General features: G+C 36.9%; 1 protein-coding gene across 1 annotated transcript; it reads left to right on the top strand.

The window, feature by feature from the left end:
- The first annotated feature begins 17,507 nt into the window (after nucleotides 1-17,507).
- On the top strand, nucleotides 17,508-113,986 carry MUS81 (Restriction endonuclease, type II-like superfamily protein). The gene is made up of 15 exons (XM_082915623.1): nucleotides 17,508-17,946; nucleotides 22,860-22,948; nucleotides 23,046-23,124; nucleotides 23,228-23,314; nucleotides 23,420-23,545; nucleotides 31,448-31,682; nucleotides 37,093-37,300; nucleotides 37,398-37,525; nucleotides 38,038-38,186; nucleotides 52,939-52,996; nucleotides 53,844-54,002; nucleotides 72,092-72,171; nucleotides 81,498-81,741; nucleotides 90,463-90,549; nucleotides 113,668-113,986. The coding sequence occupies exons 1-15, from the start codon at nucleotides 17,753-17,755 to the stop codon at nucleotides 113,770-113,772; spliced, it is 2,028 nt and encodes a 675-aa protein (XP_082771749.1). The 5' UTR covers nucleotides 17,508-17,752; the 3' UTR covers nucleotides 113,773-113,986.
- The last annotated feature ends 30,193 nt before the right edge of the window (nucleotides 113,987-144,179 follow it).

Raw genomic sequence — 144,179 nt, forward strand, 5'->3', positions numbered from 1 at the left:
TAGGAGCCTTAATCTTCCCAATTTCTAGTTGAATCTTGAGTTTAACTTCCCAAACTCACAATCCTTGAGCCAAAACATGCAATCCTTCCTCTTTCCCTCTCTAGCCGACCCTCTCTTCCCTCTCTAAGAGTTGATATCAGCCAAATGATTTTAAAGAGAAGGAATTGAATATTATAAGGCCCTTAGAAAGCCCCACTAAGTCACATTATTTTTTATATTAAATAATTGGGGCACTAATTCACTAATTAAATCAATTTAATCTGATCCAAATCAATTTCCAATTAAATTTCACCGTAGGCTCTAAAAATTACGCTAATCACAATGGTGTAATCAATTTTTGTTTCAATGGCCGATAGGGCCTTCAATTTAATTCTCAAAGCAGATATTCAAACACATATTCTTACGGTGAACAGATAGAAATCCAAAACCACATATTTTCGCGTAATGGCGCACAAGATGATATCAAAATACACAATCACATTCATAATGAAGACTAATTAACATATTACGGAGCAGGGATATCACAGTTATATAATATAGCCTAACTTGTTTTGAAAGATTCCTTCAACCCAAACTAGAAGCACTGTTGTCGTACACTATTTCCACCATTTTATCAATTCAGTCAACTATAGAATATTAGCAGAGAGAGAGAGAGAGAGAGAGGTGCTATTTGATAAAGCAGAAAACTGAAAACTAAAAATTAAGTATTTGAAAACTGAATGCTAAACTTTTTAAATTGAAAAGTTGTTTGATAAAATTTAAGTACTTAACTAAAAATAAATTATTTGCTATGTATAAGATTAAATTTGAAATTTTTTATTTTTAAATTGTATATTTCAATTTTTATATTGTGATGGTAGTGGTAGTGGTAGTGGTAGTGGTAGTGGTGGTGGTGGTGGTATGATGGTGATGGTAGTGATGGTGGTGGTAGTAGCAGAGGGCATGGTGGTGGTGTAATGGTGGCGGCATGCATGGTTGTGAGAACCAAACCATGCATAGCATTCATGCATTTAATTATGTTAAGAAATATTCTCATCTCATTGGCATGATGCATATTATACGCTCGTTATGTTAGGAGTAGGGTTTTGAAGAACTTAGGAAACCTTAGAAAATTTGAGAAACTTGAACCAGAAAATGTTAGAAATTGGGCGCCCATGTGGCATGACCCTTTGAACCTTTTGAACCTGAACCTTTTGAACCTTATCCATGTAAGTTTGAATTTGAATTCAAAACTTATTTGGATAACCATTCAGGATATCTATATCTATCATATCAATAGATATGGATATATGGATAGATAGATATTGGTTATATATCAGATTATATGGTTAATCTAATATATTAAATTAGATACGTATATCAGATATACGTTATGTGATTTTTACCCATAACCTTTTTCCCAAACTCTCTCTCTGACTCTCTCCCATTAAACAACGATCAAGCTATTTTGCACTGTGATTTGTGTGGGTGATATTCACTATTGTAATATCACTCCATTGCTGGGTTGACTGATCAGATTCAGGAAGCACGTGATTTACCCACGAGGTTCTTCTCTAAAAGGTATGATTTTGGATTTTATCCGCTGCGTTATTATGCTTTATGATTTACATTGGTATCAGAGCTAATATGGGCATTTTCGTGCTTATTTTTATGCATTAAAATATGTGTATATTTTTATATAAATATATATACATGATATATGCATGAATATTAACAAAGGAGGAAGATGTCTTCATTTTTATGTTCATTAAATGTTATTTTTAATGCCATAAATGTTTTTATTGTGAAAAATGGAGTCCGAAAGAACAAAAATCGAACCAGAAAACACCGTGGAAGGCGGCGCGTGTGCCTCACGCGCTATATGACGCTGCCCAGCGGTTCCACTCGCCACCACGGGTGCTCACGCGCTCCCATGCGCCACCACGCGCTAGGCGCTCTTCCCACGCGCTCCACGCACGCGTTGTCCGCGCCCTTCATACGCGCGCGTTAGCCGGGCCGCTTCGCGCCGCGCCACGTGCGCAGCCACGCGTGCGCCATGCGCCGCGCCGCCGTTGAGCCGCTTCGCGCCGAGTTGCGCTGAGCCGCGAGCCAATCCGCGTGCGTTGAGCCGCGCCGTTTTTCCTCCGCCGGCTTGACTGCTGATGTTAAGGGTCTATTTGTTTTGTTTTTAAATTCTGAATCGCGTGAAATTGTCATAATTAATTTGTTATAGCTTTGTTTTAAGCATGGTTTGTACCGTTAGACTCAGAATTAATTTTTTTATCTTCTGTAAAATTTTGAAAATTTTATGAAAATAAAAATATTTTTCCTGAAATAATAATTCATTATTTCTGGTTTAAAATGCATCTGGTGTTGCATGATTAAGTTTCTGGGGCTGAATTTTTTATTGTAGACTACTGTTGTAGTTTACTATTTACTGGTATAGTTATAGTATTTTACTAGATTCTGGAATATTTATTTCTAATTTTATATGTGTTTATTAGTTATTTAAAATTCCAGAAAATTCCAGAAAATTTCAGAAGTGATATAGTTTCTGTTATGGCATAATTTGAATATTAAATACAGCATATTGTTATTTTTTGCCTAGAGTTTCTAATATGTTGTAATGAGAATAGCATGATTAATTGTTATTTGTTTAAATTCCATTATTAATTGTGACATAGCATGAGTTGGTTGTGAATCTACATTATGAAGCTATTGTATGGAATTAGAATTTTTTATCATGCTTTTAGACATGCCATAGTCAGTGGGAGGTTATTTGGTTGAGAGATATCTTTGTAGATTAACTCCCGAAAACCAATATTTTGCGCATAAATTAAATTAAATTTTGGATAATTGTCACCTGTGGCGCAAGAGATGATTACGAGCATAGCGGATTTTCGATCTTGCGACTTGTGTAATATTGTCACTATTTAATTTAGATTTTTATGGCAAAATTATATTATGCTAATCAAATTAATCCCAATGCGAATTTCTCTCTAAATTGACTTAGCTTATGGAAGTTAATTGGTTGACCTAGACTTAGTAAAGATGTTCAAATGTGAACAATGTAATCCTATTCTTTAGATGAGCAAAAGTCTTGGAGACTTTAGGTCAGACCTTAATTGAGCCAAAGTAAGGAAACATGACTCAAAGTCGCCGTGGTTTTGTTGTCTTGTTTGGCACAATAAAAACTAATGTGTGCGCTATGGTTAGCGGCATGCTACGTAGTTTTGGTTGGCGAGTTTTGGAGTTATGAAATTAGTAAGCCCTCAATAGATCTGTATATGATCTTGACTATTGAGCTGGGCAGATTGACTTTGTAGTTTGACTTGTAAATAATGTTACATCATTGGATGAAGTAACATTCAAGAGTCACGTCATCCAAGAAATGCGAGCTTAAATAAATTAGTCATTAAGTGTAAGACAAGTAGCCAGTATGAGCAGTGTTTTGCTCTCTACCCAATTATTGGGAGTGGATGGAGCAAAATTTCATGCACTATAATAGTGTGCGTTGAAATATCAGTGAAGTTAAAAAATTAGCGCTTAGAAGCTGCAAAATCTATTAACACTAAGTGAAAAGATTAGCACTTAGAAGCTGCTTAATCTATTAACACTAAGTGAAAAGATTAGCGCTTAGTGGCTGCAAAATCTATTAGCATTGCCGACTTGTCTTACTCTGGACACTTACTGTTTCCACACTTGAGTGTGAGACATGAGGAGGGGCTTCTTTGTATGATTCCTTAGCTAAGCTAACGTTTTGAATAACGTTTACCACTAAGCGCAAACGTTGCAGCATAGTAATGAAAAGGTCAAGGCTGACAAGGTTGTTATGACTCTAAGAATTTGACGCATCGCTTGTAAGAGCATTGTGTTGAATTAGACTCTTTAGCCTAATTCGCGCTTAAGTTACTTCAGGAGCTGTCATAGTTGATAGCTTATTCTCTCATTCTTGTGGATAGTAGAATTAATTGCAAGTAACTATGAAGCGAGAAACAAAGATGGCAAGAGGAGTATCGCCATTTTTCAACTAGATGCAGTAAAGTGTATAGAGAATAAAATTGACTTGAAGGTGCAAGGGATTAGCACTTACTAGTTAAATTTGCGACTTAGGCGCACTTGATATCTCCATGACATCCTTTTATGATCTAGTGAATATGAATTAGTCGTGAGTCATTACCTAGTTGGGCCTAAACCTTTAAAACTTGTCTTCAAGAACTCACACATTAGGATGATTGGAATTAGTTTATGACATTGGTCATGAACCGGTGGCTTATTATACTTAATCACATTAATGAGATGATGACATGATGGTTTGAGTAGGCCTTCTCGGGCCCACTCGCTTATGACATCCTGCTCTCATGTGAATGTGTAACTTTGTTCGCAATGGTTGTGCACAAGTAAGTAGGAAAGCCGTAGAAAGTCAATTGTATTGGCGCATTTAGTCCACTATGATATTTGTGACTAGATATGTGCGAGGGTATGATAGCTAAGTCTCAATCTCGACACATTTATAGATTACGATACTCATCTGAGTCAAGACTATTTGATCTCCCATAAGTCAAAAGTTTTGAGATGATTTTTGACATTGCACATATGAGGTCGAGATCAATTAGATAAGAGCTTTTGTGCTTTTAGTTTTGACCAAGGTGGCGAGTATCTATTTGAGTTATTTTTTAGAAAGCTCTGTGAAGAGAGATGGATGCTTAGAAAATTGATTATTCCTAATACTCAATAACACAATGGTGTAGTAGAGATAATGAATTAAATATTGTTAATGCTAGGTGGATAATGGCGCAAAATGTTTCCCAATTGGGAATTGCACTAGTTTGTTGCCTATATCCCTAACTAAGTGCCCTCCATATCAGATTTTACACTCCATTTTGAGTAATGGGTTAGCAGAGAGCCATCTATGGGCGATCTGTAACCGTTAAGCAACTTATCTTTATTTTACTTCTCATAAGATTGCGAAGTTAAGACCTAGGATTCTATAGCGCATTATTGTATGCTGTCTTGTAAACACAAAGGGTCGTGTGGTGCATTATTGTATGAGGTCATGCAAACTCTCCGGCTCATGTGCATATAGGTAAGCAGCTTTGTGGTAGTGTAACTAAGTCACATATTTTCTTAGTAAAGGTGACGTGAATAGAGTTTTGGAACTCTATAAGATAGAGAATTCTAAGCATAGCACTTTGTGTAGCCTAGTTGAGAATGGAAAGAAATTTTCAATATCCTAGGGACAGTGGGAGCGATGTGCCTACTAATGGATTACTCCATTAGAGAAGAATACTTTACATTCTTAGTTGCGTGGTAGCGAATGTGAAAATTTTCCACGTCATCACTAGGTGATTGAGAGCGAAACATTCATGATTGCTCCGTAAGATGATAAAGAGCCTAGGATAATGCCAAAGGCTCTAGTCCCCTGTTTTTAGAAAGTGGATTAATGTTGCGCAGTTTAAGACAAAGTCTTTGAAGATTAATCATTTCTATAATTTGGTTGACTTTCCATTATGAAGCGAAACTGTTCTAAAGTTATGCGTAATTTGGATAGTCATTGTTAAGGCATAAGACTCGCTAGATACCGAAAAGTCGCACTATTGAGGAAAGTGTAGACCATGAGAAGACTTCCTCCTGGGGAGTGAGGTTATTTTGACTTAGGCTATGATTGACATAAGTTCGGAACATTGATTTGTAGACATTGTGACCTAACTTTCTTGTTAGAGAATTGGATAAGTAGATCCGTAGGGATTTACCTTCTACTTTTATGGTGAAAAGTTAGGAGCGCAAAAAGGTTGCTAGTTCCAATAAATCTTTTACAGCCTAAAACAGTTATCCAAATAGTGGTTCTTAGATTTCATCAAGCCATGATAGGCCAACGATGATCGATGAAGACCACTGAGGCATGATCAATGGTCCAAAAGAAGCTTTTCCTTACTTAGTCATTATGAGCCAGGAATTTATAGGGTTGTCGCCACCTAGGGTGGGCAGTCCTCTGTTTTAGATATGATGAACATGGGTGATGTAATTTATATGCTCGGATGTACGATCCTTAGGGATTGTTTTGGGAGAATTCCTATTTTGTCTTCGATGACTTATATAAGGAATATCCTAGAATGATTCTAGATGCAAAATTGCAAACCCATTGACTTACCTATCGGTAAAAGCCAGAGCCTTAGCTATTGAGTGAATCCTCAGATTGTCTTTGGGAGAAACAGATGACCTATATTCCTTGATTTTTTCTTTGTTGTGGGAGCCTAAAGTACGCTATGTGGGCGTATTCGGCATGATAAGTGTTATCTTTGGTAAATGGTCAACTGAGTTGTTTAGACATTGACCTTGCTCATTAGACTGTGGATAAAATGCTTTACTAGTAGCATATTAATTTGCTCCTTGTAAGATTCAATGCGCTAGTTGGGCGCATCTGCGTTAGTTAGGCGCATTAAGAATGAACGCAAATTGGTCACCAAAATATCTTTAAAGAGGTTATTGCGCTAGAATTGTGATCTTAAATCACTTCATGTGAGGCGCACATGGTGGATTCCGTTGTATATACTTATTGCAAGAGGTGCTGATAAGGCTTATGTTTGGAATCTATAATTGCGCAAGCTGTGGTCATTTATTTTATTTTTTTTTTAAATCGATCACTTATTTTGAGATGATGGGATGTTGACACTATCATGGTTTGTGTCATAATGATTAGCAGATGATGATGTCAGTAGGCAAGATTGGCTCACTCACACGAGCAATCGCCCTTGGTGCTTGGGAGCGAGCAAGGATGAGACTAGTGATTTATTTTTATTTGGAGCCAAGAGAGGCTTAAATAATCCACTATATATGTCGCCTTGGTTACAACCAAGATGAGGTTGTGTTAAGGATCAAACATGGACATTAGTACCCACTTTCCATGTTGTGCCTGTTATGATTAGCCAGATGCGAGATCTCATTTGGCGCCTTGAAGGCGAGCAAATAGAGAATTCGGGTTAGGCGCTAGAAAGCGACTAGACTAATATCTGTACGGTGTATCGAGTATGACGTCACTCTTTTGGAAGAGTTACTCCACCGTAGCATGTATTCATACTATATGTGCTTGGCGACCGAGTAATGAGGTGAGAGAATGGATCCCTGTTTCCTCACCGTGTGAGTCTTACGTGTCATTATTGATATGACTTTCATTTATGTACCCTTTTGTGACTTTTGACTATGTCATAAGGTAAGGGGTTGATGTTCTGCTACTTTGGTATGTTGCCTGCGGTCATGTATGATTCGGCCGTAAGGGACATCACTGGGAAAGCGGTCAATCCTAAACTAAATGGCATGAGGGCAAAGGGAAGATCATCTAGTATTACACCACTGTTGTATATTCACTGCCGGCAACTCACATCGCTCTGTATGAGAGGCGAATTGAGTGTAAATATATTGCAAGAATTGAGAGGGTTAAACATGCTCTTTTTGAGGGATTAGAGATGTTTTTTGGACCGGTGTAATTAGATGGGTCTGGGGTATATGAGACACTATTTCTGTTCTTTTTGGGTTGATGTCTCTATGCTGGCTCATTTTGAGTTTCTAGTATAGAGCTCCCACATGCAGGTGTTCTCAGCAGTCGCACGGTGCAGTGGCTAGTATGAGATTGTTTATTTTTTGGGAGATTGAGATAGAGATGTGGCAGTGTCATGCCAACTCATGTCCGAGTGGGAGATGTTAGAAATTGGGCGCCCATGTGGCATGACCCTTTGAACCTGAACCTTTTGAACCTTATCCATGTATGTTTGAATTTGAATTCAAAACTTATTTGGATAACCATTCAGGATATCTATATCTATCATATCAATAGATATGGATATATGGATAGATAGATATTGGTTATATATCAGATTATATGGTTAATCTAATATATTAAATCAGATACGTATATCAGATATACGTTATGTGGTTTTTACCCATAACCTTTTTCCCAAACTCTCTCTCTGACTCTCTCCCATTAAATAACGATCAAACCATTTTGCACTGTGATTTATGTAGGTGATATTCACTATTGTAATATCACTCCATTGCTGGGTTGACTGATCAGATTCAGGAAGCACGTGATTTACCCATGAGATTCTTCTCTAAAAGGTATGATTTTGGATTTTATCCGCTGCGTTATTATGCTTTATGATTTACAGAAATCAAGGATGAAAAACTAGGCAGGAAAAAGGAGTTAGGGAATTTACTTGAAGTGAATTTTTGAATGCCTAGATAATTTAGAAAGCCTTAAGTGAGGACCTTAAAGAACTTAGTCTAATAAGTAAAGACTAATGAGTACTTAATCATAAATTAAGTAGGATTACCAAAAACTAATTAAGATTAGCTTAAGCCTAAGTAAGGTTAATTAGGCTAACCAAGATTAAAACTTAAGTAAGATTAATTAGAACTGTGATAACCCAAAATATTTTTTTTAAATAGTCAATGCATAAATTAATTGAGTAATAATTAGATTGGAGTGTTGTGAAAAGTTATGTGTGAAAATGGTTCTATTTTTGAAATAAATTTTTAAAAAATATATATATAATTTCCAATCTCAGAAATTATGAAATTTTTATTATGTTGTTCTTATAAGAGTCTAGCATGTTGGATAAAAATTTTGGAATTTAATGGTGTACATTTATTTTATGTGAATTTGCAGACTAATTGGTGTTTAGTTTAATTTATAACAGAATTTGAAATTTGAGTTTTGGGTGTTTGGACTATGATTTGAGATAAATTTGTTGGGTCTATTTTGGTATATAACTAGACCATGTTTGACTTATGGATGCGACCCATGATTCAGATTTGATTTAATTTGAGTTTGTTTAATTACTCATGTTTAACTGTTTGGTCCTTTTTAATTATGTGATTGGTAATTATAATAAATATTCAATAGTTGATTTTATGGTGTATACCATATGGTGAAAATTATATATTTTTATAGTGAATAAAATGGGTGTATATTTCGTGGTGAGCACAATATTATATTTTGTGGTGTACAAAAATGTTATATTTTGTGGTGAGAAAAATTATATCATTTTATAATTTATATTATAAAATTTTGAGGTATTATTACAAAAATTAAATATTTTTGGAAAACCAAATTTTGGGGAAACCAAACCAACGTGGGGTTGTCCTCCATGCCTCTCCCTTCTCTTCCTTTTTCATCTTTGGTTTTCTTTTGTGGAGCAGAGAGCTCAGTGTCTCTCTCTCTCTCTCTCTCTCTCTCTCTGTCTCTGTCTCTGTTTTGTTCTCCATTGTTGCTCAACTTTGAGTTTTAAATGGGAGTCCTTAGAGTGAGATTTTGCAAAAGTTTTGTAAATGAAAGTTGGAGAGCTCATCGTGATCTTCGCCATGGTGGTCTCGAATTCATGATCGGGCGATGTTTGCATTTTCGGATTTTCTTTTCTTCATATTTGAGGTAGGGACTTTCTTTATATTATTACATTAAAGCTATGTTAAGGATATTTTGAGAAAATAAATCATTATAGGAGGTATTACACATATATATTTTTTAGATTTTTGTTTGGTTAATTTTTGGAAGAAAATCATGTTGAAATGTTAAGAATGTTGATATCTTGAACTTGATTTGGAAAAATCATCTTGTGTTGATAATTTTTGCTAAAATCCGAAATTAAATTTTCATAGTTGTATGGGTGGTATGGAAAATTTATTTTGAGAAATATATATTTGAAATATTTTTCATCTTTGCTTTTGGAATTTATTTTTGAGAAAAATAAATTGATATTGAGGAATATTGTGTAAATTGTTAAGTTGGGAATATAGAGTTGTTTTGGGATCAAAAAAAAAAATCTAAAAGGTGTTATATTCATGATATTTTATGGAAGGTGATATGTTGATTATTAAGTTGTGTTCATTTTTGTGAAAATGAAAAAAAAAATGTGTAATGTAGACTTTCGAACTCATAACCTTGAAAATGTTACTCTTGGGCATATTTTATAATTTTTGAGGTAAATATCATGTTGATTAGGTAATTTTAGAAAAATTTGTGAAATTGTTATTTGTAGAGATTTAGGGAAAATTGGCTAGGGATGAAATGTGGGTGTATTTGAGAGATGAGACATGTGAGGTTAAGTTGGGCGTTATTAATTTGGAAGATGGTGAAAATAATGGACTTACTAATTTGATAAATTAAATTAGTTTGGTTAATATTTTAAATCCTTCGTAATTAAAGAGGTGTTATTGGGTTTAATTCATAACTTTAATATTATGAGATTAAAAGTGACGAAGTTGACCAAGTACGAGATTTGGAGAAATAAGCAAGATTAAGTTGATGTGGTATGGTAAGTTACACTAGTTGAGTAATGTTATAATAATAATTTCATACTTCAAAATTTTTATGAGATATTTGAACGGTTTTGGCGGTCTTTGAAAAGAAAAGAAAAGAAAAGAATGTGATTTTAGCTCGTTTGGAGCAAATGGATGAATTGGATTAAAATAAAAATGAGTTATTAAAACTTTTATTTATTTATTTTCCATTGGTTTAATTTGATGGGGTTAATATAGATAATTGGAAAGTGAACACTCATTTTATATTTTATAATTATAGTCAAGAGGAGATTTTGATATAATTGATTAAGTGTTGGAATATTCACTTATGCTTAGTGAAAATTATGATTGAACTTAAAGATCCCGATATTTCAGTTGCATGAGAAAATGAGAATTTGATTTTATTTAATATTTGGGATGAGGATGAGTTTTAGAAAGATTGTAATTATATTTCATTGATAAAGTATGTGAGTTAGAAATTGATGAAATCTTGAACCTGCTTTGGTGTCATATGTTATTGCTATTGATGAACCTATTATTTAGAAGTTTTGGTTTTGGTAACGGTATAGGATTACCATGTTGGTGTTTAAATGAGATTCTTGGAAAGATAAGAAAATGTTTGATTTTGGAAGTTTTGTTGTGTATAAAGAATGCTGTTGAATTGTCTTGAAAAGACTAAGTTGGATGTTGTTGATTTACATGTGGTAAATACATGAATATTGACATTATTATATTATCTCTTGCTATTGTATCATGGTATTATATTGATAGAGATATGGAAATTGATTACAATGGAGTATTGTGTGGTGGAATTGAAATTGGAACTATTCTAATGCATTGTTACATATTGCATTGCCATTTCATTTCATTGTTATCATGGATTTCGAATTGCAATTGGAAACTATTGTTTGAGAAAGGAATTGTTTTTGTGAAACAAGATCATTTGGATTTGTTTTGGGTAAATACGTCAGTAAGTCCGGATAGGGGGTGTAGTTTGATATTGGTTTAAGTTGGTCTGAGTGTTCATGGTGAAAGTCCAAAAACACGCGCGGAGGAAGTACCATTGCCCTTCCGGTGAGAGACCGGTAAAGTGGGGATTTGGTAGTGCTTGATATGCCTACTTGTAGACACCGGCCTAGGGATTACCTGAGTCGTATTTACCATATTGGAATTTTATTGAAATTGTTGGATTAATGTGTTTTCAAATTGGCATTGTGCATAAGATTTTCAAAGGATGAGAAAAATATTTTGAGCACGACATGACATATGCATTCATCTCATAAGACTGTATAAAATATATTTGATGCTTTGTTAGATGTCATTATGAATAGTTTAATTTTTTATTCAATTGATAATGAGATAATTGAATGAATTGAAAAGGATGTCATGTTGCTATTGAAGTATGTTTATTGATTAAAGTTAACTGATTGTGGTTAATTAAATAATTTGGATTTAAGAGATTATGTAATAGAATCATATGGCTTGACATGATATAATTTTACATATATGCATGAGTATCTTTGTACCCGCATATCTTCTAATGTTATAATATGAGATTGTTTGGTGAGCTAGTAGTTGCTCACCCCCTGCCTGTACATGTGTACAGGGAATGTTTTTCGGATTTGAAGATCAAACAACGGGTTTTACCATTTCATAAGTGTAATGTAGTGATGGATTGTACTATTTCATTTGTTTGTTTGGCAGAGTGTTATCTTTTTGTAAAGAGTAGTGTTATCTCTTTTATTGTAAGCCTTAGGGCATTTCTTTTATTCGTATGTAAATGTCATTGTTGTATCACGAGAGGGAACTTATACACTTAATTATTCATCATTTCATCCAAGGATGAATTATCTATTGTAAATGAACTTAATTAATGGATTTTGGTAATGTTATCCGAATAATGAAATACGGGGCGTGACAAGAACTAAGCCTAATTAATCAGCCAAATGAGGTAATTAGTAAACTAACCTAATTAGATCTTAAGTTAGAAAGTTAGAGAAAGATGGAGAAGGTTAGAGTTCTTGTGTTACGACCCGCTCCCCGTACCCAAGGGTTAAGCATCGTGATGGCTAGTAACTGAAGTTACCTACGGCCAATTCTTGAACAAATAAATAAACGCGAGCGGAAGAAATATTTAAATGAGGGTACCAAAATAATCATTGGAGCTTCTATTTTTTATTACAAAATGTATTGGTCAAAAGGCCGATATTTACATATAAACATATCATAAAAATGTTGTGTGTGTCTATTCTGCAGCCCCGCATCTAAGACTTTCCAAAAGCTATTTCCTGAAAATTGGTAAACAACTATAAGCACATGGTAGAGTGAGAAATATTATACCAAGAGTATATGGGACACGAAATAACCATGGATAGTTATGTAGCTAAAACATTTACTTAACTCAGTTTGGTAAATAAATCATTGGTAAACAAATCCTTTAAGTAGGAAAACTGAAATACAGAAATTATGAAAGTAAATGAGCATAACCACGGTACAGAACATAACAAAATAGAGGTTATAGAAGTGACAGTCAGAACAGAGGTACAGATTCAAGAGGTGGCTCGTACGGATTCTAGAGGTGGCTCCCACAATAGTGTAGCACTTTGCTCCGTACAGCACTTTGCTCCGTACAGAACAGACGTCAATAGATCCATGACAAACAGAGGATCACAAAGTGGTCAAAAAGAGACCGATGGTTATTTAAGTCCCCTAAGGCATGGGACTCCCATGGTGGTACTTACAAAACATAATTGTTTATAAGGTCATAGTCAAATATTCTTTAAAAGTAAAACAAATATATCCATGGGTTTCTTTTTAGCAAATAGGGTTCAGAAGTTAAACCACGTAACTGAAACATTAATATAGTTTATAATAATTTATAAAACATAGCTTATATAAAATAAATAATGGTAAGTCAAAACATACATATAATATATTTTGGTGACTCAAGATATAATATAACTCACCTTATCTTTAATACCTTACTCTTTCTTTCCACTATTAAAGACCCTTTCGACTTCCACTATTTTTTTCCTTTCTTTTCTTTCTTCTTTCCTTTCCTTTTTTTCTTTTTCCTTTCTTTTTTCTTTCTTCTCCTTTCTTCTTTCCTTTCCTTCTCCAGGTGTGACACGCCTCCCATTTATAAGAGGGAGAGAGCATATGTGGCAGATTCTATAATAATTATAAAGATTTATTCTTATCCTTAATAGATATTTAATTAAATTACACTTTATCTTATACTAACAGAAAATTAATTATTTAATTTACTATCACACCCATTATTATTATTATTTATTTATACTTGGACTCCTAAACTTTTAATAATTATATTATTTTACAATATTACACATAATAATATATAATAAATTATATATTTTTCGAACTAAGATTAAATAATATTAGTATAAATTCTACAGAATAATTAAAAATCTGGGTTGTTACATCTTGAGCTAAGAGGAAGGACAAGGAGAAAAAGAAAGAGAAAAGAAGGAAATTCAAAGAAACATTGGAATTCAAGCCTAGAAATCTCAAGAAAATCATCAAAAGGTAAGAAACTCAATCCTCTTCCATAATTTCATGTCAACAACTAGCTACAAATTCATTAGAAACAAGTTTGGAATGATTGAAGTGAAAGGAAAATAGGAAAGTTTGAAAATAAGAAAAAGGATTGAAGAATTCATTGAAAACTTAAGTTTTGAATTGGTTTTATGATAGATTTGAACTATCTAATAGATATAATATGAACCTACATCATTTATTTGAGCTTAGGAAGCCTTGGAACTTGATTTGAGTGATTGAAAGTACAAGAACAAAAGAAAATTTTGAAAAGATTTGGGACTTAGATTCAATTCACCTTTTATTTGTTTAATCCCTAAATCCATGGTTTTAAAAACCGGACCGGACCAGCCGGTTCAACCGGTGACCGGATGGGGTTCCGGTCCGATCAGCCCCCTTAAATCGGCCAGTTGTAAAAACCGGCCTATTTATTGAAAACCGGTGAACCCACCGGTTAAACCGGTGAACCGGTCACGGGTTGATCGAACCGGACCGGTTTCAAATTCTTTTTTTTCTTTCTTTTCTCTTTCTTTCTTATTTTATATATATATATATATATATATATAAAATGTAAGAATATAAGAAAATTTTAATTTGAAACTCTTTTTCAAGGGTCTCCTCTTGTGAGGAATCCCATTAAGAGCTTGATGAAATTATTGTGAAAGTCTTCACTTATTTATAAGAAAAAAACTCTTTCAAAAAAACTCAAAAATCCATGTGGGATTCAATCAAATGTATTGGAGGGAATATTGAAATTTTGATATCCCTCCAAAATTTTTGCTTTCCTTTCAATTAAATTATTTGAATTAAAATCATATGGAGGGAATATTAAATATTTGATTTCATCTTCCAAAATTAAAATTAATAATATTTTAAAATATATTATTATATTTTTCAGTAAAAAAAATATTAGGACAAATATTTAAGATAATTTAATATTTTTAATTTATAATTTTATTACTTATATTTTTATTTAAATATAATTTTAATATATTTATTACGTCACGGTTCGATTCCGGTTCAACCCGACGGTTGAACCAGTGACCCGTCCACCCGATGCCTTTTCCGGTTCGTTCACCGGTCCGGTTTTTAAAACATTGCCTAAATCAATGTATATTCATGAGTTTTTATGGGTTTTACATTATATATATATATATATACACATATTAGGATGTTAGGAATCATGTTTGGGACTATGGAAGTGTGAAAATTGAGTTGAGAACCTTGAGAACAGCGAAGAACAGCCCAGCCCCGTGATTGAGTTCTTCTCCCGCGCATGCAGCAGGAAGCATTGCACGTGCGGAAATGGTCCCCGCACGTGTGGCCAACCAACCTAGAAATCAATTCATCACTATTTTAATTGCACGTGTGGCTCTGTTCCACTGCACGTGCGGTTTGCAAGGTTTTGCCTATTTCATTTTCTTCGACCCTTGGACACCCTTATACGTGTTTTGAACCTTATTAAATGTTGAAATACACTTAGAAACCAATCTAAATCGAGATAAGTTACAAAAGAGAAACCAGAGTAAAATTAGTTCGACTATTATGCTTTTATTTCATCGGCATTCGTATTTTGTTGCGTAGATCAGGTCATTAAGGGATTCTACCGAGCACGAGCCATTTGTGAGTAGTATTATTGTAATGTTATGTTAAAATTGTTTTAAGTCTATTGATATGCCATGATTTATGAAATTCCCATTTTATCACTGAATGGATGAATGTCCTTTATTTTACTTAAAGTTATCAATGGCATCTTTAGATTAGTCTTAAGTCATGGGGGACAGCAACATGGTCCATGACCTATTTGAGATCTTTTAGCCACCTGATGATGTGGCGTTGTTTAACTAGTACCTGGGCCGGTTATTCCATTAAGTAGTTCTAATGGATTTACCATATATCATGCTTACTTATGGAATGTAATGTATGAATGTAATGTGAATTGAACCTTTGTTATAAGCTTGGAATTCATTCATTACCACCTTACCATAATATTATTCACTAGGCTTGGCTTATTCTTTATATATATATATATATAAATATATATATATGTAGGTGATCAAAAGGAGGAGCACCATTAGTGAACATGGACTTTAATATGGAGTTTTCTTTGTTTATCTTTTTTTCTTTTTGTTATCTTTTATCCTTTTGGGAGAAAGCTTTTGAGAAGTGAGTTTTATGTATAAGCAAGTTCTGTACTTAAGGATGTTATGCTACACTTTTGTTCTTTGTATATGTAAATGATGTAAATTATACAGGGAATAAGCAATAAAGATATGTGTGTTCTTTCATATTACTTATGCACTACTCTTGAACTTATGATTAACTAATGGAAGTTCTGCTATTTAGACCTATATATATATATATATATATATTAGTCCTTTGTGGTTTTGTTAAGGTAGACCTTTGGTAATCAAAGATTATTGGCTGATTACCACTCCAGCCTATAGGGACGGGTTGGGTCGTGACAATGGTAGTAGTAGCGGAAATAGTAACGATGGTAGTAGTGGCCATAGCGACTATGGTGTAATGGTTGTTGTTGTTGTGGTGATGATGGCAGCAACGGCAGTAGTTGTGGTAGTGGTAGTGGTAGCAATGACATGGTGGTGATGGTGGTGCTAGAGATAGTGATGGCGCTGGTAGTGGCGGTGGCATGATGGTGGTGGTGGTGGCATGGTAATAGCGATAGTGGTGGTGATAGCGGTAGTGATGCTTATGTTTGATATTTATAGATTTAGTCAAAATTAAGTAAGTTTCATATGGCTTAAATTTTTCTTAAATTTTAATCTACATTTTAAAATATATTTAAATTTTTAAGTGATATCAATTGTGATTATCAAACAGACTTAATTAATTATCATTTAATATATTTAATTTTAAGTGTAAAATCATAATATCAAACACTTCTGATTTTCCTACTAATTATCCCAAAATAAATCAATGTGACCCATGTCGTTTTAGTTGTATTAGGCAGAATCAAATCATTTTCCTTTATTTCTCAATAAACAATTTGACCCACGATCGAGAGATAAAAAAAAGGATTCCATTTAAGTATAGAAGGTAGATAACATAGAAAAATAATTTTTTTTTGAATTTAAAATTAATAAAATTAAATGAACACTATCTGACATAAACAAACTTTTCTACTAAAAAAAAGGATTCCATTTAAGTATAGAAGGTATAAAAAAAAAGGATTCCATTTAAGTATAGAAGGTAGATAGCATAGAAAAATATATATTTTTTGAATTTAAAATTAATGAAATTAAATGGACACTATTTGACATAAACTAACTTTTCTACTTTATTTATTTATTTTTTTTTTCGTAAGCAGTTTAAAAATTATACTTATTGAGATTATTTTAAACACCTTTTTTTCTGTATATTTTTTTAATAAAAAGTCAAAAAAAAAATATTTATTTAAATTATTCTAAATACTCATTTTTTCAAAATCAAAAAATATATTTATTTAAATCATTCTCTTTTTTTTTTTTTTTTTAAAAAAAAAAAATCATTCTAAACACTCTTTATCAAAAAAAAAAGGAAAATATTTAGTAGCTCAAAAGGTTCAAATCTGTCAAAACGACATCGTTTTACACACATTTACACTCAAAACGACATCATTTTAAATAATTTAAGCCATTTAAATTACAAAATTTTAAACTAGTTGACATTGTTAAAAAAAAATATACTTATTTAACTCCTCATCCCCAATTCAGAAAAAATGAGAAGTATAAAATCAAACGTCACCCACGGGTTACAATTTCAAAACAATTCGAACACGCCCTGGCGCGGTTTTGCAGTTTTGCTGGGCTTTGACAAACCACCCGAAATACTCCGATCCAAGGGCATCAATCTTGACTCAAAGCTTCGTCTTTTCGCAATCGATTGGTAAAACTCTCTGAAAGTTGTGCGATTCAATCAATGATAAATGGAGAAGCAGAGGCGAGTGGTGTGCCCCGAGAACGATAATTTGGCGGAGTTCATGTGGAAGAAGAGGCAAGAAATGGCGGAGAGACCTAAAGGGATTTTGGAGAACATCGAGATGACTCTTCACAAAGCATACTCCAATGTGTGCAACTCCAAGAGCCCCATTAGAACCCTCAAAGACTTCTCCCAAATCAAGTAAGTGAACCATCCAAAAAAAAGTTTAAATTTATTTATTTATTATTATTATTATTATTATTATTATTGTGGAAAATGGGTTATCTTTTCTATGCTGCATTGAGGTGTGTTGCGGGCGTGTAGTGTAAAGAGAAAAAAATTGGGAAAATGTATGGCTTTGATTTACTTTTATTTGGGTACTAAGAACAATAACAATTGAATTTTTTTAGCTGATGCTAATCTAGTAAATTTGATTTAGTTGAGGACATCAAGAACCGAAGCGGCAGATGGATAAATTGTTGCTTGGGTGCGAGGCACAACGAGAGATAGATAGGTAGTGCAGTGAGAAGATTGTGTTGATAGAGGGAAACACTATGATACACACCTATGCACCTTATAACTAAAGAATAAAATAGCACAATTTCATACTTTTTGAGTCATAATTAAAAAAAAATTGTCATAACTACACACAACATGATAACTAAGATCTCAGAAGTCATAACTAAAATTTTGTCATAACTAAAGAAGAAAATTTGTCATAACTAATGAAAAAAATTTGTCATAACTAATGAAGAAAGTGGCATAACTAGGGGTGCATGTGGTACACCCCTTTCAAGGGGTGTGTATATTAGAATTCCCGTTGATAGATCTCAATGAGAAGTGTTTTTCTTTATTTCTGCAATATTTTTTTTAAATGCACACACACACACACACATTTAAAGTATAGATTAATTGTAATGGTTTATATTATTTAATTTTTATTTATTTATTTAAAAGGATCATTTTGGTTTTAGTAATTCTTGTATGAAAACATATAGATGTTTTAATTGATTATAGTATGAATTTATCAATTTGAGTGGTATGTTCACCATAAATGAAAATGCTAGGGGGAAGGAAAGACCTAAATTGACATGAGATGTGGTAGCAAAAAACATATATGAATTTATTAAATATTGAAAAAGGATTCATGTAGCCTACCTTACTTGAGTAACACAACGTGTAGTTTGGCTTGGTTTGGTATTAGTTTGAGTGGTCATACCATTTGAAACACCCTTTCTTATGTAAATTTCGAGCAAAAGAGGGAAATGTCTAAGAAATTGGTTCTGCTCAAGTAATCTAGTGATTGTGATTAGAACTTAGTCTATTCATGTAAATCTACCTATGAAGCATGTGTATGGGCACGTGCATGGGTATGGATACTGGTATGTTGTAAAAAAAAGTAGGATATTGGTACAACTGGGTACATCTGTAAAAAATGTCTATTATTTGATTTGAAGAAATACATAAATTACTTAAATGGTTTAATTGGTTAAATATTTAACTTATAACCCACATTTTAAAGAACCTACAAACTTAAGCTTAATTTTAAAAAGGGTTAATTACATCAAAACCCCCTCATTTATGAACGCATACATTTTGACCGTCCAACCATAAAAACTGTACAAATTGACCTCTCTTGGAAAGGGCAAGAGTGGATGAAAGTGATGCATTATAGTTGAGGGGGTGTGCTCTCTCCAAGGTTTAGGGATCGAAATCTCTTAGGTGCTAACAATTCCTTGGGGCCATCGGACTGGGGAAAAACCCTTAAAATTAACCGTAGTGTACTTGCGGGAAACTCCTTGCCGAGGGCTTGTGCATCCCTAAGGATTAGTTGGGTTTTGATCCGAACACCTAGTGCTGATAACAAAAAAAACACGACATATGTATGGGTTCATGGATAAGATGATATTTGCAAATAGTTGAGAAGTCTTAAATTTAAAAAGCATGGACATAGACATGAACACTGATATGGACACGAACACGAACATGGACACGAACACAAGCACAAACATGGACATGGGACACTGATTTTGAAAAACTTGGGATACGGACACAGCAGATAGGGGTGTTCACAGGTCGAGTTGGGTTGGATTCACTGTTAGCCCGTCACCCTAACTGACTTGCTAAATCACCCGATATTGACCCACATACCATTCGAAGCCGACTGTTCGTTTCACTGGATTTTCGATCAGTAACGGTTGGTTTTGATTTTGGGCCAAAATACATAGAAATGGGATGCAAAGGAGAGGAGAGAGAGAAGAGATGAAATCAATAAAAGCAAATCTCATAACTATAGTACCAAATATAAATCTTACAAATCTCACAAATCTCAACATGGAATCAACATCATAACTATAACACCAAATATAAATCTTACAAATGTCACAAATCTCAACATGGAATCAACAAAACACAAATCTCAGAAACCTTGATACTAAAAACAAATAAACTAAAATCTCATAAATTCCATTTATGGCATTGTTGATACCAAGGTCGATAGTGGAGCGGCACCATATAGAGTGACTATCGTTGCTTCTTCACCATCTCTCAGCCACCATCAGAGAGATGAAAGGCCTCTATGTAAAGGAAAAAGGGAAAGTGTCATGACCCCAACCCAACTTTAGAGGTTAGAGAGGTGACCGGTCAACAATCATAGTTTATCTAAGGTTTGTCTAGACAAATCACAAAATGTTTAATGTAATAGGGCCTGAGATGGAAGCAATCAGAAATTAAACCTGCCCATTGAGTAGTGCATAAATAACACGGAAATATCATATACTTATTATTACTTCACCTACATAATTAAATTAATTACAAACATTCACAAGACGCAATCACGAAGTGTTGACTCTTCAAAACTTTCCCTAAAGGAGGCAAACAAAAGCCTTAGCGTAAGCAACAACTCCAAAAAGGCTTCCGTAAAGGTCTTCAAATGCAAACTGGTTGCTCTTCATGTTGCTCACCTACATATATATAGGGAAAGCGGGTGAGCTCAAGCCCAATGAGTAACATTAAAGTAAAGTGGTAATGAATGAATTCCAAACTCATTAGTAAAGGGTCATTTCATATAGCATGTGGAAGAGCATTCATACATATCATATAATTATCTCATAAACAAAGCATGATACATGGTACATCCATTAGAGCCTCTTAATGGAATAATCAACCCGGGAACAATTAGACAATCCACACTACGGTGGCGATGGAGATCAAATATAGTCATGGTATATTTAGACTATCCCCCTATGACTGGGACTATCTAAGGATGCCATTGATAATTTTAAACAAAATACAGAATATTCATTCATTCAGAATCAAAATAAAGATTTCTCAAATCATGACATATCATCTAACTTTTCCAAACTAATTTTGAAACAAAACTTTACAATAATATTACTCACAGTGAGTTTGGTTCCAGTAATGCTTTCCGACGGTCTGACCTACATGATGCATATATATAAACATTGATAAAGCAAAAGTAGTTAATTGAACTTAACTTCTCTTTTCTAAATCATTTAATTAAAGTCGGTTTTTGATTATGTTCAACTCTCATTAGACTTAATACATGCATTGCGATGTTCGGAGGGTCAAAAGGGTTGAAAGGAAACAAAATTTCAAAAACTCTGTTTTCCGCACATGCTGAAGGCTTGGCCGCAAGTGCGGAAGGGTCGGCGCACATGCGGTTATTTCAGAACTGAGAGCCCTATTTTGGGGTGCTGGCTGTACGTGCGGGGCTTATAGCCGCATGTGCGATTTTGGAAACTTTATGCTGTTCGCAAAATTCTTCTTGGTTCAAAGCTTCATCTACTCCAATTCATACCAAAACTCATACAAAACCCATCCTGAATTATGTAAATTTATCATTATACAAGGAAACGTGATTAATCTTCAACTCATTTGCATTAAAACTTCATATAACTTCAAGATTCAATTCAAAATTTCTATGAATGTTATGATTTTCAAAACTTTCTTCTTTTTTCTTCAAAACATGAAATTAAAGTTTCAAAACCTTTGAAAATCAATGATGCATGTTAAACTGAACCCCAAATTCATCAAAAGTAAATAAATTCAAACCCAAAATGTTAAAATTTCCAAATTAATTTCTTGATTCTTCAATCTAATTCAAATTCTTTGGGCTTGTTTGGTTTGTTTTTGGGAGAGTTGTTTTTGAAAAAAATTTTGGGAAGAGAGTTTAGAAATTTTTTTGGTTTGTTTGATTGTATATTTTGGGAGAGTTGTTTTTTTGGGAGTTTGGGATGATTTGATATTTTGGGAGAATTTGAGTAGATGTGTGTGAGAGAAAAAGTGATTGAGAAGGAGAGAGGAGAGAGAAAAAGTGATTGATTGATGTGTAAGAGAGAGAAAGTGATTTTAGAAATTTTTTTGAGAAAAACTCAAACCAAACAATTTTTTAGAATTTTTTTTCTATAACTCATCTCCCAAATGCAAACCAAACATACCCTTTATTCTTTTCTTCATTTCTTTTAAATTACATGAATTTGAACTTAATTTCTTCTTGAATTCAATTATTAGATGAATTTCCTACAAAAATTTGGCTTAGATTTCTTACCTAGGCATATAACACAAGGCAGGGCTTAGGGTATTCAAAGGTGAATATTAATGTAGTTATAGTCCGTGGCATTCTTTGGGGTGTCACAATAGGTCAGTGCAATGTACCCAAATGTTGAAGGATACTTGCAACACGTTCTCTTTTTCTAGTAGTTACTATATAAAACACTTATGAAGCACAATCAAGAATTACAAATCTTCTCTGCTCTAACATTGAAATTATGTACATTAGACTTGATGAAGTGTGCACTTTCTCTTTCTTTCTTTCTTCATTTTATTTTATTTTATTTATTTATTTTTGAGATAAGATTATAAATATGCTTTGAAGATTCACATCAATTCTATATGGTTAGGAATATAGTCTATCAGGAATTCTTTTCTCTTCCCCTTACCCCTCTCCTTGGCCTTTTTTTTTTTGCTAGCCAACAGAAATTGCATCCCATGTGGTTATTTTATATTAGAGTTGTGTGTAAGTAGCTCCATAATCCAAATAACGGAATATTAATGTCTTCTTGTTGCAATGGTTTGTGTTATATTTGTGGTAGGGGTGTGGGGAAATGGATTTTGAGGCTCATGCAGGAATATTTTGGGACTGATTCTGGTGCTTCTGAACAGGAGGATATAACAAAAAAGGGTAATTCGAATTTCTTTTGGGGCTTACATAATTTGATTTTTTAAAAATATTTTCCTATAGTAATTTTATTTCAATCTTTATTTGTTTCATATTTTAGGGAAGAAATCTAAAGGAACTAAACGATATGTACCTCAAAAGAATTCTGTAGCCTACGCCCTATTGCTCTCTCTTTACAGGTAGACACCAAATTATTAAATTTGTTTTATTATAAATTTTCAGTTGATTTCATTTAGTAACTTGAAGTGATTGCTTGAGGAATATGTATTATTAAAACTGTAGGGGGACTGCGAGTGGTAGTGATTTTATGCGTAAACAGGAACTGATTGATGCTGCTGAAGCAAGTGGGCTTTCTCGGGTTCCAATTATGTATGTTCACTCTAGTTAGTATTTTCCATTTATTTTAAATTTTACCAGTTGTTATTCATCAATGAGTTTTGAGTTTATTTTGAAACTGGCCTTTGATGTTCTTAGGCCAGAAAAGGTAAAAGGAAAGCCTGGACAATTTGGAAGTTCACCAAAGGACTGGTATAGTGGATGGAGCTGCATGAAGACGTTAATCACTAAAGGATTGGTTGTAAAGTCTAGTTGCCCTGCAAAGTATGCTTGCAATTTTTCTCTCTTTTCTTCACTTATTGTGATTATCCTTTGACTTCTTGATGTTGATAAGCAGTATGATGTAGTGTAATGGAGAGAGAGAGAGAAGCATTAAAGATGCCACAACCTAAATCAGTCACAATATAAAGCCAAATCTCCATAATACATTTAGAAATCTATAATTTATTGATCATATAACCCTCAGTAAATTAGGAAACCGACCTAATATTATTTGGAAACAAAATCAAAATATTTTACTAATATTTATATATTTAAATCTCACTAAATACTATTAACAATAATCTACCAATTACATTTGTGAGACCAAAATTTCTTTAGTCCATGCAATGGATCCACGGGTTTCACCCTAGGCTTGTAACTTGTAAGGGGTGTACTTCATTGAGGCATCAATGAAAGAACAAGTGTTGGCACGTACAATGTTTGACATTACAGTCACAAGTGATGGTGTACTTCATTGAGGCGTCGATGAAAGAATAAGTGTTGGCACGTACAATATGTATGATATCATGGTCCCAAATCTGTACACGGCCCAAAGACAAAGCGTAAGAGGTAGAGTATCATACATTACCGTCTTTGAGCTTGCCAATGTTAAATGTCACAATGCACTGCTTTACTGACCTTAAGTTTGTTATTGGTGATCCATGCCACGTGATAAGGTTTGGATGCGGCTCTACTTTCAAACTCAATTTCTTCATAGCTTCTTCGGACACAACATTTGTGCAACTCATAGTATTAATCACCAAAGAGTGCGCTTAATCATCACAACTCAACCTTGTATGAAAAATCTTTCCTCATTGAAGTTTTTTGAGTTCCTTTATGCCTTGGTTAGTAGAAGCCAACCAAGATCGAATAGTGCCAATCACATAATCCAAGATATCATCATTGTACTTGGGGTCAACATGATCAACAACTTGCACATCAATATCTCTTCGTCGCTTTTCCAAAAAAAAAAAAAAAAAAACTTGCACATCAATCTTTGAATCCTCGGATTTTGTTACCCTTTCATTTTTTGCCAGAACAATTGACTTAATAGACACATTAATTTTAGGTCAAGAACAATCCAGAGCATGATGTCCAAGCCCTTGGCAATAAAACATTTGGGCCTAGTGTTTCCTTTGTATGAATATTGAGTAGTAGGAATGGTATGGGGTGACCTTGTTAAGTCACCGATTTTTCCAACAGCTTAAGCTATTAGGAAATGGGCCCAATAATGTATTTTAAGTTTATCCAACACCCTTCCTCACATGCAACCCCATCTTACGTGTGGAGAGACAAGCAAGCAGCCAAACAGAGGAAAACTAAATGGGGACAGAATACCAAATGCTAATGGAGAGATTTGAACCCACGACCTCTCTAAACTTAAGCTTTGATACCATGGTAGGTGTTATAGGGTCAATTTCTGTTTTAAATTTTCAGCCTGTAATGGCACTAAGTTACAGCACTTAGTCTCAGCCAATTATCAATACACACCCACACAAAGTGTTAGAACAAGTAAGAGAGTAGGCAGCAAGAGATTACAGGAAAATCCCCAACCTTTATTAATTGCACCAACAATACAAAGGAGTGCCTATGGAAACTCTTACAATACTTAGTTATTTTCGAGTTCCATGGCGATGCCTTAAATAGGCTTACAATCAATTACAAACATACAACCAGCATTACAAGGAAAGCATGCCAAGTGACATAGTAGTTGACACCCCCAACTGCCTAGGGACTTAGGAACAATTCTGGGACTAACTGCTAATAACTGCTGCTATCTCCTAGCCTTGGTTGCTAATTTCCAGGCTTGTCTTGTCTTTGCCCAACATAGGTAACTGTTGCCAACAGACATGCATAACCGCTGATAACTGCTATGTTGTTTGCCTCATCAAGTCAGCCACGAATTTGGTTGTCTTGGCCACCAGACCAAGTCTTGCATATTGATTGCTTTCAACCCCCAAGTATGCTGCAGCCCACATTCGGGTCATGTTAATGCCTTGCATCTGTGCAATTGCTGCCCATACTTTGGCCAAGGGTTGTGTACTGGTGCCTCAGCACTTCGTCAACTTTTCACCTTGCTGTCTTGGCATGCCACCATCATGCCATGGCCTTGGTTGGACATTGGCGCAAGGTGTTGCCAATGCCAACCATGCAGCCTTCAAGCAGAAGGTGCTAATAGTAGGTCACTGATTTCCCAAAAGCTTAAGCTATTAAGAAACGGTCCCAACAATGTCAATTAAACTATCCATCAGACCTGTCAAGGAGTTTTCCATGCTTGGGGTTTACAAAAGTTCTTTCACTTCTCTTAACAGTGTCTATGAGAGCGCACACAGAAGTCATTTTTTGTATTTTTTTCCTGCATTTGAAGAGCTACTTTTACTGCATCTGTTGTAAAGTAGTCTGCTAGCAGTCCACCAGAAATCTGAGGATTTAATTTAACCCTCGGCAATACATGGAGATAATTACGTCTTCAATAAATGAAAATTTAGATATAGTGTCCAAATTGTAGAAAAACCTCGTGTACTCTTGCACAAACTTGTTTTCATGAGTGAACTAAATTAACCGCAAGTGGGCTTTTTGCTTGTGGCTTAATGGAACAAAATAACGGTTCGTAGAGAACTTTATATCTTCCCATGTTTGGATAGTGGCATGATGCTCTTGCTATATTTGGTCCATCAAATTCTGGCTGTACTCTTCAGTTTAGCTTCAGTAAAAAAATAGTTTCCTTTCATTGGTCAATTGGTTCCAACTAAGGAAAGCCTCCAAGCTACTTGTCCAATTAAAGAATACCTTTGGGTCTTGATCTCTACTAAAATTGGGGACTTCACATGATGCAACATCTATCGCATGGTTAAACAAGTACGATAGGCTTTGGAAGGCCAACACAAAAAGGGTCCTATGATCGTCACAAAGCCTTTTTGGTCCAAAGAGAAGTGTCCGTGGTAGTGTTTAGTAGCTAAGGGTATTATGGTAATCTCAATATTGCTGGACATAGGTTTCCTATTTTGGTTCAAGTTATTAAATGGGTCATTATATACGTGTTTTATTATATCTAAAATAATCTTAGTGGTTAAAAGTTCAAGTTTCCTATTTTGATATTGAAGTAGAATTAGAAGTCATTAAAGTCTCCTATTATGATTGAAGTAGAATTGGAAGTCATAGTTTGTCTAGAATATTAGTAGTTGCCAAATATTTGGTTTCTAAATTTGAGTTCCAGTCCTTGTAGAATTAGGAGTCTTTAGCCTATAAATATGTATAATCTCAATGATTCATTGAAGAGTTGATATTATGAAAATTTGAGATTGTGTTTGTGCGATTGGCCTAACCCTTGTGAGGGTGAATCACCTCATTCTCTCTCCATTCTTTTATCTAGCAAGGTTACTATTCATGTCACTGTTCACAGCACTTCCAACAACCACCCAATAGCCTCTAAACCCTTCGTGTTTTCATTCCCAAAACCCTGCCCTTTTTACAGACCCTTAAACTTTTGCATTTTTAATACATTCTACAACCACAAAATCCCACAAAATCTAGCCTTATAAAACCAGTTGTTGTTGCTGCTAGTATATTTATCCAGGCTCACTATCTGCAGGAAAGTAATCCGTACTCATCCTACATGATTTTCGTATTAGAGCTTCAGGATCCTACCTTTATTCTCTACTGCTATTTTTTTTTTTTGGACAAAGTTGTTTATTGAATACCATGGTGACAAATGCTGAATTGAATTCCAAGTTCGAAGCCACCTCAAAAGATTACGGGGCTACCACCAAGGAAGATGTTGCAATGTTGAAGGGTGATGCTTCAATGTTAAAGAGTGACGTACGTACCATCACTACAACTTTCGAGGAGATGAAAGTATTAATGAAAAGGTTGTCAACTACTATCTTGGGCAAAAAGCCTATTGAAGAAAGCACGGGTCAAGAATGTGGTGCCTCAAATATCCATGTTTCTTCATCCCCTAACAAGCAACGAAATTTTGAACAAATTCTTCCACAACTAGCACCAGCCCGCTATCAAGAAAATCCTAGATTAGTTGATGTTTATAGAAGCACTAAGCTTGAAGTTGGAGATCTAATGGGGACAACAATCCGGAATTATTCCTTGATTGGTTGCATAGCCTAGAGAGTTTCTTTAGGTGGTATCGTTTGAGGGATGAGAGAAAACTCTTCTTTGCGGGGGTTAAATTGAAGGGAACAACTAGAGTTTTGGGCAAAATACCAACAAATGCATTATGTTGCCATTAGATCATGGGTAGGTATAAAGATTGCAATGACTCGATACTTTGTACCAGTAAACTACAAACGTGTCCACTTACAATTCACACAATTGGTGCAAGGAAGTATGTTGGTTGAGGAATACACCAGGAAATTCTATAGTTTGACTACAAGATTGGAATTTCCATCGAATGAAGATGTTATGATTTCGATGTATCGACAAGGGTTAAACTCACAAATCTCTTGGGGCTAGTTGCTAATCGACTTTATACCATGGCAAATGCGGTTAAAGTAGCTTAGCAGATGGAAGAAGAATTGAAAACTAAGATGTCCATGAGAGCTTCAATAGAAAATATTACACAGAGTGAAAGGGTTTTTGTTGATGCCACCGAACAAATGGTGGTCGTTCAGCCATAGATTGCCAAAGTAGATCTGGGTAGATTGCAAAGGAGGGCGTTGGTTGCAAAGTTTGATGGGGAGGGAAATCACAATTGGTTATGTGAGGAGGAGAGAGATTGTTGCATTGTGGAGGAGATAGGGGTGGTGGTCACGGGTGGGAGGGACAATGGCAACGGGGTTGGGTTATAGGAGGAACGACAGTGACCGGGGTAGGTCTCTAGTGTTGGGCGGGGAGGGTGTGCTGGAGCTGGTTTGCGTTTGGGAGATTAGGGATGAAAATTGTAATAAAAAAAAACAAAGAAATGTGGGGGGTACAAAATAAAAAGTGGGGGCTATTAGTAGTGCTCTCTAAGAACATTGAGGGTAATTCTATTTACACAACAATTTTACCTCATGACACTATTTTTCTAATTACACATCCCTAAATAATTCAAAAATGTTATTTCATCTCGTTACACACTTCTTTATTCCACATATACTTTCATCCCTAACCTCCTCTTTTCTCCTTACACCCAAAATCTTTCAAACCCTGAGTCCTCCATCTTCAACTACTACATCTGTTGCCACCTCTGAGCACCACTCCGCAGCCCCATTGCCATGGTCACCACCTCACAACCCCCTGGCGCCGTAATCATCACTTCGCAGCCTCCCCCGCGACGACCTGTTTTGCAGTTTTTTTTATCATGTGCATTGTTCGGAGAACTAGAACAAATGGCGGCACACTACTGTACAAATTTGGTTTGTTTGGTTGGAAAAACGGCCGAACAAATAAAGTTTGTTGCGCGGTGTCCTACCAAATTGGTTCAATTGATTAATTAGCATGTTTGGCCATAGAAGTCCGAAAGTGAAGACTGAACAATCTCAATTTGTTCAGTGAACTAGAGCCGAAAGGATTTGAACTCACTTTTTTCAAATAATTTGAAACTAACCTAATTAATATCTCTCTCTCTCTCACATCAATTTATTTATCTATTTATTTTTTAATCTCAATTTAGCAAGTTGGTAAATATTCTTTTCTCTATATTTATTATCTAATTTAGTATAAAGATCATCATAGACTTTTAACTTAGCATCTCTAATTGTCCTTTTTAACCTCCTTATTAATCAATTTGTATCTTTTAAAATTTTCTTCATTTTTATTCTTTTGCCACTTTTTAACATTCATTTTTGCTACGACTTTTATTTCAATATTTCACCACTAAGTATCTTTAGATATGGTATTTCCTTTGACTCTTCAAGGACATCTTTTGATATTATTTTAATGCATTCTGCTATTGTTTTTCCCATGTTATTAGTATCACCTTCCAAAATCCGCATTGCTTCTTTAATCATTTTATCCTTAAATAATTTTAATTTCTCATCTTTTAGATTCCACCATCTAGTTTGTAGGTTTCTAATATTTATTTTGGGCTTGATTTTTTCCTTTAATGTTGCATTCTTTACATATTAAGTGATATGTTTTTCCTATAAGAAAATAATTTATTTGACTCTTATTCGGTCCTTTTTTAAAAGTTATTAAGTGTTTTTTTTTCTCTTTTCAAAGAAAGTATTAGTTATTATAAGAGCAAATACTATTGCGAAATCTAAAATTTTCTCTTTAGTTTTTAAAAGTTATTAGTGTTTTTTCCCCCCTTCTCTTTTTAAAGAAAGTATTATTTACTATAAGATCCAATACTATTGCAAAATCTAAAATGTTCTCTTCAGCCTCATTCCGACCACCAAAACTAGATCCACCGTGTATCCTCTTGTACCCTTGCTTATCTTTTTCTACATGACCATTGAAATCTCCACCTATAATTATCTTTTCGTCTGTTGGTGCTGTTGCATTAACTAATCTAAGAAGTAACACGTTCATAAAATGAGTGTAGCTAAGATGAGAATGCTTAGATGGATTTGTGGTAAGACTAGGAAGGGTAGAATTTAAGACGAATATATTTGTGAAATGGTATGAGTAGAGCACAAATTGAAGATAAGTTGAGAGAGAACATGCTAAGATGATTTGGTTATGTACAACGAAGCCTATAGATGCAACAATAAGAAAGAGTGATATGATCACCATAAATGAAAATGTTAAGGGGAAGAGGAGACCTAAATTGATGTGAGATGCGGTAGTAAAAACAGATATGAACTTATTTAATTTAATTGAGCACATAGTCCATGATAGAGTCGAATGGAACAAAAGGATGCATGTATCTGACCCCATCTTGAAATGTAAGAGGATATGAGTTAACACCATGGCAATGAAAATTTTGGAAGTGATAGGAAAAAAGGTGAGACTTGATGGGTGGTTATATAACTATCTCCATCAAATTACATATTTATACTCTAATGACTTGGAAAAAAATCTCTAAATAATGAAGTAATGAATTCTTGGATTTTTCTTGGAAATAATAAATGCGACATGCATTTAGAAACAAGCTTCACCATATGGGATGTTGCTTTTATATGATAATTTTGTTTTTTTTCCCCATGTAATATAGTGTGTGTATATATGTAAATATATTTGTTGTCTTGTATAAACTTTAAATATAATTATATAAAGTAAATATAATTTTGGCTTCGTTGTCTTCTATCTGATTTGGGTGTACCTCAGTCTTCTCAGACCTCTCTCTATTGCAACAACCACAGTGCTATTCAGATTGCCCATAACACTGTCTTCCATGAGTGGATGAAGCATATTGAGATTGATTGTTACTTTGTTCGTCAGCATATGCAGTTTGGCTCTATTTCACTTCCTTTCGTCTTTTCGGCTTTGCAACTTGCTGACTTCTTCACCAAGACTCACCACTGCTTGATTTCAGTTTTTTCTTGGCAAACTCTTAGTGTTTTTTGCTAAAACACCTTGAGTTTAAGCGGGGGTGTGAATATATTAGATTTTATGTGTATATGGTACTATATATATTTTGTATATATTGGGGATTGAGTGAATAATTTGTGTTTTCTTTTTTGTTCTTGGATTAGATTTTTATATAAACCAATGTATTCTTATATTACACACACAATTGAATATACAAAAAAACATTCAGAAATCTTACAATCTGTTCTGATGGGAATCATGATTTATTGCAAGTTCGGAATTTGCCTATATAGTAATGCTTCGACTTATAATTTTTCCCCCTAATTGATTGCAACTAGATGATGTCGTAATAGATACATGATTCACTACTACATTGACATTATACACTTCTACCTATGAACAGTTAGTGGGTTGGGCTCTTGGAGACTTCATTTATGTTTTGTGGCATTGTACAACTATATATAACTTAGTGTCTGTGACTTGTGTATTCTGCAGATACATGTTGACTGAAGAAGGTAAGGAAGCAGCGCGTGAATGTCTCTTGAGAACTGGTCTGGTTGATTTGACTGAGAATTGGACTACTACAGAGAGACTTTCAAATCTGGACGCAAGCAATATTTCAGATTTAGAATTTGCTCGTGCTGACATGGCTAAAGAAGTGACATTGGGATCTGTTAATTCAAGTTCGCAGAAGAAATTAATTGATGTTCCGCTCGAGTCTCTAGATAGGGTATACTTGCAGTATACATATGATTTCAATCTTTTTAATTATTATTTATTTATTTTCACTATTGTTAGGTTTACTCACTGTTTGTTTCCTTATTTCAAAGAAGAAAATAGAAAATAAAGAATATAACTGAAGTAAAAGGAAGAGAAACATGAGGCCTGAAAAATTTCTTTTATTTGGATATAGACAAGAAGTGGAGAGATAGGAAAGGAAAAGTGTAGGCTTATGTGCTGTTTGATAAAATTGAGAACTGAAAATTGAACACTAAAAATTAAGTATTGAAAATTGAATACTGAATTTTTAAGTTGAAAAGCTGTTTGATAAAAATTTAAGTGCTGAATTAAAAATAAATATTTGATATTTATAAAATCAAATTTAAAAATTATTATTTTTAAATTATATATTTTAATTTTTATATTGTGATGGTGGCAGTGGCATAGTGGTGGTGATAGTGATAGTGATAGTAATAGTGGTAGTGGTGGTGGTGATGGTGGTAGTGGTAGTGGCATGGTGGTGGTGGTGGTGGTAAATGATGGTGGCGTTTATGGCAATAATGACAATGGTAATGAAGGTGATGGTAGTAGTGGCCGCGGTGGTAATAGTAGTAGTGATGGTGGTGGTGGTAGTAGTGGAGGTGGTGGTAACGGTAGTAATGGTGATAGTGGTGGTAGTAGTGGCGATGGCATGGTAGTGGTAGTGGTAGTGGTAGTTGTGGTGGTGATGGTGACTGTGGCGGCGGCGGTGGTGGTAGTGGTGGTGGTAGTGGTAATGGTAATAGTGGTAGTGGCATAATGGTGGTGTTAACGGTAGTGGTAGTGGTAGTGGTGGTGGTGGTGAGTTTATAATAGTGTATATTGATACTTATGCTTAGTATTTATAAATTCAGTCATAATTAAGTAAGTTTTATATGACTTAAAATTTTCTTAAATTTTAGCTTACATTTTAAAAGGCACTTAATTTTTAAGTGATCAATTATGGTTATCAAACGGACTTAATTGATTATCACTTAATCAATTCAGTTTTAGGTGTTGAATTATGTTATCAAACACCCCCATAGTGTCACGACCCCATTCTGCCCCAAACATGATAGCATTGTGACTAGCTAGTAGTACTTGACTACCAAAGGCCTAGCAAGATAAGACAAGGTTGGACTAACCATACTTGGGGCTTATGAGGAAGCTTTAATCCATTAATTATCAAAAGTCCATTTAGAGCATGTGCACAAGTCATATGAAATTCAAACATGCATACCTCTTGGATTGATATCTTGTTTATTTACAAAGTTCAAACGACAAAAAGAAAGTACATCATCTTAACTACAACCTTCCAAAAACCAAAACTGATGTACAAGATTGTCTATTCAAAGTTACATCTCCCAAAAGTGCAAAAACAAAAGAAAAACTTCTTAGTGGACTTCTCTTCATTATTGTGTTCTTCTTCATCACCTACATACATATAGGGGGGAGAGGTGAGCCATTGCCCAGTGAATAGTAATATAGTAAAGCGGTAAATGAATGAACATCGATGAGCTTTATAAAAACATAACACAAGAATCATAGCTTGAACATAGCTTAACAAGAGCATGATAATACAAGGCTTGACTTTCAAACATTTACATAGAGATGAACATTCTAAGGACCTTGAAAGTGAATAACCGGCCCGGTGCTGGTTAGACAATCCACCCAAAGGTGGCAAAGAGCTCGGCCATCATGGTGTTATGGGCATGTTATGACGTCCCCCAATAACTAGGACGTTTCCAAGGATGTAATCTTCATACATGATACAAGAATATAGGATGTTCATTCATAACAAAACGATAGCATAGCTTTCATAAACATAGCATAGGTTTTGCATTTGAATCATATAACTTTACTACACTACTACTCACAAATGGCTCTTGAACAAAAGGGTTTCTTCCTCCAAAAGTGCTTGACCTACACAAAACAAGAACAAAGTATTGAAAATAACCTAACTTGCAAGTTTTAATATCAATTCAAATGTTCTAACTTAACTTAGTGTTTCCTAATCTTCTTTTAAGTTGTCTAGTGCTTTCATACTTCAAATTCAAGTGTTAATCAAGTGTAAAACAAATGTCAAAAGCATACATAGAATTGCCCTAGGTGTTTGATGCTTGAAAAACATGAAAATGTGCTGAAACAGGGGGTGCCCCATGTGCAGGGACTCAGGGCCGCATGTGCGGTTTTGTGGAGTGTCGAAAATTGTTTGCTAAAATTTGGGCCACACACGCGGAAGTCATGGCTGCTAGTGCGGAAGTGGCTGTTACTCAAAATTTTGTTTTTGAGTCCAAAATTCTTATTCTTTTCCTACCTTTCTCCATTTCTTTCCAAGGTTCCAAAACATGATTTTAGGCTAGCAAAACTCATAGAATTTACATGGAAACATAAAGATATATCTTCTTATGGAACAAAAACATCAAAAACTAGATTGAAATAGCAAGAATCTTGATTACCTAGCTCTTTCTACAACCTATCCTATTCTTCTTCATTCTTTCTTCCATGACTTCATTGCTAACTCAAATTAATCCTAACTTCTTCTCAATCATAGATAGTAGGATCTATTTCTACAAGAATTAGGGTTCAAAACTTACCTTAGGATGATTCAAGGATGAATTTTTTGTGAGTTCCGTCAAGCTTTTTTTTTTTCTCCTTCTTTCTCTTTTCTTCTCCTTTCTTCTAGTTCAATCTTTGATCCTACAGATTTTCTTCTTCTTCAATTTGGTTTTAATCTAGCAAGATAAGACAAAGGTTGAATTGAGACAAAAAGGGAGGTGTGTGTATCACCTACTTGCTTGCTTAATTTATTTGCTTAATCTCAATTACTTAGCTTAATCAACCAGCTCTTCTTATTACAATTGTCATCATCGTTGTCACCACATCTGTGTAATCATTGTTGCTTCTTTGTCACTGTCATTACAGTGGACATTTTTATTAATGATGAAAAGTTACTAGTCATAAATCTCACCTAGAATATAGAGTTGTTTGAAAAGTAGATGGGAGTGGCAGTTGTCATGGTGATTCCTTTTATTTTTTGTGAAACTGTATTACTTTATATTTGTTTTCTGATTCCACAGAAAACTCTAGTCTGTGCTATTTATTTCCTTATTTTTGAACTTTTGATACCATTAGGTGAAGGAATGAAGGACCTATTATTATAAACATAAACTAAAGTTTTGTTCTTTTGGAAAGTTTTCAAAAGGTAAATGTGGCTCCAAAATAGTTATCAAGTAATATGAAACAGAGGAATTGAGTTCATTGGTGTTGGATTAATAAAATATTTGTTGTAGCTTTTGGTCTTAGTGTTCACTTTTATCGTGCATGTTGATTGGAAAATTGAGACGTTACATCTTCCCTAAGAAGCATAGATACAGATACATATCACACATTATGGACACACCAACACGACAATTAAAAAAAAAAAAATAAAATTCTGACACGACATGGAAGGACCCAACAAATAAATATATATTATTCGTACACATAACAATAATAATTTCTTTGTTTTTTACATTATAATTACATTTATTTTTGCATTGGAAAAGAACTATTGTTTCACATTGAATATATTGAAAAAATGTATTTACAAGTAGTCCTGATATTTATTTCAAAAAGCTATATTCACAAAGAAATTGGAAGTTTAGACTAGAGTTCCTAAAATTAGAAAGCCAAAAGAAAAAAGATTAACAGGTATAAACCAACATTGTTTTGAATTTTGTTACTAGTTCCTAAGTCATTTTCTTTAAACTTGTGATGTGTTTTGTGTGTTCAAGTGATAGACATGCTTGTCTCCCAATTGTTTCAAGTGTGTCAGGTTCTAAAAACATATAAAAGAAAATAAGAGAACATGTTTGTAGTTGTATCCTACACTTGTCAGTGCATATCTACCGAGTGTTGGTGTCTGACAGGGACATGACACCTTAGAAGTGTTCGTGTTGACGCCTTATTGGTTTCAAATTTTTAGGGGCCATTGATGTTCTCTCTCTCTCTCTCTCTCTCTCTCATTGAATTGATCTTCTATCATGTAGTCCCTTTCTTAGAGCACCATGACCCATTTATTTTTGCATTGTCTCATGGCTTTGAGTTTGTGGCACTGACTCTTTCTTTTGGTGGAGGTATTGTGGGTGGCTCTTGAGGTGACTATAAGCATGCTCTTAATTGATTTTTGAGGTTTTGGTGGCAAGAAAGGGCAAAGGTGTTGTAGGTGTGCGCAATATATGCAATTTTTTGGTCATTTGGTTGGAGAGAAAACACAAGGATTTTTTAAGACAAATTTGGGGATTTGGATTATTTGTAGGATAAAGTTTGTCTTATGGCATCTTTATGGGCTTTTGTGGCTCCCTTTTTTAAAGAGGTCTCGCTTTTTTGATTTCTAGTGACTGTTTGTCAGTGTGTGACACTTGGTTTTTTTTGCTTGGCTTTGTGTTGAGTTTTTTTTAAATTTCTTTTTGAGGAATCGTTGTCCTCTCTTTTACTTTTTTTTTTTCTTCATGAAAATCTTTTTTGTTGTTGATTAAAAAAGAGAAGAAAGTATAAGCTGTTAGAGATGGTTTTTTTCCATATAAATCTAGAAAAGTATTTTAATGACACCAGTCTGTAAATGACTGATGTTGCCACTGCATGTTTAAGGCCTTTTAGGCAGCAATACGCAATGGTTATTTGTATTCATCTTTCTTTATAATTTGTTCTTATTGCTGCAGTACTTCCACTCATTTTACCTGTTAAAGTGGGTTTTTATTTAATTTTTTTAATGGAAAAGTTATAGCTATGGAGTATGAATCACCTTGTTTGGTGCCAATTTTCTGAAAATTGAGTTTTTTTTTTTTTCATTTTTCATTTTTCATTTTTCGTGTTTTTTTTATTTTTTATTTTAGTGAATTTGTTTAATAAATTTTTTACTTTTTAGATACACTTAATATAAATACATATAAAAAGTATAATATTTGTGAAAAAAACTTTAACAAAATTCACTAAATACCAAAAATACAAAAAAAAAAAAAAGAAAAGAAAAGAAATTCAGTCCATGTTTTTAATATTTTAAGCATTTTTTTTACTTTTTAGATGCATCTAACCTAAATGTACATAACAAGTAAAATATTTGCAAAAAATATTTAAAAAATTAATAAATACACAGGAATGCAAAAAAGTAAAAAAAATTGCTTAAAATATTAAAAAAATTTACTAAAAAAAAAAAAACTCAATTTTCAAAAAATTGAAATCAGAAAATTTGAACCGAACGAGGTGAATAGTTTCCATTCTAGGTTTGAAAGTTCAAATGTATCTTTTGATTCCTTTCTTTTGGTCGTAGTGTTTTAATAAGGCTGTGTGTTTTGAACATGGGTGTTTATATATTTTTGTGTTATGGGATCATACCACTGATTTATGGTTACTTCATGTAGTTTTTGCGCATGGGGTACTCAAAGGAACAAATTCTTTGTGCTTTCACTGAAGTTTCAGAAACATCGCAGAACAAGGAGATCTCTTCACTCTGGCCGGCTGTTTTGTGTCATCTTCGAGAAGAGCAAGTTTATGGTTTGCCTTTGGAGTCTCACAAGACTCTAAGAGAGGATTGTCTTGCATCATCAAATACTTCCAAATCTAGGGATGGTAATTAGCTTCCCTCAAATGTGTGTCTCATGGATGGCATACAGGATTTACTTTTTCTCTCAACGTCGTCTTAATTGGGTACAATGTTAATATCCAGGTCAAGTAGATCTTTCAGTGATTGAGAATAGTCAGATGGAATCTAATTGCAGTGGTGCATTACATATTACAAACTCTTCATGCCTTCCTGCGGGCAGCTCCTTTACCTTGAGAGCTTGCTCATCAACTGTAAGTTTCGATAGTTGATAATTCTACCTTTTGCATTAGGCATGCCTTTTATCTGAGCTTTACATGTGTGTCATGTTCTCAAGGAATCTTTCCTGGATACGTGGCACGTGATTGTTGGTGCAGGGCCTTCTACAACATGGCCTGCTAAAGTACACTAGTGCCAAAGATATAATGATTGTACTTCTTTATTTTTATTTTAAAAAGTGATATGTTTCAAGTTCCTCCGGCAATTTTTAATGAACGTTTAACCTAGTTTAGCATGTCAAATTTAAGTTTTTTTTGAAAGCTTTAAAACTTTTTGTCTTATAGATAGCCAAGGTGGGCTTCATTTTTTGTTGGGTCCCTGATCTTTTATTTGTTAGCCGCCTGTGAAACACAGGGTGCTTCAAAGTAAAGTTTACTCTGTTCTAAGATTTTCCTTTTTGCTTAGTTATCCAATATGATTTGCATATTTCAGGATATACTAAACATCCATAATAAATTATGGATCCTCTTTCTACTGCATGTTGTAGGGTTATCCCGTGTTTAAGCCAGGTTCAGACGGTTCTGGAACTCATATAAATGCTTTAACAATGCCACCTTTAAGATTTGGAGAGAGATTTGAGGAAGCATATGAAGTAATTTTGATATTGGATGATCGTGAGCAATTTGCTACTCAGGGGTAAGTAATTTCCTCAACATTGCCAATGTTTATAATGAAACTAGTTGTCTCAAAGTTCAAATTTGTTTGCAGAGGTATAGGCTATGTGCATACAAAACCCTATTATTTGGAAATAACAGCTTAACCCCTTGTGGTTGATGGTTTTATTTATTTATTATTTTTGGTGATGTGGCCCATAAGGATATTGCCCATGTATGGACACCTGCATACAAGGACTACTACGGATTTTTTTTTTCGTACTTTGTTTTGATGCATGATTTGGATTGGATTAAAACCATGCACATGCACCAGAGGATTAATTCCCCTGCAGTCTATACCAGTGGAGCTGTGTAACTTTATGCCATGATTGTGGTATATTTGATTGGCATAGTGAAAAGGGAACCAAAAAAAAAAAAAGAAGAAAACATTTGGAGGGGCGTTTGGAAGTCTCCATCTTTGCTAGCTAACGTAGAACAAAAAGGACAGGGAAGGGGAGTGGCGCCAGCCTAAGAAGCACGAACATAGACATGCGATGCGATATTGACACGAAATGGATATGCCTAATCCGCGTCCATATAAGCTTCCACACTATGATGTTCATGTTTGGAAAAATAAAGACCTTTTCCAGGAGAAGATTTCAAGTATTTCAAGATTCTCATAATTGCCGCCAAGTATATTTCATGAGGAGCATGCATGAACTTGCTAACCACACTAACAATAATAGCAATATCAAGACGAGAATGAGATAAGTAAATGAGCTTACCCACTAGTCTCTGATAACTTCCTCTCTCAACAGCTGCTCTCTCATTATCATCACAAAGTTTCTTACTAGGCTCCAGTAGTGTGTCACAAGCTCTGCTTCCAAGCATTCCTGTTTCCTCTAACAGGTCAAGGGCATATTTTCTCTGACAGATGAAAATCCCATCTTTGGACCTAGCCACTTTAATCTCCAGAAAGTACTTCAAGTTCCCTAAGCCTTCAATTTCAAACTCACTTGCCAAATACTTCTTCAACAAAGAGATTTTCTCAACATCATCTCCTGTAAGCACTATGTCATCTACATATACAATGAGAGCTGTAGTCTTACTATGAGAGGAATGTTTAACAAACAAAGTTTGATCAGCCTGACTCCGTTTGAAGCCATATTTCAGCATTGCTTGAGTGAACCTCTCAAACAAAGCCCTAGGGGATTGTTTGAGGCCATATAATAACTTCCGAAGTTGACATACCTTACCCTTGGTTTGAAGGGTTTCAAAATCAGGAGGAATGTCCATATACACCTCCTCTTCTAGGTCACCATGCAGGAAAACATTCTTCACATCAAACTGATGAAGTGGCCAATCCAGATTAGCTGCTAGAGAGAGGTATTCTGACTGAATTCATTTTTGTAATCGGAGCAAATGTCTCTTGGTAGTCCACCTCATAGGTTTGAGTGAAACCTTTTGCCATAAGTTGAGCCTTATACTGTTCAATTGAACCATTTGCCTTGTGTTTCACAATATATATCCATTTACATCCTATGGTTCGTTTGTTCCTAGGTAACTTAGTCAAATGCGAAGTGCCATTCTTATGAAGTGCTTTCATTTCCTCCACCATAGCCAATTTCCACTCAGGAATAGTAAGAGCATATTGAAAATGATTAGGTATACTAATAGAAGAAATTTTTGACACAAAGACTTTATATGAAGAGGACAAATGAGAATAAGACAGTTAGAAATTGGATAATGAGTACAAGATCTCATAGCCTTTCTCTTGGCAATGAGTATATCAAGATTAGTAGGCTCATACTTAGAGGTAGCAGTATCAAGAGTTTGACCTTCATCAAGAGAAGGAGATGGCAGTGATTGATCATAATTAGTGTTTTGTATCCAAGTAACTTTCTGTCTTTCTTTATCATTGACATAAGATTTGCCCTTCTCTGCTCTTGGCAACCTTAGATTCAATATTGCTAGTAATAGGTACCACTAGTGGTATTGGGCTAGGAACAATTGGAGGAATAACAGGTACCACTGGTGGCATTATTGGACCAGAAATAATAGAAGCAACAAGACTCTTCACACCAAGACTCCCCCTATAGAGATGACTGGGACACTGGATTGGACAAGCAGTAGGATTAAGACTCAAAGAAGGTGACATCTATGGATACAGACTATTTACGAGAGGGAGGATAATAACACTTGTACCCTTTTTGAGTAGGAGAGTATCTCAAGAACACACACTTGAGAGAACGAGGATCCAACTTATCCTGAGAAGGAGAATGATTGTGAACAAAACACACAATCAAAGATTTTTGGAGGAATGGAAAATAGAGACTCAAAACCTAGTAGGACTTGAAGAGGAGCCTTTTTTTGTAAGACGTGAGTAGGAAGATGGTTAATGAGATATGCAGCAGTAAGAACAACCTTGCCCTAATAGGCCCGAGGGACACCCATAGAAAAACATATATAATGAGCCATATCAAGGAGATGACGATTTTTGCGCTTGGCAACCCCATTCTGTTGATGGGTGTCAGGGCAAGATGTTTGATGGATAATGCCATGAGTGAAAATATTGTGCTAACCCACAATCAATGTACTCACCCCCATTATCAGAATGCAAGACTTTAACAACCATCTCAATTGGGTACTAATCATCTTATGGAAGTTTTGAAACATAGAGAAAGCCTCACTTTTTTCTTTCATGAGATACAATCAAGTGGCATGAGAACAGTCATCCATATAAGTAACAAACCATCGATGACCCTCATTGACAGTGCATGAAAGGGACCCCAAACATCAGAATGAATTAGAGAAAAAGAAACTAAACTTTTATTATTACTAGGAGCAAAAGAAGCTCGGTGTTGTTTGCCAAGTTGACAGGACTCACAATGAAACTCGGAGATTTTATTTTTTATTAAAATAGAAGGAAATAAATGTCTAGGTAATAAAGAAGATGGATGGCCTAGATGATGATGCCACAGCCATAAATCTTCCATGGTGGATGGAGACTGGATGGAATGATGAGCCAGTTGGTCAGTCTGATCCAGGATATAGAGACCATTTTTTGTTCTACCATTGCCAATCGTCTTCTTCGTGATAAGGTCCTAAAAAAGACAAGAATTAGGAAAAAAAAGTTACACTACAATTCTAATCCTGAGTAAGACGACTCAATGGCAATAGGTTAACAGAAAAATTAGGAACGTGTAAAATAGAAGATAAAGGTGGGGAAGGGGTGTCATAGATTACACCTTTCTTGGAGACGGAGGAAATAGTACCATCAACAATGCTAACTTTATCTTGACCAGAGGCGAGTGTATAGTCTAAGAAGAGATCAAAAGACCCAGACATATGATTGGAGACACCAAAATCAATAATCTATGGTGAGGCCTTATGGGATAAGAGAACGCTAGAGGATGAGGCTAAGTTACTTGAATGGGCAAACGAAGAGAAAGAAGAGGATGCACTTGGAGGAATAGGAGACTGACGATCAAGCAGATGGCGCAGAGTATCCTCAAACTCAGAAGATGACCCTCAAACTCAGAAGATGACATACCCAGAGACTAGATTAGAAGTCTGCATAACTAGAGCTGAATCATGTGTCTTTACATCATTGGACTGATGAGCATGAGAGTGAGATCCACGTCCTCTCGACTGACTAGAACGACCGCCTCTATGACTTGAGTGATCCCCTCGACCCCCTGATGGAGTACCATGAAGCGTCCAACAAGTCTCCCGAGTATGCCTCGATCGGTGACAGTAATCACAAAACAAAGTATCCTTCCCTGAAGGATGAGGAGAAGGAAGTGATAAACCAGCCCCATTCTGAGAAGGTGCAGAAAGTAATGCTGAATGGTTTGTAGAAGTTGGTCGTAGCATAGCAGAACAACGACTCTCTTCATTCTGGACATAAGCAAAGGCCTCTTGAAGAGATGGAAGTACATCCATGCCAAGGACACAACTCCGGATCCGGGTTATACTCCACATTGAGGCCGTCTAGGAACTCGAAGACCCTCTCCGATGCAAGAAACTTTCGGTAACCAGCGGAGTCAACGGTTTAGACAGGCTTGTAATTCAGGAGATGATCTAGGTGTTTCTAACCATTAGTCAGAAAGGTGTAATACAAAAAAACTGTTTGCTTCCCCTGTACCGAGTGCTCAATAGATCGACACAACTCAAATGACTAATATGTAGCAGCTGTTGCCTCCTAAACATCCTGGGCAGTCTCCATGGACAAATAACCTTCACCAATCTTAGGGACCATGGAATAAATGAGCCACCCCATGATCAAAGAGTTGGTAATCTCTTATTGATCATAGTCAGGATCAGTAATATTTGGTGCTTGAACTCTTCCATCAACATATCCTATCTTCCCTCTACTTTTCAGAGAAAGTGTCAGACATTGAGACCATGCAAGGTAATTCTAACCATTAAACAGAGAAGTGGTCAATTTAAGGCTACAGTTTAGGTTCTCAGAAGTAGTAGTCATAATTGGACTGGTACTCTCCCTTTCAAATAAGTGGGAAGTAGTGGATTCACTAGAAGGGTTAGCCATTTTTATGTTACTATCTTAACCAAAACTATATCACTAATCACAATAACGGAAAGAGGGAATGGAATGAGCAAGCAACCTCAAACACAGACCACTATGGGAGCATAACACTTAGATTAATGGGGCTATTTACCCCCCCCAAAGAATAAATAAAATGGTAAAAGGGTGAAACTTCAATCAAAATTGCAGTCTTGGGGTTCAACCACATTGAAAAACATAGTAGTAATAAAAAGGATGAACCAAGGAGTGTTATCAGACCATATGATGTTGAGAAACACTTAGAGGCTATTACAGAGAATTCAAAACACACAGGGGAAGACCAGAGGGAAGTCCAAAGCACCTACCAGACCATGAAGAAGTCGGAAAATACCTAGGAGGGTGTTGGCTTACCTTTTTGACCCTGAGATTGAAGAGATAGATGTCTCATAGTGGCTAGGACTATTGTAAGCCCCAGAGAGGCTGAAGGGTGCACCGAAACAATGCTAGGGAGAGTTGAAAAAGTTGGGCAGTGTCACAAGCCCTAGAGAAGGCTTGAGAGGGTGTCGAAAAAGACTGAAGAAGGCTTGGAGAAAGATGGGTGGCTGTTGGAGTGGTGATTGGTGGTTGTCAGAGGTATCAGGAGTGTTTAGACTCATTATAGTAGTCCGTTCGACTGCTCTTGCTGGTGGGCGAACACTCGGCCTAGCTGGCGAACATGCTGAGCTCCACATGAATCCTTTTTCGAACTCGAGCAAGGTCGCTGCTTTAGCTCGGGCTTGCTTGAGTTCGCTTTAGTTTTTGCTGTCCAGAGGGGATGAAATCCGTGGCAGGTATAGAGGTGGCGATGAGGGAAGGGACGATTCCATTAAAGGAACAAAATAAGCAGTACAGAATGAGCAAGGAGTCAGGATAGAAAAAATCGCGTGGCAAAGCAAATGTGTGACAAGCCAATTTCTGAACATTTATCATGGAACTGGCTTTAGTTTAGATAGCTGAAACAGGATCGTAAATGTAGGTTTAGAGAAGAGAAAGAGTTAGGGAATATGTGACTTCATCCCCTTTTATATTGATAATACTGAGTAATTTCAGGAGTGCCATAAGGCATAATTTATAGGTCAGCGCATTACACCAATCAAGGGAAGAGAATAAGAATAAAATACAATCAATATTGTTTCCTATTCTAACACTCCCCCCTCAAGCAAGTGCAAAGATATTTCTTATGCCCAGCTTGTTGAGAATGCCATGAAATGGTTTGCTCCCTAGTCCCTTAGTGAGAACATCGGCTAGTTGGTCTCCAGTCTTCACAAATAGAATACATATGGTGCCACTAATGAGCTTTTGCTTGATGAAGTGCCTATCAATCTCCACATGCTTAGTTCTATCATGTTGAACTGGATTATGAGCTATATTGATTGCAGCCTTGTTGTCACAGTAGTCTCATAGAGTCGGTCTGATGGATTCCCAAGTCTCCCAACAATAGTTTAATCCATAGCAACTCACATACACCCTGAGCCATAGCCTTGAATTCTGCCTTAGCACTAGATCTAGCAACCATATTCTGTTTCTTACTTTGCTAGGTGACTAGGTTGCCACCAACAAATGTATAGTATCCAGAAGTTGATCGTCTATCAGTGACTGATCTGCCCAATCTGCATCAGTAAATGCCTCCACACTGAGATGGCCATGTTTTGAGAAATAGAGACCCTTCCCAAGAGAAGACTTTAGGTATCTTAGGATTCTTATAACTGCCTATAAGTGAGAAATTTTAGGAGTATGCATAAACTGGCTAACCATGCTCACAGCAATGGCAATGTCCGGACGTGATTGAGATAAGTAGATGAGCTTGCCTACTAGTCTCTGGTATCTCTCCCTGTCCACTGGCTTTCCCTCTTGATCCTCTCTTAGTTTCTGGCCTGATTCTAGAGGTGTATCACATGGTCTACCGCCAAGCAGTCCAGTTTCCTTTTGTAAGTCAAGTACATACTTTCTCTGACATATGAAGATGACATCCTTGCTCCTAGCTACTTCAATACCTAAGAAATACTTTGAACTACCCAAATTTTTGATTTCAAATTCCTTAGCTAAGTATTCCTTCAACCGAGGGATCTCCTCAACGTCATCCACTGTCAGAACAATATCATCACCATAAACAATTAGAGCTGTGGTCTTACCCTGTAAGGAGTGTTTCACAAACAAGGTGTGATTAGCTTGAACCTATATTTCAGCATAGTTTGAGCAAACCTTTCAAACTAAACCCTAGGAGATTGTTTTAGTTCGTAAAGTGACTTTCGGAGCCTGCATACTTTACCTTTGGACTTAGCATCCGTAAAACGAAGGGGACTACCCATATAGACCTCTTCTGCTAGATCTCCATGAAGGAAGGCATTCTTCACATCAAACTGATGAAGTGGCCAATCCAAATTTGCAGCAAGAGAATAAGATTCTCACAGAGTTCATCTTAGCAACAGGTGCAAATGTCTCCTGGTAATCTTCTCCGTAAGTCTGAGTGAAGCCTTTAGCAACCAACCTTGCTTTGTACCGTTCTATGGAACCATCTGTTTTGTGTTTTACCGTGTACACCCACTTACACCCAACTGGATATTTGCCTCTAGGTAACTCCACTAACTCTAAATTGCCACTTCTTGTTGAGAGTTTTCATCTTTCCCATCATGGCATGCTTCCATTTAAGAATAAAGAGAGCATCCTGAAAACTGCTAGGTAGACTCACATAAGACACTTTAGACAAAAATGCTTTATATTACAAAGACAGATTAGCATAAGAGACATGATTAGTAATAGGATGCTGAGTACATGACCTAACCCCTTTCATATTAGCAATAGGAACATCAAGATCTGAAAAATCAGGAATATGAGCATTAGAATCAGAATTACTTGGACTCTTAGGAGAGGGTGTTGACTATGGACACTCATAAGGAGAAGAAGTTCGTAGTAGATGAGGGAAAGTAGGCTCTTGTATCTAGGTGACTTGTTGTCTGTCTTGGTCTCTGACATAAACTTTGCTTGCTTTCTCCTCAACAACTGCTGGCTCATCATCCTCTATCTGTTCAACCGCTGGCGGAAGTGAAACATGAATCTCTTCACTCCAAGGCTCCCCTGAAGGGATGACTGTGATACTGGGGAGGTTGAAAAGTAAGACTAAGACTCAAAGAAAGTGACATCCATGGAAACAAACCACTTGCGAGCGGGAGAATGATAACACTTATAACCCTTTTTGGTGGCAGAATAACCTAGCAAAACACACTTAAGAGACCTAGGATCCAATTTACCACGAGTGAGTGAATGGTTATGGACAAAGCAAATACAACCAAAGGTCTTAGGAGAAATAGAGAACCCAAAAGAGGTAGACCCGAACAAAACTTGAAGAGGAGTTTGTTTTTGAAGGACTTGGGTAGAAAGACGATTAATCAAATAAGAGGCAGTGAAAACTGAATCCCCCCAATAGGATCGAGGAACCCGCATCTCAAAGGATAGACAACGGGGCAACATCAAGGAGATGGTGATTTTTTTGCGTTTTGCAACACCATTTTATTGAGGGGTATTAGTGCATGAAGTCTGGTGAATAATGCCATGAGTGGCGAAGTAAGTGGCAAGACCCGAGTCAATATATTCCCCACCATTATCAGAATAGAGAATTTTGACAACTGTCCCGAACTGAGAACAAACCATTTTATGGAAGTTTTGAAACACATAAAACACCTCACTTTTATCTTTCATCAAATAGACCCAAATAGCCCTAGAACAATCATCTATGAAGGTAACAAACCATTTTTGACCGGTTAAAGACACAAAACGGGATGGACCCCAGACATCAGAATGAATCAAAGAAAAAGGAACTGAATTTTTATTAATAGAAGGAGCAAAAGAGGCTCTGTGTTGTGTTCCAAGTTGACAAGACTCCTATTGAAAATCAGACACATTATTTTTCTCAAAGACAAGGAAATAAATGCTTAAGTAATAAAAAAGAGAGATGTCCTAAGCGACGGTGTCACAGCCAAATGTCGCCCTTGGCGGATGGTAACTGAATAGATGAATGGGCTAGCTTGTTTGCCTGATCCAGAATGTAGAGACCATGTTCCTCTCTACCATTGCCAATTCTCATCCTCGTGATAAGGTCCTGAAAAAGACAATGATCAGGAAAAAATATCACGCTATAATTTAAGTCACGGGTAATACGACTCAAAGATAAAAGATTAATACTAAAATTGGGAACATAGAGGACAGAGGACAGAGGAAGGGAGCAAGTGGCATAAATTAAACCTTTTCCTGACATGGACGAAATAGTACCATCAGCAATACGCACTTTTTCTTGACATGAGGAGGGTTTATACTTTGAAAATAAATTAGAAGAGCTGGACATGTGGTCGGAAGCACCAAAATCAATAATCCATGGTACAGGCATATGAGATAGCAACACACATGGGGAGGAAGCCAATTTACCTGAATTGGCAAAGGAAGAAGAGGGTGCACCTAGAGTAGAAGTGGAGGCTCGATGATCTAGCAAGTGGCGAAAAGCAATCTCAAAATCCGAGACAGATAACCCCGAAACATCCGTAGCAGAAGAGATAACCAGAGATGAGGATGGTGGTTCAACCGTGTCTGAAAGATGTGCCAAAGCATTGGCCCCTCAGCCTCTAGACTGACCACACCTACCCTCTCTAGTACCAGGATGGTCTCCTCGGCCACCAGAAAAAGTCCTATGCAGCTTCCAACAGGTCTCTAGTGCGTGGCGAGGTCGACGGCAGTAGTCACAGAAAAGATTATCCTTTTCAGAGGAAGGACAAGAACTACGAGTCACACGGTCTCCATTGCAAGGGGGTGCAGAAACCAAGGCCAAGCGATCAGTAGTGACAGAAGGAAGCATCGCAGAGCGGCGACTTTCCTCATTTTGCACAAAAGCAAAGGCTTCCTGGACGGAAGGAAGCACATCTATGCCAAGTACTCTGCTCCGCATTGGATCACACTCCACATTGAGGCCTTCTAAGAACTTGAAGCCCCGTTCTTGTGCCATAAACTTCCGATAACCAACAGAATCAGTGGGACAGACTGGTTTGTAATCCTGAAGGTGATCAAGTCGCTTCCACTCATTGCTAAGTAAGGTAAAATATTGAAGGATAGCCATCTCACCTTGACCGACCTTTCAATGGAGCGACGTAACTCAAAAGCTTGGGAGAAGTTCCCCTTCCGGGAGTAAGTGGTAGTCACGGCCTCCCAAATATCCTGGGCAGTGTCCATAGAGAGATAGCCCTCTCCAATTTCTAGGACCATAGAATGTATCAACCAACCCATAATAAGGGAGTTGGTGATCTCCCATTGATCATAACTCGGGTTCGTGGTGGTGGGTGCCTGTATCCTGCCATCAACATACCCCATCTTCCCTCTGCTCTTCAAGAAAATAGTCTGACTCTGCGACCACGCTAGATAGTTCTGACTATTGAATAGAGAGGTGGTGATTTTAAGGCCAGGATTGAGATTATCAGTCATAGTAGAAGGCATAAGGGAGCTCTCGCTCTTAAGCGAGTGAGAAGTGGTTGACTCACTAGTGAAATCTGCCATGTAGATTCTACTAAGTAACCCCCACACCCAAGACCAATCACACACCCGGAAGATAATAGTGGAAGGAAAGGCACAACTCCTCCTATGAAAGCATAAAGAAGAAAAGAAACCTTTACTGAGACAACAAGAAAGAAACAAGGAAAAATTAACAACATAACCAGGAAGGACTAACTAGAGGCGTTCTTGTGGCTAACCAGAGGCTAGACGACCAGCCAAGTAGGATCAAATGCCCTAGTCGACCACCTGGGAGGCCACAAATGCCCTCGTCGACCACCTAGGAGGCTAAACCAAAGGCTAGACGACCAACCAGAAGCTAGACGATCAGTTAGGTAGGATCGAATGTCCTAGTCAACCACCTGGGAAGCCACGAATGCTCTAGTTGCACACCCAGGAGCTATCACCAGAGAGAGAGAGAGAGAGAGAGAGACGACGACACTGTTAAGGTTGCCGACTGTCCTAGGCAAGGGTTTGGGTGGCCTGGGCAGTCTTGCTGTGGAGGAAAGGAGGCTGTGATTGGTGTAAGATTCCTCCTAATAAGGCTCTGATACCATGTAGGTTTAGAGAAGAGAAAGAGTTATGGAATGAGTTTGACTTTATCCCCTTTTATAGTGATAATATTGACTAATTACAAGAGTGCCATAAGGCATAATTTATGGGTCAGCCCATTACACCAATCAAGGGAAGAGAAAAAGAATAAAATACAATCAATATTATTTCTTATTCTAACAGTAAATTGCCTCCCTTCCGCGGGGGTGGGGATTTCAGACCGATGAGGGACTGTAGACGAATATCAACTCAGTCCTCTCCTACTGTGCTGGAGTATCTGTTGGTCGGTGTCGGGTCGGCCTCTAGCGCACTATTTGCCTTGGGAATGGTTCGGGCCGTGTCGAAGAGAAATATGGAACCTATTAATGTCCTATTAGAATAGGAAACAAGTTAGAATAGGAAATATGTGATTGTATTTTCTTCTTCTTTATTCTCTTGATTGGTGTAATGGGTTGACCCATATATTATGCCTTATGGCACTCCTGTAATTATTCAGTATTATTAATATAAAATGGAATGAAGTCTACCTCATTCCCCAACTCTTTCTCTTCTTTAAATCTACATGTCTGACTTGAGTTCTCGGGGTGAGGCTTTGCTCTATACTTTGAGATGCTCCTTCCGCCGGATGGCATAGACATAGAATGGGATTGATGGACAAATGCCAAATGCTCCAGATACTCACGGTACGGAGTTCACGGGGTTGCCCCCTAGTCTTCCACTCTCCTACAACTCGCGTTAAGTTTTTCAAGCCCACAAATCGCGGCCGGCTCTTTGCAGGGGAATCTCCACTCACTGCTTAAATGGAATGACTGAGGATCGGAATCATTGAATCAAAGCTTTCTCCTTCGACCATCATTTCGGATGACGCTCTTTCCCTATCTGCTTTTGCCCTTCGCCGTGATCGTTAGGAAGAGCCAGATGCTAGTGATCTATATTTTTCACGCCCTAGAATTCCTTTCCCTGTATTTGGATTTGTCACAGGGGTTGTTGGGGCGGAAAACAGATAGCCCTAAATTCATATCCATGCTGGGGAAGTGCTGTGAGATCACTTTGCTGAAAAAGGCTGCCCCCCATAAGTTGCGGGTTGCTATGATCACTCATCGGAATGAAACACAGCCTCGGAACAGAATTATGCTGCTTGTTGGGCCCTGATGGTGGAATGGGTATTTTAGAGAGCCGGTGGACCCCAGACAAAAATGCTGTTACGAAGCGCCTTCAGTCCAGGTCACAGACGGTTATTGACAGCTTCTTTCTATTGGTTAAGGGTCACCCACCTGCTGGCTGGGCGAATCGAAGTTCTCTTCCAGAGAAAGCTAACTTAGGGAATGATAATAATATCACCCCTTTTATATTAATCAACCAAACTATTACAAAGGAAGCCCTAAGGCACTGATTAAGGAATTACAATATAATCTAAATAAGGAAACAAATCATAGAATGTTTCTAATCATATATTCTAACAATAACATGGTACATACATTAGAGCACAGCAAAACAACCCATTCTTAGTTGTCAAAGAGAGATCTCAATAACGGCCATGGTACGAAAATAAACGTCCTCCAATGGCTAGGTCTCACTACGGATGCCACTAATAGATTCATCAAACTATAGGACATTCATTCAATTGGAAACAAAATCATAAAGTTTTCAAACATAACTTTACAATAATATTACTCACAAATGGCTCTTGAACAATGGGTAAACTCTTCTAAAGCTTCACCTACACAAAGTAAGAACAAGGTATTGAAATGTCTAACTTAACTTGCATGAACATAACAAAGCGAGTGCCAAAATTTAACTTAGTGTTTTGCTAAACTTCGCTCAAGTGTTGAATACTATTCTAGGCTTAATTCAAGTCTCAAACAAGTGTTAAATGCAAGCATGGAAGGGTCCTAAAAAAACAAGGCTTGAAAAACTGAACATAACAAGTCGCAAGTGCAATGCAAAACAAATGGGTTAACCGAATTCTAAACTTCATTCCTTGGTTTTTCTTATTAAAAACAGTTTCTGATCTCTATTTAATTCCATTTTAGGTCTAAAATAAGTTCTATGAGGTCCGGTGTGTTGGAACAAGTGAAAAGGGGTCGAATTGGGTGAACGCCCTGTTTGTTGCACCTGTCGGGGCACGTGCGGGACAAGGTGCAGGAAGGTTGGGGCATGTGTGGGAAATTTGGCTGCACGTGCAGTTATTTCAGAATGCAAAATGGGTTTTGGAGGGTTGGGCCGCACGTCTGGGAAAGCTAGGGCACGTGCGGGAAATTCTGGGTTGGATGGGTTGAAGCTGTTCTTCATGTTCTAACTTGATTTTCTTCACCCCTAAGCTCCAGAACATGATATATGATGTGCCAAAACATGAAAATATGATGCAAAGTCCATGAAAACTCATTTGAATGCATGAATTCAAGATTTAAACCAACCAAAAATGAGATTTGATTCAAGAACTTTACAACCTAACTTCTTTTCAAACCCTTTCTCATTTTCATCATTTGAATCCTTCAAAACATGATGTTTAAGGTTTCAAAATATGAATTGATGATGTGTATTTCATAGATGAACATATATATGCAATGAATCCTAAACTTAATCAAATCGAAATATGGTGTTTCTTAGCAAATCTTCAAGACTACTTTCTTTTCCTTAGCTCTCTACAAAACTTCAACTTTAATCCTTCAAAATCTATCCTACATTATTTTCTATCTAGCTTAGGATTTCTTACCTAGAAATGGTTTTTCCTTGATTTTCCAAGGTTAAATCTTGAAGCTCTATGATTTCTCCTCCTTCCTCCTCTCTTTTCTAGCTCCTTTCTCTCTCCAGAATACAAGAATGACCCCACAGCTTCTCATTTCTTCTCTTTTATTTTATATGATTTGATTAGCTTAAGTCACTGATTGCTCCATTAGCTTAGTTAACCAAGCTTAGTTCTAATTAACATACTTAACAAATAATTTCTGCAATTAAGGTAACCATACTAACTTCTTTTCTTCTAATTCGTTGCAAAGCCTACTTCAAGTAAGTTTATAACATAAGACAAGATTTATGGTATTTTGTGTAATGTGATGGTCAACGGAATAGTTAATTTGACTTAAGGTTTTCAAAGATGGATAATGATATGGTTATGGCTCGTGGCATTATTTGGGGTGTTACAGTAAGCCTTTTGAATCTCCAGTTCCAGCATACCCATCGTCTAATTCAATTTTGTACCAAGCACCGGGCATGGATATATCATATAGATGTATCCCATTGTTTTGATTTCCTACCATACCTTGGCATTATCATTCTATCTAGCACTAATATATCCAATGTGCCAAATGTAGACTTTGTATCTAAGAAGATGGACACGGACACAGCCACGGCGATTTCAAAAAAATGGTGATATTACATCAACACACAATCAAAATTAACAAAAATTAATGCCAATTTGATATTTAAAAAAATCACTTTTAAAGTAACACTTACCGTTTACATCTTTTTATTTTTATTTTTATAGATGATCTATTAAGTATTTTAATCTAAGCAAAAAGGAATAAACATCCATTAAGTATTTTCGTCCTTGGAGTGTCTCCAAAGTGTACCTAGTGTGTCCCCTAAAAAACAAATAAAAATAAAGGGTCACACCACGTGGCGTGTCCCATGTGTGTCCCCACCATGTCCCTGTGTCCAACACACCACACTATGGCATTTATTTTGAAGTGTTGTCCTTTATAGCTTTGTATCATTGCCATTAGATAACTATGGCTTTCCTGTGATAGCAATTTATTTTGTCCAGAATCATATCTTGTCATGCAGACTCTTTGGCAATTATAAGGTCTACTGTCACTGTTTTTGGTAATTTGACAACAAATATTATACCATCATTTTTGTTGTGGTGGAAAACACTACTGCAGTATGTGTTCTTTCTCAAGATATCATTTTTTTTGGCATTATCATTGATGGTTTTACCCCAAAATTAAATTCTAAGTGCAATACTATGAGTAAGATGTTGTAGATGCAATTTGTTGTTCTTTTGTAATATTTCTCTTGAATTTTTAATATTTGTTTGATGGAAACTTCACTTTTACTACTTTACTCTTCCATTTGTAATGCATTCTCTTTACTGGTACTTGCCACTACTCTGATAAAGTTCGTGTTACCTTCTTTATGGTTTCAGGTCTCGGTCTAGGAAAATTATCGAGAACATTCGCACTGAATTCAAAATTCAAATAGAGGTTAGCTGGATTTAAGTTTTCACCCTGACATATGATGATCTTATCTTAACTCTAATTGTTTCAGTAATTAAGTCAGCAGGTTTAACAGTCTTTTGTTGCAAATAAATAGAAAGGTTAGGTGTCCAATCAAATGTGCTCAGGTCCCATATTGGCAGTATTAAAACTGGGTTATGGCCTTCTTTTCTATGAATCATGTAATTTCATCAATCATCATACTTTAAAACCTTCAGACTTAATTGTTGTGGTATCAATATTGTCATCATGATCATTACGGATTCACCCAATACTACATTGTTTGTTAGGAGACTAGGAGGGCTGGAGAATTAAGGGGAATGGAAGGTGGGAAGGATGGAACAAGTTACCGGTAAAGGAAAGATAAGCAAGAAGGGTAGGAGGAAAATGTGTTGCATGAATTTACCATTATACCCTTGTTTATTAAGTCAAAGGTGTTGTTTGAATGGAAAATTCATAGAGGAAAGGTTTCTATCTTTTCTTCCTTTTGTGCACTTTTAGGTGGGAAGAGAATAGTGGGATTGGATAAAAGTCACGAAACTATCTCACTTTTTCATCACTTCCGAACTAACGTTGGAAAGTTTCTTCGTCTCCTACTTTTTCCTTCCTTCTTGTTGTTCGCCCTATTTTGACTTCTAACCAAATTGAACCTTAGTCTTGGTGTGAATTTTGTATCACTGGCTCATGGTACTGGATTGTGTGTGGTATGCATAAGAAGGCAGTAAAATTTTCTTGTACTGGTTTCTTATGTAAATTGAAATTTGAAAGCATTCTTTGCAAATATCACCATAAGATTAAAAGGATCTACGACAATAAGTAATCAACCTTTCTACAGGTTAGACGATTGCCTGTTGGAGATGGAATCTGGATAGCTCGGCATAAACATCTTGGCAGTGAATATATTCTTGATTTTATTGTTGAGAGGAAGAATGTTGATGATTTGCGCTGCTCAATCAGGGACAACCGCTACAGGGATCAAAAACTACGACTTTTGGTATTGATTGTTATTCAAATAACTATACATTTTATTGTTCTTTGTAATTTAAGCATTATTTATAGCAGAAAAGTTATTCATTGTAGTCATCTTCTATTCTTCTTCCTCTTCTTCTTGGTGCTACATTACAATCCCAAGAGATGGCTTTTGAAATTTCATTTTATTGATATCTATATTTCATTTTAAATGGTTACCCAGGCCTATATATGTTGCTTGGCTGTCTCTGACTTTGACTGGGACTGTGACTTCAATATGAGTAGCTGTCTTGTATGAAAATGAAACCCATCTGAATCAACCAAATACCGAACATGTAAAACCTGCTTACATAGCTTGACTGGGACTGATTGCCCTAGACCACCAATTCTGCCCATGCCCAGAAAACTCTTGATATTACTAAAACATCCTTGCTTTGTTAAACTGATGTAGTTCTATTGTGAAAGTTAAAAGTGTAAAGATTGTAGAAATTAGGGTTAGGATTAAGTAGAGAGAAGAAGAGAGGAAATAGGTTTTGGGTTCTTAATCCAGCCCTTCACCTCAACACTTATTTATATTAAACTCAAGTGTTACAATATGACAATAGTACCTGTCATTATAGAATTGAATACACACTCACACATGACTATTCTAACATTCTCCCTCAAGCCGGTGCATGGAGATTGAACATGCCTAGCTTGACAGATAGGCGCTAAAATGAAGGATGGGCTAACGGTTCAGTAAGAATATCACCCAGTTGATTATTAGACCGAACATAGGGGGTCACAAGCAGCTGCTTTTATAATAACAAATCCTGAATGAAGTGACAATCAACCTTAATATACTTGGTGCGTTCATAAAATGCCGGATTATTGGCAATGAAGATAGCCGCTTAATTGTCACAACATATGTGCATATGGTTAGGTAATGACAAGTAGAGATGGTAATTTGAACCCGACCCGACGGGGACCCAACCTCCCGACCCCGGTTTGAGCCGTTTTTTCCCCAAAAATACCCCCGACAGGACGGGGATGGTATTAAAAAATCAATCCCTGATCAATTTCGGGCCGGGGACGGGGATCAGTGCCCAAGCCCCATCCCCGGCCTGGCCCCGTCTCGGTTTGTCCCTGAAATAAAATTACCATTTTACCCCTATATATATATAAAACTAAACCCTAAAACATTACACAATCACACACACAGACCACCGCTTCTCTCCATCTTCTCTCTCGGTTTCTCTTTTCCCTCTCTTTCAGTAGATCGAGCAGCAGCGGTAACGAATGGACGGTGTCACAGTCTCCGATCGTGTACAGGGGGAAGCAGTCGGCGCCGGAGGCGGCGTACATGACGAAGCACCTCCTCAAGAGCACCGTTGTCGGCCGGTGTCGCAGTTGTTGATCGCTGATCGTCCACACACTCTCTCTCTCTCTCTGTGACATAGATCTGTATGTGTGTGTATCTGTCCATTTTTTTTTTTGCTAGTAGATCTGTTGATGATGCCGATCGTCCACTCTCTCTCTCTCTCTCTTTGTGTGACACATATCTCAGACCTGTTTGTGTATGTATCTATACATGTATGTCTGTGTGTATCTGTCCATTTTTTTTTTCTTTTGGGTTTATGATCTGTTGATGATTGTGTTGATATGTTGATGTTGAAAATGATATGTTGATGTTGATGATTCTGTTGGTGATGTTGATGATGATGATGATGTTGTTGTTGGTGGTGTCAAAATAGATTTGGGGGGCGGGGAATTTTCGGGGTCGGGGAAACCCGATCCCCGTTAGGAGGCAGGGATGGGGACGGTGGTAGGTTTCCCGTCGGAGATTGGGGCTGGGGCCGGGGCCGGGGCCGGGGATTGGGGCCGAGGACGGGGAGATTTTTTCACAATCGGGGATCGGGGACAAGGAGTGTGATCCCCGGTCTCGCCCCGGCCCGTTGCCATTCCTAATAACAAGTCCAAAATCCTGTAGAAGAGAACGAACCTACAGCATCTTGGATGCCGTATAAGCCATAGCATAGTACTTAGTCTTGACACTAGATCAAACAACAACATTTTGCTTCTTGCTACGCCAAGTAACTATGTTATCACCAACGAAGGTACAATAAGTCGAAGTGGAATGATGATTAGTACGACTACCAACCCAACTCATATCACTAAAGCAAGTGACAGACGAAGAAGTAGAAGGACAATATAGTAGACCGTGGCCATAGGCACTCTTCAAGTAACTTAAAATACGACACAAAACATCAAAGTGAGGATGGTGAGAAGCATGCATGAATTGGTTAACCACACTTGGATCATATGTAATATCTAGACGTGTGACAGTGAGATAAATCAATTTCCTAACCAAACGACGATACCCACTAACATCGGAAAATAACTTGCCATGCTTACCATCAAGTTTGGCAAATGAGTCCATAGGAGTATCAAGGGCTCGGGCACACAAGAGGCTAGTCTCAGAGAGAAGATCAAGCACATATTTCCGCTGAGAAAGGAAAAGACCTTAAGAAGAAGAAGCAACTTCAATCCCAAGAAAATACTGAAGATTCCCCAAATCCTTATTATGAAACTGTTGGCTTAAATAGTATTTTAAATCAACAATCCTAGTAGAGTCATTGCCGGAAATGATAATGTCATCCACATAAACAATCGAGACTACAACCTTGGTGAACAAAAACAAAATGATTAGAATTGCAACGCTTAAACCTAAAAGCAAGCACAATAGTACTGAAGTGGTCAAATTAAGTATGAGGAGATTGCTGCAGTGCATACAAAGCCTTCAGTAGGCGACAAACAAGATGCTCATTACCAGGCACAACATAATTAGGGGGTCGGTCATCCTTTTCTTGCTAATCACCATAGAGAAAGATTTTTTATATCAAGGTTATATAAGGGCCAAGAAAAATTGACAGCAACAGAGAGAAGTATCCAAACGGAATTGAGACTAGCCACAAGGGAAAAGGTCTTGTGATAGTCAACACCATAGGTTTGGGTATATCCCTTGGCAACTAGGCTAGCCTTAAGGCATTCTAAAGAGCCATTAGGGAGTTACTTAACAATATAAATCCAATGGCACCTAACAATAGACTTCCTAGGCGGGAAAGCAGTGAGCTACCATGTCAAATTCCATTGAAGAGCACTTATTTCCTCATCTATAATATGTTTGGAATAGAAAGAGATGACAAACTACAAGCAAAGTAAAGAAAGACAAAAGAAACACGAGCATAGGAAACAACTTGGGAAATAGGATGCTGAGTGCAAGTACGTTTACCTCGATGCAAAGCAATAGGCAACTGAATAGAGGTTGGAGGAGAGGATGTGACAAGAACCTCTGACGAAGAAGATGAATTGGTTGGGCCATACATTTTAACTCTTTGAGTTTGGGATCTCTGGTTGTTTCGACCCAAACCTGCCCTTAGAGGTTTAGGCCATGACCGGCCAGTAATCCTAGAATACCCGGCCTCAAAGACAAAACAAATAATCAAAATATATAATTAAATGTACGACGCCGGAAGCGGAAGCAGAATATAAAATTTGTTCATTGAGTGGTGGATACATGACATGAACGGAAACATACATAGCACATCATACATATAATATTTACAAACATTCATCCTGTATACATAACCCAAGGTCAAAACTATAATATAACTATACAAAACCAAAGGTTCGCAAGCATGGCCAAAACAAAAGCTAATGCCTCGACGAGGAGGCACATCTTGGGTGGCTTCACAAAAAGGGGCTGACTCCAAAGCAGTCTCTAAAGTGAGTCTTGCTGATGCTCACCTACATATATATATATATATATATATAAACGGATTGAGCTGGGAGCCTAGTGAGCAATCTCAATGTAAAGAGGTTAAATGAATGAATACCATAACTTATCAAAACAATACAATGATCTTGACATAATTAAAGCATGTTCTGGAAACGTATAAGAACAAATACAATCATCAAACCTTTCATAGCTTAACACATTGTGTAGTACCCAAAAGCCTTATTTAACTTGATGAAATACCAAACGGAACATTCACAGCAGAATGAGTCATTCTGAACGCCTTTATTGGACAGCCTCATATGGAACATTCATATTGGATGACTTCATTCGGAACATCGACATTAGATGACTTATGCAGAATGTCTATTATGGGTAGATATCATACGGAATGATCACCATCAAAGCCATACGGAACGCTCACTTTGGATGACTCATACGGAATGTTTATTACATGTAGATACCATACGGAACGATTACTATCGAAGTCATGCAGAATGATCATCAAAGATCAACATCATACGGAACGTTTACGAGTCAATAACTTATATCGAATGTACATGATAGAAGACGCAACGGAAGTTACCGGAGATCAAAATATATTTTCCAATTTATCATAATAGTTGTTCAAAAGGGAACTCATTCATTCTTAGCAAAATCTCATTTTCGGAAAGCTTATCATATCATATTCATTTTGGAATTTCATAGCATAACTTGGCGTCTCAAAAGTACTTATTCAGAAAGCTTGTCATATCAGGAGCAATCGAAAATTCGTAACATATCTTATCTTTTCAAAAATTACTTGTCTTATCAAATATCTCGTAACAAAGTATAGATTTCGTAATTCATCGTATAGCAAAACCAATTTCAAAGTAGTTTATACAAAAATATCTTTACAAAGACATTACTCACCTTGACTAGTTCGATGTTCCTCTTCGACGTTCCAACTTACACATTACCCATAACTATACACATTGAAACACGATGTTCGAATCAAATAATTCATATTTTCTTTTCTAACTCAATTACTTATGTCAGTTTCTTACTTATTATTCTTCAATGAGTCATGTTTCATGCCTACGAATGCTCAGAAAGACACGAGGACGAAGATATGAACACAAAACATCTTTCCAAAATGTGTTGAGATAGGGGCGTTCGCTCGAGCCACCATTTGGTTGCTCAAGCGGTTAGAGAGGTCCCCAAATTACTGGATTGGTTTGATGTGCGCTCGAGCCAACACTTTATTGCTTGAGCGGATTCCAAACATATATAGTGAGTTTGCTTGAGCCACCTGTTTTGTAAAGACTACAAAGATACTGGGAGTTCGCAATATTCGTTTGAGCCACCACTTTGTTGCTCGAGCGGTGTGTCAAAATTGTGGGTTTCAAAACTAGAAGTTTGAGCTTCCAAACACCAATTCAAAGCTTAGGGTTATGCATGGCTTGCTCAAAAACATAGAATTGCTTCAGAAAACATATATACATGACCCTTTTAAAAACCATTTGCTCAAAATCTCTTTAATTGACAAACATGCAAACCAAAATTCCATGCATGCAGGATTTTAGCAACTCTTTGCTCAAAACTCATCAATTTAACAAAATTGAGCTCAAAAGCTCCATGCATGTATAATTTAGGTTCAAACTCTTTTCCATATAAAACATGAAATTAAAGGTCAAAACAATGGTGAATCAAAGATGCATGTGCAAATTAACTTTCAAACTCAACAAAGATGATAGAAATCAAATTCAAAATGGTAAAACATAAGATATTCATGCATGCATGTATAGCTACTTCACTTTTCATCCTCTTCTTGACAATCTTTTACAAAACACATGCAAATGATCCCATTTACTCTATCAACGCAACTCTAAAATGGATTATCTTCAAGAATTGAGGTTACAAATCTTACCTAGAGCCTTCAATTACTCTTATTCTTGCACAATCTTGAGCATCTCTAGCTAATCCTTCAAGTTCTTCAAATTCTCACTCTCTCTCTAGAATGAGAGTTCACTCTCTAAAAGTCTCCAGTAGATTTTATGAACTCAAATGAACCAAGAATGAGCTCGAAGCTCTCATAAACATGTATATATAGCTAGGATTAGTTTAATTACTAATTAGATCATTAGGCTAATTAAACATAGCTTAATTTTCCAAACTGAATAATTTTTAATCAAACTTCCCAAATGGTTCTAAAAATTCCAATTAGTCTATACAACTTTCCAAATTCGGTTCTTGAAATCATTTAACCCTTCAATTTCAAATTCTGAACAAAAAGCACAACATACAGTTTTCAAATTAGATATACACAAATTAATCACGTGGCACATATCACAAATTAAAATTCACACAATTAAATAAATGTAATTATGATATGCATGTTGGGGTTGTCGCACTAGTAGACTTGCAATGGGGAGAAAGGAGGTGGAACCAGTGGGGAAAATATTGGGAAGGAGAAAGGAGAAGAGGACATATCCGACATCGAAAGAGTAGGATTGGGAGTAGAAGTGGAAAAAGAAGGCTCCTCTTCATGACAAGAAATAGATCAGTAGACAACTACTGGCCATGAGAAGAGAAGGAAGTGGACTAAAAAAAAGGTGACATTAGCACTAACCAAGTAATGACGGGACTCGGGATGATAACAAGGATAACCATTATGGGTGTGTTTGATTGGGGGGATTAGGAAGGGAACTAAACATTGTTCGGATTGTAATCCGTTGGAAGCTTTTTATTCGGCGTTTGTTTTTTTTTTAGTCTGTTGGACATGGAGTCTGGTCGGACTCCATATCCCCTATACGAGGGATTGTTGTATCCTAGGGAGGGTGGTGAGATTATTTCCATGGGATAATTTATTGTTGGGATTAGGTGGTGAAATAACCATTTTGACCCTCTACTATTTAATTATGTATTATATTGAGTAAAATTCAATAAAATTTAAATGCCTCAATTTAAAAATAAAAGAATTTTATTTGACTTTTTATTGAAGTTTTATTTATTTAATTTTTTAAAATAATTTTTATAGATATTTTATTGATGTTTTATTTAAAAGTTTTGTTTATATTTTATTTAATTTAATTATTTAAATTTTTATAGATGTTTTATTTAATTTTATTATTTTTTAAAATAAATTTATTTTAACTTTTAATTAAAAAAATAACATATATTTTTATTGATATTTTATTTATTTAATTTTTTAAAAATAAATTTATTTAATTATGTAAAAAATAAAATAAAATAAATTTTTATTTAATCTAGCTAAAAATAATTAAAATATTAAAGATATATGTTTAACATTGCTATTACTTAATAAACAATTGAAAAAGGGTAAAATAGTGTTTGGTTCATTTATCCTCTCCAGTCCGTCCAACCAAACATTGGATTCACTAAAGAGACCTTTCCAGACATCTAATCCCATGAGGAAACAAACATGGGATACACATCCAATCCAACCAAATAGTCCGGGGGGATTCACAGTCCCAGGATTCAAGTCCGATGGATTCTAATCTCTCCTTATCCAATCTGTCCAATCAAACACACCCTATGTGTACGACCATAACCTAAAAGGACACACTCTAGAGCATGGGGAGACAACTTATCTTGATTAGGATTAAGAACACAACCAAAGACATGCGGAGGTAGAGGGAACAGTGATTATGCGACACAAATAAGGGCATACAATTACTGAGAGCACATCGTGAGCACAGTATCACCCCAGAAGTGTTTGGGCTCCTGCATGTTAAATAACAAAGTACAAGTAACAGCTAACACATGATAGTGTTTTCATTTAGCAACCCCATTTTGCTGAGAAATTTTAGCACATGTAGTTTGGTTGGTGAATCATTGTGCCTGGGCTCCACTCTGAATTTGGTATGCTTGTACCTCTTTGCCTGTGCTTCTGTTGCCAATAGCTCACCAACATTAACTTGGGGATGCATAAGTCATGTTAGTCGATTATTCATTGATGACATGATGTGAATGTTCCCATCAACATTTTAACGTCTTCCCTCATTGAAACCCAGTTTTGGTAAACAAATAGTCTTCATCTTGTTGTGTAGAGCGTTGAGGTCCCACTTCAGACATCGTTGCACGCCAGCGGTCCTATAAGGCTTCAAGATGGTGGTGTGCTTGCACAGCCAATACTGAGCCAAACAACAAACACAGATGCTAAATTTCACATTCTGAACAAAACAATGCACTAACTGATTGTGCATACACTTGTGTGGTGCATAAAAGTGAATGTTCACATTAGTGTGTATGTGAAATTGTTTTAGATGCCAACATTTGGTATGAGGGACACGTTAAAAATATATGAGGGACACACTAAGGACATGTTAAAAATATATATATTTATTTATTTAATATACCTCATATATATAAATATTTTTTTAAAATTATGAAAAAAAAAAATATAATTTAACATTAACTAAAAATTTAAACATTATAAAATCACCTTTACTCACATGGCACAGAATCATCAACATAAAAAATATATATATATATATATATAAATTGACATTTTGAAATAGTTATTTTGACCATTTAATTGGTTGGTGGATGCTTAGCTGTTTTGACCTTTTGGCTGGTAGGTGACCTTCTGATTGGTAGCATTAACCCTTTTCTTGGAGTAAACGAACATTGGTTACAATAGGAAGTAAAGAAAGCAGTCTAGATCTAGACTCGAAAGGATGCTTGGTCTTTCTCTCTCTCTCTCTCTCTCTCTCTCCTCTGTGTTGCAGCAAGATGTTTCTTCTTTCATCGCAGTAGAAGTTTTGATTTCTTCTCTTTCTCTCGTCCCTGTGTCGTAGATGGATTTCGTCTCAAGCATGCCTTTGAACAGAGGCGATGGAGCTTCGATTCAGGGACTACTCTCTCCTCTCTCTTTCCTCTCTCTTTGAGGTTGGGGCTTCGAAAAGCTTCAGGCTTGTCTCAAACGTGTCGATGAAGTGTCTAGACGTATGTGAGATGAAGAAGAAAAGGAACACGTCAGACGGCGTGTCGAACATGTGTCTACTGCATGTCGGACGCTTGTTAGTGTCCGACACGTGTTGGCCTCTGATATGTAGCCTTGGGAGGCATGCCTATGCTTCATAGGTGAATATTAGTAGTGTTGTGAGACACTAAAAAGATGTGAATAATGTCATGATGTATATATTATAATAATGTAAATATTAATATGGTGTGAATGTTTATATCAAGTTTGTCAAACTTGATGTGAATGTTAATATTACACATAAAATAAGATTTCCGGTACTTACCACTAACAACATGACGCATTCGGTGACTGTTCTGGTGTACGATAGGTTTGGCCTATTGAACTCATGAGGGTTGCTCGAATGATTACTGCCCAATCATACTCTTTCATGTTGTCTACCGGGTCAATGTGTGCATAGAATCCCCATCCAATGGTTTCTCCTAACAGGGAGAAGAACAGTTTCAAGCATGCAAACTAATCTTGCAACCTCTTCGATGTCACTCTTCTTCTTCTTCTTCTCCGTCAATGCTTCAGTGAGGATTTTGCATATTTTTGGTACACACAATTGGTTTACATTCTTGCACTTTCAGTGTATGATGTCGGTTGGTGGCTTGGCACCATAAGAGAGGTCCATTGGCTTGGTGCCAGAGTCCACCCCAAAAATAAGTGCTACATCACTTCTAAAAATTTGAAGGTTCTTTTCCTCGATTTAGAACTTTTGATTGGATGGTTTGTATGTCTCTAATATGCGTACAATGACATTTTCAAATTTCATGCAGTGGTTGAGGTCAACTTTAATGTTGATCAAGCAGTCAAATAGGGGCCAAAATGGTGTTTTTCTCAAGCATTTCAATTTGCCCTTTGGAAACTGTATACTTTGCATTAGTTTTACCAAACCAATGATACTAGATATGTGGTGGAAGCTGATAGATGCAGACTCAAGAAGTTGATATACGTGGTGTCGTCGTCACAAGATCAACTGAAGCATATGTCAGGCGTTCTTGTCAAAGAAAATCAAAAAGCTTGGGGAATGATAAGGTAGTTGGAAGCAAATTTCCTAGAACTCAAAGAATCAAGGGAGTTGAGGGCTAGGTTAATCACTGAACTTGAGGCCAAACCATTCGATCAAGTGGGGCTAGTAGATGTAGACACTGAAATCAGGATTTGCATGGAGTGAAAAGATGTTAGAGATTCAGTGGTTGGCAAAATTAGTTGTTGACCAGCAATGTGAGAAAACCGTGTTGCAAGACCTCTATGATGATCAGTCCGTCCACATCGTCGCATAGGCCGAGGCAACAAATCTTCACGACCACCTCACAAAGCAACAACCTACAAAAATGAGCAAAATTTCATACCGCCGTTTAGGATCAAACGTATCAAAAAAATAAAGGAAAAACACCGTTTGCAAGAATTTGAGTTCCCTAACTTGCCCGGCCAAAAGAAAGTGGGGGGTCTAGAGAAATCCCATGCAATCCATATTGTACAAGATGTGGACGAATCGACTAAACTATTGAGTGCCTAGGTCGTAATCAATATTAACATAACTACTAAGATTGTACCGTATCACAACATCTGAATACCATCGCAACTGGTCAAATGACAATGAGTGATCTCCGTGAATCACCCCTGGTTTTCTCCACACGCAACCATAAAACATGGTAACTTACAGTCAACTAATAATCGTTCTTCAAAATGTACAACACATCACACGGGCGATTTAATGGCTTGTCCCTAAGAATTTCAGATATAACACTCGAAACCAAGTCAGAATTGACCCTCGAGTTCTTTGATGTCTGGACATCTGTGCCACAATTATGTAGGTCACTCCACCTCTTAATGTAGAATAATCCAGTTGCTTGTTGTGCTCTAGCATGTATTGACCACAAGCAATCCCTCTCCTCGCGCATTGTGCACACCATAGTAACCCTCGTTGTTTCATTCTTGACATATACTTGAATTAAATCCCGCATTGGGCTGTATAATTGCATAAAACAGTCCGGAATTCATCCGCACCTCCTAGAAACCGTTGCCCCATGTGCGTAATTCCATTTGCCCAAGCGATTGACAACAACACCTTCTCGTTATGGTTGCAAAATCTCCAGAGTGTGTTCATTTCATCATCACCCCCTACAGGCAGCGGTTCGGAACCACAACACTGATCAATGTTGCTTTTCAATTCAAAAACAACATCTACATGTTGAACTCCCTTCGATTTGGCAAGCAAGAGCATACTTTGAAGCTCTTTATCGGTACGTGTTAATCCGAGATAGTCGATAAAACAACGAAACAGAACCAGCCGACAACTCACTACATCGATTACAGTAGTAGTACACCCATATGTGCACACCAACATAAAAGTATCCTTCTGCTGCACAAATACAGAAACAACCAAGTGAACATTCAAATTATAACCACGCAAAACTACGAACATGCAATAATCAGTGATATGTGAACATTTAACATCATGCAAACATATACGTATGTGAACATCTTACACCGGTAAGTCCAAACTGAAAACATTCCCATCACCATTATACATCATTGTACATTTGATAACATTTGACGAGTTGAAATGCACACATCCAAATGCAGAGTATGACGGTTGACAATACACATCATTCAACCAGTCCAAACAATGTGCATGTTCATATTGTTCACATTATTTGGATTAACTATCATAGAGACGCCATCACATTATCACATAACACCATATCAAAGCCATCTCAAAACAACAACAAAATAAAATAAATAAAGCAAACATCTAAAATCCAACTTTCACCAATGATCTAGCACAATTAAGTTAAAAAAAAAATTAACATGCATTTCGGGAAAAAAAATATGCAGCCCATTCACATGAAAAAATATTTATGCATTTCCAAAACAAACACGACACTAACCTTCATAATACAATCTTGTAATCATTCTCTCCCGTAGATGTTTGACTGATTTTGCATGTAAAAAACCAAAACTTCGAACAACAACTATGGAAGAAACCACCACAAACTAGCAAAAATATTGTATACACTGAACTTTGAATTGTCCTCTCACTGATGAAACATATCAAACTGAATCAACCACAAAATGTGAAAAAATCAAAATTGCCAAAATAGAGGAGCAAAATATGGAAACGTCTATATTCTAATTTGTGCGTAATACATATAAAGATCAAAATAAGGGGTATAATAGTCCAACAAAAAATACAAATTAGGAAAAAAGGATTTGATGAAATAAAAGTCTAAATAAATGGGATTAACTAGGCTACAAAAATACTTTGCGGACTTACTGGGTTAGAAGTCTGCTAAAAGGGACTTATTGGGTTACATTGTCCCTTTATTGCACACTTTCAAATACACTTAGAACTTTTGACAAGGGTTAGTTTCGGACCTTACTTTATGTTTTGACTTTTCAAAGTAGATAATCTTTTTGGTACATTCCAATATAGAAAGATGGACAGACAAAATGGGATGGAGGGAGTATTTTGTAAGGTATGCGGTGCGTGCGTGAGCATAACATAATGCAAGAGCATGGACAAGGGTAAGGAAAAAGTGCCACTATTACTTCTGCACAGACTAGGAAATTGATCAGAGAACAACTTTTAGCTTTTGCCAATTGAGTATATATCATGTCAATTGCAGTTGTCCCTATCATAACCATGACCTACTTTCCCTATTATCATTATCTCTTGACAAAAACTTTACGACAATCATTGTTGTTAACAAAATTGAGTTGAATGTGATAAATTTAGAAAATACCAAGATTAGGGAATGATTGTGATATCATCCCTTTTTATATTAATGAAGGTTAATAATTACAAGGGAGCTCTAAGGCATAGAATAATTACAATAATAACCCAACTAATAATATGCTATTCTAACACTCCCCCTCAAGTTTGTGCGAAGACATCTCTCATGTCCAGGTTGTCGAGGATGTCATGCAATGGCTTATTCCCAACTCTCTTTGTGAGGATGCCAGCGAGTTGTTCACCAAACTGCACGAAAGGAGTACATATTGCGCCACTAGTGAGTTTCTCCATAGTGAAGTGGCGAGTAATCTCAACATGCTTTCTCTTGTCATGTTGAATTGGATTGTGAGCGATGTTGATAGCGGGTCTTATTATCACAGTATAACCGCATAGAGTCTGTCTAATCAATACTTAGATCACTCAACAATAACTTGATCCATAAGAGTTCACACACCTCTTGTGCCATAGCTCTAAACTCAGCTTTTGCACTTGACCTGGCAACCACATTCTGTTTCTTACTCCTCCAAGTAACTAGGTTGCCTCCAACAAAGGTGCAATACCCTGAAGTCGATCTCCTATCAGTTACTGATTCAGCCCAGTCAACATCTGTATAGACTTCCACACGAAGATGATCATGCTTTGAAAAATAAAGACCTTTACCAGGAGCAAACTTGAAGTACCTCAAAATTTGTATGACAGCCTCGAAGTGAATATGATGTGGAGCATGCATAAACTGGCTAACCATACTGACAGTAACAACAATATCAGGACGGAAGTAAGATTGGTAGCTGAGCTTACCCACTAATCGCTGATAGCTCCCCCTATCAACAGCTGTTCCTCCTTCATCATCCCCTAGTTTTTGATTGGGTTCCAGTAGAGTGTCACAGGCTTTGTAGCCAAGCATCCCATTTTCACATACTTCCTCTGTGAGATAAATATCCCATTCTTGGAGCGAGCAACTTCAATTCCTAGAAAATACTTCAAGCTCCACAAGTCTTTGATTTCAAACTCACTTGCTAAATATTTCTTCAATAGCGGGATTTCCTTACTATCATCACCTGTAAGAACTATGTCATCCACATAAACAATGAGCGTTGTAGTCTTACCACGTGATGAATGTTTCACAAACAAGGTGTGATCTGACTGACTCTGTTTGAAGCCATATTTAAGCATAGCCTGAGTGAATTTCTCAAACCAAGCCCTTGGAGACTATTTGAGACCATATAATGACTTCCGAAGCCGGCATACTTTACCCTCTGTTTGATGATCCTCAAAACCAGGAGGAATGTCCATATATACCTCTTTTTTTAGGTGACCATGGAGAAAGGCATTCTTTATATCAAACTGAAGAAGTGGCCAATCTAGATTAGCTGCTAGAGAGAGAAGTACTCTGACTGAATTCATCTTAGCCACAGGTGCAAAGGTCTCCTGATAGTCAGCACCATATGTCTGAGTAAACCCGTTTGCCACAAGTCGAGCCTTGTAACGCTCGATAGAACCATCCGCTTTGTGTTTCACACTATACACCCATTTGCATCCCACAGGTTGTTTGTCCTTAGGTAACTCAGTCAATTCCCAAGTGCCATTCTTTCTAAGTGCTTTCATTTCCTCAATCATGGCAAGTTTCCACTCAGAGGTAGCAAGAGCATCCTAAAAGTGGTTAGGAATGCTAACAGAGGAAATATTTGACACATAAACTATATATGAGGATGACAAATGAGAGTAGGGCACAAAATTTGAGATAGGATATTGAGTATAAGATCTCACACACTTTCGCTTGGCAATAGGAACATCAAGATCAATATGAACATCAAGATTAGTGGATTCAAAAGATTCAAAGTTACCTGGACTCTCATCAGAAGCAGGAGATGGCAGTGAGTGAGAAGAAGTAGTCTCCCGTATCTAGTTAACTTTCTACCTGTCTTTGTTTCTGACTTAAACTTGCCCTTCCCTATCCTTGGTGAGATTGGGTTCTGTAGTCCCAGTAAGCAAGGGTGGTGCAGGAACAACAACTGGTTCCACCATAGGAATAACAGGAATCACTTCACACTAAGGCTCCTCCTGAAGGGAGGACTGTGACACCGTAGAGGACAAGAAATAGGATTGGTACTCAAAATGTGGCATCCATGGAAACAAACCACTTATGAGATAGAGGGTGATAACACTTATACCCCTTTTGAGTAGGAGAGCACTCAAGGAAAACACATTTGAGGGAGCGAGGGTCCAACTTACCACGAGTGGGAGAGTGCTTGTGGACAAAACAAATACAGCCAAATATTTTTGGAGGAATAGAAAACAAGGACTCAGAACCTAGGAGGACTTGAAGGGGCATTTGTTTTTGCAAGGCCTGGGTAGGAACACGATTAATAAGATGGACAGCGGTGAGAACAGTGTCGCCCCAGTAGGACAGTGGCCCCAAACTGAGTACAAATCAACTTATGAAAATTGCGGGACACAGAGAAAACCTAACTCTTGTCTTTCATGAGATACGCCCAAGTAGTACGAGAAAAATCATCAATAAATGTAACAAACCAACGATGACATTTTACAGACATAACACGAGATGGACCCCAGACATCATAATGTATTAATGAAAAAGGAACTAAACTTTTATCAAAACTGGGAGCAAAAGAAGCTCTATGTTTTTTCCAAGTTGAGAAGACTCACAAAGAAACTTTGACACATTATTGTTTGCAAAAACATATGGAAATAAATGCTTAAGTAAATAAAAAGAAGGATGCCCAAGACGCCGATGCCACAACCATAAATCATCTTTGGTAGTAGGACTCGTGGTGGAAGAATGGGCAAGCTTGTCCGGTTGATCCAGGAAGTAGAGACCATTTTCTGCACTACCATTGCCAATCGTCCTCCTCGTGATAAGGTCCTGAAAAAGACAATGATCAGGAAAAAAAGTCACACTACAATTCAAATCCTGTGTAATACGACTCAAGGATAACAGGTTAACAGAAACATTGGGAACATGGAGAACAGAAGATAGAGGTATGGTAGGAGTGACATGGACTAAACCTTTTTCAGAAATAGAAGAAACAGTACCATCTGCAATCCTAACTTTGTCTTGACCTGAAGAGGTCTTATAGGCAGAGAAAAGGTCAGAGGAGCGAGGCATATGATTTGAGGCACCAGAATCAATAATCCAGGTCAAAGACTTATGAGAAAGGAAAACACTAGGAGAAGGGGCTAAAGCACCTGAGTGGGCAAACGACAAGGAAGATGTACTGAGAGCAGGAGAAGATCGGCGGTCCAGCAAGTGACGCAAAACATCCTTAAGCTCATGAGTAGTTATGCTAGAGAGACCATCAGAAGCCTGGCCAACGGAAGCGTAAGCAGAATCAAGCGTATCAACAGCACTAGACTGATTAGCCCGTGGATGAGCGCCACATCCTCTAGATTGGCCTGACAAACCTCCTCTAGAACCAGACCGATCATCTTGACCCCCAGATGGAGTCCCATGAAGCTTCCAACACGTCTCACAAGTATGTCGCGGCTTGCGACAGTAATCACAGAATACAAACTCCTTGGCGGCAGACAGAGGGATGGGAGTTAAGCTAAGGCCATCTCTAGAGGTAGACAGTAATGCTGAGTAGTCAGTAGAGATAGGTGACATTATAGCAGACCGGCGACTCTCCTCATTCTGTACATTGGCGAATGCCTCCTGAAGTGAAGGAAGAGTGTCCATACCCAGATCCCGACTCCGAATAGGATCATACTCCACATTGAGGCCTGCTAGAAACTTGAAGACCCTTTCCTGTGTAATGTACTTCTTGTACCCGACTGAATCAGCAGTGCACACGGGCCTATAGTCCTGCGGGTGATCAAGGTGTTGCCAGCTGTTGGTGAGGAATGTGAAGTACTGAAGAATAGTCTGTTCCCCCTGGACAGAGCTCTCAATAGAGCAGCGCAACTCAAAGGCCTGTGAGAAATTCCCTTTGTGGGAATAAGTGGCAGCCACAACATCGCAAATATTCTGGATAGTCTCCATAGACAAGTAGCCCTCACCAATTTTTGGGACCATCGAATGAATAACCAACCCATCATCAAAGAGTTAGTAATCTCCCATTAGTCATAACTCGGGTTAGTGTTGCTGGGTGCCTATATCCTGCCATCAACATACCCCATCTTCCCTCTGCTCTTCAAAAAAATAGTCAAACTCTGCGACCATACTAGATAGTTCTTACCATTAAATGGAGAGGTGGTGATTTTAAGACTAGAGTTGGGGTTATCAGTCATAGTAGTAGGTAGAATGGAACTCTCACTCCTAGGTGTTTGAGAAGTAGTAGACACATTGGTGGAATCTGCCATGGAAATTATACTACCGAACCCTTAACAAAAGTAGTACCAATTACAAACCCGGAAGGTGGTGGTGGAAGGAAAGAGACAACGACCACTATGAAAGCATAAAGAATTAAGAACTCATTGAGAAATTATTATTTTTTTTTCCTCTTTATTTTATTTATTTATTTATTTTTTTAGAGAATAAAGAGACTAGGGTATCAGTACGTCTTATGTGTTTACAAGTCTACGAAGAAGAGGACCTGGTTAAATAAGTGGCGACAGGGGAAAAGAGAAACAGGTAGTGATAGGGAAGAATGGCGACAAGGGAAAAAAGAGAGTGACTGTTGCATGAGGCCAAAGAAGACATAGGAGCTGTCAGCTGGGCCTGAAAGACTATCCGCAGGCATCGACCAACCCAAGTAAGGTTCAAACCCTTTGATGCTGATGTTGATCAACTAGGGTGAGTTTCGAACCCTAGATAGACATCAACTAAGACCCGAAATCACCTGGGTCTTTCTCAGTGTGAGCTGAAACCCCTCAGGGTGGAGTCGACTACTGAAGGGTAGTAACTGGTAGCATGGGATGTCTCCGGCTGATGGCTGGTGGCTTTGGTGAGTAACAAGGACTGTATGGATAGATAGATGGGTTTAGGTTTTAGGGTTAGGCTCTGATACCATGATAAATTTAAAAAATACCAAGATTAGGGAATGATTGTGATATCATCCCCTTTTTTATTAATGAAGGTTAATAACTAATAATATGCTATCCTAACAGAATGAACTACATGAAAATGCATATAGATCAAAAGCTAATAAGCATGGACACTAAAAGAAGCCATCTGGAACACTTGTTATATACTAATACCGGTTGGTCTCCCCTGACATATGTCGGCTATACATTGAATTGTGTCCAAAATGTTTCTGTCTTATGTTACATGGGTGCAGAATATCTCGAAGGCATTTTGTTTCATTTGAGTGGTAACTGAAAATCTAAGTAAGCTACAGTCATTTTTTCTGATGGCATTGAAAAAATTTAATCACCAATTGCTTTTATGATGTAGTCATTTTTTCATTCCTTCCTTTTTCCAATTAATTTTAGGTCCTGGTTTTTTATTGATTTCTGGGAAATTCTGTATTGTGCACTCTGCCAATTGCCTTGCAAATTCTTGCTCGAAATGTATTCTGATATTGATGGACCTGTTATTCACACCTCCACATAGAAGGCAAAATGTGTCCCACTTGCTTAATGTGTAGTATTGATATTCATCTTGAGCTTATGGCTGACTTTTCAATATCACAACCTGATTATTTTCGATGCTTATTGCTCTTTTTCCAGAGATGCGGACTCAAGAAGCTGATATATGTGGTGGAAGGTGACCCAAATTCATCAGAAGCTGCTGAAAGCATCAAAACAGCGTAAGAATTTAAACTATGGATTTTCTTAAAGTCCTTTTGTTCTTGTCAGCATAAAGTTATTTCATCTTCAATTTTATAAGAAAAGCAATATAGATAATTTAATCTAGGAAAATGACTTTTGATCTTTGCATAGTTTTTTTTTAATTTTTTACTTTTCTTTTTGATTTGGCCTGCTTATGCTGTAGACTTCTTTTCTTTGTTATTTTCTTGCTCTATATTATATCTTTATTTCTTAAGACATGTATTTTTATTAGTCATCCTAGTCTGCACAATCTCATATTACTTTAGTATGGCTTGCAATGTTATCACTGATGTAGGGATGATAAATGGACAATATAATTTGTAATGGTAGATGTCATGACCCCATTCTGCCCCAAACAGGATAGTGTAGTGATCAGCCAGTAGTTGTGGGCTACCAAAGGCCCAACTTTCAAAACAAGTTGGACTCCTATGATAGTTGGGGCAAATTTTCTATTTTCGATTGCGGAAGCCATTATTTTCTTTTATTGAGTCCATTTAAAACATCCATTCAGAGCAGTGCATAACTATATGAAATGAAAGCATACATTCCTCTTGAAATATTATCTTGCATTATTACAAGGTTGAGACAACAAAAGCAAAGTACATCACTTGTAACAAAACCTTGCAAAACTAACAAGGTATACAAAACCGAATTCTAATCAAGCTCCTCTTCATAATCGAGCTCTTCATCACCTACATATATGTAAGGGAGAGGAGTGAGCCATTGCCCAATGAATAGTAATATAGTTAAGTGGTAAATGAATGAACAACAAGAAGCTGTGAATTTTTGGTCTGCCTTTATATATTTATTTTGTGGAATGTGAATTTTCTTATGAAGTTCTTGTTTTAGTGTGTCATCAATTGTTGTCTTGTGAACCTTGTGTCAATTCTTACCATCCTTCTCTATGTATGCAAGTTTCTTAGTGGACTGTCACTTATGCAGAGATGCTGATGTAGGATATCCTCTAATGAAGGCTTCCCTATAATCTAGTATGGTGGGCTAGTGGTTTAATGTTAGGGTTTATGCTTTTCAAATGTTTATTTGGGTTTGGGATCAGATTTAAGCTTGAATTATGCTAAGGTCTGAAAAGGTTACAGCCTGCATGAACCGAGGTTTAATAAAAGTTTGGTTCCTAAGTTTTTTTTTTTTTTTTTTTTTTTTTTTTTTTTTGTGTTGTTTTTTTTTGAAATGTGCAATGTGCTTTATGTGTCTAAATGATGCACGCGTGTTTCCCCTTAGGGTCCAAATTATATCCAGTTCTAAAAGAATTTAAGAAATAATTGGACTCATTATGGCGCGTATTTGACACATGGAGCATGTTTTAGAGTGTCGGTGCTTGAGATGGACACGACACCTTTTTAAAAGTGTGTGTTCTTGTGAGGGATCATCCAGCATGTAGTGATAAAGTTACGGCTCTCTGACTTGAAAATTTTAGATCCTTTTTTTTTGTGAATTTTCAGTTTAAGTGGTAGCTACTTGAGTGCTATCTAACTCACTTATAAAGGACCCATTTAAAATATTCAATCTTTAGCACTTATTGCCATCACCAAACTATCCCTAAGCTAAATTACAGTGATCTAAATATTTGTTGTCATAAGCACAAAATGCGATCACCAAATAGCCCCTAAGCTAAATTACAATGCTCGAAATATTACTGGAATTAGGAAATTATTATTGTGTATATGGTAGAGTTAAAAATGAAACACAAGAATTGAGTGAGAGAGAGAGAGAGACAGGGCACATAACTTAACACTCCCCGTTAAGTTGGTGCATAGATATCCCTCATGCCCAACTTGCATGCAATCGGATGAAACACTTTACTCCCTAACCCTTTGGTAAACATATCACCTAATTGATCTTTGGATGTGACAAAAGACAAACAAATGATGCTACTATTCACTTTCTCCTTGATAAAATGTCGATCAATCTCAATGTGCTTAGTCCTATCATGCTGAACCGGATTATGAGCAGTGTTAATAGCAGCCGTATTATCACAATATAGTCGCATGGGACTACCTCTCAACAATCCTAGGTTAGCCAATAAAACTTTCAGTCACATCAACTCACAACAAATGCCATGCGCCATGGCTTGATACTCCGTTTTTGCACTTGATCTGGCAACAATTGACTGCTTCTTACTCGGCCAAGTCAGCAAATTTCCTCCTACAAATATACAATAGCCTATGGTAGACCTCCTCTCATCAATAGGACCGGCTCAATTTGCATCGGTGAAGGCCTCTAACCCTAAATGATAATTATTGGAGAACAAAATGTCTTTTCCCGGCAATAATTTGAGATACCTTAAGATTCGATGAACTGCATCCAAATGCCCCGTCTAAGGATCATGCATGTATCGACTAACAACGCCAACGACATATGCAATATTTGGCCTGGTATAAGAAAGGTATATCAGTTTTCCCAAAAGCCTTTGATACCTCCCCTTGTCCATATGTTCTCTGTCATTACTATTGAGCCTGTGATTTGTGATTAGCTTCAATAGGAGAATCAGCAGGCCTACATCCCAACATGCCTACCTCCTCATGCATGTCCAAGATGTACTTCCTTTGAGAAATAAAGATGCCCCTATTTGATCTAGCAGTTTCAATTCCAAGAAAGTACCGTAAGGGTCCGAGATCTTTAATTTCAAATTCCTTGAAAAGTTGAGTTTTGACTTTGGACATTTCCTCTTCGTCATTGCCTGTCACCACAATGTCATCCACATAAACAATAAGTACAATGATCTTATCTCCACACTGTTTGATGAACAAGTATGATTTGCATGGCTTTGCTTATGTCCAAATCTAAGCATAGCCTTAAGGAATCTATCGAACCAAGCTCTAGTAGATTGTTTCAACCCTTACAAAACCTTCTTTAATCCGCAAACCTTTAATCGGCAAACCTTCCCCTTAGTGACTAGAGAAGAAAAACCTGGAGGAACATGAAGAAATGCATTCTTCATATGCAACTGCTGCAATGGCCATCCTAGGGTTGTTGCACAGGAAAGAAGAACACGGGTGGAATTCATCTTAGCCATTGGTGCAAAGGTCTCTTGGTAGTCAGTGCCATAAGTTTGAGTGAATTCCTGGCAACTAGCTTGCCTTATATGTCTCAATGGTTCCATCAGTTTTCTGCTTGACAGTGAACACCCATTTGCACCCCACAGGCTTTTTCCCGATTGGTAGAGAAACTAACTCCAAAGTGCCATTCTTACTCAGTGCTCTCATCTCCTCTACCATAGCTTGTTTCCACTTGGAATCATTAAGAGCTTCCTTCCAACCTTATGGAATAGAAACAAAAGACAAAGACGAAACAATGGTATGGTACGATGGAGATAATGAGTCATATGATACAAAATGTGATATAGGATGTTGAGTACAAGATCTGACTCCTTTCCTAATAGCAATAGGAAGATCCGAGCCATCAACTTCATGAACATCACTAGCAGGGACGAGAATTAGCAACCAATGACTCATTAGCCAAAACTGGAGATGGAGATGATTGGCATGGTAGCACATTAGGCACCTGTTCCCTCTGTTGCCGAGAGTAGGTCTTGAGATTTGATCTATCCAACCGACGAGACTCCCCCTGAACACAAGGAATTTGATATTAAAGACTTAGGGAATCTAAAATATTTTCTAGGTATTGAGGTTGCACGCTCTCGTCAGGGGATTTCTTTGTCTCAGAGGAAGTAGACTCTTGATTTGCTTAAGGATACCGGTATGTTGGGATGCAAACTTGCTTTTACTCCTATGGATCTTAATGTTAAGCTCATATCAGAATCTGGTGAATTATTAGCAAACCCAGTCTTTTATCAATGCCTTGTTGGCCGTCTCATTTATTTGACCACTACTAGTCTTGACTTGATATTTGCAGATAATGTTGTGAGTTAATTTATGCATGCACCTTGTACAGAGCACCTTGATGCAGTTTACCACATTTTGAGATATTTGAAGACTTCCCCTAGTATGGGATTTTTTTATTGACATGCTCTCAATCCGGACTCTCCTGCTTTATTGATGCTGACTATGCAGGATCTAAGATTGATCGGCGTTCCACTTTTGATTTCTGTATTTTCTATAGTGATCATCTTATATCATGAAAAATAAGAAACAAGAGTTGTTTCTAGATCTTTTGCACAGGCTGAGTATTGGGCTATGGCACAGGGCACATGTGAGATTCTATAGCCTCGATCTATTCTTGTAGAGTTGGGATTTGAAGAAGCTGCTTCTGTTTCTTCTTCTTGGCTTTGTGATGACAAATCAGTTATTATGCTCCCCACTGATTTAGTACTTTCATGAGCGTACTAAACACATTGAGGTTGATATACATTTTATTAGAGAAAAGGTTCGGACGGGTGTTGTGAGTCTATCCTTTGTCACTTCTAAGCAGTTAGCTGACATGTTCACAAAGTCTGTAGGTCCAACACTACTTTAGTCATCTATTAGCAAGTTGTGTTTGTTGAATTTCTTCACACCAGCTTGGGGGTTAGTATTGGAATTAGGAAATTATTATTTTGTGTATATGGTAGTTTATATAAAATCCGTGATTGTGTATAAATCACGGATTTAGTGCCTTTGATTATTTTATTTCTTAATTTGTAAATATTCATTCAATATATATTCATGGCTTGGCCTCATTCAAAGGTGAGCCTTTCAATTATTTTCTTCTTCTAGTATTTCGAAGAAGTCCTTGTAACACGCTAGAAGTGATGGGGTGAAGAAGGAGTGACACATATTTGCTTCAATAGGAACACTCATTGTTAGTATTAGGACTATAATAGGTTGAGAAATTCATAATTATGTGCACCTTAGGTAGAGCCAACGCTTTTAAAGGCGAAAGTGCAAGGTGAGGCGTTACACCCCTCATGGGGCAAGGTGTAAGCCTCAAGGCATTGAGGCATAAGCTTTTTGATTATTTATTTATTTATTTATTTATTTTATATTTTTATAAAATATAGTTAATTAAAAATGGCATGAAAAGGAGTTCAAAAAAAAAATAGCAACTAAAATTTTTAAAAGCCAGTCCAAGCATAAAAACTTATTGAATTTATTCATTAATGAATTTATTTTAAGTTCCATAAACAAAAGCAAACACCAACAAAAAGGGAGCTTTTAAGTACACCGACAAATTTTTTCTTCTAACCCGCTATATGTGTCATCACTAAAGACATTTGAATATATTGGTGCGCAAAGATATTTTGTGTATTTGAAAAAGAGGCCACTGACAAAATTATGTATTATGCCATGCACATTGTTATACCATAGATACCAAGCCACTGCCATTTAGATAGCACATTGGACATACCTTAGAGCCTTGGAAGCATGGATGCTATGAGAGAACTTATTAGCTTGAAAGATGTTATGGGGGAGCTTCATCGACATCAACTTTGCTTTAGACATGATTGGGAATAAAAAGACGACCTTGAAGAGTGGACAACATTGTCCATTTAGTCATCTTGGGAGGTATGGCTGACCAAGGATGTTAGGTCACTGGTGGCCACCCAATTAGGTTGGTTGACAGGTTGGGTCCAAGTTTTAGGCTCTGTCAGACCCATATTTGGGCCAACCAATTTTGACATCCTGAGTTTGAATAACTCTGTAGGTATCGGCCAAACCACATCAGGTATGGGCCGACATTTTAACTTTCTCATGGTCTGTGGATTGGCCAAGCCTTATAGTGGGCTGGCCCACACTTGGCAGGTTTGGAAAAACTAGTTGTTATGCACTCTAAATTACATCTCTTCAACGTAATGTGAGTGTCACGACGCCATCCCGTCCCAAACATGATAGTATAGTGATCGGCCAGTAGTTGTGGACTATCGAAGGCCTGACTTTCAAAACAAGTTGGACTCCTATAATAATTGGGGCAAAATTTTTCCATTTACAAATGCAGAAGCCGTTATTTTCTTATATTGGGTCTATTTAAAGCATCCATTAGAGCAGTGCAAAATTATATGAAATGAAAGCATACATTTCTCTTGGATTATTATCTTGCTCTATTACATGTTCTATATGACAAAAGTAAAATACAACACTTATGACAAAGCTTTACAAATCCAACACAAGTATACAAGACCGACTTCTAATCAAACTTCTCCTCGTAATCGAACTCTTCATCACCTACATATATATAAGGGAGAGGGGAGAGCCATTGCCTAGTGAATAGTAATATAGTAAAGTGGTAAATGAATGAACACCAACAAACTTTATAAACATAGCATAAATCATAATTTGAACATTGCATAATTTGAGCATGATAATTCAAAACTTATCTTGCAAACATTTACATAGCGATGAATATTCAAAGGATTACAAGGTGAATAACCGGCTTGTGGACCGATTAAACGACCCACCAAAAGGTGGCAAGACCCACACAAGGTGGCAAGACCCACGCGAAGTGGCAAGGTGAGCTCGGCCGTCAAGGTGTTATTGGTATAATCCCCCAATAACTGGGACATGATCCAAGGTTGTCATCTTTATATGTGATACAAGAGTATATGATGTTCATTCATGGTAAAACAGTAGCATAGCTTTCATAAACATAGTATGAGTTTGCATTTGAAATTGTAGCTTAACAAACATAATTTTGCTACACTACCACTGACAAATCGCTCATGAAAAAGGGATTACTCTTCCGAGTGCTTGACCTCAGAATGATTAAGGGTGGATTTTTGACAAGGTTCTTCAAGCCTTCTCCTTTTCTCTTCTTCTTTCTCTTCTCTTCTCCTTCTTTCTCCTTTCTTCTAGTTGATTTCTCCCCAGCAGATTTTTCTCTTCTTGTTTGGCTTTTGTAAGGCAAGGTAGGACAAGAGTTGAGTTGAGACAAAATGGGAGGTGTATGCACCACCTACTTGTTTGCTTCACCAAATTCCTTAATTCTCATCATTAATTTAATTAATCATAGTTATTATTTATCAAGGTTAGCCTCTAATTAATCAAGGTTTAACTTAGGGGTTGTTTGGAGTGTCCTAAATAAGTGCACTTTTTGTCTTTTTGAACTAAAAAATTGAGGAAGAAAATATAGATGTTTGGGTTAACTTTTTGACTTTTTATGGAAAAATATGTAATAAAAAATTATAAAAATTGGTTTGTAAGAGAAAATTAGAATTGGGAGTTGTGCAGCCGTAATTGTTGACTTTTTGTGAATAGTGTTAACTTTTTAACTTTTTGAGTAACTTTTTGGCTTTTTGACTTGTTTTGGACTTGCCAAACTTGGCCTTAATCTTGCTTAACTTAATTAATCATGATTAAGGCTCACTAATCTTACTGAATTAACACTAATCCTTATTAGAAAAATAATATGGCATTAAAATAACAAGCACATTAGTCTATGGTCTTAAAGCTACTTAATTAAAGTTTCTTAGGTTATCTATGCATTCAATATCCATATCAAAATCCATCCCCTAATTCCATGTTACTTATCAATTCCCACACCAAGGTTCTATTTCTAAATTGTCTTGGGTTTTTCATCAATCACAAGTATCCTTAAATCCCTTCTTCTTAGTCACTCTTCCTCAAGTCTTTTTAACTACTCGCTTCTATGCTTTACTTCAAGTATTCTGTATAGTGAGATAACTAGCTTGACTTAAGACATTCAAGGATATGGTATGTGGGATTCTTTGGGGTGTCACAGTGAGTGAGTGAGAGCTTGTGGAACGCTCACTGCACCTTGGGGTGAAGGTCTTGCTTCTCTTGAAGTGTTGGATGTTCTCATTAAAAATATATTTTCTCATCATAAGGTTATAAATTGTTGTTTGTGTACACTATTGTTGTCCACACAATTATACTTTGGTCTCTCACATAGAGACATCCTAGGAAGCTCTTGGTGAGCATCTTAAGTGTTAGGAAGTGTTTTTTGTGGTTGTTGGTTTTGGGTTGACCCAAGAAAACCCTATTTTTTGAATTTGTGCTTTGTGTTATAAAGGTTGAAGGTTAGCATAGGGAAAACCTCTTGAAGTTATAAAGGTTAAAAGTTAACTTAGGAAAAAACCTGTTGTTATTTAGTGGAGATAATGCTAATAAGTTAGGGGTAGATGTAAGCACAAGTGATGTGCCAAGCCACTATAAATCCTTGTGTTCATGCTCATTGTTTTCGTTGCATTTACTTTATGGGAAATGCTAGCCATTGCCGTTAGGCGGTGGTGAATGTTGGTTAATGTGTAAAAAGTGTATTGAAATATATGAAGCTAATAGAAATATATAATGGTGTATGGAAATATGTGAAATGTGCATTTGAATTCAAATTGTTTTTGCATTATTTGGTTCTTAACAAACCTTATGGGTGGTCGTTAGTAGGACCCTTGCTTTGTATGATTATGATATGAATTTATGAGATGAATACTTAATGCTTGATTGAAAATCTTGAAGTAAAAATAGGAAGAGGTTAAAAGACAAGATCATCACATCAAGGAAAATCACAGGTGTTACTCATCAACATTGGTTAACCACAAGAAGTAAACCAGGACTGTCAACCAGCCCTGGAGCTGGTTGACCAGAGCAAAGCAGAATTTGGTTTTCAGCATTTGAATGAGTGAAAATGAAATAGAGAGTCCTAATTGGCTAGCCCTTTGGCTACCAAGTTTCTCCTAAGGGGGAGGCCTTGGGTTCCACTCTTAGGAGTGGAATGGGAGGGCAAGATTTTCTTGCAAGGTGTATCGGTGTGAGTTTCAACTCCCTCAAGGTGCTAATCTAACATCTAACCACTAACTTTCGCCGATCAAAAAAAAAAAAAAAAAAAAAAAAAATCAAATAGAGAGTTGAATAGGAGAAAATAAGCTCTGCTTAATCTTGCACTTGCAAACCTCCGACGATTTATGGTGTTATATACACTCTGCAATGGAATAGTTGCTGTTTCTGTATTTGTGCTTGTGCATAAGTTAGCTCTTGTTATCTTTTATTTTGTAATTTCTGATCCTTTTACTACATCTGGCAGAAGATTGTTAATTGCACTTCCTTGAATCTGTTATGTAAATAATCCATTTATTATAACTCTCACCTCAAGATAACTAACTATAGTTTGCTAGTAATTATACCTTCTCTTAATCTATTGTGCAAATTATTTAATAACAATGCTCTCACCTCAAGATACCTATGGTCTTTGTTTTGTTTTGTTTAGGTATTTTTTATTTATTTATTTTTATATTTTTTCATTTCTTTGCTAATCTATTTTTCATTACCCTCACAGTGCAAGGCTGGCATGTAGATGGTTGAAATCTAGTCCATATTGCTTAAAGAGTACTAAATTATTGTTATGTCCTTTTCAATAGCTTGTCAAATGTTATTGTTGTATCATTTTATTTGTGCAGTTGTTTCACGACAGAGATTTTGGAAGGGTTTGATGTGCAGAGAACAACTGGCTTGGGCGATACATTGAGGAGATATGGTTATCTTACTCAAGCAATAACTCAATACTACAGATTACAGTTCACCGAAGACAAACAGAATAGTTTGGGAGTCTCTGTCTGTCCCCCTTTTGATGAGTTTATTAGGAGGTGCCAAAATTTGGATAAGATGACAGTCAGTGATGTATTTGCCATCCAACTCATGCAGGTATTAACTTGATAAACAAGTTAGACTACTTGAATTATCTGTAAATATCATATCATGATACATTTTTGCAGCCCGTATGGTTTTCTATCTTTTTAATCGAGTCAGCTATTCCCTATGACTTCATTTGCCATAATTGTACTGAATCATGGTCCTATGCAGTTATGAAAGCTCTAATTGATTATATTTGCCCATGGTTGTGTTGTTGATGGAGCCTGAAACAAGATTAAACCTAATCAGATTAGGAGAAGGAAACTAGTGTTTGGTTAGATTTGGACTCTAAACTATTTCCTTGTCGGTTAAGGTTTTCCTTATTAATTTAGGATTGGGTTTAAGGCTAGTCCTATAAATATATCCATGTAGGTCTATGTTTTATAATTTATTCGTTAGGTTTGTGATCTTAGAGAGATATACAATAGTGAGAGTGAGAGATAGATCATTGTAGAGAGAGAGTTCGTGAGATTGAGTATGAGACTCTTGTAACTCCTTTCATATTGATCTTGGTACATGTGCCATGACTACGTGGATGTAACCTGTGATTTGGGCGAACCATGTAAATCTCGTGTTGCTTTGGTGAGTTTGATTTTTTTTTAAATTTTTTTTTTTTTACTTCTTTGTTCTAGAATCGTTGTGTGCGTGATTGTTTGCTTAGGTCCTGGAGTTTGGTATTAGTCATATATCCCAAAACAGGCTGTCTTTTTTATGTGTTATTAGTATTACTTCTTTAAATGTTATTGTGGCCTTTGTTACATGAATTCGGGTACGAGTGTTGGGTGTGGATATGTATCTAGAGTTCAGATTTATCAAACCATAAATATAAGGATACGCAGACTCAACAAAAAGATAATATATTTTTATATTTTTAATCAAGTATGTGAGATAAAGTGGTACTATATGTAACTTATAGTGTTAAAAAAGACATTTATAGCAATTATACAACAATATGTACATATAATAGTAGTGTTATATACAATTATATATGAAGTGTCCGTTGAAAGTATCCGACCCGTCCTATACCCTTGTCTGAGTGTCAAGTGTCCGACGTGGGTATTTGATTTATTTTGAAGAGTCCGTGTAACATAGATTATGGCTGAACAAAAATGGAGTACCTTTGGGAGTTGGGGATATTGACATTAGACTATTGCCACCAGATGTGGATACTTGAAGTTTGGAATGTGTTCTTGTAACACGAAACCTCATTATTTGTTGTGAACCTTTGTTGTACAAGATCCAATTTTTATAGTTGAATCAATAGGGTTATTTGATGGGATACAAGAATAAGAGAGAAATTTTAAAGAGAGAGAGAGAACCACAAAGGTTTTGGACAGAGAAATCTCAATATCATTGAATTGGTTACAAAAGATGACCTTACTCTAGATATAAATCACTATCTCACATGAGCGTCACATGAGAGGCATATGTCCTACATCATACTCTCGCTCTTGAAAGAGCTTGTTCGCAAGTGAGGATTGAAAGAAAACAAAACAATTAATGGCACAAGCAATAAAAATACAATACAAAACTAGTATCAATACAAACTAATCTACTAGAAGAAGCTAGTCCTCAAACTAAGGCAGTTGTGTTGGTACAAGAGGAATTTGACAAATGCGCATTGAATGTGTTGGAGATACCCAAATGAGGTAACTGGACTTGATAAGCGTTGTCATTGATTTTGCTCAACACTTCACATAGATCCATTTTTCAATTACTCAACTTCATGTAAGCACCATGAGGATACCTTTCCTTGCTCAGTATAATCCAAACAAGATCCCTTTCTTTGAATAACCCGTTTTTTGTGTGCATCAACAGTCGCCTAGTATTTTGCATTAGACTTCTCAATTTGTGACTTGATTTGAGCATGTCTATTCTTCATAAATGCAGCCATCTTCTCTGCTTTGGTGCTTCCTTTCCTTGAAATTGGTGAAGGAACCAAATCCACTTTATTGAAGGCTTCATCCCATAAACCACTTCAAAAGGGGAAGTGTTAATGGTGCGATTTATAGAAGAGTTGTAAGCAAACTCAGCCAAGGGAAGAATTCCATCTCAACTCTTGGGATAATAACCCACTAAACACCTCAACAAGTTCCCAAGACTTCAGTTGAGCACCTTCATTTGGTCATTTGTTTAGGGATGAAAAGTAGTACTAAAATTCAAGTCTGTCCCAATTTTCTTCCACAAAGTTCACTAAAAGTGAGCAAGAAACTTCGTATCTCTATCTAGTACAGTTGAGCTAGGAAAACCATCCAACTTGTAGACTTCCTTGAAGAAGAGATTAGCAATGTTGATAGCATCTAAAGTCTTTTTGGAAGGTATAAAATGTGCTATCTTCGAGAAACAGTCTACCTCCACCATGATAGAAACACTCTGCCTTTGTGTAGGCAGTAGCCCCAAAACAAAATCCATCCTACTGCATCTCCAAGGACTATCCAACAGTGGCAAAGGCGTGTATAACCCACATTAATTGCAGTTCTCGTACTTCGTTGACAAACGTGACACCTTTTCACAAAACTACCCACATCCTTAGTTATTCCCGGTCAGTTGTACGCATCTTAAAGCAAGCTAGGAGTCTTGTCTTTATTGAAGTGACCCAATTTATGATGTTCAACCAATAATTGTGTTCTCAAAGAACAACTAGGGTGTATTTATAGGGCTAGCTAGGAGTCGAGCTTTGATCCGGACATCCTAGTGCTAATCAAAAAAAAAAAAAAAAAGGTCATCCTCCTCAACCCATCGATCACCTTGTTGAGAACCCCCGACTTAAATGTTAATTGTTGCAAGTAAGCTACCCATTTAGCATGTCACTTGTTCGGATGTGGTTGGCAATTGATGTACTTAAGAGCCTCGTGATTGGTATTGAGTACAAACTCTTTGTGGGCAAGATAATAACTCCTATGCGTGGTGGCTTAAACATTGGCATAGAACTCCAAGTCATAAATTGAATACTTCAGCTTAGCTTAATTTAATTTTTCACTGAAGAAGGCGATTGACTACCTTCTTGGCTAAGGACACCCCCAATGACCACTCTTGAGCCATCAAAACCAAGCTCAAAGGTTTTGTCAAAGGCTGGTAATGCCAAAATTGGAGCTTGAGTAAGCACCCTTTTCATTAGTTGGAAGCTATCGGTTTCATTAGTTGGAAGCTATCGGCGGCTTCCTTGGTCCATTCAAAAGTCTTAAGTTTGAGAATGTCGGTTCGAAGGGCGGCGAGACTACTAAAGTTATAAATAAACTGTCTATAGAAGGTAGCCATCCTGTGAAAACTTCTCACTCACTAGAGGGAGTAGGCCATTCAATAATGACCTTGACCTTATTCGTATTGATAATAACCCTTCGAGAAGAAACAATATATCCAAGAAAATAACTTGATCAACCGCAAAGCTTCATTTCTTGGTACTTCCCTAAGACATCTCTCGTCTCATAAGATCAAAGACTTGTTGAAGATTGCTTAAATGCTCTCCCAAACTTTGGCAAACTTTGGCTATAAATCAAGATATCATTGAAATAAACCACGACACAAACACCCAATAGTGGTTGCAACATTTGGGTCATCACCAAGATGAAAGTACTTGGGTAATTGGTAAGCTTGAATGGCATCATAAGCCACTCAAATAGACCATTAGATGTCTTGAAATACGTTTTCCATTCATTACTTGGTCGAATGCTGATTTGATGATAATCACTTCTAAGATCAATCTTAAAAAACACCCTTGAGCTAGCAAGGCGACCCAACATATCATCCAATCTTGGAATTGGAAAGCATTACTTGATTGTAATCTTGTTGATTGTTTAGCTATCCATGCACGTTCACCATGAGCCATCTTTCTTAGGTGTCAAAAAGAGTCAGCACATCACAAGAACTAAGGCTTGGCTGAATATACACTTTAGCCAAAAGCTCTTTTATTTACCGTTGCAACTCCTTTCTCTCGTTTAGAGACATGATAGGCTAGTTTATTTGGAAGCGATGACCGAGGTACCAAATCAATACATTGTTGGATGTCTCTCATAGAAGGCAAATTGGAAGGAAGCTCTTGGAGAAAGACATCAGTATACTCTTCTAAAAGAGAAGTAACATCAACTTCACCCTTAGTGGGAACCGTGTGCAAAACCGGAACCAAAACCAAGACAATTCCAAAATCCTGTCTATCCAAAACTCTTTGGTTGCAAGCAATGTGTTGAAACTAGTATATGGCTTGGAAGCGACCTTGTCATTCGTAGAAAGCAACGTGAAATGCCTATCATACTCGATAATGGTGTAAGTGTTCCGTTTACCATCATGCAAAGATTGCTAGTCATATTGCCAAGGACACCCGAGTAGAATGTGGCAAGAATCTATAGGCACTACATCACACCACGCTTCATCAAGATACTTCTTTCGAATAGAAAATGAAATCAAACATCGTTTGGTTACCTTGATTTGAACCTAGATAGTGAGTATGAATGTGGATGGTTTTCCATCAAATGATTGAGCTTAGTCACCACTTCTTGAGACAACCCATTCTCACGACTTCTGCTATCAATGATCATGTTACAAAAGGGTCCTCCAATATTGCAAGTTGTATGGAAAATGTTTGTATACAACCAATCTTCTTAGCTCTCTTGTTTAAGTGAGAGAAGCATCTTCTTCAACATAAGAGCGAAACCTCCTCTTCATCACTGTCTCCATCACTTTCAACATTGCCCAGATTATCATAGAATGGAACATCATCATTGTCACCATGTTCATCCACTTCTTAAATGAGAAGTGTCTTGTTTCAATTATTGCCTATTTTCTTGCGACAATTGGAACATCTAGGTTCTAGCTCACCACATTTGAAGCATTGGAAGTTTTCCCCTTGAGGTGGATTCCGACTCCCGGAAGTGCCATTAGAACGTGGAGCTTGAGAAGAGCAAGCACCCTTATCCATATACATGAAAGGATGACTAGCTCAGTCAAAGCTAGGAGGGGAAGGTCCCAACCTAAATCCACCTCGAAAACCCCTTTGAGAGTATTGTCCCATTCGGTAAGCTCCATGACTTTGTTGCTTCGGAAACGGTCTATAAAGTATATAAGGCAAGGACATCTTAGATAGTGTACTTCAAACTACTCACATACCAAGCCACCCTTGATCTTCATGTTCATTTAAATCAACCCTATCAACAAGCTAATAAAAAAATTCCAAGTATTCTTCCACACTTACAACTTGCTTGAGAGCATGAAGATTTTGGTATACACTTGGAAGGTAGTTGAACCATAGAAAATGCTTTTTGAACTTCTTTTTCATCTTCTCCCAGTCACGGATTTTCCTTTTTCTCTCTTCGTTGACGACTAATTTGAAATTGTTCCCATGATGCACAAACCCTTCCTTTTCGTTGAATTGCAACTCGCTTGGCTTTTTTTTCATCAGAGACCTCTCCATAGTCAAAGATACACTCATTATTGTTGAGCCAATCGATGAATTCATCGGGATTGAGGCTTCCTTGAAAATTGGGAAGCTTAATCTTGGTGTTATTCTCCCATTTGTACTCCAATCATCCCACGTCCATTCGACACCTTTGCAGAGCACCAAAAGGATTGTCAAATGAATGATGAATATCCTCAGTATCATCAGAAGCATCGTTACCATCGGTTGGAGCTTGAATGCATTGCACCGTCTCAGTTAGAGTGGCAATTTGCTTTATGAGCTTGGCAATTCATCTCTTTGATACGGAATAGAAGCATCGTTACTATCAGTAGGAGCATGAATGCATTGCACCATCTCGGTTAGAGTGGCAATTTTCTTTCTGAAGTTGGCAATTTCATCTCTTTGATACGGATTCCTATTATTCTTTCCAACTGGAGGATTTAACTCAGCATCGCCACCCAAATTCGGAGCAATATACGATTTAGATTGCTTTAACTTGGTTCCAATTGGATCTTGATCGCCCTGTTTGTATCGCGATTGTTTGATGGTTCTTCGAGCTTCAATCTTGTTGGTTTGTTGAATTCCGCTGGATCACTTCCACCTGGTGGTACAATTGGTAAGGCTGTTTCTTCCTTCATTTAGATTCAGTTTTTCATCCACAGTCAACGTTGTCAATCTGCTGCATCAGTTTTGTCTAGCTGTAATGTGTAGCTTTGAATGTTTAGATTTGTGTAACTGCATTATAGTCTTTGTTGCGTTCACTCCGTGCTGTTATGGCTCATCGAGGAAGGGGTCGAAGAGGCAGAGTAGAGGTAGAGGTAGAGGTTTTGCTCTGAATTTGGGTAAAGAAGCTGGAGTGAATCTTTGATTGGAAGAACCAATAATAAACCAAAACCAACGGAATGAGATTGAAGAGTTGCGTGAGCAAATTTTTCTTTCACTGGAAAAGTGCAACAAATGCAACCTCTTTCTGATGGTAGAAACGGTTCCAAGGATTGTCATCTTGATGATTCTTGTAGTGCTCCTCCTTGGCGTAGAGCATGCTTTCAGTGCTCCACCGTCAAGGATTTTGTACTATCCAAGTTCTATGGGAACTATAATCCAGATGTGTTTGAGGAATGGTTGAATACAACCAAGAGTCTTTTGAAGTATTATGATGTGTCGGAAGCAAGGAATGTAAAATTGGTCTCTCAATGGCTTAATGGTAGCGTCTCCAATTGGTGGAAACATTTACAGGTTGATAGGCAAAGAAAAGATTACACAGTGGAGAAAGATGACAAAGAAGCTCAATGAACAACCTTTCCGCCACATTCAATCTTTGTTGGGAGACAACCAACAAAGGAAGAGTGCTTCCAAATCCGGATATCAAAACCAAAGCTTCTTTGCATTTCGCCAACCATTCTATAACTGTGTCCAAGATTGTTCTTTGACTGGTGTTGAAAGGAACACATATTTGGAGGTTGAAGGTCATCAAGTACGTTTTAATTATAACTCCAAGCTATGAAGATGGTGTTTCCATCTTTGGAGGAAAATTGTGACCAAGAACAAGATTGTGGTCAGGATCTTCTCATCTTGATGAAGATATTTTTGTCTTTGTTGAAGATGTGGAACAAGGTTATGATGAAGATATTTTCATCTTTAATGAACCAACAACTGAAGAACCGGGTTGTGATGGAGTTGATGGTTATGCTTATGAAAATGTTCTGACTTTTGGTCATTATGAGGAGGATGATGTAGACGTTTATGATTGTGAGGATGATGTAGACGTTTATGATTGTGAGGATGATGGGAATGACATAGGCTATTGCAACTCGGTTGTCCACTCCTTGTCTAGCTTCAAATAAAGATGTGGAGGATCATGTAGTTGGTTATGCTTTGGCATTGCTTTCAAAGGTGCTTCTAAAGGTGAATGGTGATGCCTTTGAAGATGCATCAATTGTTGTGCTTTTACAAAATGAAAGAGCCAAAAAAGTTGAAGTTTCATGGGGTTTGTATATTATTTGCTTTCAAGAACTGCCACTTGTACTACCTTCAATGCAAGTTAGTCCATTTAGTGTAGATTTGATACACGAATATGCTTTGTTTTGGAAGCAGGGCTCTCAATGCCTTGTGAGAGCATGTGTGACGAGCTATTTTGATATCTTTTTTCCAAAAAGTCATGCATGGTGTACTTACATTTGAATTTGGCTTCGGTTGATGTGCATTGATGAGTACTAATAAATACGGATCAGCCTAAGCCCACCAACCCAACTTGGTTCAGGCCCAATGCCCAAGGGAGGACGATCTGCCCACAAACACGTCAACAGTAACTCCCCCAGCCTGATCAGAAGAAAGAACATCGATATACGCTCTACCGACCAACTAGGTTGGTCAAGAACAACCACAACCCAAGTCAGTAGGGGACAACCTAGAAGAAATGAAGTGTGATTGACTGCCACCTTGTACAGAGTACGACATGGGCCTGCAGAGAACATGCCCTGTTCTGACTTGCGCCATACAACATGCCTATGCTGCTAGGGAAGATGAGACATAAACTTGCAATGCAGGTACTATTGTCCATGCCCCAAGGGAAGTACACTATGCGGCGACCCATGAGGGGAAGAAAGGACATCAGAGACACACTCCTACTTTATGTTCAGGGTTTCGTATACATTTCTCCATGAGCACACACTCGACATACATAACTTTTTTTTTTTGGAACAAAACTCGACATACATTGTTCTTATCTTCTTTCATTCCTCCATTTGAGTTCAACTTCTAGAGAACTTACTTTATCATTGGAAGGCCCTTGAGAAGGACACCCAGTGGTGAGTTCTCAAGGTTTTGTTTGTAGGTTCATCCAAGGACGACCTGTACACCTCTTAGGCACCCCAGCTTTGCCATGGATCCAGTTGGGCTCATAAACCCACTGTTTAATGATTATCATCATGCATAAATGAGAACTCACTTTGAAGGATGGATGTAGTTAGAATTAGTGGTGTAGTTATGTTTTTAGCCCTCTTGGCTCATAAACCCACTGTTTAATGACTATCATCATGCATAAATGACAACTCACTTTGAAGGATGGATGTAGTTAGAATTAGTGGTGTAGTTATGTTTTTAGCCCTCTTGGAAAGGTAGTTATATGATATTGAGATTGTATTTTCAGAGCTGTGTGCCCTTGTATCCCAATTTGGGCATTTTTTTCTCTCTCATGAATTCCATTTCTTGATTTGGCTTCATTATTATTCCACAACTTTGATTTGAGTATAATATTTGTAAAGCATGATTTTCTTTTTAATGATCTTTTGTGGCTATTAATTATACAACCTTGGTAATTATTTTTCAAGATGTAATGAATGCAGGTTCCACTGGTGACAGAAGAGGTTGCCATTGCTGTTCTGGATTTGTACCCAACGCTGCTCTCTCTTGCTTGTGCATACTCTCTTCTTGTGAGTTTATTCCGTTCACAACTCTTTGGTTTGGTTTATTTCTGAACAAGTGATACTTATCATCAATTTCACATATAGAAATTAAATTTTCAAAGTTCATAGAATTCATGTAATTTAAGGCCTTTTTCATAATTTAGGGCTTTTCACAATTTTATGGCTTCCTTCAAAATTAAAGACTCAACATACAATAAAGCTTTTAAAATTTACATTTGATAAAGAAAATTTTGGAAAAATACTCAATACATACCAAACCTTAGGTTTCCACATTACATGCTTTGAAATCTCTACACATTCACTAAATTTATGTAAGAAAATACCACATATCTGTCTATAAAATCATATTAAGAAAAATTAAAGAAATCTCTATCTCAAGCTGAAAGAGGAGTTCCCATCTAACAAACAAGGGAAAAAAAAAAAAAAAAGGTAGAAGAGGAGATAGAAAATCCCCAACACTCGAAATCGTTCCAAATGATGATCGGGTCCGGTAAGATCGAAGCACTCAACAAGCTCTACAACTTTAATAAATGAGTTTTGTACAAACTCAAACTCTAAGTGGGGGAGATTTGGTGTTTTGTGCATTAAATGTTTATGTTTAGAGAGAGAGAAGAGGAACTTTGGAAAGGAGAGAGAGAGAGAGAGAGACAGAGAGACAGAGAGACAGAGAGAAGGAAAGTGGGAAGAAAAGAGGAAGGCTAAAAATTCCCCCCAAAGAGATCGATCCCCTCCAAAGAGATCAATCCCCTATCAGTTGTTGCATTCTGCTAAAAATTCACTCAAAATAAATTGGTAGATCGATTGATTGCACCAATGAGATTGAGCATCCTTGTATCATTTATTTAGAGTCATTTGAAGTTGAGTTTTTGTTGGTGTCACTGATTACGACTAAAGGAAAAGAAGAAAGTGAGCTCAATTGATTCTACTCTGCTCTCTCATTTGATTTTCAGTGAATATTTTAATGCCCCATGGCATAGGTAACAAGCACTTCACCAAAATATCATCTAATTTAGATAATTATTGGTGGTTTGTGGTCCTTGAGCTAATGTTTTGATCAATAACTTGAATTTGGCAAATAGTTGAATTTGCTAGATTGATTTAACTGTTTGTGTCATAATATAGAATGAGGGACAATTATTTTTATTATTTTTAATAATCCTTAAAAGATATTCCTTAATTAGAATGAGGGACAATTATTTGTTGTTAGCTTCTTTCTTTCCTTTATATATTTGTGTGCATGTGTAGATCCTTGTCACTGCAGAATTGTTTAGATCCTTGGGGGTTATGCTAAGCAATACACACAATCGTTTAGATCTTTACCACTAGCGTTGCAAATGAGTCGAGTTGAGTCGAGTTTTAATATATTTGGACTTATTTATTAAGATTTTAATGAATTCAAATTCGAGTTTAATAAAAATTTAACAAACCGAGTTTGAGTCGAGTTGGCTTAGGCTTTACTCGAGTTCGAATCTATTCACGAGTCAAAAAAAAAATTATAAATTCATACTTGCGTATGAGATTAAATTTACAATTGAAACTTTGATTATACAATTATATATACAATAATAATAAAATAATAATATATACCACCACTATTATGTAAATATATTATCTATTATTTATATTTACTTTTTTAAATATATAAATAACATGTTTATCTTTTTTTTATACATGTTTTTATATTATTTAATATATAAATAATAAATGTTAAACGAAGTCGAGTTTTAATATATTTAGGCTTATTTATTAAAATTTTAATAAGCTCAAACTCGAATATAAAAAAAAAAAAAATTGACATACCGAATTTGAACAAGCTCTTACCAAGTAGAGTTAGAGTCTGTTCATAAACAATTCTATTTATTTGCAGTACTTAGAATCCACACATCCATAGAACATATAAAACAAAAATAAAATAGAAAAAATGAAAACATAACATATTTATATTTTTACTGCTGGAAATTGTGTTCATGCATATAATATGATAGTGGTGTTGGTGGTAGATAGTGGCATGTATAGAATATGATAGTGGTGTTGGTGGTAGATAGTGGTATGTATAGAATATGATAGTGGTGTTGGTTGTAGATAGTGGCATGTATAGAATATAATAGTGGTGTTGGTGGTAGATAGTGGTAATATATAATATGTAAGTGGCATATAATGGGTTATGATGATGTTTGTAATATCTCCTATATAAGGAGTGTCATTTGGTCTTGTAAGATAAGAAGTTTTGAATATAACAGAAATATATTCCTTCTTCCTCATATTTTCGGAGTTCTTCTTCTTCATATTTTCTAAGTTGGTATCAGAGCAACAAAAAACACAGCAGCCCTAAAACCGTCATAGCCATGTCGGAAGTCACGTCCGGAACCACTTCAACCCCTGCCGCTGCCATTCCGGTGAAAACGTCCAACTCTCACTCTGTCCAAATCACCACCATCCGCCTAAATGGTGATAATTTTCTCCGCTGGTCACAATCTGTCCGGATGTATATCCGTGGGCAAGGAAAGATCGGTTACATCACTGGTGACAAGAAGGCTCCTGCTGTTAATGATCCGCTGTTCGACAATTGGGACGCTGAAAACTCCATGGTTATGACATGGTTGGTCAATTCCATGGAGGAGGATATAAGCTCTAATTACATGTGCTATACTACTGCACAAGAATTGTGGGATAATGTTAGTCAGATGTATTCTGACCTAGGAAATCAATCTCAAGTTTTCGAATTAACTTTGAAGTTGGGAGAGATTCGTCAAGGAGATGATTCCGTCACCAAATATTTCAATTCGTTGAAAAGGTTGTGGCAGGATCTTGACATCTTCAACACATACGAATGGAAATCGATTGACGACTGCAACCACCACAAGAAAACTGTGGAAGACAGCCGTATTTACAAGTTTCTTGCCGGCCTCAACATTGAGTTCGATGAAGTGCGAGGAAGAATTATTGGCAGACCTCCTCTCCCATCCATTGGCGAAGTATTTGCCGAAGTCAGAAGGGAAGAGAGCCGAAGGAGCGTCATGCTTAAGAAAAAAGGTAATGGTGAATCAATTGAAATTTCTGCTTTAATTAGCGATGCTGCGGCCAACAAGGCTGCAAATTACCAGCGCAGGTTTGATGATAAGCCACGGGTCTGGTGTGATTTTTGCAACAAGCCTCGCCATACACGCGAAACGTGTTGGAAGATTCATGGCAAACCTGTCAACTGGAAAAGCAGCAAACAAGGAGAGAAGAATCGTGGCTTTCCTACCGCTAATGAAGCCGATTCAGGTCCCTTCAACAAAGAGCAGATTGATCAACTCTTAAAGCTGATAAAATCCAACTCCTCAACTGGTACTCCTAGTGTTTTGTTGGCACAAACAGGTAGAAATCCTAAAGCCTTCTCTTGCCTAAACTTCTCTCCGTGGATCATAGATTCCGGTGCCTCCGATCACATGACTAGTTTTTCCCATTTATTTAGTACCTATTTCCCTTGTTCTGGTCATGACAAAATCAGAATAGCCGATGGTAGTTTTTCACCTATTGCAGGAAAATGATTTATTAAACTAACTAAGAAAATTAATCTCAATGCTGTTCTTCACGTCCCCAACTTAGCCTGTAACCTTTTGTCTGTCAGTAAACTATCTAAGGATTCTAATTGTCGTGTTACATTTTTTGAATCCCATTGTGAATTTCAGGACCAGAACTCGGGGATGATGATTGGGCGTGCTAGGATGCTTGAAGGTCTTTACTACTTTGATGAAGTACCTGTTAGTAATAAAAAAGCTCAGAGCTTTAATAGTACCAGTTCAATCTCTGTTCGAGAAAAAATAATGCTATGGCACTATAGGCTAGGACATCCTAGTTTTCTTTATCTGAAACATTTATTTCCAGAATTATTTAAAGGGATTGATTGTTCTTCTTTTCATTGTGAAAGTTGCATTTTTGCAAAATTTCATCGCTCTACTTATTTGCCAAAACCTTACCAGGCTTCAAAACCTTTTTATTTGATTCATAGTGATGTTTGGGGCCCTTCTAAAATCACTACTCTTTCTGGTAAAAGATGGTTTGTTACATTTATTGATGACCATACCCGCTTATGTTGGATTTATTTGATGAATAAAAAATCTGACGTGAAAAATTTATTTACAAATTTTTACAATATGATTGAAAACCAATTTCAAACCAAAATTGGTATTTTACATTCTGATAATGGAACAGAATATTTCAATGAGCAGTTGGGTGAGTTTTTGGAAAAAAATGGGATTTTTCATCAATCTACATATCGGGATACCCCTCAACAAAATGGCATTGCAGAACGAAAAAATAAACATCTACTTGAAGTAGCACGTGCTATAATGTTTTACATGCATGTTCCTAAATATTTATGGGGTGAAGCAATTTTAACAGCCTCTTATTTGATAAACAGGATGCCTACAAAGGTGTTAACATACAAATTACAAAACACCTTTTGATTGTCTCAAAATTTTTTTTCCTGACACGAGGATGTTTTCTGATTTACCCGCCAAAGTTTTTGGATGTACTGCCTATGTTCATGTTCCCAGTCAATTTCGTTCAAAACTTGACCCCCGTGCTATAAAATGTGTTTTTTTGGGTTATTCCTCAAACAAAAAGGGGTATAAGTGCTTCGATCCTCAAAACAAGAAATTTCATGTGAGTATGGATGTGTCATTTGTGGAAACAAAATCCTATTTCCCCAACACTTCTCTTCAGGGGGAGACAAGTGGAGTAGAAGACCGTTTTTGGGATATTTCTATCCCGCTCCCCAATGTCATTTATCCTACACAAAAACCACATCTGTCTGATAATGATCACTTAGGAGAACCAAGTTCTATGGTGCCTAGTCAAGAAGATTCTTGTTTAGGGGGAGAAGTACTACAAAATGATCTAAATCCTGAGCTTCAGGTTTATACTAGGAAGCGATTTCATCTGAGGAATAATGACCCGAATGTCCATCCTAATGACCCGAATGTCCACCCGAGTTCTGGCATCGAAATTTTAGGTAATCCTATTCCTTCTATTTCCGACCTTGATGTACCTATAGCAATTAGGAAAGGTGTCCGAAATTGCATTAAACATCCTATTGCAAATTACCTCTCCTATCAAAGACTGTCTAAAAACCATAGAGCTTTCACATCTAGGATTTCACACTTGTTTGTTCCAAGGAATATACAGGAAGTATTGGATGATCCGAATTGGAAATTAGCAGTCATGGAGGAGATGAATGCTTTAAGGAGAAGTGGTACTTGGGAGATAGTTGATCTACCCAAAGACAAGAAAACAGTTGGGTGTAAATGGGTGTTTACGATAAAATGTAACGCAGATGGAAGCGTTGAGAGATACAAGGCGAGACTGGTAGCTAAAGGCTTCACTCAAACTTATGGGATCGACTATCAGGAGACGTTTGCTCCTGTTGCTAAAATAAATTCCATCAGAGTACTGTTATCTCTTGCAGTAAATTCAGATTGGCCTCTACATCAACTTGACATTAAAAATGCATTTCTCAATGGTGATCTTGAAGAGGAGGTGTTCATGAGCCTACCGGCGGGATTTGAGCAGAGACTTGGAAGTGACAGAGTATGCAGATTGAACAATTCATTATACGGACTCAAACAATCACCAAGAGCGTGGTTTGAACGCTTTGGGAAGGCAGTTATCAGTTGTGGCTTCTCGCAAAGTCAAGTAGATCACACAATATTTTATAAACATTCAAAAAACAGTAAAATTGCAATTTTGATTGTTTATGTTGATGACATCATTTTAACTGGTAATGATGAAGCAGAGTTAGCAGCCCTCAAAGAGAAATTCGCAAAAGAATTTCACATTAAGGATCTGGGAGCTCTCAAGTATTTCCTCGGAATGGAATTTGCAAGATCCAAGGAAGGTATATTCGTTAATCAGAGAAAATATGTTCTTGATCTCCTTGGAGAAACAGGTATGCTTGGTTGTAAGATGGCAGAGACTCCGATCGAGCCTAACTTGAAGTTACAAGCTGCTAAGGCTGAAGAAGTCAAAGAGAGAGAACAATATCAGCGACTTGTAGGGAAATTGATTTACTTGTCTCATACGCAGCCTGATATTGCCTTTGCAGTCAGCATGGTAAGTCAGTTCATGCACTCACCAGGGGCAGAGCACTTTGAGGCCGTTTATAAGATCTTAAGATATTTGAAAGGAACTCCAGGGAGAGGCTTGCTATTCAAGAAACATGGACATCTTCAAGTTGAAGTATACACAGATGCAGACTGGGCAGGAAGTGTTACAGACAGGAGATCAACATCCGGATACTGCTCCTTTGTAGGTGGGAACCTAGTTACATGGCGGAGTAAAAAACAGAATGTGGTAGCTAGAAGTAGTGCAGAAGCAGAGTTCAGAGCTGTTGCCCATGGAATCTGTGAAGTAATGTGGATTAAAAGAATTCTTGAAGAATTAAAGCTTTCTCACCTGACACCTATGAAGGTCTATTGTGACAACAAAGCAGCTATATCTATAGCTCATAATTCAGTTCTACATGATCGCACAAAACATATAGAAGTGGATAAACATTTCATCAAGGAGAAAATCAATGCTGGCATAATCTGTATGACCTACCTTCCAACAAGTGAACAATTAGCTGATGTGCTAACGAAGGGACTACACAAGAAGCAATTTGATAAGCTGACTAGCAAGCTGGCTATGGAAGATATCTTCAAACCAGCTTGAGGGGGAGTGCTGGAAATTGTGTTCATGCATATAATATGATAGTGGTGTTGGTGGTAGATAGTGGCATGTATAGAATATGATAGTGGTGTTGGTGGTAGATAGTGGTATGTATAGAATATGATAGTGGTGTTGGTTGTAGATAGTGGCATGTATAGAATCTAATAGTGGTGTTGGTGGTAGATAGTGGTAATATATAATATGTAAGTGGCATATAATGGGTTATGATGATGTTTGTAATATCTCCTATATAAGGAGTGTCATTTGGTCTTGTAAGATAAGAAGTTTTGAATATAACAGAAATATATTCCTTCTTCCTCATATTTTCGGAGTTCTTCTTCTTCATATTTTCTAAGTTTTACAAAGAAGTTACTGAAATTCCTAGAAATACTCATTTGTGTTTAGTAAACATCATGGGCTTAGAGTACAAGATCCATTCCTAAATCGTAACAAAATACAAGAGAAGATTACACAGCACACACACAGATAGTTTAAAATGATTTGCAGGATGTAGCCACCTTCCAACGTCAATTTTAAAATGAAATTTGACATCAATTTCTAACAATTTTTTTAGGATAAATTATAATAACCTCAAAATTTAAAGAAAATATCATAAATCTCACAAGTTTAACATAATTGTATTAAGTTACTTTAAGATTTTAATTCCATCTTAAAATGAAATTTGACATTAATTTTGAACAATATTTTTAGGATAAATTATAGTAACGTTCTTGAAGTTTAGAAAAAAATACAGTAAGTCTCGCAAGTTTGACATAGTTATATTGAGTTACTTTGAGATTTTAAAATCACGTAATACTTGACTTAGGCCTCGTTTGGGAGCAGGCTAATTTAGTAACTTTTTGGCTATTTGGCTAAAAAGGTAGGTAAAAAAAACTTGTATGTTTGGGATGAATTTTTGGCTAATTACGAAAAGATGTGCAAAAAGTAGAGAGAAAAGAGAATCTTTGACTTTTTGGTATGAGTTGTTGGCTTTTTGGCTAATTTAGTAACTTTTTGGCTAATTGACTAAAATAGCCTCTTGCCAAACGAGGCCTTATTGTTATTAAAAATTCGTTAGTCATGTGGACTAAAAAATAATTCTTTTTTATATTGAAATATAAATTGTACATTGTTAATCTTAGTGTGTTTACATTATTTGTATTTGTTAGAATTTCCCATCTTTACCTTCACCTACTCCACTACACACTCCACTTCACCTACCTCCACTTCACCACACACTCCACTTCACCTAACCCACTATCACCTCCACTACACCTACTACCACATTTTCTTCTATATATAGATTGTATAGGAATTGTAATCAATGTATCTTGTAATACATCAACTCATCAATCAATAATATACATCAAATTTTACATGGTATCAGAGCAAGGTTAAGAATTTAGTATTTTTCGCTTCACCGGCGGGCGGCAACCTCGCTTTGGCCGCCCGCCGGACCTCAACCTAGTCCGCTAAAATTCTCTACACATACCTTCACTCTTCTTCACCACCTCGCCGAAGCAAACCCAAAATTCCTCTGAGACATTTCGTCGAACACCATGTCTGCAACAATGATGGGCAAAACACACATGGATAGTTTCTTCCAGCCGATTCTGGCCCTGCCAACGAACCCATCACGACATTCTTCACTTCTCCTCAGTTTAGAAACACCGTCTGGTGCCACAGATCCGGCGATTTCTCTCTCTTGTTTCTTGGAAACGGAGCAGCAAAATCAGTGTTTGTTGTCTTGGTTCTCGGAAATCGGCAAAGATGGGTTGGATGAGTCATATTCTCGCCGGAGACATTTGGATCATCTTCATCAAAGCTCCCCACATATTCCGCAGCATATTATTACACCATGACAACTGCTCTATCGAGATTCTCACACTTCGTCACTCTTCTGCTGCTGTTACTCCTCGTCGCGTCACTCTTCGAACCAACACACGGTGGAATCGATATCTCCGCCCTTGTAGTCGTCTCTCTTGTAGCCGTCTCTCTTGTAGTCGATATCTCCGCCCTTGTAATGTTTAGACCATTTTGGCGGAAGGTTCTGGTTACATCCGCCAAGAGCCCGCTCCTATCGGCTGTGCATAGCTCTAACCTCACACCCTCGGATGCTCTCCTTTCTATTACAGCTTGTAAGCATAGAATCACCCGTTGCTTTTCAGCTTCTGAACTAATTGGGGTATTATCTGTGTGCCTAATGAAGAACTCCAAATATGCTGTGTCCCCTGTTGTGTTGATGGTGGCATGGCAGACAACATATTCCATATCTTCTCTCTCTCATCTTTTCCCCTTTCTTTTTATTATTTTATTTCACCTTTCAATTCACACTTTCCACCCCCACAATCTATTTTTTAATCACCCTACGTGGTCTCACTTTTTCTTTTTCTTATTTTATTTCATCTTTCAATTCACACTATCACACACTCACCTTTCATCTTTTTTTTAATACCCCCCTCCACTTTCTGTCTTTTATTTTATTTTATTTATTTCTTTATTTTATTTATTTATTTATTTTTTTTTATTATTAAACAAAAAAAAAAAAAAAAAAAAAAAACGAAGCAGAAGAAGACGACCTGCACACCAAACCATCTTTTCTTCATCTCAGGGATCAATCCCGATCAGAATTTTACAGCAAAAAAAAAAAAAAAAAAAAAAAAAAAAAAAAACACGCAACTCCAACACCCACAACAACGGCTTTGTTTTCTTTTCTGCAGACGGCCACACACCGACATCCCTTCTCTACTCTGCCGCAGGTCTCTTCTTCTTGCCTCCGTCTTGGGCGGCCCTTGACGGTGTTGCCTCCGTGTTTCCCACTCCACTGGGCATGATCACTCCCCCATACTCTTCCCCTGCAGCATATGGCGGCCCTCCAAATCGGAACATCACGGTGGCCTTCCGCTTCAGCTCCTTGTTTTCTGCCCTTAGCACGCTTATCTCTGCTCGCGCATCCTTATACATGCGTTGGAGCAGAGCCAGCTGGGAGTTTACATGCTGCACCTCATTTGTTCTACTCTGCAGCCGGTTCGACAAATTTGAGACCGCCGTCATGCTTTCCACACATGCCTTCAGAGTATACTGATTGGCCTCCACATCTGACAGCACCGCCATTTTTTGCTCCACCGACCGCATCGGAAAATTCAACGGAGCAAACTCCGGGGCACTTGGTTGCGGTTCCAGTGCCACCGCACCAGTTCTCTCTCCTGTTGACTCGTTGAGGTCGGGAAAGAGGGTGAGCAGCCCGCGGGAAGACGAAGCCATTTTTCTGTGCTACAAAGTGTTCCACAGTTTCTCTCTCCGAAGAGGCAGAGTTTTTCAGAGAAGGTTGGTTTCAGAGGTTTCAGAATGGTATGCCTCAGCCTCCGTTTTCTCTGCCTCAGCCTCAGCCTCAGCCTCAGCCTCTGTCTTATAGCCGAGGCAGCCACGCGCATCGCGCGCCTCTTGCCACCAGCCGACAAACGGGCACGCAAGCCAAGGTGCCCACGTGTCTCGCCATCATGTCCGGCACACCTTTTGATGAATTAGGGCACGCCTTTTGATGGCACGCCTTTTGAAAAATTGAGCGCACCTTTTGAGGATGCGATTTTTTAAGGGTCCGACAAGACTCTATAAACTGTCCCGACATTTGATACCGGTTAGCTTTTTTAGGGGTCCGACAAGACTCTGTAAACTGTCCCGACATAGATTCCGGTTAGTTTCTACAAGGGTCCGACAAGACTCTGTAAACTGTCCCGACATTGATTCCGGTTAGTTTCTACAAGGGTCCAGCAAGACTCCATAAACTGTCACAACATTGTCTTCACCAACGGTCCGACATGACCCCATAAACTGTCTTCTACAACGGTCCGACATGACCCCATAAACTGTCCTCTACCACGTTATGACACCACCATACAGTGTCCTCTACAACGTTATGACACCACCATTCAGTGTCTGCACCAATGGTCTGACACGACCATACAGTGTCTCCTATCCTTTTTTATTTTTATGTATTTTCTTGTTTTGTTCCTCTCTTCAAACTCAAGTTGGTTAGTTTCTATCCTCCTTGAGTTTGCGGGGGGCTGTTAGAATTTTCCATCTTTACCTTCACCTACTCCACTACACACTCCACTTCACCTACCTCCACTTCACCACACACTCCACTTCACCTAACCCACTATCACCTCCACTACACCTACTACCACATTTTCTTCTATATATAGATTGTATAGGAATTGTAATCAATGTATCTTGTAATACATCAACTCATCAATCAATAATATACATCAAATTTTACAGTATTAATTCTAGTCTCTTTAGAGTAATTAAAAAGAACGTTAGTATAATTATGTTAAAATTGTGGGACTTATATTTTTTCGAATTTCAAGAGATGTCAATATAATGCTATCTTTTTGTGATTCTAAATAAGCATTAGCAATTATTTATTTATTTATTTATTTTTTGGGACATTGGATCTATGACTTTTAGGCTTTATTTGTTTTGACGTAAAATATTTTTGTCAAAAATATTTTGTTCATTTTTCGTTGATTGGTTGAAAAAAAAATTAAGTAAAATATTTTTAATATATATATATATATTTTTACATCAGTCTTTCAAAAATGAGTTACTTTTAAAAAATTTCATAAGTCAATTTTTGTAAAGTTGACTCTCAATCACTATTTTTTCAACACATTTAGCTTTTTTAAATAAGTGTGTTAGCTCACGAAAAAGTCATAAATGACACGTTATCAAATCAATTTTTTTAATTTAATAAAATATTTTTATTTTAAGTGTTTTAATGTCAACTAAATGCCAAAAAATAAAATAAAAAATATATTTTTTTAATGTAAAATTAAGAGTCAATCTTATTTGTAAGTATTTATTTTTTTAATGAGATGCATAAATTTTGACAATTCAATGTCTGTGAAGTGTAATAAAAGCTCCAAATGACTTGAAAGGGATACAAAACCACGGTTTAGGTCATTAGTGGTTTGTCACATTCATGAATATTTTTATGATTCCTGTCTAAGCACCTCTTCAAAGTTAGCTTCTGCTATAAATGTGAAACCTCTAAAAGTTAAAATCCATTGAACTCAGCCTATGTTTGTGGGCCCTTCAAATTTTGTTTCCACCTAATGAAGCATTGTATTGTGTTACTAATATCTCTCATTTAGGAACATATTATTTTATTAATTTTTTGAATTTTTATAACAAAATGGATAGAAAAATTAAAAAAAATGATGTGACAATTTATAGTGATTTTTTTATTTTTTAACTAAAATATATAATTAACAAATAAGACCCAAATGTCAACTGAATTTTAAGGTGTGGTTTGGAATAATCTAAATAAGTGCACTTTTTGACTTTTTATTAAATATGGGTTGAGTATGGGTTGTGTTTGAAGTGATGTGTTAAAGAGGTGATGTGCCTTAAATAAGATGATGTGCCTTAAATAAGATAGTAACTTTTTGACTTTTTACCTTTTTTAAATCATGCCAAACAAGGCATTAGTTTTTATATAATAAGAGAGTAATTAATGTGGAAGTTCTTGTAAAACAAAATTCTCCCAAAACTTAAATATATATATATATATATTCTCTTGAAAACATCCCCGACCACCCACCACTAAGCATTGTTAAGAACTATATTGCAGCACTTGAAGACAAAAAAAAAAGGCTATATACTTTTCATAGCAAAGAGCCAAATTGCTTTGCTTGTTTCTCACAAAATTAAAATACAAACAAACTAATGAAAAAAAAAAAACATTTCTTTCCTTTTCAAAGATAATATAAGAACCCACTCTCCGATATGTCTATGTACTACTTTTTATTTACTCTACTTTGATTTGTCAGTCCTTTCTACTTCTACATAGAGGTGATTCTCATACACCTTGTTTGATTTGCAAATAACCAAGTGGAGTGGAATAGAACTATTTCATCGCATGTTTGATTCACATTTTGTGAGATAATTTTATATATGTGAAAAAAAAATTAAGTGATCTATTTTTAAAATCATACTTATCATTTATATTTTTAAAGATGAATCTAATTTGATCATGTGGTTACAATTGGCCAACCAAATTGATTTTTGCATAAATAATCTATTTAAACAAGTTGAATGATTTCAAATTATTGGGTCCCTGGTGGGAGCCGGGCTCTTGATCTGTATTTAAAAGTATAAATTACTAGTCAATCATATGTGATAGTCTTAAATTCCTGTAAATTCTATACATTTTTTTAATGAACCAATAAATTTTTAAAATACTTATCTTGGCTAGAACACTTTCTGGGGATATTAATAGATGAGTATAGGAGTTACAGATAAATAAGTCTGATCAATAAGATTAGTCCGTAAATCCCCTTATAAAATATCCTCCTGATCCACAAGGTCGGCTTTATAAGAAAATATCTCAAGGTGCCAAGCCATGCCATGTCGTCTATTTAGTGGCTTCTTTAAACTTACATTATTCTCTAATCTCTAATCCAATCAAATGATATGCATCTTCACACTAATTGCGTATTGGTTTAATTTTAAGCCAGATATAAAAAGTGTCTTTTCACAAAGGGTGATTCTATTAAAACACCACAAATCCTCTCAGTACACACCACTTGCTCAGTTCACACCAGACACAAATTAAAACTTTTAATTTTATTTCAATACACACCACTAATTTTCAAATAATATCAAATTACCCTCATCTTCTCTAACTAACCCTAACCCTAACCCAAACCCAAACCCTTGCCTCGGTCGTCAGCCATCGACCTCCACTCCTCTCCTCTTTTCGTCTCAATCCTTATCTTCGTCCCTCCACCGCTTCCTTACCACCATCGCAACTCTCACCGCCGTGGTGCACAACTGCCGCAACCCCCATAGATCTCTCTCTCTCTCTCTCTCTCTATGAACTATGTATGGTTGGTCGTCGACCGGAGACAAGTTGCGATGGTGGTGGTCTCCGCGTGATGAAAGGCGTCATGGTGGTAGGTTGTTAGGGATGGTCGTTGTAATGGTGGTGGTTACAAGATGGCGGCGACAACGGTGGAATGAAAAGGCAAAGTGGCAATAGCAGTGATGGCGGAGTGACAAAGAGAGAGGGTCACTAGTGGCTGCGATGGTGATTGGGAAGAGTGAGTTGCAGATGAGGTTGGTAATGGCAACAACGGCGGAATAAAAGAAAAAGAAGAAGTAGAAGGAGAGTGGCGACGACAATGAAGATGACTTAGTGATGGTAGTGGTTGGCTGATCGGTGATGGTTATCAATAGGTTAGCTTAGGGTTTATGGATGAAAGGGATGGAATATAGATGAGGGCAATTTAGATATTTGCTTGAAAATTAAAATTGTAATTAAAACATTAGGAATAATGGCGTGAACTGAGAGTAATTGAGATGTGTAAATAGAATTATCATTTCACAAAAGTTTCAAAAGCTCCATGTAGTGCACTAAACTATTACAAAGCAAAGCAAATCCTCTTTTCATTGTTAAAAATAAAAAACATGAAATCCCATTTCCATTGTAGTCATTTATCAAGCAATAATAACTGGGAATGTTTGTGTCTCTCCATTTTGCTTTTCTCGTCATTAGTAAAATAAAAGCATAGTAGAAACTTCATTTATGAAACAAAAATAACAATCTCCTCAACCAAACTAATAGTAATTTTTAGTTAGAGGAACACATTTTCTCTCAAAAAATGCATGCCATGAAAAGTGAAATAGGACTGAAGTTAATAAAAAATTGGACAAGATTGGGGACATTCTTATGAGTAAAAAAAATAAAAATAAAAAAGCTTGTGGACCCAAGTTAATTTTCTTTCTACAAAAAGTAGATGGGTAACATGACAGGGTGCTTAAGTTGGTGGAAATTAAGGATCAAATATATTTTGGTAATGTTGAGGTGATAATTACAGACAGAAAATGTCCACTTATGCTTGAGAAATTAAAATTACGATAGGTGGAACGAATGCAACATATATATATATATATATATATTTCAGCTGATTATTCATATATTTCTAATCTAAAAGTGCCAAACAAGATTTTGTTGGTGAAGTGGAGGATCATGGTACACAATTGTCTCAAAAATTGCGATTTGATTTCACAATGTACATCCACAAAAACTAACTACTATACCTAATCACCCACTTGCTCTGCTCTCCCTATTTATTTTTCTAGGCACTAATCTTAAAATTAGTTGGTTGGCCGTAGAACAAGTTTTTACAATATAGCTTAATTGCTGAACTCACACAATATATATATATATTTATATGTTGATTTTGTTTTATATGTAGACTTTTGTTGACTATTTGCTCAAAAAATTTTCCTATCTATTCAAAATTCTTCCCTATCTGTTTAATTTTTTTTTCTATTTGTTCAATTTTTTACCATATTTGTTTAATTTTTTAATCTTTTCAATTCAAATTTTCCTTGTTTGTTTAAATATTTGTCGAAATAAAATTCTATCTGTCCAAATTTATTATCTATTCAAATTCCATCTGTTTAATTTTTTATTTTTATTTGTTCATTAACAACAACAACAACAACAACAACAACAACAATCATCAACATCAACAACAATCATCCCAAAAAAAAAAAAAAAAAAAATCAATCTGTTTAACCAAAAAAAAAAAAAAAGATCTGTTGAATTCAACATATCTGGATTAGAAACCCATGAAGAGGTAGAGGAATAAGATTTGAGCCTTTTGAACAGATCTGAGCCTTTTTGAATAGATTTATTCAATCTCATTTCTAGCCATCGGAAACCTAGAATCCCTTATCTCCGTCATTCAATAGATGAACAAATTTGTTTGTGATGCCTCTTCACAGCTACTGTCCCTCCTTTAGCCACAACCTATCCAAAGGAGAGAGAGAGAGAGAGAGAGAGAATTTTGAAAATTTCCCTAACTTCTTTTGAAAAGAACTACCAGAGTATTTTTTTTATTTACTCCATTCTATTTCAAGCAAAAATTCCAATAAATCAGCTGACTTATGCTTTAGTTCTAATCATGCCAAAAACAATCTAATGACAGATAAATTCCAACCATTTTCATCAACGAAAACCTTTATACCACACCAATCTTCCAAGTTTCCATCTCATTCAACTTTTAATCATGTTTTCGCCTAATATTAAGTGTAATCAAAATCTTATTCGAATATTAAACTTAAAAAACGATTTCATTAGATATCAATTGGCAACTGAATGAGTACTTCAAATACGTATCAAACGCAATTCCTAACCTTAAATGCATAAATCTTCAAATTAAAGGGAGAAAAGTATATATACCTCGAATAAGAGTGAAGTTCACTTCACGAATAGGAATCAAGATAACAGTACGGGAGAGATCGGCACTGTGAGTGAGGATCAAAGAGTTAGAGTGGTGGTTGAGAGAGGTGATGTGAGATCTGAAAGGAACACCGGCGAGATCGTACTGGATGAGGCGGTAAACATGAGAGTGCGAGACGGGGAAACCATGAAAAATGAATTGTGCGTAACCCATGAACACTAGTCCCACAATTTCATATTCTAATGCATGTTGTTCCAATTAATTCCACATTTCTCTGTCCACACATGGATGGCCAGTGGGCACCTCAACCTTCCAAATTCATCGTTCTCACACGATCGACAGGTGGACACCTCAAGAATTCCCACATTTATCGTCCCCGCATGATTGGGCAAGTGGGCACCTTAGTTTCCCCACGTAGGTAATACTATGGGATGCTTTTTGGGGTTACCAAGCGTGCCCAACAGTTTAGACTCCCGATTTCTGATCTGATATCACTAGTGCAATATAAAACAAAAAATGAGAGTCTAAATCCCGTAACTTTTGTAGAAAATCCATTTTATTGCAAAATATTGCCAGAAATGGACTACATCACCAGATTTCAGAGTCGTTACCTAATCTTTTTGGGGAAATTAGGAAACCTGTGACTCGTGCCAAAGGCCACCGTTCGTCATAATCAAAGTGTCTCGGCTCAGGAACATAGGTTTGAGAGGGGAAGGTCATTAATTGAGCACTCCACTCACCCGATCAAAGATCGCTCTCTACTAAGTCATAATGTGGTCTTTATCATCAATGTACATCCATATTTTGATTTTTAATAATGTTATCATTACTATCTGAGGCATTCAAATATAGATTGTGCTGTAAATTTTGGGTATGCTTTGACTTCATGCATTTTTTAAAAAGGGGTTTTCTTTGATAAAATCCATAGCATAAGAATCGTCTATACTCCAAAATAAATAACGCAACCTCCATCCACTCATATTCAAGCAGATATCTCACCAGCCTCATGTTATAGCAACATATATGGTAAGCAACACGCACACGCAATAGGCTAAAGCTCAAAATGCTCACCTAGTACTCCAACGCGAGTCAAGATCTATATAGACATGTATGGATATCCTTGATCCTATATGCATGTTTCTAATGCAATACACACAGAACATGTACCCAGAAGTCCAAATGCTAAGATGTAGCATGAATATTACCACGTCACATAGATTTATGTACGTATTCATCTTTGAAGATAACACATCATATTAATGTAAATAATCCAAGTCCCAATGCATGAAAAAGTGGATGCAATATACAGACATGATAAAGAAAACATAATGCAATACTAAAAGTGAATAAATAAAAAGGTTAGAAAAGACTTGGGGATGGAAGATTATTACAACAATTCGAATAAGAAAAGAGAATAGAGAGAAGGATTATTACAACAATGAATCCATCCAGCCTAGCTACTGCTGAATCTAACAAAGCATACTAAATAAAGAAAATAAGCTATCTAGGGGCTCCAGAACTGCTCAGGGAAGCATTCCCCAGAAACTGCCTATTTTATTCTTGGGGGAAATGTTCAGCTAGACACTAGGTTAGTTGGCTGAAGTAGAAATGAGCCGGCCGAACTCCCTTTCCAGATGGGGATTAGGACAGTGCAGGATTTCAGGACAGAGGCCAAAGGGAGGCATTTTGGGAGGTTCTCACACCTTCTACCCCCTCTGTTGGTAGGGATTACTTGGAGGGGAGATGGATGGGCCAAAGCCCTCAACAACAACATAAACAAATATATACAACAGGTACTTTACCCAAAAGAACAAATTAAATGGATCAAAATCAAGAACAAATTCAAGCCCAAGAAATAGATAGGAACTTACATATTCTTTTTGTGAATAGGGGCAAGTTAATACCCAAATCCATACTATTAAGTGGAGAGTGTAGATTAACGCAAATCATTTCTTGACGGAAGCTTTGCGCATTAAGTGTTTATGTTTAGAGAGAGAGAAGAGGAACTTTGGAAAGGAGAGAGAGAGAGAGAGAGAGAGAGAGAGAGAGAGAGAGAGAGAAGGAGAGTGGGAAGAAAAGAGGAAGGCTAACTTAAGCTTTTCCCCCCAAAGAGATCGATCCCCCCCAAAGAGATCAATCCCCTATCAGTTGTTGCATTCTGCTAAAAATTCATTCAAAATAAATTGGTAGATTGATCGATCGCACCAATGAGATTGATCCCTATTAATCTCTACACTGCATGAATTTGACCAAAAATTAAAATGATCGATCGAGCACCCCGAAATGCGATTGATAACCAACCCAGGATTTCTCTCAAAAACTCTCCAATTCACTCCCCCAAATGCCAAGGATCAAAATACTAAGTGTGAGGGAAGAAAATAGCAATGGTAATTAGATTAATGCACGGTGGTATGGTTCGCATACAAGTATACTGTAAGGTCAAATGGTTCGGGTGTAGACCTGGACCGTCACAATAACTTTGGCATTGGTGTGATTTTTAGTCCTACCATCAAATGGAAATTCGATTGGATTGTGATTCTTATTAAGGTTTCAATTCAATGTTGCCTCCCCTTCCCCCCCCCCCTCCCCCATAAAATAAAATAAAATAAAATAAAAAAGTAAAAAAATAAAAATGGCCCCATCACTTCCCACTTCAGATTTAAAAGGTTTCGTAAATGCTAAGAGGATGTTCGAATAAAGTTCATCGTATAGTATTATGTTTTTATATCATGAAAAAGTAAGCTGCTAGTCTAGCACCTCAGCGTTTTAATAATCACAAAGATTCATACAAGTTAGGCTTTTCTTCTGGGTGTTAAAGTTCTCATTTCCAAAAATTTGAGGGAACCTTGACACCCTTATATGAGTGCGCAATGAGGACTCCATTCAATTGGTGTGCTTTGATGCTGTTGCACACTTTCTCTCCCTACATGTATAATATTAATATGTGATAATGTTATTAGTGAAAAACCAATTTGTAAGAGAAATTGATAGATTGATGTTTATTGATTGATGTATTACAAGATTGTTGTATTGTTATTTTTATCTGTATATTACAAGTCCTATATATAGAGAGGTTTTGGGAGTAGTAGGTGTAGAGTGGGTGGTGGTAGTAGGTAAAGTGGAGGTGGTAGGTGGAGTGGGTGAGGAGTAGTGGAGGTGTGTAGTGGTAGTGGTAGGTTTTAGTGGTGTAGGAGGTGTACATTAACAGCCCCCCTCAAACTCAAGGAGGTTAGACACAAACCAACTTGAGTTTGGAGAGAGTTACAAAACAGAAAAAATAAACTGATAAATAAAATAAAACAGGATAGGAGACACGGTATGGTCGTGTCAGACCGTTGTAGCAGACAGTTTACGGGGTCATGTCGGACCGTTGAAGCAGACACTGTGTGGTCGTGTCAGATGTAGAAGACAGTTTACGGGGTCATGTCGGACCGTTGTAGCAGGACAGTTTACGGGGTCATGTCGGACCGATGTAGAAGACAGTTTATGGGGTCATGTCGGACCGATGTAGAAGACAGTTTATGGGGTCATGTCGGACCGTTGTAGCAGGACAGTTTACGGGGTCATGTCGGACCGTTGTAGCAGACACTGTGTGGTCGTGTCAGACCGTTGTAGAAGACAGTTTACGGGGTCATGCCGGACCGGTGTAGAAGACAGTTTACGGGGTCATGTCGGACCGTTGTAGACGACAGTTTACGGGGTCATGTTGGACCGTTGTAGAAGACAGTTTACGGGGTCATGTTAGACCGTTGTAGTAGGACAGTTTATGAGGTCATGCCGGACCGTTGTAGCAGACAGTTTACGGGGTCATGTCGGACCGTTGTAGCAGACACTGTGTGGTCGTGTCAGACCGATGTAGCAGACAGTTTATGGGGTCATGTCGGACCGTTGTAGAAAGTTGTGGTGGTGCACCAAGGGGGCGACTTAGGGAGTGCGCCATGAGGTGACTTGAACATGATACTGTGTATAACCCCCCCTCAAACTCAAATAGGTGTGAAGATAGAAACCTATTTGAGGTTGAAAAGGGAGTGATAAAGCTGACCGGTGTAAAAGACACTGTATGAGTGTGTAGATAGACTGCCCAAAAGATATACATAGATGTAGATATCGAGCCCTCAAAAGTCGTGCCCTCAAAAGGTGTGTCATCAAAAGGCGTGCCCGAGTCATCAAAAGGCGTGCCATGAAAAGGCGTGCCAGGTTGTCGGCGGCAAGAGGCGCGCGATGCGCGTGGCTGCCTCGGCTATATAACCAAGACTGAACCTGAGGCTGAGGCAGAGGCTGAGACAAAAAACCTGCGAATTTCTCTGAAAAAAAACTCTTCGTTGTGCTGAGAGAGAGAGTCTGGAACACTCTGTTGCGAGAGATAGTCTGTAATACTCTGTTGCCCAGAAAATGGCTTCGTCTTCCCGCGGGCTGCTTACCCTCTTTCCCGACCTCAACGAGTCCACAGGAGAGAGAACTGGTGCGGTGGCCAGTGAACCGCAACCAAACACCGCTGGGTTTGCTCCGCTGAACTTTCCGATGCGGTCTGTGGAGCAAAAAATGGCGGTGCAGACGGATGTGGAGGCCAATCAGTACACTTTAAAGGCATGTGTGGAGTCCATGACGGCGGTCACAAACTTGTCGCACCGGCTGCAGAGTAGGACAAATGAGGTGCAGCAATTAAACTCCCAACTGGCTCTGCTCCAACGCATGTATAAGGATGCGCGAGCAGAGATAAGCGTGCTAAGGGCAGAAAACAAGGAGCTGAAGCGGAAGGCGACCGTGATGTTCCGATTTGGAGGGCCGCCATATGCTGCAGTGGAGGAGCAGGGAGTAGTGATCATGCCCAGTGGAGTGGGAAACTCGGAGGCAACACCGGCAAGGGCTGCCCAGGACGGAGGCAAGAAGAAGAGACCGGCTGCAGAGTAGAGAAGGGAGAGGGAAAAAAGTCCCGCCGGTAGGTGGGTGTTTGTGGGTGATGTTTGTTTTTTTTTTTTTTTTTTTTTTTTTGTGTAAAATGGTGATCGGGGTTGAGCCCGGAGATGAATAAAATATGGGTGTTGTGCAAAGTTGGAAATTGTTTGTGTGGTTTTTTTTTTTTTTTTTTTTTTTTTTGTGTTGTGTGTGTGTGTGAAAATCAAGGGAATCGAACAATAAAAAAAAAAAAAATATATATATATATATGGAGATGGGGATGATGAATATGGAATAATGAATAAAAAACAGAGCATCAATTAAGGTTTATTGAGAGTGGAGGGTTGGGTTGTGTGGGTGGAGAATAAAGAAAAGAAAAGAAAGGTGTTGTGGAAGTCTTGGATGGGCGGTGGAATTTGTTGATTTTAAAAAACGAAAAGCTATACTTAATGTCAGCATTATCAGCAACGATAAAATAAAAAAAAAAAATAAAAGAGATGTAGGAGAAGAAGGAAGAGGAGTAGATCTGGGTAAAAGCTCTCCAAATCTAGATCTGGGTAAAAGCTCTCCAAATCCAACTCGAACCATGTTGGTGTCATCAAGAGTGTTGAGAAGAAGGATCCATCTGGCAGTGTTTGGGGTCCAATTCCAGTGACCGTCGCGAGTAGAGACACGGACGACGGGGTGAACAGCGTGGTGGCGGGTCGGTGCACAGGTCGGCGGCGGTGGCTGCCGCGAGTGGCGGCGTGGTGGTTGGGCTGACGGTGACTGGGAAGCAACTAGGGAAGAGACACGTGCCGATCTGATAGAGGCCGAGGTTATGGTTGGTAGCGCTGGCGGCTGTTGCCGGCCGTGATGTGGAGGAGAGGCGGCGGAGGTGAAGACGTTGTCGGCGAGAGAAGTGAAGGAGAGGAGGCCGGTTCGGACAGTAGGGGTTGAAGACGGCGATGGCGATGTGTCACCACCAAGGAGCTTGGCACTGTGATGCGGTCTTTGGGACAGAACCCAACAGAAGCTGAGCTTCAGGACATGATCAATGAGGTTCAGGAGGATATGGTGACCGATATGATGATGATCGTAATGAAGGCCGTTATGGAAGTAGAGATGATGATCGGAATGGTTATGGGAGAGAAAGAGAAGGGAGCTATAGGGATGATGACCGCTATGGTAGGTATGGGGACACGTATGGTCGTGATGGAGATCGTTATGGTAGAGATTCCGATGAACGTTATAGCAGAGATGGTTACAGGGATGATGATCACCAGGGAAGAAGTCGAAGCATTGATGACTACCAGTATAGCTCGAGAGGTAGGAGCTCCGACAGAGAAAGGGACCGTGCTTATGATGATGATGGTCAATATTCATCTAAAGGAAGTGGTGTTAGAGCTGAAGACCATTCCCAAGATGAAAATTATGTGCTTTGGAGGTTTGTATCAGAGTGGCGCAGCATAAGCATGGTTGGGTTCCGGCGGGCGGTGAAGGCAAGGTTGCCGCCCGCCGGAAGGTGAAGATCACCAAGAGCTAACCTATAGCTCTGATACCATGTAAGAGAAATTGATAGATTGATGTTTATTGATTGATGTATTACAAGATTGTTGTATTGTTATTTTTATCTGTATATTACAAGTCCTATATATAGAGAGGTTTTGGGAGTAGTAGGTGTAGAGTGGGTGGTGGTAGTAGGTAAAGTGGAGGTGGTAGGTGGAGTGGGTGAGGAGTAGTGGAGGTGTGTAGTGGTAGTGGTAGGTTTTAGTGGTGTAGGAGGTGTACATTAACACAATTTACTTTTCTAAATGCGTGTCAGTAAATGTTGGGTATGATGTGACCAATACAGTGTTTGCTCGGAAGTTGTTGGGGTTTGGTATCATGATTTGAGGTGATTCTCTAAAGTTGAGCTTGATCAACTTGATTAAATGTACTGAATATGAACTTGAGCATCCTTGTATCATTTATTTAGAGTCATTTGAAGTTGAGTTTTTGTTGGTGTCACCGACCTTACAACTAAAGGAAAAGAAGAAACTGAGCTCAATTGATTCTACTCTGCTCTCTCATTTGATTTTCAATGAAAATTTTAATGCCCCATTGCATAGGTAACAAGCACTTCACCAGAATATCATCTAATTTAGGTAATTATTGGTGGTTTGTGGTCCTTGAGCTAATGTTTTGATCAATAACTTGACTTTGGCAAATAGTTGAATTTGCTAGATTGATTTAAATGTTTGTGTCAAAATATTTGCAAGTACTTTTTTTCTGACTCCGGTGCATTGCAATTGATTAGGAGGGTGACATTTGTGCACAAGAAGAAATGCTGAAGAAGCAGAGTAATAATGTGATTAATGGTGCTGCCAGTAGAAATATATTCCAACTAGTTTGGGGGAGTTGAATATATGTATATATATATATATATATATATATTTCAGTTTTATATGATTTTGAATCAAGGGTTTGGCTAAGAAGGTTGATGAGGTGAAAGGTAAGGATGACTGAAGACTGTGTTTGTAAATAAGTAGATATGTTGCGTTAATAGGGCAGAAAGGCATATTACTTGTAGACTGCTAATTATCAATTGCTATTATTTCTTGTCCATTTTTTTCTAATCACGGGTTGCAATAAGCAATGCTTGTTCCTCTTTTATTATTCTTGTATTTTTATTATTTTTGACATTTCAAGAGTACACAAAGTTTAAAACAGAACTTGAACTGTCCATGCTTGTCCAAGTGTGGGTTAAAATTTTGTTCTGCCAGATTTGATCACATGTGATATGATGTCAAAAGATCAATTAATTCACAAACAAAATCTTCGGGTCTCGCTTGGCAAGTGATTTTTTTAGCTAAAAAGTCAAAAAATCATTAAAAACACCAAAAAGTCAACAACTCATACCAAAAAATCAGATTTTTTTTTTTCTCTCTACTTTTTGCACATCTTTTCGTAAAAAGTTAAAAAATCATTCTAAACATACTAGTTTTTTTTACTTCATATTTTAACCAAAAAGTCAAAAAGTTACTAAAAAAGCCTGTTCTCAAACGAGACCTTAAGAATAGTCATCCAAAAATGTTCCAAAAACATTATCGAAAATTCTACACTAAATATATATATCTCTAGCATAGCATTGCTCTGAATGTAAAGCTGAGTCTTATTTTTTAAAGAATAGGAATGTGGTTCTTTATTTGCATGTTAATCTCTGATTGTGAATTGTATATATCAAGTGTATTTTGTCTCTAAAATAATATAATGAGAGAATTTTTTTATCTAAAAAATTAGTTAATTTTTTTTCATAATATAATTATTAATATACACAGGAACACAGTTAGCTTCTCAAAATAGTTATTAATAATCCTTAAAAAGATATTCCTTAATTAGAATGAGGGACAATTATTTGTTGTTAGCTTCTTTCTTTCCTTTATATATTTGTGTGCATGTGTAGATCCTTGTCACTGCAGAATTGTTTAGATCCTTGGTGGTTATGCTAAGCAATACACACAATCGTTTAGATCCTTACCACTAGCGTTGTAAATGAGTCGAGTTGAGTTTCAAATGTATTTAGACTTATTTATTAAGATTTAAACGAATTTAAATTTGAGTTTAATAAAAATTTAAAAAACCGAGTTTGAGTTAAGTTGGCTTAGGCTTTATTCGAGCTCCAATCTATTCACAAGTCAAAAAAATTATAAATTCATACTTACGTATGAGATTAAATTTACAATTGAAATTTTGATTATATAATTATATATATAATAATATTAAAATAATAATATATACCACCATTATTATGTAAATATATTATCTATTATTTATATTTACTTTTTTAAATATATAAATAATATGTTTATCTTTTTTTATACATGTTTTATATTATTTAATATATAAATAATAAATGTTAAACGGAGTCCAGTTTTAATATATTTAGGCTTATTTATTTAAATTTTAATAAGTTTAAACTCGAACATAAAAAAAAAAAAAAAAAAATTGACAAATCGAATTTGAACAAGCTCTTACCATGTAGAGTTAGAGTCTGTTCATAAACAATTTTTATTTGCAGTACGTAGAATCCACACATCCATAGAACATATAAAACAAAAATAAAATAGAAAAAATGAAAACATAGCATATTTATATTTTTACAAAGAAGTTACTGAAATTCTTAGAAATACTCATTTGGGCTTAGTAAACATCATGGACTAACAAAATACAAGAGAAGATTACACAGCACACACAGATAGTTTCAAATGATTTGCAGGAGGTAAACCACCTTCCAACGTCAATTTTAAAATGAAATTTGACATCAATTTCTAACAATTTTTTTAGGATGAATTATAATAACCTCCTTGAAATTTAAAGAAAATACTGAAAATCTCACAAATTTAACATAATTGTATTAAGTTACTTTAAGATTTTAATTCCATCTCAGTTTTAAAATGAAATTTGACATAGTTATAGTGAGTTACTTTGAGATTTTAAATCACGTAATACTTGGCTTATTGTTATTAAAAATTCGTTAGTCATGTGGACTAAAAAATAATATTTCTTTTTTATATTGACATATAAATTGTACATTGTTAATCTTAGTGTGTTTACATTATTTGTATTAATTCTAGTCTCTTTAGAGTAATTAAAAAGGACGTTAGTATAATTAAGTTAAAATTGTGGGAATTATATTTTTTTGAATTTCAAGAGATGTCAATAGAATGTTATCTTTTTGTGATTCTAAATAAGCATTAGCAATTATTTATTTATTTTATTTTTTTTGGGACATTGGATCTATGACTTTTAGGCTCTATTTGTTTTGACGTAAAATATTTTTGTCAAAAATATTTTATTCATTTTTCGTTGTTTGGTTGAAAAAAAAATTAAGTAAAATATTTTTAATTTTTAAATTTTTTTTTTACATTAGTCTTTCAAAAATGACTTACTTTTAAAATTTTCATAAGTCAATTTTTATAAAGTTGACTCTCAATCACTATTTTTTCAACACATTTAGCCTTTTTAAATATGTTAGCTCACGAAAAAGTCATAAATGACACTTTATCGAATCAATTTTTTTAATTTAATAAAATATTTTTATTTCAAGTGTTTTAATGTCAACTAAATGCCAAAAAATAAAATAAAAAATATATTTTTTTAATGTAAAATTAAGAGTCAATCTTATTTGTAAATATTTATTTTTTTTAATGAGATGCATAAATTTTGACAATTCCATGTCTGTGAAGTGTAATATAAGCTCCAAATGACTTGAAAGGGATACAAGACCACAGTTTAGGTCATCAGTGGTTTGTCACATTCATGAATATTTTTATCATTCTTGTCTAAGCACCTCTTCAAAGTTAGCTTCTGCTATAAATGTGAAACCTCTAGAAGTTAAAATCCATTGAACTCAGCCTATGTTTGTGGGCCCTTCATATTTTGTTTCCCCCTAATGAAACATTGTATTATGATATTAAACTCTCGTTTGGGAACAGATTATTTTAATAATTTTTTTAAATTTTTATAACAAAATAAATAAATAAATAAATAAATGATGTGGCAATTTATAATTATTTTTTTAATTTTTTAACTAAAATATATAATTAATAAATAAAACCTAAATGTCAACTGAATTTTAAACTTAGTTTTTAAATAATAAGAGAGTAATTAACGTTTGGAGTTCTCGTAGAACAAAATTCTCACAAAACTTAAATATATATATATATATGTATGTATATATTCTCTTGAAAACACCCCCCACCACCCACCACTAAGCGTTGTTAAGACCGATATTGCAGCACTTGAAGACAAAAAAAAAAAAGAAGGCTATAGCAAAGAGCCAAATTGCTTTGCTTGTTTCTCACAAAATTAAAATGCAAACAAACTAATCAAAAAAAAACATTTCTTTCCTTTTCAAAGATAATACAAGAACCCACTCTCCCATATGTCTAAGTACTACTTTTTATTTACTCTACTTTGATTTGTCAGCCCTTTCTACTTCTACATAGAGGTGATTCTCATACACCTTGTTTGATTTGCAAATAAACAAGTGGAATGGAATTGAACAATTTTATCGCATGTTTGATTCACATTTTGTGAGATAATTTTAACTATGTGAAAAAAAAAATTAAGTGATCTATTTTTAAAATCATACTTATTTTTAAAGATAAATCTGATCTGATCACATTGTTACAATTGAATGATTTTATTTTTAAAGATGAATCTGATTTTTGCATAAATAATCTATTTAAACAAGTTGAATGATTTCAAATTATCGAGTCCGTGGTGGGAGCCCACAAAATGAATAGCCCTCATGTTGGGTTCTTGATCTGTATTTTAAAAGGATAAATTACTTGTCAATCATATGTGATAGTCTTAAATACCTGAAATTCTATACATTTTTTTAATGAACCAATAAATTTTTAAAATACTTGTCTTGGCTAGAACAGTTTCTGGGGATATTAATAGATGAGTATAGGAGTTACAGATAAATAAGTCTGATCATTAAGATTAGTCCGTAAATCCCCTTATAAAATATCCTCCTGATCTACAAGGTCGGCTTTATAAGAAAATATCTCAAAGTGCCAGGCCATGCCATGCTGTCTATTTAGTAGCTTCTTTATACTTACATTATTCTCTAATCTCTAATCTAATCCAATGATATGCATCTTCACACTAATTGCGTATTGGTTTAATTTTTAAGCCAGCTATAAAAAGAGCCTTTTCACAAAGGGTGATTTTATTAAAACACCACAAATCCTCTCAGTATACACCACTTGTTTAGTTCACACCACACACAACTTAAAACTTTCAATTTTATTTCAATACACACCACTAATTTTCAAATAATATCAAATTACCCTCATCTTCTCTAACCCTAACCCTAACCCTAACCCTAACCCTAACCCAAACCCTTGCCCATCGCCGGCCGTCAGCCATCGACCTCTACTCCTCTCCTCTTTTTGTCTCAATCCTTATCTTCATCCCTTCACCGCTTCCTTACCACCATCGCAACCCTCATCGTCGTGATGTACAATTGCCGTAACCCCCACAGATCTCTCTTTCTCTCTCTGAACTACGTATGATTGGTCGTCGACCAGAGGCAAGTTGCGATGGTGGTGGTCTTTATGTGATGAGAGGCATAATGGTGGTAGGTTGTTAGGGATGGTCGTTGTAATGGTGGTGGTTACAAGATGGCGGCGACAACGATGGAATGGAAAGGCAAAGTGGCAATAGCAGTGACGACGAAATGACGGAGAGAGAGGGTCACTAGTGGCTACGATGGTGATTGGGGAGAGCGAGTTGCAGATGGGGGTGTTAATGGCAACAACGGCGGAATAAAAGAAAAAGAAGTAGAAGGAGAGTGGCGACGACAATGAAGATGACTTAGTGATGGTAGTGGTTGGCTAATCGGTGATGGTTGGCCGATGGTGGTGGTTGTCAATAGGTTAGGTTAGGGTTTATGGATGAAAGGGATGGAATAGAGATGAGGGCAATTTAGATATTTTCTTGAAAATTAAAATTGTAATTAAAACATTATGAATAATGGTGTGAACCAAGAATAATTGAGATGTGTAAATAGAATTATCATTTCACAAAAGTTTCAAAAGCTCCATGTAGTGCACTAAACTATCACAAAGCAAAGCAAATCCTCTTTCCATTGTCAAAAATAAAAAACATGAAATCCCATTTCCATTGTAGTCATTTATCAAGCAATAACTGGGAATGTTTTTGTCTCTCCATTTTGCTTTTCTCGTCATTAGCAAAATAAAAGCATAGTAGAAACTTCATTTATGAAGCAAAAATAACAATCTCCTCAACCAAACTAATAGTAATTTTTAGTTAGAGGAACACATTTTCTCTCAAAAAATGCATACCATGAAAAGTGAAATAGGACTGAAATTAATAAAAAATTGGACGAGATTGGGGACATTCTTATGAGTAAAAAAAATAAAAATAAAAAAGCTTGTGGACCCAAGTTAATTTTCTTTCTACAAAAAGTAGATGGGTAACATGACAGGGTGATTAAGTTAGTGGAAATTAAGGATCATATATATTTTGGTAATGTTGAGGTGATAATTAGAGACAGAAAATGTCCACTTACGCTTGAGAAATTAAAATTAAGATAGGTGGAACGAATGCAACATATATATATATATATATTTCAGCTGATTATTCATATATTTCTAATCTAAAAGTGCCAAACAAGATTTTGTTGGTGAAGTGGAGGATCATGGTACACAATTGTCTCAAAAATTGCGATTTGATTTCACAAAGTACATCTACAAAAACTGACTACTATACCTAATCATCCACTTGCTCTGCTCTCCCTATTTATTTTTCTAGGCACTAATCTTAAAATTAGTTGGTTGGCCGTAGAATAAGTTTTTACAATATAGCTTAATTGCTGAACTCACACAATATTTATATATACATACATATTGAGAATAAATTAGGAAGTTATAAGGCATTTGGTTCGGTGGATATTTTTTATTTGTGAGAGGTCTACTTTTTGTGAAATAGTTTGTTGAAATTTTTTTTTATTTGTTTTGAAGGACATTTTGTTTCCAATTTTACCACTTAATATATATGTTGATTTTTTTTTATATGTAGACTTTCGTTGACCATTTGTTCAAAAAATTTTCCTATCTGTTTAATTTTTTTTTTCTATTTGTTCAATTTTTTACCATATCTGTTTAATTTTTTAATCTTTTCAATTCAAATTTTCGTTGTTTGTTTAAATATTTGTCCAAATAAAATTCTATCTATCCAAATTTATTATCTATTCAAATTCCATCTGTTTAATTTTTTATTTTTATTTGTTCATTAACAACAACAACAACAACAATCATCAACATCAACAACAATCATCCCAAAAAAAAAAAAAAAAAAAAAATTCAATCTGTTTATCCAAAAAAAAAAAAAAAAGATCAGTTGAATTCAACATATCTGGATTAGAAACCCATGAAGAGGTAGAGGAATAAGATCTGAGCCTTTTTAAATAGATTTATTCAATCTCATTTCTAGCCATCGGAAACCTAGATTCCCTTATCTCCGTCATTTAACAGCTGAACAAATCTGTTTGTGATGCCTCTTCACAGCTACCGTCCCTCCTTTAGCCACAACATATCCAAAGGCGAGAGAGAGAGAGAGAGAGAGAGAATTTTGAAAATTTCCCTAACTTCTTCTGAAAAGAACTACAAGAGTATTTTTTTTTTTTTACTTCATTCTATTTCAAGCAAAAATTCCAATAAATCAACTGACTTATGCTTTAGTTCTAATCATGCCAAAAACAATCTACTGACAGATAAATTCCAACCATTTTCATCAACGAAAACCTTTATACCACACCAATCTTCCAAGTTTCCATCTCATTCAGCTTGTAATCATTTTTTCGCCTAATATTAAGTGTAATCAAAATCTTATTCGAATATTAAACTTAAAAAAAGATTTCACTAGATATCAATTGGCAACTGAATGAGTACTTCAAATATGTATCAAACACAATTCCTAACCTTAAATGCATAAATCTTCAAATTAAAGAGAGAAAAGTATATATACCTCGAATAGGAGTGATGTTCACTTCACGAACATGAATCAAGATAACAGCACGGGAGAGATTGGCATTGTGAGTGAGGATCAAAGAGTCGGCGTAGTGGTTGAGGGAGACGAGGTGAGATCTGAAAAGAACAACGGCGAGATCATACTGGATGAGGCGGTAAACATGAGAGTGCGAGAGGAGGAAGCCATGCAAAATGAATTGCGCATGACCCATGAACACTAGTCCCACAATTTCATATTCTAATGCATGTCGTTCCAATTAATTCCACATTTCTCTGTCCACACACAGATGGCCAGTGGGCACCTCAACCTTCCAAATTCATCGTTCTCACACGATCGACATGTGGACACCTCAAGGATTCCCACATTTATCGTCCCCGCATGATCGGGCAAACGGGCACCTTAGTTTCCCTTCATAGGTAATACTATGGGATGCTTTTTGGGGTTACGAAGCGTGCCCAACAGTTCAGACTCCCGATTTCTGATCTGATATCACTAGTGCAATGTGAAACAAAAAATGAGAGTCTAAATCCCACAACTTTTATAGAAAATCCATTTTATTGCAAAATATTGCCAAAAATGGACTACATCACCAGATTTCAGAATCGTTACCTAATCTTTTTGGAGAAATTAGGAAACCCGTGACTCATGCTAAAGGCCACCGTCTGTTATAATCAAAGTGTCTTGGCTTTGGAACATAGGTATGAGAGGGGAAGGTCATTAATTGAACACCTCACTCACCCGATTAAAGATCGGTCTCTACCAAGTCATAATGTGGTCTTTATAATCAATGTAAATCTATATTTTGATTTTTAATAATGTTATCATTACTGTAGCTCGGCTTTTCATGCTCCCTTTCGGAAGAATGAATAGCCCATACAGTTCGAACTCCACTTGTGGATTCTGAATCTGATTTCACAAGTGCAATGTGAAACAGTGGAAACACAAAAAAAGTCCAAATCCAGCAATTTCTTTTGAAAAATCAATGTTTTGAATCAAATGCCAAAAAATGGACTGCTTTGCCAGATTTCAGAGTAGCCACCTAAATATTTATTTTGAAAAATTTAGGAAACCTGTGACTCGTGCCAAAGGCCATTAGTTTGTCGTTACCAAAGTGTCTTGGTTCGGGAACTTAGGTATGAAAGGGGGAGATCATTAATTGAGCACCCCACTCATTCGATCAAAGATCGGCCTCTACTAATCATGGTGTGATTCTTATGTATAGTATATGTTCTTATTTTATTTTTAACATACATGTATAGACTAATTTCACTAAAAGTAGGAACGTTTGATTTCATGTTTGTTTTGAAAAAGTGTTTTGAATATGTACCACTTGAAAAGGTGATCTCATATATATACATTAATCAAAGTATCTCAATTTTAGTGAATAACCTTCATCCACAGGCATTCATACAGGTATATCAAGTAAGCATTTAGCCTCATGGTAGCATGTTTGATATGGCAGCAATCACACTCATGTAATATGCTAAAGCAAAAATGCTTACCTTATGTCCGAATGCGAGTCAAAAGAAAGCAAATAGTTAGAAAAAATACATGATCCTAATTAATGCAACATGACTAATGCAACACATACAACGTGCAAGTAATAAGCTTGGCTACTAGCATGGCATGCGAATCAATTCAAGGCATGTGATAGCGCACGCATTCAAGTAAAGAGTTTGAATTTGACATTTGAATAATATGATGTGCCAAACTTTTATGCATGCAAAACGAATGGATGCAAGTCATGGAAATGCTAATTTGAAAATATGATGTCCCTATGCTAACCATCATAAGCAGATAAATAAAAGGGAGAAAGAATGGGGGTTGGAAGACATACAACTTATTACATATTTGTCCTCGCGAAGGAGGGTCTGAATGTCCAAGTGTTCGAATAAATAATTATTACAAATCCGAATGAATAATAACTAAAAGGGGTTGTCTAATTTATTACAACAATAATATGCAATGATTGTGCGATGCTCCTCCGGACCTTGGTGTCTCCGGCCAGAGGTGATTGATGTACGGCCGGAGGTCAATGTATGCCCATTGTTCCTCACTTTCAGGTTCAATACAGGTTGGTACTAGGTGCAAAATTGACTTTCTGGGGTAAAAAATACATTGGGTATGGCAGATTGGAATTGTTTAGAGCTCAAACTTGGATTCTTTTATTGAGAATTAAAACCACTTACACAATGTAATCATCATCGAGTGTTTGGAATCAAGCGCCCAAGTCTTAAGGGCGGTCAAAAATGGGGTGTCTACAATTACTATCTGAGGCATTCAAATATAGATTGTGTCGTAAATTTTAGGTATGCTTTGACTTCATGCATTTTTAAAAAAGGGTTTTCTGTGATAAAATCCACAGCATAAGAATCATCTATATTCCAAAATAAATAACACAACCTCCATCCACTCATATTCAAATTGATATCTCACTAGCCTCATGTTATAGCAACAGATATGGTAAGCAACACGCACGTGCAATAGGCTAAAGCTCAAAATGCCCACCTAGTGCTCCAAGGCGAGTCACGATCTATACAGACATGTACATATATCCTTGATCCTATATGCAAGTTTCTAATGCATTACACACAGAACATATACCTAGAAGTCCGGATGCTAAGATGTAGCATGAATATTACCACGACACATGGATTTATGTACATATTCATCTTTGAAATGAATATCACCACGAGACATGGATTTATATACGTATTCATCTTTAAAGATAACACATTATATTAGTGCGGATGATCCAGGTCCCAATGCATGAAAAAGTGGATGCAATATACAGACATGATAAAGAAAACATAATGCAATACTAAAAGTGAATAAATAAAAAGGTTAGAAAAGACGTGGGGATGGAAGATTATTACAACAATTTGAATAAGAAAAGAGAAGAGAGAGAAAGATTATTACAACAATGAATCGATCCAGCCTAGCTACTACTGAATCTAACAAACCATACTAAATAAAGGAAAGAAGCTATCTAGGGGCTTCAGAATTGCTCAAGGAAGCATTCCCCAGAAACTACCTATTCTGTTCTTGGGGGAAATGTTCAGCTAGACACCAGGTTAGTTGGCGAAAGTAGAAATGAGCCGGTCAAATTCCCTTTCCAGTTGGGGATTAGGATAGAGGCCAAAGGGAGGCATTTTGCGGGTTCTCACACTTTTTACCCACTCTGTTGGCAGGGATCACTTGGAGGGGAGATGGATGGGCCAAAGCCCTCAACAACAACATAAACAAATATATACAACAGGTATTTTACCCTAAGGAACAAATTAAATGGATCAAAATCAAGAACAGATTGAAGCCCAAGAAATAGATAGGAGCTTACATATTCTTTTTGTGAATAAGGTCAAGTTAATACCCAAATCCATACTATTAAGTGGAGAGCGTAGATTAATGCAAATCATTTCTTGGCGGAAGCTTTGCTTACTAAAACAAGGAATTCACCAAATTCATTGAAAACTCCTCATCTAGTCATAGAACAAGGATGATAACAACCCTTTCTATGTTCAACAATGATTGAGAAGGGAGGTTTCAATTTCCTTTGACCCAAAATCTCTTGGTTTACTTCCAAAATACTCAATGAAAAGAGAGAACAACACTTATCAACACCAAATCTCATGGATCACTCAAGCATCTTCATGAAGCAACCCCTAACACTCATTGTCATTGAGTAAAGAGTTGAAACGTATAGATCAATACATTTGAGAAAGGGGGATAGGTGAAGATAAGTAGTGTAATAAGGAGAAGAGTTATTCTACTTATTGAACTTGTGAATGGGTGGCTAAAACTACTTCCAAGCACATCCACAAGGATCCAAAATACATAATAACTATGAATCTAAAGCTAAGGAAATAAAGAAATGGCTATCAACTCAATAGATGGGTGGCTAAAGCTGCTCCCTCCATACCCATGAGGACTTACCACAATCATATGATGAAAGCAAAACTTAAATTAAAAGAGAAGTAGAGAGAAGATGATCCAAGGGACCAAGGATTCACTTCTTGAAGATGATGAGCCTTTTTGTTCACAAACTCCCTCTAAGGTCCCTCAAGAGCTTTTAGGGGTGTTCTTTAATGTCTAAATTCCTTTATCCAAAGCTTAGGATCAAGCTTTAATGAAGGAATGAGTGTTAAGGTTGAAGGTGGTAGATGGGAGATGAAGAAGAGATAAGCTCTCAAGCTTGTCTATCCTTGGGCAAGATTTTTTTTCCAACACTTTGAAAAGAGTTGGCGAGCTCTATATATAGAGCTTATGCCACAAGTATCTAAGATATTTATGGTAGGTAAACAAAAAAAAAATGAAATCCCCAAAAATGCTCTGTACCCGGAACATTCAGCCGGCCATGCTTCTCGGTGATCGGCCAAGTGCTTTCTGGTTGGCCATCATTTGGTGTCCAACTAGCCAGTGGGCACATCGTCTAATCAACAAAAGTAGGTTAGCTTGAATTGAATGGAGAAACATGTATTTATGAAGATATCATCTTCCGTGTTCACTTCCAATATATTCTTCGCTCTGTTTGTTTGAAAGAATAAAATGCCTTGATTTTGAAAATATGAGCATCAGAATATTGCGATAATGTTTGGAGTTGCACTACTAAAACTCATTTTTAAAAAAAGGTTTTTATTTTGGTCAAAAAATATTTTGTCCAAAACAGGTCGTTTAGAGGGTTTAAAGCTCGATCCTTAGAACTTCTGCCGTGGAACATGCAAAGATTAACACCTTTTGTTTTTATCACCGGGAACTTAAAAGGGAGTGCCCAAGTCTCAAGGCTGGTAAAAAATGGGGTGTCTACAGTTGCCCCTCTTTGACAGAGCTCGGTGTGTTATCTCATGACGTGAGTAAATGTCAAAGGCTGAAGATAACCCTTTTTGACGAGACTGTAAGACTTGGGCAAAAAAACAAAATGCTGATAAAACTTGGTTGAACCCGAGGATTGCCTACGTATCCCTTTGCAAGGAATCAAACCAACATAGTTTAGGGGCAGAATGCAAATGCCATGCTTGAAATACACTCGAAAAGATGAACTTACGTGACATACGTTTCCATGATTTAAAAATATGGCTTAAGTGTACCACACTGCCAGAGTTTGATGACGTGAATGCCATGGAAGGTGATGAGATGGAAAAAATAGATAAAGATGCAAAGATCTTGGGCTTCCTGCAATCCCTATTGAGGTCATATATATGCGACTAGATAGGGTGATTGAGCAAATCCCTCTTAAGCATATTGAAGAGAGGGATCGCATGTTGGTGGTTGCTCCTGATTTTGAGTAGGTAAACATTTTTTCTTTGTTTTTGCCACTACGCTTCACAGTTTTGTTCTGCATCTCATAGCTTCTCTCCCTTGCAGGTGTCCATAGAGTGCGTTAATGATCTCCATCGGACGGTTGACTGTCTAGTTCTCATAGTGCATAGAAGATAGACTGCCTTGGCTGCTCATGGGATCAAGGTACACTTACTCACTTTTCCCATAGTCCATTACTTTGCAATAGCCTGTTCACAATTCTACTGTATTTGTTCTAATGCCTTGTATCTTTTCAACTTGAGCCAATACTGGTTGTGCCTATGGGACCTCCTCTGGCTAGAAGAAGGAGAGAGAGACGGGCCTCGGTGAGAGGTAGAGGGCGAGTTGATCGTGGGAGAGATAGGGATGCTCATGGTCATGGTAGAGGCAGAGCGAGATAGGGTCGAGGCATAGCGCTCACCTTTTGCAGAGGAGACCCTTGACGACTATGCTGGGTACATCGCCTCTGAGGGTAAGGGGGATGCTAGTGTCGATATCCTGCTTACCGAAGACAGCGGTGATAGTGATACATCCCCTCCACGACCAAGGATGAAGAGGGCCATGAGGGATTGATATTGCCTTTCTTTTGTTTTCTTTTTGCTTTGTTGTCAAGAGCCTATGTAGCTTTGGATAGGTCCTTTTTTTCTTTATTTTTTTTTTTTGAAAACTCTTTTTTCTTTGTAAAACTATGATCGGGGTGGGACCCAACAGTTTATGAGGAAAGAAAATTTTGTTTTTGCATAACATGTGGTGAATGGAACTACACTTGCACATAAAAGCACCTTATAAGAATTTGAAATTGAGAATGATTGCTTTGAATTAATTTTGAACCGGATAAAGAGCTTTCAACCTACCAAAATGCAAAATACAACTCGATAAAAGAAAAAAAAAAAAACAAAAACAACCTAATAACACATATTAACACTTGTTAAAACCAAGGCAAGACTTAAAACAAGACCTTAAAACACATTGCTTAGATTCGCTGCCTCTGCAGCTGCTATTCTATTTGGCAGGAATTAAGACCCGGTCGGGTCTAAATACACACGGCCGGGTTTCAATAAGGACGGCCGAATCCAAATAGTGGCTGGGTAGTGAGATACAGCTATCATGCACTCTCACATATTCCCAATCTCTATAAAAGGTGCCCTCTCACTGTTTTCTCTGCAGAATAGCATACTTCTGATATTTCACTCTAAAGATGGAGATTTTGCTTGGCAATAGGCTCAAGGATTGAATGGCCACTTTGGACGGCACGAAAAAGGTAAACTTCAATGATTTCGACATAAATGCTCTTTTCTCTTTGAGCCACACTCCACTTTGTTTTCCATTCATTCATGCCGTTGCCCGATGTTAGGACCCATTCACTCATGTGCTTCGCTTAGCAACGCAAGAGATGTGTCCTACTCTCAAAGAGTTTCAAGCGTTGATGGAGTCTTGCCGAAATGAGGAGATTATACCCCAACCCCATTTCGGCAATGCGCAGGCTCTTGAACGGATGTGTGGTCTTACTTTAAATGAGGCTTGGTCTTTGGCTCATGACGAAGAGTTGGATGTACTTGGCTTGATTCATCGCTTTTCCAGCATCGGGGATAGGAGTGACTCTCTCAAGTGAGGTTACCATCAACACACCCTTTGCTTGTGCTTGCCCATACACTTTATACTTGCCCCTAGTTGCAGCGGAGCCATCAATAGGCTGATTGAAGTGGCTCAACACCTTAAGGAGGGCCAAAGCTGCATAGGCTTGACACTGGCCAAAACTTTAATGGGCTTGGATGTTTTCCCCCGGTGGAAGACTTCTCGGTTCGCAGGGAGACCACTGCTTCTTCAGGTACTGTTTTCCACCCTTTCTTATTTATGATTCTCACATCACTTTGGCACTCAATCACTATTTATTTTTTCTTTCTAAAAATCCCTTTCCTTACTTTTTTTTCTCAATGCACATCTTTTTGTTCTTTAATCGCTCTTATTTTTTTATCCCTTCCCAGGTGTGGTTGATGGATAAGCTGAAAATTGTGGACCCTTGCCCCGAGTACTCTGCTCGATCCTACTTCTTTCACTCGCAACTAGTGAGCTTTCTCACAAAAGGGTTGTGGTGCAGCTGGATGTGCAGTAGATCTGCAACTGACATTACTTGGCGATGTCCATGGCTTGACTTGCATGAAATGAGTTACAACATGTCTCGCCAACCAGTGATACAATTGATTGGCTTGACATATTATGTTTTCTATTTCCCATTTAGGTTCAGACGACAGTTCGGGTGTGATTAGACTCGCTCTGTTGAGGGGGTTGAGTATCCGGCTTCATTCTTGACCTGTGCTTAACACTTGGCTCAGTATCTAAATGCTTGGAGAACGAGAGAGCTCCTGGCCCCCGCTGTTAGCTTTAGTTGTGCTCTTCTTGGTGAATGCTTGTTTGGGTTTGAGGAGGAGGCACAGGTTGATTCGTTCCTGACGGTTGAGACTTCTAAAAGTGTGGGGAACAGGTAGAGGACTTCCACCTGACTCGATTATGCCTTGATTTCATTGCTTTGACTTTTTGCTTTTAAGTACTCTGATGTAAAAAGGTTTGAATAACACGAGAGTTAGATTAGCGTGTTTGCTTCACTTCTTGTTTTGAAATCACGTAATCAAAGTTGTGGGTATTGAAAATTTTCCCTTTTTGGTCCAAAGAATGGTTCAGTTTGCAAAAAGTTTAAATTTTGAGAAAATCAAATAACTTTATTAAAAACTTTCAAAACAAATTTTCACAAGCGGTCATTACCTAATACATATGGAATTTCACCTCAAGATGTACAATCTTAAATCGAAAGGAACAAGACCAATACAATTGCATTTCCCTTTACTAATGCACTACCACTTAATCCATCTTGCAATTGAATCTTCCGCGGAATTGAGATAGGACAATCGAGACAAGCAGAGGTGGGACAACTAAAGATAGACAGGACAATTGAATTGTAAATGGTAGGGCCAAAGTTCGAGATGAAGTTGCCTACGTATCCCCAAGATGGGAATCAGGCCTTACATAGTTCACGGTTAAAGTTCACTCGGGTATTAACTCTTTTCTTTGGCGCTCTAACTTTTGCCAAAGCCGTCCTTTTGGGTTTTCAACCTTGCGAACTCTATTGCATTCATTTTTACTTTTCCATGCTTTTACTTTTGCCTAGGTCACCCTTTCGGGTTTTTTTCCTAGCGACCCTCTCAAGGATAGTACTTTTTCAATTTGTCCATGTTGATTGGTTGTGAGAACTCCAAACCATCCAAATCCATGAGAATGATTGCTCCTCCCGACCAAATAGATTTGATGATATAGGGACTGGTCCAATTGAGACGGAACTTGCCCCTAAGGTCATAGATAGGAGCTCGATTGTCTTTGAGCACCAGATCTCCCTCTCTTAAATTCCCGGACTTGACCTTCTTGTTAAATGCCCTAGCAATTCTGTACTGATACCCTTGGATGTGATTCAATGCCTTCAACTTTATCTTATCAAACAACATTAGTTCTTCGAACCTATTTTGTTGCCCATCTGCCTCTGTTATCCGACACTCAGCCATAATTCTCAAAGTCAACACCTTAATTTTGATCAGTAAAGATCTCCATGGTTGACCAATAGTAACCTTGTCTGAGGATCTTCCTGGCTAGATTAGACCATTCATGTGTGCTCTACACTCTCCTCTGTGAATGGCTTCCATAAGGTGTTTCGACTTCCCCTCTTCTACATAGTTTTGTGCCTTTCCAGATGCCCCCTTCTGTACAACTTACTTCTGCAAATGATGAATTAGACGACTAAACGTCGTATTCCCCTTTTATCTTTGGCATTTGTCCCTTGTGGATACATGTCCTTTAGAAAGTTCCAAATGTCATGTAACCAAGGATTATTGTCCCAAACTTCTTCTATTGCAGCTATTGTTTTGTACGCGGGCGCATACTTTTGTTCAATAATGATCGGGCACATCTTGACCCCAATCAGTATTTCCACCATTGAAGCCAACTTGCCAACGCGTTAGCAAATCGCTTGTTTTCTCTTAACAAGTGTGTAAATGTCAGCTTTTCAAACCTCGAAATCAAGATGTCTAGGGTCTAGTGATAAACTTTCATTTTCTCTTCTTTAACCCTCCCATCTCTATTGGCTTGGGAAACAACCAGATTCAAATCTCTGATGACATCCAACTTATTGCCCCTAGTTTCGGGGTAGCTTCTAATCCAGCAATACACACCTCATACTCTGCTTCGTTGTTGGATACTTTGAAATAGAGTTTGAAAGCTAGGGGTACATGAGAACCATCAGGTGCTATAAACAACACACCTATTCCATAACCATGTTGGTTGGCCGCCCCGTCAAAGTACATTTTCCACGTCTCTTCTTCTACTTGCAGGATCTCCTCATTTGGAAATAGGTACTCTACATCTTTGTCCTCCTCAACTGGGTGGTCTACCAGAAATTCCGCTACAACCCTTCCTTGAGCCGACTTGTGAGTGACATATTTAAGGTCGAACTCAAAAAGAAGAAACAACCAACAAGTTAGTTTACCTGTAAATGCTTGTTTCTTGAAGTGATATTTAATGAGATCCAATCTTGAAACCAGAACTACCGAATGGGCTAACAGGTAGTGTCTCAACTTCCTAGTGGCCCAGACCAAAGCTAAACAAGCCTTCTCCAGAGGAGTGTAACGGGTCTCATACTCCAGCATCTTTTTACTTAGCTAGTAAATGGCCTTCACCTTAGCGTCTGACTCTTGTGTAAGCATGGATCCCATAGTTGACTCCGTTACTGACAGGTACATGATCAGCAACTTTTTCGGCTCTGGAGGTGACAATACAGGCAGATTCTACAGATATTGCTTAACTTGTTTGAAGGCAAACTGACATCGATCATCCTATTGGAATTTATTCCTCTTTTTCAAGAGACCAATTCTCAAACTCTATACAACAACGTTCCTCGGTAGTCACAAGCTCAAGTGAAAATCTAGAAAGGCTAGTGAAAGGTGCCTCAAATTCATCTACAGGTGTGCTCAACTGCTTGAGCTTCAGAAACTGATCTCTCAACTTCTCCCTAGTAGTGGGAGGCAAAAACTTGTCCTAGAATGCGTTGACAAAGCCCCCGAAGTCACTCCAATGCGCCCATGCACATACTTCCACCATGACCCTCATCTCCCCTCAGCTGGAAGGATGCCAAGGTCACTTTCAGCCCATCATCCTCGATGCCAAGCATCTCGAACGTTTTCATTATTTGCTCGAGCCATTCATCTGCTTTTAGAGGCTCTTTTAGATCACCCAAAAACTCATTTGGATTAGACCAAAAGAACTCATTTTTCAAGAAAGGCGGCCCTATCTCAGCAACATGGGCCTGGACTTGATTCTCAGCTCTGAGAATGTCCATAGATTCCCGCAAAGCCCCTACCATTTCACGGGCCAAAGTGCCCATGGCTTGCTGATCCACTGGTTCAACCACATTGGCTTGACTAACTCCTTCCTCTTGTGTCGGAATTTCATCTGGTAACGGCAATTTCTGCCGTCTAGGCTTACCATGCCAACCGCCACCACGTCCTAGCATCCTAATGAAGGTAACACGACCGATTAACACATTCACAAATATGCCGAAACTAACTCACTCATGTCCTAATATAGTGGACTATAATTAGTTCACTCCACATAAGCACATAATCACATAAACACAAACAAACTTCTTTTCTAGATAATGATTGATCCGCGATGTTGTCAAAGTTCCAATTAGAAATAGCAGTGATCAAGTGTTCTTCTAACAGGACTTCTAAAAACCCGTAGACCAAATCAATATCTTAGAAATTAAATTCCATACCCACTTAGTCACATAAGCATGTTATCACATAGCATACTGTACATACAATCATCTCTATCAAGCGAGATAAACCCATTGTGGTAAGAACCACGTACCAAAAGTATTCAAACCTGGTACACTCTGATACCAAGTTCTAACGTCCCGAAATAATAATGATATCCCATTTCACCATATACAATAAATGACGATACATTTCCAAATGATTACCTTCCATTCAAATAAATTGACTGTACAAAATGTGACATATGCAGTTTATATATTCATAAGCCCTAATCATGAATCTATAGCATATGCGACATATGAATGGAATAAAAATAGAACATATAATTAAATGCCATAACGGCTACAACTTTCCAAGCAACGCTTGGTCACATCAAAAGTGAGTTTCAACTCAATACAAATAAAGCCCTAGGCTTGTTACAAAATAATTACAACAAATCACAAAATGAAGCCTTCAGCTCCAAGTCCTCCAAAGCTAAGTTCTTGGAGGAGGCATATATCATCAACACCTAAAAGTTGTTTTCCACATAGGCTGAGCTAAAGCCTAGTAGAGATACTACAACATAATGTATGAATCTTAACGAAGTCATAAGGTGAATGCACATGCCACGCCCTTGTAAAACAATTCCACATTTCCATCTCAAAATAATGCAATGCCGGCTTATATGTAAATTCATGAAATAATCTTTGAACATTAGTAACATGGCGATGAATACAACACACTGTGAATCTCTACACAAGTACAACCTTTCACGAAAATTTCGTCCGTAGGAAACCGTGAACTGGCACCCATGTAAATGTAGGCTATACAAGCACTACTATTGGCATAACATAGAAATTTTGTCCGCGGGAATCGGCACCCATGTATACGACCATTTTTTTAGGACTTTCACCATGGATACACATGCCAACTTAATTTGAAGGAACCACATTAGTTACTCAGATTCACTAAGGTATTCATCTCTTTCCCTCAAAACAATTCATTTTCAATGACTAAGTATGCAACAATGCTCAATGTGATATGGATAAGGAATTTGTTTCGGTTCATCTAATTTACATGTAATTTCTACAACAATCAAAGTTCTCCTCCACCGATACCCTAAAATGATATTTCTAATAAATAGAAAATTTCAATAACAATAAATATATTTTCCATCATTTCCAAGATGTGAGCGATGTTACATATCATCATCAATATCCACATTCCTCCCAATCTTATAAAAACCAACATCATTTTTCATTGTTTTCCAACACAAGCCAAAACCCATGGTTTTAGACCAAAACCTCATTTTCTTTCAAAATCACGTTTGAGTAAAGGAAAACCACTATTTCAACATATCTCAACCACCAATACAAAATCATAACATTGTTCAAGAACCCATTTGAAAAATCTCTCTTTTACATTTCAAATCCAAACCCCAAGTTTAGCCCAAGACACCTAAATCCATAGATCTTTCAAAATAACAAATAACTAGTGTAAAAATCATACCGAAGGTCTAGAAATCCCTACCTCAAGTGTAAAGGTGGAAGAGGAGAACTTGGAAAAACTCAACGTTTACGAAATCATGAACCTCTTGGATAAAAAAGAAGCTCTTAACACGATTTACAACCTTTCTCAAAGGATTAAGGTGTAAAGATGTCTCCAACTAAGTAGATCTAGAGATCTATGAGAGAAAAATTGAGTTTCAAAGAGAGAGAGAGAGAGAGAGAAGAATGAAAAGAAAATAGTGTTTGGGTCTATTTATAGTAGTAGAATAATATCCCAAAAGTCATTGAAAAGAATAAGTCAGAAACCCCAAAAGGTAGGGCCCAAAACGAGTCCAAAAATCTGAGAAAAACTCATAGGGGTCGACCCCCCCCCCCCAAGGCAGTGGTGTCGACCCTCAAGAAGAAATGCTGAGACATTTATGTTTGCAGTAAACATGGGTCGACCCTATATTTCAGTAGACAACCCAGAACAAAACAGCAAGGGAAGGGTCGGCCCTAGGAACTTAAGGTGTCGATCCTAAAAACCAGTAACAATACCAAGAGGAAAGCAACAGACAATGGTCGACCCCAAAAGCTGAACAAAACAAGAAAAGGAAGGCAATGTCGACACCACCAAGACTAGTGTTGACCCCTGAAGCCAAAACCAATCATAATAAGAAGAAGAACAACCGCTACGGATATGGTTTCCCGAATTCAAAAGAAATAAATGGGTCAGGTCAAATCATGATCGCTATAAAGGGAGAGAGACTTTGATGACCCTAACAAACATCTTATTTTTATATAATATTTTAGTGAGCATAATTGCATGATTATATGTTTAATTTGAGCCTATCTGTTTGCTTATAGATTATCTGATAGAATACCAACTTGGAAATCGGAATTGAAAGCCCAAACGGATTCAAAAACCAAAATTGACTAGTTCAATAGGTTGCTTGAAATATTTAGGATCATATGGTAAGTTTGATTAAAATTTAATTCGGATCAAAATAATTAGAATAAATCAATTAGAATTGATTAGACTTAAACTAGCTTAATTAGCCTTAATCATACTTAATTAGTCTCACTTAATCCACCCTATATATATGTTGTAAACATGTTTTGAGCTCAACTTCTAAAGAGAGAGAGGGGGGCAGAATTTGGAAGGATTGAAGAGATTAAGCTAGATTATCACCAAATTCAAGCTCTAGGTATGATCTTTCACCATAATCTTGATAGATAATTCATGAAGTTTGTAGGATCATTGTATGAATTTGTTAAGGAAATGACAGAATCACCTTGAATGTGGTAAACATGAATTTAGTTGAGACATGCACACATAATTCATCATTCTCAAGCTTAATTGTCAACAAAATCTTTATATGCATGATGTTACACTAGCTATCTTTGAAGGTTCTTCATGATTTCACACATATCATCGCATGTGAACATGTTTTGAAAATAAAAGAGTTGAATTCAACACATGCATGGCAAGATTGAAGAGTTTTGAGCTTTGTTTTGGAAAATTTGAAAGAAATTTTGAATTATGTTTTGATAACTATCAATTATTCATGTTTTGTTAAGTGTTTCCTGATAATTCCTCAAGCCATGCAAGATTTTGGGGTTGATAGTCATGCTTTGGAACTTAGAATTCAATTTTGGAAAACCCAGAATTCGTTCACTTCGCTCGATCAATGAATATGTCGCTTGAGCGCACTTTACATGCATCTAGAAGTTTTACAGACCGCTCGAGCGACAAAGGGTTCGCTTGAGCGACCTCAGTTCATTTTTCATAATTGGCTCGAGTGACCATCGAGCCTACTTTTCAACCATCCAATACTTTTGCACACTGCTCGAGCGCCTAAAGGTGCACTCGAGCGAACTGCCCTGTTTTTAGCATTTTTGAAATACACTCCTATATACAAGCTTTCATCCTCATGCTCTTATACACATCCTTGGACATTGTTTAGGCATTCTTAATTAGGAAATGAATTAGAAACACATTAAAAAGAGGATTATATTAGTAGAACATTTACTTGAAACATATGTTTCAATGCGTGCTTTGTTATGCGTATTGTGTTGGTGGACACCTGAGGCTTAATATCGGTACAACCTACCGTGAGTAATGTCTTTATAAAACAATGTTTGAAAAGTATTTTGAACTGGTTTAGAATGATATTTTGAATCTTATTTTTTTATCTATGAATGAATGTCCTTTTTGAAATTGTAATCGTTGCATTCTTTAGTGAGGTCCTCATCTGGGGGAAACAATACCATGGCCCATTGATCAATATGCCCTCACCTAGGGGAAACAATACCATGGGCCATTAGATTAATTGAAACATAGAAATCTCCGATGTTAGACCTTAATGGTCCACATTAAATTATGGATTATTGATTGACCCATTGTGGTGCTATTGGAATGACCCTAGTGGTCCTATTGGATCTGGCACATTGTTTCATTATTACTCTATTGGATGTACCACGTATAATGATTTGAATGATTATTGTTATTGCAAAGGATTGATACAATTGTTAATCAAATTGTTTTGCTTATTGAAATGGATTGTTTTAGAAAATAAAAGATATTTTTGTATCATGTTAGACTTCATTCATTTAAACCATTTATATTGATATTACTCACTAGGCTCCATCTCACCACTCTCCCTTATATATATATATATATATGTAGGTAAGCAAGTGGAACGTCAAGTCTAAGGCAGCCTTGGAGTCTACCCCTTTAAAGCCATTTTTGAAGTGCCTCCGTGATGGGGTGTGCATGGACTCAAGAGGAGTCAAACTTTGTCAACCCTTTCTTTTGTTTTGTTTACTTTTGTTATTTTGGAACTTGTTATGGATGAATGTTGTATAAGAAGTCTATCTTTGGTGTAATGTATATAAGCATGTATGGAGTTTAAATTTTTTAAATATTTATGAATTTGGTATGTATTCACTGCTCAATGGACTTAGTTATTTTTCATTATTACTTCCGCTAAGCCCCGTTATTATATTATGACTGATTTTGTCCTTGAGGCCGAAGGTAATTTTGGATTATTGGTCGATCATGACCTAAACCTCTAAGGGCGGGTTCGGGTTGTGACAAGATATTTGATGGGATCTAACCTTGGAACCAGGATTATCGAGTGTGCTAACAAGTAGTGCCTCAATTTTTTGGTGGCCTATACCAAGGCCAGATAGGCCTTTTTCATAGGGGTGTAACGGAATTCGTATTCTAACATTTTCTTGCTCAAATAATATATGGCGTTCTCCACATTCTCTTCCGATTCTTGCACTAGCATGCAACCTATATAGACACAGTTACTGACAGGTATGAGATCAATGGTTTCCTTGGTTTAGGGGTGTAACGCCCTTGAAATAATAACATTAAACCCATCAATATAGACATGCATTGATATATAAAAACTCCACATTCTTCTATTCATCAGAATTCCATTACAAAAAATATTACATGTTAACGATAAAAACAAATACCCTAAGGGCTTACAGCTTTCCAAGTTAACACTTGGTTACAATAAAAGAGTACTAACTCATTTACACATTAAGCCCTTGGCTTGAATTTACATGTAATACATCAAAAAGAAATAAGACAACAAAAGTGTGTCCGCCTCTAGCCTCCCAAGCTATGTCCTTGGAGGTGGCATGCTACCTGTACCTGAAAATGATATTCCCATATAGGGTGAGCCACAGCCCAGTAGAGATATGCTAAACATAGTATGAGCAATGACTAAGACATTAGCAATTGATAAGTGTTCAATTTCCATAAACCAATTCATAATCCATTTCCATTTCTTATCAATTTCACAATTTCCATCAATGGCTCAGAACCTGGCCAACCACTTATATGAGACCAAGACTCATATTAAACGTTTTTCATTTTTTACAATAGATAAACACACAGGTTATATCAATATCTCAACAGATAAGCATACAAGCTATATCCACATTTCAACAGATATGCATATTAGCTATATCAACACTTCCCATGACAAGCATATGAGCTGTATCAACACTTCCAATGACAAGCATATGAGCTGTATCAACACATTATCTGACAAGCATATGAGCTATATCAGTGGAGTCCATCCCCTATCTCCTCCCACACAACATCCGGTTTAGAGGTCCATCTCCTATCTTCCCCTAAACCGTGGAGTACATCCCCTATCTCCTCCCACACACACAATGCATATATACACAAAGGTCATATACACAATCAATCAATACATAACATTAATGTATTCTATCAACCGTCATACTCTATGACATATCCAATTGATTAGTTTTAGTTTGCCTAATCATCATGCATTGTCTACAACAATCAAAACTACCCTCCACCGGTAGCCCAAGCAGTTATTTCTAAACAGATAATAAAAGCTCCAACAGATAAAATATCAATGTTTTCAAAAGTGGGCGATTAACAAATCCAACTCCACTATTCTACCATATAATGAGTCAACTTCATTATTTCCAACTCAATTCCAAATATCAACATTTTTCCCAATTTAATTATACCAATTAATTTACACAACGAATTAGGGCTTTCTCCCTCATTTTCCAATATTGACCCAATGGTCCATATATCAAAAATTAACATCAATACCGCTATTTTGAAACTCAAAATACTCATTTTAGAATCAAAATAATAAAACCCTCTTTGACATTTTGAAACCCTAAGTCCCAAAATTTCCTAACTTCAACACTTAATCAAAATCACCAAAAATCTATGTTAAAGACCATAAAAGTGAGTAGGAATCCCTACCTCAATTTCGGAGCCCAAGAGGAGAAGATGTAGAAAACTAAAATGCTCCAAACTCCAAGATTTACGGATCAAAACGAAGCCCTCGACGATCAACACAACTTTTACAAAGGGCAAAGGGAAGGAAAGCACTCTAACTAGATCAAACCCTAGAGAGAAGGGAATTTCTAGAGAGAGAGGCTCTCGAAATATCTTTTTAGAAAGTAGGAGAGAGAGAGGAAGTATAGAAAGTGATTCAAAAATGCCTAGCTACCCTCTGTTATACGACATTCCCGCTCGAGCGGAAAACACAACGCTCGAGCGTCAAGAACAAAAATCTGGACACGCTCGAGCGCAATAAGGTCCGCTCGAGCGCAAAGACACAAGAGTAAAGCACATCCGCTCGAGCGTGAAAACCAGTCCGCTCGAGCGTAGATTTCCCCCTTCCAGAACTTATACCCAGGAAGTACTACCTGCTCGAGCGCCAACAAACCCGCTCGAGCGCCACAGCTCAAGCGTAAACAAACCCGCTCGAGCGTAAAAATCACATCTGTAGAAGTTTTGCAAGAACCCGAAATACTGGAGGTGTGCAATACCCGCTCGAGCGCAAGAAGACCCGCTCGAGCGGATCGCCTAAAAACTGAACAACAAGGAATTGAAACCAAGGCCTAACCAACCTGTAACAACCCTGTTCAAAACATCCTAAAACTCAATCAAGTGGAATTAAAGGACGACAACAAGATAGATACCACTACCAACTTCACGGAACCGAGTCCGAATACAATAGAACAGTAAAGGGACGACCGGGATCGCTATAAGGGGTGACAACACGGCCAGATTATGTAGATATTGTTTGATTTGCTCAAAGGAGTGATTGCATCGGTCATCCCATTAGAACTTCTTCCCTTTCTTCAGCAAGCCAAAGTGTAACAACCCCGTCACGTATTATGTCTTTAATCCTTTAATTTTGCATGTGCGCATGTGCTTAGTGTGAATCTAAATGCTAATTATGTGTTTTATATGATTTTTAGATTCCTATCTGTTTGCCGTAGGAATATCGGTTGTGATTTCTGTGATAATCTGAAACTGAAGGCCTTAATGGTGATAGAAACCGGAATTGATTAATTTATTGTGCATGGCATAATTTTTAGAGCCTAATTGGAAGTTTGATTAAAATTTGATTCAGATTAAATTAATTAGATTAAATCAATTAGAATTGAGTGTGATTAGTTAATCTTAAACCTTAATTAATACTCTAATCTAATTCACATGTATATATATGTTATAATGAAGAGCTTAAGCTTAATAATCACATTTTGGCTTAGGTTTTGCAAGTTTTAGAGAGAGAGAGAGAGAGAGAGAGAGCGAGTCAGACCATTCTAGAGAGAGAGAGGGGAGGCTAGAGGACTTAGAATTTGACAAGGAAATTGGAGGATTGGGTAGAACAACTCAAGTTCTTGCTAGAATTTGCTTGATTGAAGACTTCAGGTAAGTGATTAGCTCTTAATTTATGAAACAAAGTCATTTCATATGTCAATTCAAGAAGATTATGTGTTTAAATGTAAGAATTGAGCTTAGGATGAAGAATTGGAGGTTAATTCATACATACATGCATAATTTAGTAGAGTTTCATAAGTTTGAGTATGATTCATGGCATCCATGTTGAGTTTTGAAACTATCTCATACATGCACTCATGATTCATAAGAGTTTGAAGTTGGATTTTATGTTCTTGTAAACTTTGGAAATGAATTTGAAGTTAGATGTTACATGCATGATCATTTGAGTTGAATTCATGATGTTTTGAGCATAAGATTTGTAAATCATCAAGTGTTTATGTTTAATTTCATGTTTTCAAGTTTTTGGACAAGTCTTGCATGAATCCATACTTTGAATATGTGTTTTGACATTCAAATTCAATTCTGCCTCATCGTTCGAGCTAATAATTTGTCGCTCGAGCACACATTTCATGCATCTAGTATTTTTGTAGACATTTACAGTTGGCTCAAGTGACCAAGTTGACGCTCGAGCAACCTCAGTTCATTTTGCACATCGGCTCGAGCGACCATCGAGCCTAGATTTAGACAATCCAGTACTTTTGCAGACCATGTGGTCCGCTCGAGTAACCAATGTTGCGCTCTAGCGAAGTGTCTTATTTTAGCATATTTTAAAATGTCATGTTTTATCCATTTTGGCATTCTCATCCCTTTCTAAACATCCTTAGGCATGAATTGAGCCTCCTAAATGAATCTATGAGTTGGAATGAGACTTAAAAGAATTGAATATGTTAAAGAACAATCTAGTTAAGCAAAGTAATCCATTGTGTGTATGTTTATGATTGTGTAAGACCATCAGCGAGGACGTGCCAGCAACCGAATCATAGTGAGTAATATCTTAGCAAAAATATTTTCTTAATTACTCTATTTTCTGAATGTTTTAATGTAATAAGTTTTTCGAATTCGTGATTTTGCAAATGTGAATGGGTTTCTATCTGTCTGATCAACATGATATCTACAAATGTGTTTGATGAAATACGAATGTCTATAATGGACCTAAGGTCGTTCTGTATATCTGAAATGGACCCAAGGTCATTCCGTATATTTGGCAAGATGGACCCAAGGTTGTTCTGAATATCTGATAAGTTTGATTATCTGTTATGAGTTGATTGAATGGTCATTATACAAGTGTAAATGATTGGATCCAAGGTCGTTCCATTAAGATATGATCAATTTTGTTATGTACATCTGTTATATGTTGGACCCATGGTCATTCCATTAAGATATTATTGATTCTGTTATATTCATCTGTTATACGTTGGACTTAAGGCCGTTCTACCATCTGTTGGACCCAAGGTCGTTCCATTATGAATTGTTTACGATATAGAATTGCTTATGTTACTTAATAGAACTCATTCATATAACCCATTTACTTTGATGTTATTCACTGCGCCTTTGCTCACTTTGTTATATATATGTATGTAGGTGAGCAGCGGGATGTCTAGCCCTAGTGAACCTATGGAGGAATATCGAGTTTCTGTGGAGTCAGCCAAGTATGCCTCACGCACAAGGATTTTGTCTTTTGTTTTTTTTTTTATTGGTCATGCTTGGCCATCTTTTGGTTATAAGAAGTTTAAGTTTTGTAAGATCATGAATAATCCTTTTGCGTTTAAGTCTTTGTACCTCTAATCTGAAATGAATGTTTAAATAAGGTCTGTGTAGTATGATTTTGAGTTGTACGTATAAGATGTTTTTGATTTATGCCATATATGCATAGCTCATTGGACAAAATTTTATATCTCTGCTTCTAGTTCTGGCCCCATATAATTAAATATGATTTAATTTTTGTCTGAGGCCGTAAGTAATCTCATGATTACTGGTTGGTTATTATCTAAACCTCTAGGGGCAGGTTCAGGTCATAACACAAAGAGGGGTTCACAAGTGGAGGCTAATTTAGAAATAAATCTTCTTATGAAATGCACTTTCCCTAGAAAGCCTCACACCTCCTTTTCAGTCATTGGTGAGGACATTTCTAAGATGGCCTTGATTTTTGGATGGATCAACCTTGATTCCACATTGAGTGATTAAGAACTCCAACATCTTCTCTGCCGTTACCTCAAAAGTACACTTTTGCGAGTTTAGTCTTAACATATACTCTCAAATTCTTTCAAAGAACCTTCTCAACGCTTCATAGTGACCTTATCATTCCTTGGACTCGACAATCATATCTTCCACGTACACTTCAACCTCCTTATGAATCATGTCATACAATATGGTGGTTGCTGCTCTCTTGCAAGTGGCTCCAATGTTTTTTAACCAAGATGGCATAACCCGATAGCAGTAAGTCGCCTATTGAGTGGTGAATGCCATCTTCTCTCTGGTCTCAAGCGCCAGTGAGATCTAATTATACCTTGAAAACCTATCCATAAATGAAAGTAGGGCATGACCTGCAATGAGGTCTACCAATTCATCAATGTGCGGCAGCGGGAAATCGTCTTTGGGGATGGCCTTATTCAAATCTTTAAAATCAACACAAATTTAAATTCGGTTGTCCTTTTTTGGATCTGGTATGATATTTTCTAACCACGCTGGATATTCGAACACAATCAGAAACCCTACATTGATCTACTTAGTAACCTCCTCCTTAATCTTTAATGCCTAGTTTAGCCGAATTCTGTAGAGCTTCTGCTTGACAAGTTTGGCCTGGGGATCAAGAGGGATTCTGTGTTGGATAATCTCGTGATCGATTCTAGGCATGTCTTCGTAGGATCACGCAAAAACATCTTTAAATTCTTTTAACAAAGTGACTAATCTGGGCCAAGCGATCTTAAATTCGGGGATATTCCTCTAAAGATAGCGTGCAACCAATTGGTGATCATCTCCTTCTGATTAATTCTGATTAATGTTTTTGGAAATGAGGAAATGAGGATTGATTAACCAAAAACATTGATTCTAGGCATGTCCTCATTCCTAGAAATGAGGAAATGAGGAAATGAGGACATGCCTAGAAATGATAGCGTGCAACCAATCTGGGCCAAGCGAGGATCCTCCACATTAATCAGAACAATCTCATCCATCAAAGGTTTTGCATGTCTCTCCTCCTTCCAATTAATCAAAATTTTCAAAACTCGAGGAATTTCTTCACCTTCGATTTCATCAAAATTTTGAAAATTTTGGTCAATGTAATAAATTAAGGGCACAGAAAAGTAAACACAATCCACATGATTCTCATTTATCAGGTTTGGCTTAGCAAATATAGTGGACTCAAAAGAAAACAAAAAAGACGACCAAGACAAGACAGTGGCATCTAGGTTATCAACCCTAGAACCACCCGACTCAGAACTACCAGAAGAACTCGAGTCCAACTTTGACTCTACAAACTAGATGGAATCAGACTCGGATTCACTATCAGATTCTGACTCCATGATATAACCCTTCTCGAGTTACCAAGTCAAACGAGGTGCCTTAGATGCATCCAAGATGAGATTACTACAATCCGCAGATGATCCTTCCCTGATCACAAAAATACTAACATCCTCAAAACCCTGTAACTCGGTGATAACTTCACAATTAGCCAGTGTCAACTCCACTTTGTCCCTCTCTATTTTGCCCAGATAGTTGCTCTTTTCCTGGTCCATTCCACTTCCAAAGTTTGCTTCCTCGTCCTCATTTCCAGATAGCTAGTGGTAAAAAAAAAAAAATCTCAAATTCGGGGAGGCGCTCTTTTGTCTCGGGGTTCACCCATGGTTTAGGAAAACAACAAAAGGGGAAATCATCTCCTTGTTTGACAAAACGACCACTCAAGGTTTCCCATATTGGTTTGTGCTTCAATTCATATTGCTTGCCGGCACTTTTAGCATTGGCCCTTTCTTTTAGCTCATCTCCCTTCTTCTTCCAATCATCTTTCGTGGGTCTATACCTTAACTCGAAGGAATGAGAATTCTGGATAACTTCCTTTGCCACAGCAATACCTTTCCGTCCACTCCTTCCAAGTCCCATCCCCAGGATATGTCCTAATTTACTCATGAAGTAGATTGACTAAACACTTAGGTACATCCCATCTTCCAAGTCCTATCCCCGGGATATGTCCTAAAGTGAATCTAGAAAAGAAATTGTCTTCTTCCCCATGATCTATCTCCAATACTGGGGTTGTAACCTCGGGTGGAGGATGGATAGATGAATTTCCAAAGACAATAGCGATCGCCCCAGCATGCGGGTATTTGACCAGCCGATGCATTGTGGATGAGACGACTTTCATTTGATGTAACCAAGGTCTGCCCAATAGCAAATTAAAAGTTACTGACATATCCATACGTGGAGCTTAGTTTTGTGCTCAGATGGTCCCACCAGAATCTATATTTTAACGGAGCCGACAACCTCTTGGCTAGTGTTGTCATACACTTGGATCAGTTGACTTGTTGGTACAAAGTATGCCAGCTTCAAC

The sequence above is a fragment of the Camellia sinensis genome, chromosome 2 (assembly GCF_055761805.1).
Source record: "Camellia sinensis isolate YWXY chromosome 2, ASM5576180v1, whole genome shotgun sequence".
NCBI lineage: Eukaryota > Viridiplantae > Streptophyta > Magnoliopsida > Ericales > Theaceae > Camellia > Camellia sinensis.

What these genes read in the sequence shown, in the direction of transcription:
- MUS81 (XM_082915623.1), top strand. Translation starts at nt 17,753, where the DNA reads ATGGAGAAGCAGAGGCGAGTGGTGTGCCCCGAGAACGATAATTTGGCG. An exon ending in CTATTGCTCTCTCTTTACAG is followed by an intron (nt 23,125 to 23,227) that starts GTAGACACCAAA and finishes TTAAAACTGTAG; the next exon opens with GGGGACTGCGAGTGGTAGTG. An exon ending in TGAGAGCTTGCTCATCAACT is followed by an intron (nt 37,526 to 38,037) that starts GTAAGTTTCGAT and finishes TGCATGTTGTAG; the next exon opens with GGTTATCCCGTGTTTAAGCC.